The sequence below is a fragment of the Populus trichocarpa genome, chromosome 3, assembly GCF_000002775.5.
Source record: "Populus trichocarpa isolate Nisqually-1 chromosome 3, P.trichocarpa_v4.1, whole genome shotgun sequence".
NCBI classification, from domain to species: Eukaryota; Viridiplantae; Streptophyta; class Magnoliopsida; order Malpighiales; family Salicaceae; genus Populus; species Populus trichocarpa.
In genome coordinates, this window is record NC_037287.2 from 13,516,910 (window position 1) to 13,641,307 (window position 124,398).

At 32.5% G+C, this 124,398-nt stretch overlaps 11 protein-coding genes, 1 long non-coding RNA gene, 1 other non-coding gene and 1 pseudogene across 23 annotated transcripts; 6 read left to right on the forward strand and 8 right to left on the reverse strand.

The window, feature by feature from the left end:
- Window positions 1-14,661: 14,661 nt before the first annotated feature.
- LOC7465527 (protein YABBY 4) lies at window positions 14,662-17,701 on the reverse strand. The gene is made up of 7 exons (XM_002304391.4): window positions 17,380-17,701; window positions 17,065-17,220; window positions 16,830-16,950; window positions 15,581-15,629; window positions 15,404-15,479; window positions 15,154-15,228; window positions 14,662-15,037 (listed from the first exon to the last, which is right to left on the reverse strand). Exons 1-7 carry the CDS (start codon window positions 17,470-17,472, stop codon window positions 14,966-14,968), a joined length of 642 nt encoding a protein of 213 aa, XP_002304427.1. The 5' UTR covers window positions 17,473-17,701; the 3' UTR covers window positions 14,662-14,965.
- An 11,056-nt stretch (window positions 17,702-28,757) lies between these two features.
- On the forward strand, window positions 28,758-33,061 carry LOC7479217 (thylakoid lumenal protein TL20.3, chloroplastic). 3 transcript variants are annotated; one of them, XM_002303485.4, is made up of 7 exons: window positions 28,758-28,987; window positions 29,079-29,280; window positions 29,369-29,398; window positions 29,863-29,969; window positions 31,650-31,684; window positions 31,807-31,935; window positions 32,638-33,061. In XM_002303485.4, exons 1-7 carry the CDS (start codon window positions 28,855-28,857, stop codon window positions 32,827-32,829), a joined length of 828 nt encoding a protein of 275 aa, XP_002303521.1. In that variant the 5' UTR covers window positions 28,758-28,854; the 3' UTR covers window positions 32,830-33,061. The 3 variants fall into 3 exon arrangements, with proteins under 3 accessions (XP_002303521.1, XP_024452140.1, XP_024452139.1); XM_024596372.2 differs by having other exon boundaries at window positions 28,823-28,987; window positions 29,075-29,280; XM_024596371.2 differs by lacking the exons at window positions 28,758-28,987; window positions 29,079-29,280; window positions 29,369-29,398 and adding an exon at window positions 29,415-29,757.
- Window positions 29,747-30,779, reverse strand: LOC127905135 (uncharacterized). The gene is made up of 2 exons (XR_008058856.1): window positions 30,606-30,779; window positions 29,747-30,280 (listed from the first exon to the last, which is right to left on the reverse strand). It is a non-coding gene; the product is annotated as an uncharacterized LOC127905135 (long non-coding RNA).
- Window positions 33,062-38,087: 5,026 nt separating the features above from the next.
- LOC7465528 (NAC domain-containing protein 7) lies at window positions 38,088-42,631 on the reverse strand. Of its 2 annotated transcripts, none has more exons than XM_052451139.1 (4): window positions 41,974-42,631; window positions 40,182-40,353; window positions 39,790-40,065; window positions 38,088-39,087 (listed from the first exon to the last, which is right to left on the reverse strand). In XM_052451139.1, exons 2-4 carry the CDS (start codon window positions 40,339-40,341, stop codon window positions 38,453-38,455), a joined length of 1,071 nt encoding a protein of 356 aa, XP_052307099.1. In that variant the 5' UTR covers window positions 40,342-40,353; window positions 41,974-42,631; the 3' UTR covers window positions 38,088-38,452. The 2 variants fall into 2 exon arrangements, with proteins under 2 accessions (XP_052307099.1, XP_024452724.1); XM_024596956.2 differs by having other exon boundaries at window positions 38,088-39,091; window positions 39,794-40,065; window positions 41,974-42,624.
- Window positions 42,632-59,913: 17,282 nt separating this feature from the next.
- LOC7479218 (auxin-responsive protein SAUR36) lies at window positions 59,914-60,734 on the forward strand. Its single transcript, XM_002303486.3, has one exon. The coding sequence runs from the start codon at window positions 60,084-60,086 to the stop codon at window positions 60,612-60,614; it is 531 nt and encodes a 176-aa protein (XP_002303522.2). The 5' UTR covers window positions 59,914-60,083; the 3' UTR covers window positions 60,615-60,734.
- Window positions 60,735-63,588: 2,854 nt separating this feature from the next.
- LOC7465529 (vacuolar-processing enzyme) lies at window positions 63,589-67,752 on the reverse strand. Of its 4 annotated transcripts, none has more exons than XR_008058685.1 (11): window positions 67,212-67,752; window positions 66,796-66,960; window positions 65,774-65,930; window positions 65,489-65,574; window positions 65,187-65,386; window positions 64,966-65,014; window positions 64,660-64,869; window positions 64,367-64,573; window positions 64,018-64,271; window positions 63,900-63,929; window positions 63,589-63,753 (listed from the first exon to the last, which is right to left on the reverse strand). XR_008058685.1 is itself a non-coding variant. In XM_052451033.1 (10 exons), the coding sequence occupies exons 1-9, from the start codon at window positions 67,440-67,442 to the stop codon at window positions 64,089-64,091; spliced, it is 1,488 nt and encodes a 495-aa protein (XP_052306993.1). In that variant the 5' UTR covers window positions 67,443-67,752; the 3' UTR covers window positions 63,589-63,808; window positions 64,044-64,088. The 4 variants fall into 4 exon arrangements, 2 of the variants coding, with proteins under 2 accessions (XP_052306993.1, XP_002304429.4); XR_008058686.1 differs by having other exon boundaries at window positions 63,884-63,929; XM_052451033.1 differs by lacking the exon at window positions 63,900-63,929 and having other exon boundaries at window positions 63,589-63,808; window positions 64,044-64,271.
- An 816-nt stretch (window positions 67,753-68,568) lies between these two features.
- TRNAN-GUU (transfer RNA asparagine (anticodon GUU)) lies at window positions 68,569-68,642 on the forward strand. Its single transcript has one exon. It is a non-coding gene; the product is annotated as a tRNA-Asn (tRNA).
- A 396-nt stretch (window positions 68,643-69,038) lies between these two features.
- LOC112327003 (uncharacterized) lies at window positions 69,039-70,003 on the reverse strand (annotated as a pseudogene).
- Window positions 70,004-71,752: 1,749 nt separating this feature from the next.
- Window positions 71,753-75,182, forward strand: LOC7479220 (hsp70-Hsp90 organizing protein 3). Its single transcript, XM_002303487.4, has 7 exons — window positions 71,753-72,801; window positions 73,706-73,994; window positions 74,116-74,201; window positions 74,287-74,510; window positions 74,592-74,658; window positions 74,751-74,810; window positions 74,926-75,182. The coding sequence occupies exons 1-7, from the start codon at window positions 71,896-71,898 to the stop codon at window positions 75,037-75,039; spliced, it is 1,746 nt and encodes a 581-aa protein (XP_002303523.2). The 5' UTR covers window positions 71,753-71,895; the 3' UTR covers window positions 75,040-75,182.
- A 921-nt stretch (window positions 75,183-76,103) lies between these two features.
- Window positions 76,104-80,127, reverse strand: LOC7465530 (elongation factor G-2, chloroplastic). The gene is made up of 4 exons (XM_002304394.4): window positions 79,730-80,127; window positions 77,538-78,952; window positions 76,529-77,041; window positions 76,104-76,428 (listed from the first exon to the last, which is right to left on the reverse strand). The coding sequence occupies exons 1-4, from the start codon at window positions 79,983-79,985 to the stop codon at window positions 76,261-76,263; spliced, it is 2,352 nt and encodes a 783-aa protein (XP_002304430.3). The 5' UTR covers window positions 79,986-80,127; the 3' UTR covers window positions 76,104-76,260.
- A 5,105-nt stretch (window positions 80,128-85,232) lies between these two features.
- On the reverse strand, window positions 85,233-86,371 carry LOC7479221 (pectinesterase inhibitor 10). The gene has a single exon (XM_024597192.2). The coding sequence runs from the start codon at window positions 86,031-86,033 to the stop codon at window positions 85,422-85,424; it is 612 nt and encodes a 203-aa protein (XP_024452960.1). The 5' UTR covers window positions 86,034-86,371; the 3' UTR covers window positions 85,233-85,421.
- A 6,092-nt stretch (window positions 86,372-92,463) lies between these two features.
- LOC7479222 (21 kDa protein) lies at window positions 92,464-93,707 on the reverse strand. The gene has a single exon (XM_024597148.2). The coding sequence runs from the start codon at window positions 93,341-93,343 to the stop codon at window positions 92,747-92,749; it is 597 nt and encodes a 198-aa protein (XP_024452916.2). The 5' UTR covers window positions 93,344-93,707; the 3' UTR covers window positions 92,464-92,746.
- Window positions 93,708-104,079: 10,372 nt separating this feature from the next.
- Window positions 104,080-106,116, forward strand: LOC7479223 (non-specific lipid transfer protein GPI-anchored 7). Its single transcript, XM_002303488.4, has 3 exons — window positions 104,080-104,492; window positions 104,856-104,882; window positions 105,739-106,116. Exons 1-3 carry the CDS (start codon window positions 104,153-104,155, stop codon window positions 105,825-105,827), a joined length of 456 nt encoding a protein of 151 aa, XP_002303524.3. The 5' UTR covers window positions 104,080-104,152; the 3' UTR covers window positions 105,828-106,116.
- A 1,359-nt stretch (window positions 106,117-107,475) lies between these two features.
- LOC18097021 (FAM10 family protein At4g22670) lies at window positions 107,476-111,356 on the forward strand. 5 transcript variants are annotated; one of them, XM_052451517.1, is made up of 13 exons: window positions 107,476-107,715; window positions 107,813-107,864; window positions 107,938-108,090; window positions 108,207-108,294; window positions 108,452-108,532; window positions 108,656-108,720; window positions 108,832-108,972; window positions 109,722-109,838; window positions 109,911-110,004; window positions 110,053-110,076; window positions 110,125-110,198; window positions 110,569-110,626; window positions 111,036-111,356. In XM_052451517.1, the coding sequence occupies exons 1-13, from the start codon at window positions 107,603-107,605 to the stop codon at window positions 111,131-111,133; spliced, it is 1,158 nt and encodes a 385-aa protein (XP_052307477.1). In that variant the 5' UTR covers window positions 107,476-107,602; the 3' UTR covers window positions 111,134-111,356. The 5 variants fall into 5 exon arrangements, with proteins under 5 accessions (XP_052307477.1, XP_052307476.1, XP_052307475.1 ...); XM_052451516.1 differs by having other exon boundaries at window positions 109,911-110,076; XM_052451515.1 differs by having other exon boundaries at window positions 110,053-110,198.
- Window positions 111,357-124,398: the final 13,042 nt, after the last annotated feature.

Below are 124,398 nucleotides of genomic sequence, written 5' to 3' on the forward strand. Positions count from 1 at the left end.
GTTTTTTTTTATTAGAACAAAGTTCATTGAATATAAAGCAACACCAATATGAAAAAAAAAAAAATTGGAAATTTTGAACTAAAAAAAAAAAAATGCATATTTGTTTAATCAAAAGCTTGAATTTCTCACGTATCTCTTTTTTATTCTGATGAAAATATTTAAAAAAATATTATAATTATGAAAGCAAGTTTCAATAAAAAAAATATTTAAAACTCATAAATCAATCATTTTGACACACTATATGAAAACAAATATGAGAATAATAAATCTTAGAAAATTACATGGTATATCTACATTAAAAGCTAAGCAATAAATATTTCATTCTCATTCAATATCAATGAGCAAATTATTTTAAAATTTCTACATATTAGGTCAATACATAATTATTCATAAAACAATCAATAATACCATCATAAAAAACCCTAATTTTATTTAAAAATGGTATATGTTTTTATTAGTAGCATATTTCTTGAATAAAAGGTAGCTACAATTAAAAAGAAGGTTTGTAAAAAAAAAATCAATCATTAGGAATAAATAGGAAAAAAAATACATCTTCAATCTAAACCTCATTTTTTTTTATTAATGTATCTTTTTTATTTTTTCAAAAAAGCATGTTCTTTTCCCACAAAAACTATTTTTTAAACAACAACCTATCATGATTTCAAAATCAAGTTATAATAAAAAATATTAAATAATGTCTCAATATTTTTTAGGCAATTTAAAGCAAAAGAAAATTAATTAATGCGATAAAATCAAGTAAGAAATATATAAAAAATAACAAAAAAATATTACATTTTCATTGAATATTCATGATAGATCTTTTAATTTTATTTGCATGTTAGGTGTATGATAATTAAAAAACACATTCCCATAAAAACCTATAATATTACTTACCAACTATGCCAAAATTAAATAATAATTTAAATAATAATTTGAATATTTAATTTACAGGGCATTTCAACCAAAGCCTATAAAAACCATGATAAGAGGTGGCTAGCCTGCTTAATTCTTTTTTTTTTTTTAATGTTCAAGGGTAAACAAAATGTCACTCATTGTTTTATTAAAAAAAAAAAATAGATAACACATAGTCTACTTGTTCAGATTTTGGTTGCTAGAGAGGTGGCTAAAAAGTGAGGATGAGGTTTTTTATACCTAAAAAATCAATTTTCATTTAAAAATACGTAATAAATATCTTAAAAAGCTTAATAAATCAATTTCTAACTTCAAAACACCCTTAAAAGATCAAGAAACACAAATTTAATATGGGAAAAAAAATCTTTTTAAACCTGATGTACGTTTTATAATGGGATGGAAGCTCAATAACTTCTCAATAGCACTCCTCTAATAAAAAAAAATCCAATAACATCAAGATTAATTTTTTTGGTAACTAGAATGTGACCGACTAACCACTTTCTCTCCTCTTCAATTTTCTAGCAACCTTTTCTCAACTCTCAAATTTTAGGGATTGAAATGCAAAATAAATAAAATTTAGGATTGTAACGCAAAACACTCAAAATGTAGGCATCAAATAAAAAAGTAAAAAATATCTAGGGACCAAACTATATTTTTATGCACCCCAAGAACTGTAAAAAGAAAAAAAACTGCCTCTTTGTTCCTGTATTAAATTTGGTGTTTGTTATTTTAATTTCTTTGAAGTGACATATGAAAATCTGATTAAGTAAAATTGAGAATCAATCCAAAAGCAAAACTTATTTTGACATTGAAAACTAAATGTAGCACACAAATCAAAAAAGAATTATTTGGTTTTAAACCATGTGAAGATAACGTGGAAAGATTAAAAAAAAAAAAAAACAAATCCACAGTGCATCTGGTACTTGCTGTCCTTCGAAAGTAAACATTCAAAGTAAAAAGTAGTTTTGTTTTATAAAAGTTTGTAGTGTAATATTATATTAATTATAATCTGATACTTGCTATCCTTCAAAATGGCTATGCTTTCGAGGTTTGATATGCAGGCACCAGTGCTTGAAAGCGACTTATCAATGTAAAATTTTTATTTTTCGTATTAGTAAATCTACCGACAGTAAACATACAAAGTATTGATTTTTTATTTATTTAAAAAATTAGCAATTTAACCAAATATGAAAATGAACCATTTTAATTTGTGATGTTTCAGAAGCGTGACATTTACTAAATATCGTTATTTTCAAACACAATAAAATAATTGTTGTGATTAACAACTTAACATGTCGTATTTAAAAAACATGACATGTCATAAAATTTGAATTTCTTTCTAAATCAAAGAACATAGTTAGACACAACTCTCATCTCATTAAAAAATAACGTTAGCAACTCTCATCTCTCTAAGGAACCCATCAATCACTTGTTGGATTTTCATATGATAAACTAGAATTTAATTGATGTCATGTTTTTGAAACACAACATTTAATTAATGTACATTTCAAAACTCTCTCAATCTTGACTTCTATTTGTAGCGGTTCTAAAACACAATATTGCTTACATAACGTGTTTCAGAACCACAATATTCATTAATTATTGCAATTCTGAAATATAATATTTCAAGGAATGCTATTTTATCTAAACTTTTTGATACTTTGTTAATTTACCAAATCTTTTTACTTTCTTTGCTAATTGCACAATATATTCAAAAGTGTTGGGCATGGTCTAGCTGGAGATCATGTTTCTTTTAGATTGTTTGTGGTCACTTCTACCTTAGCTATATTATGTTTGTTGCGGGGTGCGCGCGCCGCGACGTCATTGGGCGACGACGGAGGCTCTTGTCTTGCGTCTTGTGTGAGGTGTTGTATTGGAAAGGTTTTTGGATTTAATCATAAAATTGTGATTAATATTCAGAAGTCGTCATCTAGTATTATGGTAACTAGGAACCTATAGTCTACGAGAGTCTGGGTAAGGGACTAGTTGTGAAAGGAAAAAACGCATCACCCCAGTGCACCCTACCTAGTGTAAGCTGTATTGTTGTTTGATTGTTTTTTTCTAAGTCGGGTTTCTATTCGTTGGTTTTTTCTAAGGTTCAAGGTAGGTCTCTCTTCATGAGAAAGTCTCTATCTTATTGGGTTAAATCCTAACCGTTCTAAAGTCTAAATTTTAGCATCGTATTTATTTACACCTTGTATCCTTAATACCTGAGGGTGTACTTTATCTTGTAATTTTACACCAACAAATATTAAAGTCTACATCTGGATCCTAAAATATTTGGAAAAAGGTTTTTGATATTTTGGCCAAACCCTAATGGATGATCATAAACTGGCTATGATATCCATTTTTTATATTTTTAAAACACGAGAAAGATGTAATTTTTTAATAAAAATATGCATTGAAATTTTTTAGGATTTGGCCGTATGCATAAAAATAAACTTATTTATTTTTTTGAAAATATTTCGAAGAAAACCAGGTATTTTAATACTGGATTTGTATCTTACAGTGTAAGTATACAACCCAATATTAAGCAAAATTGGTAGAAAAATATTTGAGAAAATCACAAATATTTTAAAATGCCCATTGATTTTTTTTTTTGGATTTTTTTTTGTTTTTTTAAATATAATAATAATATATAATATATTATATTAAAAAATATGTGGACTGGGCCGACCTAGATAGCTGGGTCAAACTATTATATTAAAAAGTATGTGGACTGGGCCGACCTAGATAGCTGGGCCAAACTCAGTCCAGAAAAAAGAAGGGCCGAACTCGGCCCAAAACAGTTGGGCCGAACTCAGCCCAACATATTCTTCTTCCTTTTAATTTTAGGGATGGGCTAGACCCGGCCCAGCCAACTAGGCTGGGCTAAGACAGGTCCAGCCCAAAGTAGCTTACTCACTGGCACAACCCAGTGACTAAGTTGCACTAATGGTGCAACGTGAATTATAATTCAAGTTGCACTGTTTGTATGCAGTGGTAACGGAGAAGGGAGGAAGAAGAAGAAAAGAAGAGGGAGGCTTACCTGGCGTTGAGGGAGTTGGCGGCCTGATTGGTGGCGTACGGTGCGACTAGAGGTGGTGAGGCTGGCGGCTGACTCTGGTTGCAGCTAGAAGAAGAAGCAAAAGCTTGCAAAGGAGAGGGGAAGCTCGCGGTTGGAACTGTTGGAGCGGCTGAGGAGAGAGTTGCTGCCCTAGCTTCCGTTAGGAGGGACAAAAGCTTCTGGACAAGGTGGTTGCTGGTTGGGGTCACGGTGGCAGAGAAGAAAAGTTTTGCAGAGGAGAGAGAGAAGCGGTGCAACCACCACGTGAGATGGTTTGATGGCTTCTTGTGGTGGAGATGATGGTGGGAAGGCCGGTGATGAGGGTGGTGGTGGCTGAAGGCCACGACAGAGAGAGAAAGAAGAGAAATGAGCAATTGCAGGAAAATTGAGCGGGGAAGGTTGGTTTTTGGCCAACTTTGCGTTCGATCTTCTCCTCCCCCCGAACGTGAAATCTGCTCCTATTTATAGGGGTGGAAGAGGGTAATCTGGGAAAAAATTTTAGCCCTTGATTTGACTGGAAAGATCCAAACCGTTGGTTCAAAGTATGTACCATGAATTGCTAAATCTGACAGTCCAAGACTGCCCGAGTTGGTTACTTTAGGTCATTCATTGGAGTAGTTTTGATGTTAATAGGCCTGAACAGACCATACTCGCGGATATAGGGATTTCACTGACCATTTTGGTGCATGTGTTGTCAATTTTGGAGGACATACGAAGCATTACATGCACCTGCAAAACAGCTACTCGGGCAGCGTTCACGGGGAAGACAATGAACAGTGACCAGGCGACGCGTCGCCTGGTCTCTTTCTATTTTTTTTCTTTTGAATTCCAAACAAATTTAGGGTTATATTAGGGAGTTTTGTCCAACTTCAATGTAGTCCTTTATCTTTCAGTTTTGTGCAATTGAACGTCTAATTGACTTTAAACTTTTGATTTAATGCGATTAAACCCCTGATGAACTTCAATTGGAACCCCGAAGTTACGCGCCTATTGCGATTTGGTCCTTGGTCTTGGATTTATGCAATTTAACCCCTGATTGATCATTAAACTTTCAATTTCACCCCTAAATTTCATCAATTAAGCCCCTATAGTTTGACCTCTTTTGCAGATTGATCTTTGGTTGTGAATTTTATCAATTTAACCCCTAATTGACCCAAAAACTTCAATTTTCTTGTAATTTGGCCCCTGATTTCAATCAATTAACCTGGTAAAAAGTAAATTTGGTCTCCTAAAATTTCAATCTTCTAAATTAAGCCCAAATTATGCCCCCAAACTTAATTTTTCACCAATTAAGCCCAAAATAAAATTAATTTGACCCATTTAAAGTATAATTAAGTCATTGCACTTAATTATATCCTTCAATTGGACCCAAATTAAATCTTAAACATAATTAAAATTTAACTTGGCCGATGATAAAATCAAATTGGCTACTAAAAATTTAATTATGTCATTGGGCTTAATTTTTATTCAAATTCATCCAATAATCATTTAATTTGACCTTGAATTTGCACTTTTTTCTCCATTTTTGGGCATAATGGGGTACAATTGGGCCTTGAATTTCTTCCAAAATTACAGCTTGGTTTTTATGTATTCGTTTTTGGAATCTTCCCCTATCTACTTGCTTCACGTCGCCAGCCTTTATTTTATTTTTATTTTTATTTTTATTTTGAAAAAAAATAAATTTTGGGGAATAACCCAGAATTGGGTTATGACAATGTCAATTTCCTCTCCATTTTGGAGAGGCCATTGTTGACCCCATAAAATCTTAATGTACTTAATGCTGCCTAGGAATGTGTATTTGATAATATAGGGTAAGTGATTTTATAAAAGTATGTTTCAATTGTATATTAAGATCATTTAAAAATACTTATAAAATATTAGTTTAATAATTTTTCTGCTAAAATATATTTTAAAAACACTTTAGAAAAGTAAACATTTTATGAAATATTGTATGGTATTGAAGCATGCCTTGATATAAAACACCATTCTTGTACCCCAAATTATACTTACATACTAAAATAGTTAGGATATGTCACTCACCTCCATCATGATTCATATAAATAGCGAAGGAAGTCTTTTTTTTTCATTTTTTTTAATTTTATTTTTTCTCAATTGTGTCCTAAGATTTTTTTCACAAGTTGTTTGACTTGTTTTTGAATTATCCAAGTCGATTGAATCACTTCAAGAGACTTTCTACATGATTTGATTTTAAACCTGACCTAGATAAAAAGTCAAATCAGAAAGTGTTAAGATTGACACGACAAATCGGGTTTAATAACAATATCAAATAATTTTCTAAAACTTAGAAATTTTTTGTTACTTATAGGACAGTCTAATAAACTAATTTATTTTCTAAGAGACTTGCCAATAAATTGATTTTATGTGGTTTATTAACTTCGGCATTACCTAGCACGATTAGTCACAAGCAATTAAGATATTTACTACTTTGTTATATAAAAAATTAAATTAAAAATGAGAAAATTGTCGTCCAAAAGCCCAAAATGAGATGTAATTAGGATTACCATGCAGCATAGTTGTTTGGTAGATTAACCTAAAAAATTTAGAACTTAAAACCTAAATTAAATCGAATTTCTAGTTGAATCTGATACAAAATTGATTTAGTCAGGTTTTAAATGACTTGGTTGACCAATCAAATTTTATTCAAATTTAGTTAAGTTAACGCCAAGTAATTTTTTATTTTAAAAGAATAAAATGAAGCCATTTTAATAAATAATACTTAATATGTGGCCTATCGAAATGATGAAGTTAACCTGAGGGGTGTAACTTAACTGGTCAGACTTTGTGTTTGCTCTCCAGATGTCACCAGTTTGAGTCTCATAAACCTCAGGACCACTAGAGGCTTATATAGTCGTTAACTTCAGGGTCCGTGAGATTAGTCGAGGTACATACAAGCTGGTCCGGACACCTACATTAATATAAAAAAAATGATGAAGCTATTTTCTAGATTAAGTTTAATAACTTTGTCTTGCATTACACAAATGAAAGAAATTGTACTAGCCTGGTTATAAGGATGATACCAAGTAACTTTTTAATTGACATCCAAAAAAAAAAATTGAAATTGTACAAGAAGTTGTATGCTGAAAGCCATATTAGCCAGACGTAGCAATTTATTTCAAACTTTCAATGCTCTCATTTTTTGAAGGACAAACAGCACAAGAAGCACCTTTTACAGAGAGATTCAAGCAGTTGATGTGGGCTGGGGGCTCTCTTACACGTCCTTTCTCCAACAACTACAGTGTTAGATGTTGGAAAGTGTTTCAATTAGTCCGCTGCATATTTCAACTTCACAAAGTCACACTAAACAGATACAAAGTGATCATTACTGACCCTACAGCCATGGATAAAAGAATTCAGGCTCAGAGAAACACAGTATGTTTCAGTGTCTTCACTAGTTTCGGTCCACCATTTGCGCCTTTTCTCAAAGCCTGCTAGTTGGACTAATAGCCGAACTTGACTGGGAGATAAACGGAGGCGATGTTGGACTTTGAGTCTTGCAGCCAGTTCTGTGCATAATTTATGATGCTATTTCCAAGATTAACATAGTGATATTACTAACAAGTTTAAGTGTGTGTCTATATATATATAGCCAATCAGTTAACATAGTGTAAGTCATCGCATAAAAATATTTTACAAAAAAAATATAAATTTATAATTATGAGATTCATATTGCATCAAAACATTATTCCTAAATATTCTTGGTCGTACTCTATTAAGATCATGCATTAATTAGAACCATTAAGACTGATATATATTATGTTCTTTTCTTTATAAAAAGAAACATTAGTTTTATAAACTGACATGCATGATAATTTCATATGGAGAGATCAATAGTATCTATAGAAAGGCTCACGTGATAATTGTGTGAGTGATCCTTATACTTGAAATCACCAAGTTATCTTATATAGAGAATATATATTATGTTTTGATTTCAACTACATGTTGTCATAATAAAAATCAATGACTATAGTGTTGAGATCAAAGCATGATTTGAAACTAAATAAGAAGTTTCTTAGTGTAATTATTATCCATTCATCAATAATATTTTAATTTAGATATTATAGCATGAAATATGTCTACTCTGTTAAATCATGTTTGTTCTCAACACTATAGTCATTGATTATTTGAATAAAATTTAAAACTTTTTTCAAATCCCATTCCATCTTGCACAAGAATCTCACAAACAATATTATTTGAGAACATGTAGAATTTTTTTTTAATTTACATAGAGTGATGAATTATTTTTTGATCATTCAAATATGTAGAGGAGAGGATCCAATACACATCTTGAAACTAAACAAGAAGCATAAAATAATTCATAGAGAGTGGTTTAGTCAAGATATCGACCAACTGGTTTGGAGAAGAAATAAATTGAACTTAGAGCTCCTTTATCAATCTTGTCATGAATAAAATGATAATCTACTTCAACATACTTGAGCATGGAAAACAAAATTAGCCTATAAGTATGTGGTACAAAAATTGTCACGCCAAAACATAGGAGAATGAGATAAAGAGATTTCAAGCTCACTAAGTAGAGATTGAATCCAAGATAGTTCAACTACACCATCAACAAGTTTTTTATTTTCAAACTTAAAAGGAGCGAGTAATAGTTTTTTAATTGCAAGATTTTCAAGAGACCAAGTTCCTATCTAAAAAGATTGCATAACCACCAATAGACTTGCAATCATCAAGATTACCTATCCAATAACTTCAATGGGAAAACTCATGAACCAATCAAATTTATTGATTGCATAGTAAATGTCAGGCTTGGTTATTATAAGATGCTAGAGAGCACCAATAACCTGTCTACACTCAGAGGAATCATCAAAAGACATGCTGGTGTTGTTGCTCAATTTCACCGAAGTGGAGGTTGGAGTAACAATAGGCTTGTAGGAACTCCTACTTGTACAAGCCAATAAGTCATAGATATATTAATTAACAAAAAGTTAAAGGGGTAGGGAAATTACTTACCTTTAGACTCAATATTGTTTACTGGGATAATGTTCAAATTAATTTTTTTCCTTGGACATAAAAACGAGTTTGGGAGTAAGAAGATGTTTTTACCAAGATTTTTTAGAGTAGCTAAATTACTTAAATGCCCTGGAAAATGGTGTAAAATTAACAAAACTATCATCCATGAGTTTTTTTTGGGTATTTTTCATCATGTTTTTTTTTTGTTAATTTCAACTTGAATTAGAGGCATTTTTGTATTTTAATAATTGTTAAATATTAAAAAAAAACCTAAGGTGGGTTGCCACTACGCCTTTTAGGTGGTGTGTGAGGGGTTGTCTGGTCACCAAACACGTCTTCCACAATGGTATTTGAAAGGTCTAGGCGCTCCCTACACGGTTGGGTTCGGTTTGGCACCGGTGATTTTTTTTTGTTTTCTACTTCTCTCTCTCCTCCTCGAATTCCATGCCATCTATTTTAAAATTTCAGATTAACCTCTTCAATTTTTTTTATCCTTGATAGTTATTTGCTCTAGCGGAAAGAGTAGTGACTATATCTTTAAACTCACTAAGTGGTCCTCAGAAGATGTATAAATTAAAAAACAGTTATAGAAAAAGTCTACCAAAAACAATTAATTCATCATTTAAGACTTAACATATTGTAAATAAACAAAGATTGTATCATCTTTCTACTTAAATTCTTGAAAAGGTATATGAAGTGTCATGGTTAAGTTTACCAAAAAGTAGGTGATAAATAGAATATAACATGAATTATTTAATTTATCATATTTAAAATATATATCATGGCAAACTTGCAATCAAAATTAAAAATCAGCATGCATACTAAACATATATTAAAGAAACATAAGATATTGAAAATAATCTTAACATGGATACTAATGTATTAGATTAAACAAAACCAAAGAAATGTATTTACTTGTTGAAGCGCTTTGAAAATTGGTGAAGCTTTGTTCTAGTCAAGGATGAATTCTTTGTTCTTAAGACTTTATTGCTCCTCACTTTGTGTAAAAGATATTTGCAATAAGTCTCTTAAAATTTAAACAGAACAACCTTGTTCAAGGAATATAACTCAAGTATCTCTTAACAAATATGAACCTAAACTCTAGATTTATTAGGAAAATCAAATTTTAAAACAAAGCTAAAAAGAGGAGAAAATACGGAAATTATAAAGCAAAAAGTGCCTCAGAACTTTGCAAAACCGTGTATAAAACTTCATTCATCTTTTTTTTATATAGTTAATTTTAGAACAAAAAATGATAAAGAATTATCACCTTTGAGTACCCATACTAAATCTAGAATTAAACTTAAACGTTTTAGCTTTAAATTTGATGTTTTTTTTGCTAAGAACTATACAAGTTTAAAGGAAATCTAATGGAAGAAAATTGATCAAATTCATATGTTGCACTGGACAAAACAATAGGCTAGAAAGAAAATAATTCTTTATGGAAAAAAAATTATTTTATAATAAACTCAAATCTAAAACCATAATAGGTTAGGAAAAAAACTTAAACCCGAGCCTATAACTTAGAGCTTAAAACCCAAAGCCTAGGTTCTAGGACTCGTGAATCAAGGACCAAGCCTAAGCCTAAGTTTGAACCGAGCTTAGCAAGTGCGTGTAAGTTAAACTCAAACTTTTTTGCTAAGGCTCATTTATAACTATTCAACTTCCCACTATATAATGTACAAGAAAATCTCTTTTTTTTTTCCTTTCTATATGGATAGAGGGTCTTAGATTTCACAAAAACATACTCAAGAGTTCTTTGAGATTGATTTCTTATTCACTAAAAATTTGTTTTAATCATCTTAATTTTCCATGTTAATAAGTTTTTGTTGGAGAACAATTTCTAACAAAGTTTTAACTTTAAAAGTAAATCTCACTTTAAATTTAGCTTTAAATGTGTCAATTAACCATGTTTAATTAAAATAAATTCCAACAATCCCCCATATTCCAAGCATTCTTGCCAACAAAACCTTGTCACTGGGTTAGGCTAGTGTCAAGGTAAATGAGCTGAACTCAAGCTCATCCCGTGTCTGGGCTGATTCTAGCCCATGTTTATTTATAAAAAAAGAAGAAGGTTTATTGGGTCAACTGTCAGAAAAAAAAAGGTTGGCCTTAGCCTAATCTGTGTGCGTGGGCTTAGGCTTTAAGCCCAATAGGTCCAACCCATGCTATTTACGGCGTGTTTGACAACCATGCTCTTAAGGCATTTTTATGGCTTGAATTTTAGGATACGGGCGTGTTTGGCAAACACGTCCTAAGCCTTTTTCTTTAGTTTTAATTTGTTCTTATTTTAGGGTCTAGCCAAACAGGACCTTAAAAAATTCAAAAGCTCTGAAAATAATTAGGGACCATTTTGAAATAATTTATGGGTCCCTCACATGCTTTTCAAATAGTGTTTGCTCAATATTGGACTGTAGACTTACACTATAAGATACAGATTTGATATTAAAAATACATGATTTTTCTCTGAAATTTTAAAAAACTTTCATTTTTTTTAATTTCCTTTATTTAAAAAACATAAAAATATATTTTTTTTAGAACTTTGTTTAATATCGGATCGTAGATTTGCACTATAAGATACGAAACTAGTATTAAAAGTAATGGTTTTCTCTGAAAATTCGAAACAAATCCAAAAAATTCTAAAACAATTCCTCATTTCAAAAACATAAAAAAAAATATTTTTTTCGTGAATACAACCAAATTCTGAAGTTTTTTTTTGTATATTTTCTAAAAAAACAAAATTGTATTTTATCATGCAAAATAAATATCGTAACTAGTTTATGATTATCCATTAGAATTTAACCAAAATACCAAAAATCCCATAACAATTAATTTGTTTAATTAATATTAGGAATATTAAGATTTAGTTGTATACTAATATTTTGGGGTATAAAATTATATTGTAAAGTATACCTCTAGGTATTAAAGATAGAAAAATAGAAAATAAATGTATTGCTAAAAAATGAGTTTTAAAATTGTTAGGATTTAACTTTAAAACGGTATGTGACTTCTCATAAATTGAGATATACCTTAAATCTTAGATGAGACCACCAAACAGAAACATGAATTAGATTAACAATCAATCAATAATGCAGTTTATACTAGGGATGATGTATCTTTCCCTTTCATAATTAGTCCCCTTACCCAGACTCTCACGGATCATACGTTTTCTAGTGACCATGATACTAGGTGGTGACTCCTTCTAATCATAACTTTATGATTAACCCAAAGTCTCTTCAATTCCATGAGGCAGCTCTGCCTTTTGACGTCGTGCACGTCATGACAATACTTTTCTAGTTTTTTTTTCTTATTTGAAAGGGATATTTTTTTCCTAATTTATTTTTTCCTATTCAATATTATATTAGGGTTCTTTAGTTTTTTTCTATATAAAAGGTTGTAATAGCCTTTTGACAAACAAAAAACATAGAGGAATAAAATTTAGTATTTTAATAGTCATCTTATTTTTAAGGTGTTCTTGGTTTTTAAGGGTTTTGACTTATAACAAACCCCTTATTCTTCATTTCGCCTATGTCAATTAGTATCAGAGCCCAACGACATCAGTGGTTGTTTTGCTTCGTTGTATGTTGTAGAACAACCATAGTTAAAAGAGGTTGCAAAATAGGACATGTTTATATAGAAGGGGATGAGGAGGTTTCCCCTTGAGAAAAAGATGTCCAAGAACTAGTGTGTTGTTTTTGTCTACATCAGTTGTTATCATTCAAAATCTTGGTAGTGAGATCTATGATTGGGCGGCCCATATAAAAGTGATGTGTTAAGGATTCATGATGGAGTTGTCCGCACAAAGATATTGTGTTAGGTATCCATGATGAGATGGTCGGCACAAAGGTGTTAGGAAATCACGACAGGGTGACTCACACACAAAATGATGTTCTTGATGAAAGATAATTTCTAACTGAAGACGAAACTCAAGAAAAAGTTTCTTTCAACCTAGAAAGACTGATGCAATAGTTTTTTTAGGAGAATACATATTTTTCTTAGTTAATTTTATTTCTTCCTATTTTATTTTTCTCTTCTTTGTTATGATACTTTTCTAGTTTCTTTTCTTATTTGAAGAGAATATTTTTCCTTGATTTATTTTTTTCTATTCAATATTATTAGGATTCGATCTTTAGTTTTTTTCTCTATAAAGAATTGTAATAGTTTTTTGGCAAATGAAGATATAAAGAAATAAAATTAAGTATTTTGAGAATCTTTCTATATTAATAGTGTTCTTGGTCTTTGGGAGTTTTGACTTATAACAAAACCTTTATTTTTCGCTTCTCCTGCATCAAAATATATATCAATTCTTTTTCATATGCATGTATTATTTACCTATACACAAATTAATTCAAGAAACCCCACAAACATGTAAACTAACATCACATAAACCCTACTAATTCAAATAACTTAGTGTGAAAAAAAGACCTAAAACAACATCAAACATCAATTAGAAAAGAAATAAGAAAACTTACTCAAGATGACCAATTTGTAAGCTAGGGTTTGAAGAGAAATTTATAGCAAAAGAAAGGGAAATAACATTCAAGGAAAGGGGAAAATTTTGAGTATATATATGGCTTTTTGGGCCAATACTAATATAAATGTATGTGCCAACAACTAAAATAATTTATGGACTCACAAATTTATACTCAAACATATTAATTAACTATGTTCTATTAAAACAAATTCTAACAGATCTATTCAAGTTTGTAACTGTAAGTTTGAAAAGCTAGGGCTGCCATTGGTACGGAAGATGAACGAATTGCAGGAAAAGGGTTTGTTGATTGAGAAGAAACAGTGCTATCAGAGGAAGTCATGACAGTGGTAACGTGTGTTTTTTTTTTTTTTTTAAAATAAGGATTCACTTATACCAACTTAAATTATAATGGATTCTTAATATCGATAGATATCCGTATATCACTTATATACAATATAATGAACCACTAGAGGAACGGATATAGAATAAGTATATAGGACACAATTTACATCTTTAAAAGGATTTTCTAATAATTATGAGATACAGACTTGAATAGATAATATAGGCTTTTTATAACTAAGAGCCGAAATATCTACCTACGACACTAGTTATCGAACAAGATCTTAAGGAATTAAGTTATAGGAGAAGGCTTAATTATGCATGCATGTGAATATAAAATTTGTTTTGGAGTTTGGGATTAACTAGAGTGTTTTTATTCTCGAGGAAGTACAACAAAAGAACTCTTTGAATTAATGGAAAAAAGTGATTCCATTACTAATTATCAACTTGCAAGGTGCTTGCAACTTCTTAGGAATGCAATGTCTATAGTGTTTTTCCTTCATGTCTATAAGGCTATGATATTAAATTTTTGAAAGGGTACTGGACAGTAACGAAGAAATCCATTATAATTAAGCATTTTATGGCATCGATCAGCCGAATTTTTTCAATTAATCGAGCTTATCAATAAGATTCTGAGAAAAAAGAAGAAAAGAAACTGACTAGATAGAGGAAGAGATATATAAGCTTTCTGAACAACTCTATTTTATTCATTATCATAAATCAGCAGGAAGCCAAATCCACCCTCACCAAGATGGGACTTTCCAAGGCTTTTGAACAATAATGTCACTAGCTCCCTCTAGTTTCCAACTCTTCATGTAAAATCAGCAATTAGATTCTTAGAAACAGTATTGCAATAAAGTTCAGTAGAATGTAACGGAAGAAGGGAAAAAGCTTGCAGACACGATCAAATTGCTCAGTTAATTAACTAATTATGCATTTCTTGAGAAATGTTAGACATAAGAGGATAATAAACGTCTCTGCTAGCGAAATAAACATAGAATATCTAGAAAATACATGGGTATTATATTAGCTAGCTAGATCAGATTTCCACATTAGAGTACCTTAGTAGTAGATAGGTTATGAAGTAATTAAACTTGTTAAAGTACTTGACAAACATCTAATTAACCTTAAACTCTTTCTCCTACAATAACTACGTACGTACTAATTAAAAACTAAAACAACATGAGAACTAGCAGCTCCTCTTCTTAGTAAGGGGTAGGGACACCAGCATTAGCTGAAGAAAAAAACCCATCTTTCATCAGAACATCTTCTCCTTCCTACACAAACCCAAATTGAGTGTGGAACGTAAGTGTCTCTCTATGTACAAATCTGTGTGCAAGAAGATGCATTGTACAATACTGCAATAGATAATCTAGGAGCGTGCATAGGTTACCTGTTGGCGCACGTTAGTCTTCTTCACCATCTGATCTGGCATGAGACCAAAGTGAATATGTGGGAAGTGGGCCCACTGACATAATAAGACAAAATAAGATCAGTCAAATGGACCCACATACTGCATAAGCTTATAGATACTATAAAAAAAAAAGGAATTAAAGGGTAACCTAATTTTCTTTCCATGGAAAAGAAAAACCCTAATTTGGTAAAGTAACTAGAAGCCCTGAAGAAAAATTCATGGATCTTACATTCTTAGCAGCAGCACTGAATGCTTCTCTGTGACTTATATCAGGATTTCCAGCTTTGATGCGTTGGATCTCGTCCCTGCATATTGTTGGTCCATTTACATTTGCTTCAAATTTAGCAACTTCATAAATAATAATGCAAGAAAAATATATGTATATATATATATAGTTGTTACTCACTTAATGAATCGATTGTATGCAGAGGGGACTCTCTGTCTCTTCTCTGGAGCTGGACATTATAACCAGACAGGCCACAAACACAACAGAGACACATTAAAATCACTTTGCTAGCTTTTAAGTTTTGCTTCTTGTTTTTTTTTTTTTCCCTTTTTATTTCCTCAAATTCTTCTACAGTCAATTCACATTTCTATCTCTCACTCTCACTTCTACATCAAAGATTCCTGGCTAGCTTCCCGGCAGAAGCAATATTGTACAATCATTCTTTACTGGCATCTAGGTTTTCGGGGGACTGCATTCATTTTATGCTGTCTTTACCTATCTATTTAAATGTTCTTTTGCTAACTAAACGACCAAATTAAACTATAGCCAGCAAATGTTTTGTTTGGTACTGGTTAGATTAATTGCTAGAGCAAAGGGGGAAAAAATCAAACAAAGTGGGGAAATTATCAAGGAAAAAAGAGATTGATTTTGAAAGAAACTTAATTAGCAGCTTGATCAAGCAAGAGAGAGTAAGAAGTAAAAACCTCTCGATTTGAAAGAAGAGTAAAATCTGTTGATTCATTTCCTAAACACAGCTTGTCTATGATGACTTCTTGGTTTGGTACGTAGGTGATTTTGAACAGTGCTCAAGATGTGATCAATCCTAGGCAGTACTACTAGTAGCTATATATTAGAGTTCTTTTCTGTGGATAGAGAAAGGACCTGAAAGTTAATACTAAAACAGGACTCCTGCCACAAAAAACGAAAAAAGAAAAAAAGAAAAAGAAAGAAAGGTGGTTAAAATGGCAGGCGAGACTGTATTTGGTTTTTAATTAATATGAGAAATGAATTAGTTCCTTTCTCCCTTACAACACCTGCAGATCAAAAGATCTTCAAGACGGTTGCAAGTGAGCCAAAAAGGCAATGGTTATGATTCTTTTACCATTATCTTTGCTTGATTCTCTAAGAGAATGCTATTATTGGACATTTAAAAGTGCTAGCAAGGCATTTTCAACAGAGATTCTTGAGTCGATAAAGAAGGGAAAATGCATGAATCTCTCACATCCGGTGATAAAAAGGACTCCGTTTTTTCAAGAGAATATTTCCAGAGTGAAACAATATTTCCCTCCAAATTAAAAATAGTGAAAAACATCTTGCATTTCAACCTAAACTAGCAAAGAGAGATTCTTGATAGAATAAAAGAAGGGAAAATATTATTATTAAAAAAAAAAGAAGGGGAAATAACCACAATGTGATGATTCTCACGTACGTCTGTTGATAACGGGTGGCCTAGGAAGCTCATGATCAGCCATTCCTCGAACCGGAACGCTAAAATCATTCACATTGGTTTGATTGATCAAGAAGTTTGGAGTTGGGTTTGGGATCTCATCCTGAAAAATATTAATTAAATCATCATGACAAATTACTGCAGGAGAATTCTACGAAATCAAAACCACACAAACGTCAAGCTGTAGGGGTTAAAGAAAAGTCTTGTCATTACAAACCAGGAGATTATGAGAAGGAGAGAAGAAACTGTGACCCAAGTGAAACTGATTAGCAGATGGCAAAAGCAACCCACGCATGTTGACAGGGAGCAGATTGGTGCAGTGACCACATCGAACAGTAACAGTCTTGAATAAGCTTGTGCAAGGAACACTCACCTACCATGAAGCCAAGAACCCCAACATGATCAAAGAAACGAATAATTAATAAATACCAAAAGGAAGAAAGAATAGCTATATTGTCGAAGAAAGTAGAAGCATAAGGGAAAGAGAGTGGTTAAATATGACAACAAAGCAGATGATTAGTGGTAATGGTACCGCAAGGACGGTGTCACAAATGTTGCAATGGACATAACAGAGCTGCTCGGAGGAAGGGAGGAGGTCCAAAGACAAGGTTGAAGAGCTGGACATGGCTTTTAATTACTTTTTCTAAGGCTTATAAGAAAAAACTCTGATTGGTAATTGCTCTCTATATCTGAGGTGACTGATTGGTGATTGATTGATAGATTGACAGCTTAACTACCACCTTGGATCTGCCTTTTCCTTTGGTTATTATGAGAGAGTTGTGAAAGAAAGGTGATTCATTTTGGTCCAGTAAAAATAATAAGAGAACAGAAAACACAGGAAACCCTTCTCTTCCTTCCGTTTATTGGTGTTGTTTATAGGTCACATGCATGCATGTACTATATGATGTATCTACATGTAACTCGCTCATATGGTATGCCCATGAATGCATGTGGATGTCGCATATAATTAACATCATAGAAATACCATTGTGTTCATAGGAAAATTACATGTGTGGTTTGCATTCCCAATGCATGTAAGAGAAGGAGAGAGGGAGAGAGAGGCGGCAGATGTGGGGGAGAGGAGCCAGAAAGGGACGTGTGCATGGGGTGATATAGCTTTCACTCACTCACCTGTTGTTTTCAGTAGTTAAGAGGGTGTGTTGTATAGTGTCCTTTTGTGGTGAGATTCGAAACCCGAAAGCCCTTTTCTTGGCCTCAATTTCCGAACCCAAACCCTAAGACCTCCTTGTATCTCCCGGACAATAAGACCTTAAGCGATAACCCTCATGCTCCCAGCCTCCGTCTCCTTAGGGCTATAAATAAGTTCGTATATATACACACACATTTACAATATTTACACTTACACATAGAGCCAGATGGGTTTGATTGCAGTTATCATATCATAATCATGACATTTTTACTTTTACTTTGGACACAATTATTAAATGCAAGATTACTTTTGTTGATTTGACCTCTCAATCTCTTTTGTCTTGCACACAAACAAACAGATAGGTATTTAAGTCAGTAAAAACAATCAAAGTGCCATACCTCACTTTCTACCTCTGTCCTTTTTTTTTCCTGTAATATATATATATATTTGGCTTATTTGAGCTAATTTGGTTAGAATCTTTCCCACGGTTTCCTCTCGTAGGGTTTCCTTTGCGAATTTGCAAAGCTTCCCTGACTTGGTTGGAAAAAGATAGTTGTCCGATTGATTTTCTTACTGATTGCTTTCCCTTCCATTCAAAAGTCTTAAAGAACTATCACCATCCATATTCATCTAAGCCTTTTAGACTTGCTCTTCCCTCAAAAAGTGAACTGAAGGTTAATATTTAATTACATTCACTAACTAATTAATGAAGCGGAATGGGTTCAGTACTGTAATTCGGATGCTTTATAATAAATGGGATTCTAATGAGTAAAAGGCTTGTTGGCCTTTCACACACCATCATAATAACTCATTCAGAATCTCATCCATATCCATTTAACACGCATGTTGAAAGGGAAATATGACTGAGAATCTGAAACAGATACTTAATGCTTGACGGCCAGAATAAATTGAACAGGAGAAGCAAATTAGTAAAAGAAAAAGAAAAGGAAAAAGAAAAAGAAAAGGAGTAAAGGTTAATTAATTGCTTGAATCCAGTGAAGTAATAAATAAATTAAAAAAAAAAACCTACATTTTCCTTGGTTAGCGATTGTTTTGATTTCAAAGAATCTGGTTTACACATAAGATGTCCCTACATGCAGACTCGAAAACTTAAATTGAGTTATATGTTGAAAAACGATATAATATTAGAGATGATGAAGGCAGCATCATTAGATTTAGTCAATACTATTTTTCACTTCCACAGCTAATCATCGAGTTAAATCATTTTTATCCGTATAAGTTATTTTAACCGTCAACAAGTTCCACAGTTATCGAATTAAACAACGACTATTTAACGCTAATAATTATTAAATTAAACAAAGCTCGCTCTAATTGTCATTGGGTCACCTCACCGAAGTTCTCCAAAGAAGTCTTGACAAAATATAATACTATGTGTTTATCGTTCTTTCTTACAACAAAACAGTCACAAACAAACAAAAACTTTCATGTGTTGATCACATATGATAAGGAGTACTGAAAATAAACTTATATAGATGTGAAACCACTAAGGTACATAGTGGCTAAAAACGTTTGCCGGGTCGAATTTCTGCAAATGTCTATATTATTATTATTAAGGAAAGAGACCCTGTATACAAAGACTATCTCTCAATTATTCTAACTATTATTACTTGCTATGAAAGCGAGCAAAACGTATAACCAAAAAGTAGAAGGTGCGTGAAAAACTATCTTTATCTATGATTTTAAGCTATAAGGTAAGATATTAAAATATAATTTATATTTCTTTATAACATATTTTCTCAAGTGAGGGCCACTTGAATTTAAAACACGCACAGACACACATAATTAAAAAAAAATGATGATGATGAGATTCGAATTCATTACCGTTTGGTTATTAAGACTCTGATAATATGTCATAGAACCATCTCAATCTAAAAGTTTAAGTTGTTATGTGAGGTCCTAATAAAAGTTTTGTATTATTCTCTAGTACATCACCTCACGCGAAAACCTTTTGAGTTAGAAATTTGTACAGATTCACACTACCTTGTGCTTAATTTTTTTTGGAAGAAATCGATATATTGACAGGGCTAACCAGAAGGTAGCCAAAAACAAAATACACAGAAGAAAAACAGAAAAGAAAAGAGAATCACAAAAACAGAAAGCAAACACAAAAAAAAAGAGAAAATAAAAGCCAACATATACATAACAAAAAAAGATCATCAGGATTGAAGAAGCTGATACGCCATGCTTACAGCCTTGATTTTGTGTTAGACCAATCTATAATACCTTCAGGCCCTATACTTAAAGCAGTGTTAGTAATTATGAAGAACTTATATGTAGATTATTAATTATAATGAGAGAAGTGAGATTTGAACTTGTAACCACTTGGTCAACAAGGCTGATACCATATCAAAGAACAATCTCAATCTAAAAGCTTAAACTTTTATGTGGGGTCCTAAGATATAATTTATATTATTCTATAACACATTCTCATAAGTGAAAGCATTTTGAGTTTGAAACTTTTACAGGTTCACATTGTCTTTTGCTTAATTTTATTAATTAGAATAAGGAACGTGAGATTCGAACTCATGACTATTTAGTTAATAAGGTTCTGATACCATATCAAATAATCATTTTAACCTAAAACTTAATGCGGTTAGATGCAGTGGTTATTAAAGTTCAAAGTCTTTATCTTAGTTGATATAAGCTGCTATTAAAATCCATGAACATCTAATAAACCTGGGTTATTTGTAAAAACTGAATCCTACTGTACCCAATTGACCAAAACAATAATCGATGAAGAACAATCATGTAATCAAGAATCACAACAATGCACCAGGCCTTGCGATTTGACGAAAGAAGACAAACCTTGTATTTGAAAGCAGAAAATTGACGAAGAAAGAAAGCAAGATGAGGCAGCAGAGAACCCAAAATTATTTTTCTAACTCACTCGAAACAACAGGTGCATATAAGTTAATTGATAGGTAGACGTCATTGCCGGCTTTAAGGATAGTCGATTGTAAAACTAGTGGATCCCTAACACTACACCAAAAAAAGCAGTAAAACAATCTTTGAATCGGTTCAATGGAAAGAAAGAAAAAAAAAAACCCATCGAATGCCCTAGTTATAATGAGATGAATTTGGTTTATAGGGAAAGGAATTCCTTATCTGAAATCCTAAAAGTGTTACAATTCTTGGAACAATGGCCAACCAGAATCCCAGTACTGCTGGGATGAAATTAACAAGCAACATTAATAATAAATGGGAAGAGGCGACGGAAGCAGTAGGAGACAAAGCTTGCCTCCAATCTTTTACAATTCAATACAGTCACACAGCAATACGAAAGCGGACACAGCCCGTTCAATAATATTAAGGCCAAAGACATTAAATCTTTTCAGAAAGGCATTAGTGGTGAAGAAACTCGAGAACTCACTTTTGCGTGGAAGAGAAACAATTAATTGTTGAGAAAAAAAAATTCACAAATATTCGAGCTGGTTGGCTGTTCATTTGGACTGTGCATAACTGTTTTTGTGACGTATAGACAATACTGGAATTAATTGTGAATAGTTAATATAACTATTTATGTGCTGCTTCTATTTTCACAATTAATTGTGGGTTGGATTAGTGGAATATTTTTTAATTTGGTCATCAATTTTTATTTATTTCATAATTTTATGCTTGATTTTTTTGGGTTTTTCAGTGGATTTTTTTTTAAAATTCATTTATTTTAGATACAAATGTTTTTATAAGATTTTAAAACTTGATTGTGGATTAATTTAATGAGATATGTTTACATTTGAAATGATAGGAACAAAAAAAGAATTAAAATAAAAAACAAGAAAATGTTGATTGCCAATCTCAAAGCGCATGGAAAAGTTATAATTAGTCCCCATATATATTCTTCATTGACTTTGTTTTAGATTCCTTTAGTTTTTTAAATTTCTTTTAGATCTAAAATCTTTTCTTTGTTTATTTTTCAATCTATGATTTTGAGTAAAGAGAAAAAAAACTCATTGGAAAACAATTAAAGAAAAAGAAAGTTATCAGTTGACAATATTCTAGCAACAAAAAAAAATACATTCTTGGTATCAATGGTTTTTATTTGACAAGAAGAGTTTTACTGAGCTATTTTTTTAACCCTTTATATTCTTGAAGAAAGTAGATCGGGGTTGAGAAAGAGTTTTTCATATTGATTTTATGTTTTTTGATCAATTTTCATGTGTTTTGAGTTGAAAGATTGATTTGTTGAGACTATTCTTCTAGGATTAAGACAACAATAACATCTAAAGAGGGTGAGTTAGGTGTTCCACTAATAATAAAAAAAAAATATTGCAATTAACTCAATTAAACACAATTAACTAAAAATATAATTAAAGTGCTTAAAACAGAAAGTATAAGGTTAGAAATTGCTAACTTGGTTTTTAAAATGGTTCGACAAGTTTATATTCACACCTCAAGCACCGAACTGGTCTTGAGTATTGTATTATTTATTAATCCAAGCCAAAGATTACAGTCTCTTTGGTTTTTGAAATTTTAGTTCTAACACATAATTTTTTTTTTTTACTTTCTAGTTGCTGATTTGAGAAAGGAGAGAGAAAATTATCAAATTATGATAATTGAGAAAAAAATCTTGATTGACACCGAGTTAAATTTGAGGATTCTCACCTAAATATTATTTAGCTTTTTCATTGTTTAAAATAATAGATTTGAACAAGGAAAGTTTTTTTATTTCAATTGATTTGAGTTTATAGATTGGTTTTTAGGTTATTTTAAGTTTTTAATGAGCTTATTAAAAAGTATAAAAATAAGTTAAAAATACGTTTCAATATAAAAAACTAAAAACTCTGCTTTTCCAGTCACTAATATATAGCCTGAATCTGGAAAGAAGTAAGCAACACGTTGGCTGTTATGGAGAAAACAAATTAGACGAAGAAGCTCACTTGGAGATTTCAACAGGGAGGAAAAGGATAAAGATAGCAAGTGAGGCCCACATGTAAATGAAAGACGACGGAGAGACAGAGATATAATGATTTTGCGATAAAAAAAAAAATTGTTAAATAGTTCTGAAGTAGAGCAAGGTGATGGTGATAATTATAAAGAGGTTCGAAACCATTGGGCAGCGTGTGCTTTTGTCTAGCTTTAGGAAAAACCACAAGCTAGTCTAACACAAATGACACTAATTTAATAATAATAAAAAAATAAATATAAAAAAAATAATACAGCAACTTTTTTTATATCAACTCTCGAGCTATCATGCTTATTTTTAACATTCTTTGGTTTTTAATATATATATAAATTATGATTAGTATAATAATAATATAAAACATATCTTGAAATATCACTTAATAATTTAAGTTTTTAAATTGAATTAGTTCTTTATTATAATATCAGAATTTTAATGACTAAACGATCATAAATTTAAATTTCATCATCTCTATTTATTTGATAAAAATTAAATATAAAATAGTGTGAGTCTATATAAATTTTAAATTTAAAAAACTTTCATTTGAGAAGTATATTAAAGATATAAAACATATTTTGGGATCTCATTTAATAATTTAAATTTTTAAATTAAATTAATTCTTTGAAACACTTTAGAACAACACAACCTTTACATTAGATGTCTAAATTTTGGAGGATACCCTTACAATTTTTTTAAAAAATTTAGGTTGCTATTTAAAAAAAATAGGGTTGCCATGTTTGAAACAGTACATCCCATTAATCTTCCAATATTTTTATGATGTAATAGTTTACCGATTTTTTTTTTTTGTTTGTTCAGTGCTATTTAAAAATTAAAAATACCACACTGCTCATTGGTGGTACTTGCACTTATATGTAAGTAGCATTGGCTAGGACAGTGGCAGACTAACCCTAGCTCTAGGTCCTGTCTGACAGAAATCTCTGGACATCAGCAAATTTCTGTGGTGGGTCGATCCAAAATCTGTCGGAGCATCAAGCTTCAGCAGTATCACGCTGACCATAGGTGCCCATTCTCTGATATAGAACTGGGCTCGAGTCATTATTAGCCAGAAATTCTAGCGTACTTAGCCTAAATGATTTGATCCATATAATCGCACTCTTGCTTTAAAAAAGAGAGAGATGGAGGGTGTTTCTTTCTGTATTCTTTTTATTTCATTTTTACCAAGACACTTTAGCGTACTTTACTTTAATTATATATGGAAAGCTTTAAATTATATTGGACTTGTCTAAATACTCAACACGACGTTATCCAAGGAGTCTTTTTCCCATACTAGTAAACTGAATTTTTTTAAAACAAAAAAAAAATAAAAACTAGCTTTGTTAGAAAAATAAGTTTGTTTTATCATTTTAACATAGTTAGATAAAAGTTTTGGGTAAATACTAAATAACATGTGTTAAAAAAATTTAAGATAATAACACACTTTAAAGACAACCACTATCAAGAATAACAGTTATTTCAAAATCTATGTCTCAAAATTAATTAACAAGTATAAAAGTTGATCTAAAATTTTATAAAGATTCAATGGCGAAGAAATGAGATTCAAGATACAATAACCAATAAAAAAAAATAACTTAAGGTGACATGAGAGAAGAAAAAAAAAGAAAGAAAGAACTGGTCACCGAGGACAAACTGAGATTTTGTTTTTGATATACCCAGTATCATTAGAAAAATCTCGACGAGACTATTCTAACCACACATTTATATTTTTATATATTTTGATGATAAAAATAAAATGAAAATTGGAATAGTAATATGTGTGATTGAAAATAAGTGTTAAATATGTTTTATACAAAGATTTTATCAACGAGCACGAAGGATTTCATAAAGAAATCAATTAAAAAGTCCAAGAAGGAAGTAAAATGAATTTGTGGTATGTTGTTTTTAAGCATTTTTTTCTTAAGTTATTATTTTTTTGAATTTGCTAACTTTTTTTTTTCAAAATACATATAACACTCGGTTGAATGAGAGATACAGTGACGATCCTTCAACCCATTCAGATCTCGATCTGGATTTGTGCTTGGAGATAAGATCGTATATGGACCTAATAGATATCGGGTGTACGGTCTCTCTAACACCACGACCAAGAACTTGTAGATGACTCATAGTGTTTCAGCCGTTGAATGCTCGTAATCAGTTCCAAGCACTCTAACTTCGAAGTTCGAGGCGATTTTAATCTAGTGAGTTCAAGCTCAGATGACCCATCTTGCGACTGATTATGAACGACTCAGTGCTGAGACAGTCGAACTCCACCGATTGATAATGGAGATGAGATCACTAATGAGTAATACATGTGCTCCCTCTTATTCGCCCCACAATTCCGGCGAAAGACATGCCTCCTCCTTCAACACTTCTATTCTAGACTAATTGTATTTGAACTTATAAATGTTTAAATTTTTAATAAATATTTGATTTTTATATTAATTTAATTATTTTCTATTTTTGTTTAATATATATATTTTAAAAAATATATTTTTAAAATTATTATTGATAGGGATACCGATGACCTAAATCCATCGGTATATTCTAGAGAGTTGAAAAAATATTACCGTAAGTGTCATTGTCACTGTTTACACTGACGAAATAACATACGGTTTGTTTGATGGTTATATGTCAAATCCATTGAAGGAAATACCGACGAACAAAAAAATTCACCGATGTAATGACATATGGTTTTTCTATCGATTATATGTTATATTCATCAATTGAAATCCTGACGGAATGAAGCGGGTAAAATTTTTTTTGGCGCACTTTATCCATAAGTAAATCCATCGGTAAAATTATTATCGACATCCTTACTGATAGACCACAAATCGCCAACGAGAGTATTTTTTATGGATGATTTCTATCCATTAGCCCGTTAGAAAAATTCGTATCGACGGACTGTGATATAAATATCGATAAAAAATTTCATTAATAAATCTAAAATTATGATAATGGATTATCGGGTAATAGGATCAATTAATTTTTTTTCGATGAATCAATTGTTTCTATTAATTATTAATCGACCCAGTATGATATGGTTTAATATTGGGCCATATTCTTTGGATGTCGATAAGTGAATAATAGAACCAGTTAATATATGATCTCTAGGTTATTGAAATTTTCGGTCACCACATAATCATTTCTTTTCATAATTTTACAAATTCAATTCAATATTCCTATTATTTATTAAGCAGTCCAAGATGGGATGGTCTAATAACGGGTCTTGTTTTTCGAACGCTACTTAATGGATAATATGAATTTTTCAAACCATAACAAGTCTCATATATGGGTGTGCCCATCATTTCTAAATAACCCAGGATGAAATGGTCTAAAATTAAACCTTATCAGCTGGATGTTATTTAGTCATCAGTTGACTATGATCATAAATATCCAAACCTTATATTAAATGATTCTATTATCTATTAAAAGACCCAGGATGGAATGGTCTCACAATAAACCTTGTTTTCTAAATGTTAATTGCCAAATAATAGAGCCAATTAATATGGTTCACCAAATGAACCATGTTGGTAAAGTTTAATATCGAGCCTGTCATTTGGATGTTGTTTTGTGGATAATGACAATTCCCTGAATAACATATATACCAATTTAGGCAAACCATGGTAATAATTGAAAACAAATAACAATACAACTTATCTTAAATAAAATATACAGAGTGATGTCTATCTTTCCTATTACATAACCAGCTTTTTAACAAAATCCTTTGAAGACCAGTCAAGATTTCTAGTTGTCATAAAACTAGGTGGTGATTTTTTTTCCCCGTTTTATCCCCTTTGCACGTCAGCTCGCTTGATATTCACATGCAACAAGATCTGTGTTAGTCAATACACATTAGTATTATTTACACAATTAGGTGTGTTATGCAGGTAATACGTTTATGTTTAGTAATACGTGCTTTCCAAAAATATTTTTCAATTAAAATACATTAAAATTATGATTTTTTATTTTTTATTTCTTGACAACAAGTTTTAAGTTTCGTGGATGAAGATGTCATGATAGGATTAATAACTATAGTTTTACAGAAGCAGCAATATCTTCCAATTCCTACATGTCCATCCCACGTCTTCAAGGACTGAACACGTGAGAACCTGAAGTAAATTAAAGATCTTAAAAATTCTAACCGTTACCGCATTGCAGATCCAGTGATGCATGCATACTTGCTGGCCTGCATCCAAGTATGAATGCATTGATGCTTGGAATGTACGAATGAGGAAAAGCCATCACTGTAAAAGCCTGCAAGGAGCTATTTGTTGCTGTTTGTGGGGACATGAGGATATCTCTCTTTTCTTCGTCTCTCTCCTTGTGGTGGGGTTGTGTAGAATCCGATAAAGCTGATACCGAATGCGGTGCAGTGTCTGATATATTTGGCCTCTCCAACTGATCTTTGTGTGGCTTTGCCTCCCAATCCTCTGTGATTCACGCACGTACGAGTTTAATGGGGGGATTGGAATTGATGGCTGAGACCTTTATCTTAGGTAACCCCACAGGCCTCGCCTAGATCAGTTATGTTGATGTATGGCTACATAAACGCTCGTAAAGACATGCCCCCACGAAAGGGATGGGTGGGTTCGAGGGAGAACAGGTTTCCGTTACTTTCCGTCAATCAATCCCCTCGCCTTCTTTTTCAATTCGGATGTCAAGGACACCAACCCGATGCATCAGAGTTCTTTTTTTCTTCTTTTTTCTCTCTAAACTAGCACAGTAATAGAAATTATTCTCACTATAACATAATAATTATTATTAGGCACATAAAGAACATATGTAACTGGGTATGATGTATGTATATATATTACATGCACAACTCACAAGTTTCCATTCCTTTCTCAGATAATTATCCTATATAAAAATCAACATGCATGTTCAATACCATGAAAAAATAATATTTTAATGGCTAGAAATAAAATGATATGGAAAAAAAAACAAGAAAAAAAAAAGAAAAAAAAAGATATCAGAGACACGGCGAAATTTCACTGATAAAATTTCTAATATTATCAAAAAATATTAATAAAATAATTCATAAATACTATAAAAAATCAATTACAAAGTTAATGGTAAGTCATTCGCGCACTCTAATCTAATTTGGACATAATATCTATATTCTCTTATTTCAAAAAATTAGGTTTGACCTTTTTTTTATAAAAAAAAGTGAAATTGCAATTTTCTTCATAATCTTACTATTGATGTAATTGCAAGATAATTAATGAAATTACTAAATTTTAATTATGAGAAAAAAGGTAAATCAATCGAAGGAGACATCGAGAAAAGAGAAATCTCGGTTACATTACATTCGTAATTAAGGTTTTTTTCTATATGTAGTAAAGCGAACCCAAATTTATTGAAATAATGGTCATAAGGCCTATTTGAAAACTCGAAGACTGCCCGATTCCAAAAATGAGTCCACAAATCATCGAGGCCCAGTTATTTTGGATATTAAGGCCAGGACTTCGCTGGGAAGACCCAGTTAGTAGGTTTAGGTCTTCAAGATTTATACAAGGCCCAAGAGCTATAATTTTGGGGGTTTAAAATGGTTGTATAGGAAGAGGATTTTGAATGGAAGAAGGCCCATTGAGAGGTTCATAGGCCCAAAACTCCAAAGATTCATAGAGCTGCAAAAAGAAGCTAAGAATTTTGGGCCAGTGGGTCCAAAATGTTATCACACCAAGCCTTTTAAATTTTAAATAAGAAAATAAAAAAATTTAAATTTTAAAAAATACGAATTCAAGAAATTGTTACACCAACACAAGTGGCAACCCACTGGCCAAAGAACAAAGCAACACGTGTGCTCATCTTAGCCGATACAAAAAACCAAGTGGATAGAGGAAGCAATCCTTCTTCTGTTCCTATCATATCCCTCCATTACACGGTCTCTCTTCCATTGCATCCTAAGCTTCTCCAACAAAATCAAGAAACACATTGTAATGGCTTTCACTTCTATCTCCTCGATGTCCATTAAGTCTCCTAACATCTCCACTCCACATCGTATTCTTTCTTTATCTAAGCCTTTCCGCATAGCTTATCAATTAGACACAGAAAGAGGAAACCAATTTGCTGGTAAGTTGAAACAATGACTGATGTTATCCTCCTGGTTATTAATATAAGCCTGTTTAGTTTCCAACTAACTGACTTTCCCTTGAAAAGCAAGATTGTTCCAAAAATGGGTACGAGGTGGAAACTGCTAAAGCCAAGAATTGGGCAAGGGTAGTGTCAACTACATTGGTAGCTGCAGCTATTAGCTTCAGTTCTTGTAATTTGCCTGCTGTTGCTGATCTTAATAGGTTTGAAGCTGAGACGCGTGGGGAATTTGGTATAGGGTCAGCAGCGCAATTTGGTTCTGCAGATCTCAGGTTTGTTTACTTTAATGATGCTCGTGTGCTGCAAATACTGCTGTACTGTCAGTCAGAAAATTGAAGTTCTGGTTTTGTTGCTGTGCAGAAAGGCAGTGCATTTGAATGAAAATTTCAGGTAATTCTCCCTGATTTCAAATAAATCTCACTGGAGTTGGAAAGAAAACAGAGCGGTTTAGCTTTACAATACAGTAAATCTAGGTGCAAGTATTTGTTCTACTGCAAGGGGTGGATGAGGTACCTTGTCATCAGGGATAAAGGAGCACAAGGAAACCATATTTTTCCTCTTGCCCCTTGAAGTCCCCAGATATTTCTCCCCCCAGTAACCAAGAAAATGTAAATTGAAACCATGAGAGCATAATTTCCAATTGCAAATATTAAGTGCTCCTAATTGGCAAGAAAATCCACCACACAATTTAGTATTTTACGAGAAATGAGCCACTCTCTACCACTACCATGTCGAGCAGAGCAAAACAAGTAATACACTTCATATTCCGCTACATGTTCATTCTGCTACTCAGAAATAGTGATTACATGTTCTAGATCAACTTGTATCTAAGCAAATCTAAATGGCTGATGCAGAAGAGCCAATTTTACAGCTGCTGATATGAGAGAATCTGATTTTAGTGGTTCAACATTCAATGGTGCATACCTGGAGAAAGCAGTTGCATATAAGGCAAATTTTACAGGTAAAACTAGTAGCAGTACCACTTCAAAGTAACCATAAGATGATCCAGCGACATAACTTCAGTCGCCTGAAAGTAAGCCTCTTGCTCTAGTGATTTATAGCAAAACAGTTCATTTCACACCTCCTTTCCCTAGTACCGGATGAAATCCATCACATCCTGCTCCTGCAAATCAATGCGTACTCGCATCATTCTTTTGGTGTCCATGACTCTAAGCCCAAACTAATCAGGATTCATTACCTTGATTCATCCCTTCCCTTCCCTTCCATTTACTTCTATCATGGACTAAACCCCACGTAGCACTTTACTTATTCCTGCATTATTCAATATGAAAAATCATTTAAACTAAAGCACAGTACAATTGTCTTAATCCTTGTAAAGTAAATATTTTTCTTTGTAACGCCTTGCAATCACAGAACTAGAGACTAGATAATTAAAAATTAAGCAATACTGAATAGAGTCATGCAAAGATGCTTTTGTCCTTTTGGTTTGTTTAACTCACATAATCAACAGGCAAAGCCAAAATACAAAAAAAAAATTCCAAGTAAAAAGGTCACAAGAGAAACGTAAACAAAAAAAAAAAAAGAGGATGATGTAAACAGAAATGGCAAATGAAGAAAACCCAAGTGACCCACTAACCTTCAATGCGGGATTCAAGGGTTTAGTTCCTTTTTCACTGCTTAATTGGCCTGCAAGATTTGGACTCTGTGTATAAGTCGGACAGCTTTGTTATTCAGGGGTTTATTTATCAAATTTATGGTGTTTTGTCGCAAAAAAAAGTAAAGATAGAGAAAATAAGGAGGGGGGGGGGGGGGGGGGGGGGCGGGGGGGGGGTTGGTTGTGAGAGGAGACTCGAATGTGTAGGCTGCGCAGCTGAGACCAAACGAGTTTTTATAGGATTAAAGAGAGGGTTTGATTAGGAGAAATCCTTATTATAATTTATAAAACCCTCTTCTCACCAAAAACACAAATTAAGAAAAGAAAAAAAAAAACCCTTCAAATTCCCATCATTAAAGTTTTTTTATTAAATTCAGAAAAGTTATTAGTACTCTCTTATTTAATGACTGATAATCTTACTAGTGCAAGGGTAACTATTTCAGTCGAGACTAGCAATATATGAATTATTTAGCTGTGGCAAATGTTTGAACTTTGAACTCTTGATACTGACTGACTCTAGGATTAAGGTTTTAGGAAGTTAGTAGGTATCCATCTGGCTACGTCCCAGTGGTATTAATTAGTTGTTTTAATTTTAGACAAATAGCCAAAAGAAGATCTTTTCATTATCTAGATCATCATACTTTTGTGTAATCATTTGGTTCTTAATTCCTCATAACCAAATTGGGATCGATAGTTTTTTGAGATTGGGACTACCGGGTGGAGTCAGGTTGGGCCATTTTAGCTATGGTCATGTCAAAGTCTGATTGTTTCCTGGTGAAATTATTCGAAGAAGCGCATGTACGTGGAACAGCATAGGAGAATCACTTAACTAAGCATTTTTTTTTCTCTTGTTCATAGGCTGTCCTTGTTACAGGTCATTGAGACTTTAAAGTTCTAACTACAACTATGGCCCTTCAAAACAATTCTATCATGCGCTTTTACGTTCTTTATATATTTGGTTAGCTGCGTACTGTTTTTGCCTTCTAATTTGCTGCATATTGTCCTTGTATGTCTTTTGATTAACAGGTGCGGATTTGAGTGATACATTGATGGATCGCATGGTATGGACGAAAGACTAATTGATCCATTGGTTTCAATCATTTTGATTAAAAAAAAAGGTTCCACTTCTTCATATTGATAAGGATTGCAATGATTGACAAACACATTCTGCCTGTGTCAACAGGTTCTCAATGAATCTAACCTCACCAATGCTGTGCTTGTTAGATCAGTACTCACACGCAGTGATCTTGGAGGTGCACTGATTGCAGGTGCTGACTTCAGTGATGCTGTTATAGATCTTCCTCAGAAACAGGTGCTTTAATAAACCACTTGTTTTCATTGATCTATACAATAATATTCAAATGTATCTCTTGCAGGCAACTGTTTGAGGTTCCACCACCAGTTTTCTACATATCTTGCTAATTTATATTTTCCTTCTTTCAGTTTCTTTATTAAGCATTACTTTAGAACCCTTGTTTTGTTTAAGTACATGTTCTGTTATCAGTTGGCTTAATCCTGACACAATGGCACGTTGGTATACTTCTTGTCTAGATCATACCTTTCCTTTTTTCTGATGAAATTATATATTGAAGTCTGCAAGAGTTTGTCTTGTAAAAAGAAGAAAACTGATTGGTATACACATCTATTCTACTGCAGCACCTCTGATATCTAGGAGATGAGCGGTGACATTTTGTTATGTATGATACTGCAATCGATTGGCCTATTATACCCTAATTCAATCTCTTGGAATCTAAATATTGCAATTCATAAGATGAGCAGAGCACCTCGTAGTAGTCCCAAATTTAGCTGTGATGAATAATGTTTCAGAAATTTGATCACTTTCACCAACATTCTGGATAGAGGAAAAGTGAATCCTCACGAGTAAATTTAGCAGTCATTTCAAGTTTTCACCTATTGTGTTTGCTTGGTTATTTTCTTAATTATTATGCATAGATTAGACACTACCATTCTTAACTGGTTCATATATGATTATTTCTCGTGTTTGGTCATATAGGCTCTTTGCAAGTATGCTAGTGGCACAAATCCAATTACCGGGGTAAGCACCAGAGCAAGCTTAGGCTGCGGAAACAGCAGAAGAAATGCTTATGGCACGCCTTCTTCTCCTCTGTTGAGTGCTCCCCCTCAGAAACTGCTGGACCGCGATGGTTTTTGTGATCAAGGCACTGGTCTTTGCGATGCGAAATAATTCCAATGCAAGGCCATCCCACCGAAAAAAGTCCCGATATCTATATAAACAGAAGCGTTATATATATGTCCGACAAAAGAATGTTATGAATCAGAACAACTACTTAATTCTAAAATACCAGAACTACAAAGGTAAAGAGAAAGGCAATTAACATTTGCTTCCAATGTTCTGAACAAATTATGAAGAGATTTCTTGAATTGCTCAACTATAGCTATATGGCTATTTTCCCCCTTGGTGTAGACTGTTCTTAAGCCATCAATATTTAGTCGCAAAGGTTGATTTTGTAAATGTCAACAATGCTGAGAGCACGTGGGACATGTATACAAAGCTTAGCAATTATGAAAGCTTGCGTGCTGTCTTCATATTGAGCATTTTGTGCTATCCTGAATTGTTCCTTCTAATCCCTATAGATATTGGGGGCATTGTCAACTAAAGCTGAGCACGCAAGAGAATCTAGAAAACTAGTTGGAACCATCTCAACATCTTAGATTGTGCAATGCAACTAAGTGAGTTTTGGCACCCAGAACCAAGTTGAAGCAGTAACATATAGCAAAAACCGTAGGAGATTCATAAATCTATTATGTAGTTTGGTCATTATTTCCTTGCAAGGTAAGGGCAGCTAGCAGTAAAGAGGGGGAAAAAAAAGGGTAAAGAGGCTTTTTCCATGTTGAGGAAGTGATAATGGCACAGAGAGCACTGTGTCGAATGAGAAAGCCAACCTCAACTCCCAAGTCAAGCATCAACCAGCTAATACAGGCCAGTCAATCAAAGTTGCTTGTTCTTTACTTTTCTCTGTCTTTCCCTTTTAATTTCCAAAGCGAACCAACAAACAACATGCCTGAGTATTTCTTGTCTCCTTTATGGCTGCCCATCAAGCATTGCCAATCAGGGAATGTGCCCTTTTAGCCTGTCAAATCTATTCCCACTGTCTCCCTCAAGAGTCATGCATGTATATCTTGTGTGTAAGAAAGGAAAATTAAATTCACATGAGAAATTCAACTGTCATGATCTCATCTTGCAGTCTTGCATCATAACTATCAACACCTATTCGACCATTAATTGTAAGGTCTTTACTAATAATCATGGCAAACATGATGCATGGCCATTGTTGCTTCTAAGGCATACCGCACTATTGATCATGTACGTATGTGATATATTACGTCCCGTCTGCCAAACAAAACTATCTGCTTCTTATATCCAGTAAAGGAATAACTACATCTTCTTTTCCTTGATCATTTTTTGTAGAAAAGAAAGATAGTTAAATACTTGCTACTTCTACCAAATTAAAATCATTACAAGTGTATGATGTTTTCTATAAAAAGTCAAAAGCATAAGGCCCGTCGTTTATAGATGACAAAGGCGTGCTTTGTGCTTTTCTAATATCAGGAGCTACGAGGATACATTTAAAAAAAAATTAAATTTTTTTTTCAATGAATTTTATCTTTTTTGATATAATTGAAATTAATAATTTATTTTTTAATTTTTTTTAAAAAAGCTCAACATTGATTTGTTTATTGATTTTACAAGGAAATATTTGGTTTGATTGTTTGTGAAGGATTAAGAATGAGGGGGTAATGAAAATGAAAATGAGGCAAAATGACAATTCTTTATTTAAAAAGAAAATATTTTTCTTTTTAGGTCTTTTATTCTTTTCTTTTTTTTTTTAGTTTGGCTATCAAGCTTTTTTTTTTTCAATTTTTTTTTTTCATATTGTGTTGATTGATATTTTGGCTTTATGATTTCATTCGTGTTGTTTTTTTTTCGAGTTATTTCAGTTTTAAAAAATCCTAATATTGAGTTGGTTTTAATTTTACAAAAAAAAAATTGTTGGAATGCCTTATATATTATATACGAATGCCTTGCTTATTTAAGAACTTGACAAATGGTTCAGTATTTTCCTATTAGTGCAACACGTGTCTATGGCGGAACGACAATTAGGCTATAATCAGCTTTTTTTCTTTTCCTTCATTTTTTTTCTTTTTTCTTCTTGTCAAAGTATGAAGCTGTCCTATTATTTATTTGTTATATCCAATTTGATCATTATCCTTTTTATTGTTATTTGTTTTTTATCTTTTTTTGATTGATTTTTTCTTTAATTTTGTTCCTGTCACAATCAAGTTTTTATATCAAATTTGATTCTTATTCTTTTGATTGTTTTAAACCTTTTACTAATTGAATTTTATTTTCAATCTAATCCCTTAACATTTGATTTTAATTTATCTTTTCTATTGAATTTTAATTATATTCTTTTTATTGTTTGTTTTAGATCCTTATTATTGTATTTTTTTCAATTTTATCCCTCAATATTTTTTTATTGAGAATTTTTCTTTGTTTTTTTCTTGCCTTATATGGGGTTGGTCTAGGCCTTATGATCAAGATCTCGAGTTTTGAAGATTAACACGAGTTGAATTTGGTGTTTTTTAGGACATTTTATAAAATTGATGTATTTTATATTCTTAATTTGATGCATGAGTCCCAGTATGGACAGCAACCGAAAGGGGACCAAAATTAAGGTAGTATTTTGAGAAGTAAAAGAATTTTGGCTCCGGGAACTGTAGAGGTCCAAGGATATTGCACGCTAGTAATGCTGCCTCACATGGCTTATGTTCGCTTCACATGGTCAATGATGTTGTCTTACTTAGTCTGCAAACAACATTTTTAAGTGTAAATCCTAATTATTCACCCACATAAAACTGCATCAGTACTCTTGTTTTGGGTTTCGCAAGGTTTACAGGACGTAGTGTTTATTTTCTTTCTTGTGATCATATGAAATGCGAGACAATGAAAAGTAAATGTCCTTGGTTTCTTGTGTCACAAGTGAAGCAATGAAACCGTGAGAGTATCAAACCCTAAAGAGAAAGGACAAGTCTGCCAATAGCATGTCAAAATCATAGGAAGAGATTCAGATTATGATAAAAGTTATTTTTTAAAATAATTTTTTATTTAAAAATATATTAAAATATTTTTTTATTTTTTTTATTAATATGTTAAAACTATTAAAAAATTAAAAAAATATTAATTTAATATTTTTTTTAAACCTAAAATAATTTTTTTAAAAACACCTAAAACATAAAACTATATCAAACATGCACCCTCAGCAAGAAGTATTTGCTATCAATTCTAGCTTCTTTTTTCCTTTTTCCTCCATAAGGAGTCCTCTAATTAAGCATATGCCTCTCTACCTCTCTCTAAACAAGTGGTAAGAGTTTTTGCATGATGAGGCCTTGAGAGCACGCCCACTCATTATGTCGCTTTGGAAATTTTCATTGCTTTAAAGGGATTTTACTGATTGACTTCAACCCAAGTAAGAGGTTGCTCTCCTGGTCAATAACATCCGAAAAAGCACGAACTTTTCATTCTTGTTAATCAGTCATGTTATCTAGACAAAGTGATTAATATGTTCCCTTGTTCCTTGCCATCCGTATTTAAACCCCCATGTAAGAATTTCAAAGTGTACTTCTCGTGGTCAAGTACACAGAAATATCCATGATTTTTCTTCAATCATCCTAATCCAAGGCCAGCTCTTGCAGCTCATCCATATGAATTTCGCTGAAGTGGGTTGTCGAACAAAGTTTGTTCGACCCAATATATTTCGACTTGTCAAGAAGTTGATAGAATATTTATCAAGAAGTTCCTCGGATGCATTTGGATTCATCTTCTTGTACAGGTATGTATAACTGAGAAAAAAGTCACGAGTCGAATATGGTGGATTCTTTAAGAGGTTCACCCAAGCAGTTGTGTCGTGCACACAGGACGGTAGTTGACCAAGCTTCCTGCACTATCTAAAAATAATTTTGCGAAGTCTTGAAACTAACAGCTTGCTAGTTGATTTTCATTCTTTGAGTACGAGTTTTTGTTGCTCCTTTTCTATGTCTTAATAGTGTTTCGAGTTGTTCTCTCCCTAATTTCTTGTTTGGGAAGAGGGGGAGTCTACATAGAATCATACATATTAGCTCAATTAGGGACAACGTCATTTCATGTCTTCGCTTTACTTCACTAGTAATAATCCTCCCGTAGAACATTAGGGTTTTTCAGCTCAAACAAATATATAAATTGTTTTTTGTTCTTTCTCTAGAGTACTTCAAAGTTCAAACCAAGCTAAAATAGAATATGCTATGGTGTGAACTAACTTCCTTCAATATCCATTTCCTGTGAGTTAATTTAATTTTAAGGGAAGATTGTTTTGGAAGAAGTTGACTTTCTGCATGCCATGCGTTTTTTCGGAGAAGATAATTAACTTTCCGCATTGCATCTTAAACAACAACATCAGGATATGTAACCCAAAAAAAAACTTAGGAGAAGCATGTTATCATGAAGTTTGAAAACAAAACCAGCTATTCTTCTGACTTTCTTATCTGCTAAGATACATGAACTTTAATTTTGAATATTTAAGCAATATTCCTATATATATATATATATATATATATATATATATATATATATATATATCCTGATAGCAGCAAAATCATCTGGCCACAACTTATAGCATCAAAACTATTCTTTGCCGCTTGCAATATTAACAAATTGATTAATTTCTAGTTCCTTTCTTAAATAACTAGACACCTATTAACAGGGATGCAGGTCTAAATGGCTCAGCACAACCCATTTCTGATAATTAGAGTCCCAATGACTCTTTCTTGTATTGGAAGCAACGATTCTTCTAAACGCATGCATCCCTATAAGATCAAATTTAGATGATAGGTTGATCAATTAGGCATTTTCCAAACTGAGGATATTCAACGGCCATGTATCTAATGTTAATTATAATTAGATGAGGTGAAAATGTATATCAAATGAAAAAAAAAAAAAAAAAACACTCTCTGCAATTGTATTGGAAACTAGCTGATGTATAACACGTCAACATATCTAATTTCACAAGATTGTGATTCAATTTCAAAATGATTAATGAGGCTATGTAGGCTGTAGAGATTCATTAGTATTGACTCGCCATCCAGAAATTACATTTTTAAAACATGAAATAGCTGTTTTTTTTTGTTCTTTTTTTCAGGCACCGAGTAAATTAGTATCACCAAAAAGCCATTGGTGAAAAGGGAGTACAGAAGTACAGCTGCAGAAATTAATAGCAGAAGACTGTAAAATCAAACATAGATTTCATGATGAATCTTTCCTTGCGAGATATTTACCATTCTTGGTGGACTACATTTTTCCTCATGAAAACGAGTGAAAAATGAATTTTACAATCTTCAAACTGTTGCTGTGAAAACCGAAGCGGAAAAATAAAATAGAGACCTTAATGCTAAGATAGAACATACAGAGATGGTCTAAATAGAAAACAATCGATCATTACAATCATAATTCCTTCAAATGCAAATTGAAGGCAGTACATCCAACATTCAATAGCTGATCAAGTGAGTTCCAACAAATCTCAGCTATACATCCCACCTGACAGTACTAACTTATTTTTGCTTGGCATTTGTTCACTATCCAGTAACCTAGTATTCATCCGTATGGACGCAGTAAGTCCATAGCTACAGCAATACCATTTCAGTTTTATCATGTACAGAAACTTGGATATCATACTTCTTTTTTCCCATATAAATGTACGTAGTTCCTATAATTAATTAGTATGAATATTCTATTATTTTAGCTTTATTATAAGCCTTCACTTCCACAGATCAATTTGACAACTGGAAGTCGACGTTGAGGCATATTCCTGTGCAGTCTCTGACCTTTTGGAATCGTTGGCAAGCATATGCATCTGCTCAGCTGCATGAAAGGTGGCTTTATTGGAGTAGTTATTGGTTCCCTTGGACGCATCCTCGTGGCTGAGCTGAGATGCAACAAATTTATCAAGAACTCGCCAGTCAGTCACTTGGTCCACAGCTTGCTCACTATTATTGTTATTGTAAAATGAGTTCAAATTTTGTTGGTGGCATTGCTGCATTTGTTCTTCTTGTGTAAGGGTAGATGACTGCAAAGTGCTCCCATTGGTCCTGTCATAAGCATAAGCAATAACTGAATTGCAACTCGCAGTTGCTGCTGATTGTGGAACTTTTGGGCTTTCTAATTGAGGTAGCTGGAGGAAAGGGTCATGAGGCATATTGTATGGCAACTCAAGCTCTTGCTTGCAAGTATAATGATGAAGGTATGATGCATAAGGTTGAGAAATTCGCCTTGGAGAATCAGTTTCTGGCATGAATGAGACCTGGTCATCATACCAACATGGTGAGTCGTAGTCACTAACTTTTCTCATTGTTGGCATTTTCTTCTTGAACACCCTGCAGACAACCCATCCTTCTTCCTGTTGCGGTTACAAACAATCTCATTATCAGACAATTTGACTTTAGTTTCACAGGTAATATGCAAGAATTTTTATTTGATTGTGAGGGAAGCCAAAGTAATTGTAGAACAACAATACTAAAAATTGCAAGAGGCTGAATTTAAATTAAGTTAGATTTCGTTCTGATTTCTTCTCGGGTAGAAGTGCTGGAATCAAATTATTCTACCTGTTGATTGAAGCCCTACAACAGAATCTGAAACAAAGTTATCTGAATCTTTTCTGTACTAGAGGTCTTTGTATCTAATTTATGTACCAAAAAGTTCCCCACCGCACATTTTAAAGTGGGAAGATTTGAGGATTTTTGGCTGATCAAAGAAATTGAATCTTTAAAGCAATACAGCTATATGCTACAGTTTAAATCAGTTGTGCATAAAAATTATAAACATCATAATTAATTGGAAATAAAATCACAATTATGCATAATCGATGTCCCAAGGTATCACTCAATTCCCTTAGGCATGCTAGGCAATCAAAATAACATGCTGAGTTGAAAGAACGAGGCTCTCTAGTGAGCTTTTTTGGGTATGCCTACAGATTTATCTCCAAGTCATCAATATGGTAGAAAATTAATAAGGCTAAATTAATGCACATTGGCATGTGAATAAGAATTTTTTTTTTTTTTAAGCGGCAGAAATTAAAACTCGGGAAAAAATAAAAACTTGCCTGAGGGGTTCCATTTTCATTCGTTTCCAGTCGATATTCATGCATGATCAAATCAGACTTTTGTCCATTCGGAGCTCGTCCTTTGTAAAACACTAGGGTTTTTCTCATGCCAATCAAGCTATGCCTAGAGTAGATAGCCTTATCTCTTCCAGTAGCTTTCCAAAACCCAGCTTTTGTCGCTCTATTTGTGCGAGTTCCGGTAGGATACTTTTTATCTTTATGGCTGAAGAAGTACCATTCATTTTGATCTTCAGTTCCTAGTTTGCACAACTCTGCCCAAACAAACAAGATTAATTGATAAGTTTAAATAATACCATGATCTAGAGGCTTTTCATTTCCAAATGTGATCATTAGCAAACAATAGTTCGAGGATTGATTATTATACTACCTTGAAGATCCCATGGTTCAATTTTATAGAGATCAACATCCTTAATGACATCAAGATCAATTCTTTTCGAAGCAACTTTTTTTCTAAGGTAGTAATCAACAAGTTCTTCATCTGTTGGATGGAATCTGAAGCCCGGGGGAACATGCGAAAAGGTATTCATCTCCTCCAAGAACTGAAATGCAGCAATATCAACCATATGTAAGTAAAAAGGATGATAGATTATAGTCTGACATTAAATGCGAGTCCTCACTCACACATATAATATTGTGCTCAATTTTCTCTCAAAACAGTCTTATGAATTAACTCAAGAGTACTAGCAGTGAAGAACATTGTAAAGTTCATATATATATCAACCATTGGAGTATAAATGACACAGCACGAGATTTGGTTAAAGATTAACTAGAATAAGTTCTTAATTGAAATAGTTTTTTGAAAATTATTTTTCTCTCAAAACAGTCATATGAATTAATTCACTGCTTTATGTTTACATTGGAAACTAAAGTTAGATAACAAAATATTTTTAAAAAAAATATAACAGAAAGAAGAAGAAGAAGAAGAAGAAGAAGAAGAAGAAGAGATCATTCCAAAAATAAAATTAATAAAAAAAACACATACACAGAATATATAACATGAACCAACTCGCTAGTAAATTTTTATAATTATTTTCTTCCTTGTATCATGTGTTATAATTTTATCCTTCAAACCAAAATAAACTGAAGATCGCTTTTACTTCATATATTACTTAAAAGGAAGTTTAATGAAACAAAGTGTTCTCTCCACTCAAAAAAGGTGAATGTTGGATGATTATAGGGAAACCAAATTTAAAACTTTTACTTTTTGAAACATCCGTAAGGAAGAAGATTACCATGAAATCCATGTCGAAGAACATCACAAACAAGAATATGGCAGATACTCACACTCACATATTTTGAGCATATTTCTTTGCTTTGTATCACCTTTCTTTTAACTTGTTCAACATTAATATATAGACGTGGTATGCATCAAGAAAAAGGGTAAACGGAGGACGATTTTAAAACTAAAGAACTTGCTATGAATATGAACTCGCTATTAATAGACTCAATCCCTATCCTCCATGACCACGCAAAAAAAATCGATTCATTCTAAAGTATGCACGATACAGGAGGTAAGATCTTCACATAAATGTCTCAAAATAAAGAAAGAAAATGCATATGATAATGAACCAAGGAAAAAAAGAATGTAATACAGAAATTAAAGGCATATTTACTTTAATCGATTCTTATCACAAAAATAGAATTTAAAACTAATCATATAATATGGTCACTTCAGCAAGCCAAAGTAATCCCCTTTTTTTCTGAATGAAATATGGCTTTGATATGCCAAAAAAATTCCAGAAAACTTGAATTGCAAGAAGATAAGAAATTAATTAGAAAAAATATAACTATTGCTCTTTGAGTATTTCAACATGCTAATTAGCCGATGCATGAAATGACCTGCTGAGTCCATGAAACCATGCACTACGTAGAACAAAAATCCGATCAAACTTAGTTCTCAAAACTTGAATGGTAAGGTTATGATAGCTTCTAGTGATGTCTTTTCCATTGAATATTTGAAATCCGTATCTTCCAATTTGCCCGCACAAAGGAGTTCTCCGATCTTAGTGATTATCATTCAGATTAAGGAGTGAGGAAAACCATCAAATTAAGACATACGAATCCCAGAAAGAAAAATGAAATGAAACGAGAGAGAAGAAAAGAAAAGCTATATCAATAAAGAGTGAAGGAAGGAGCATAAGAAGTTCTTGATACCCAACCTTGGAAATCCTGTAGCTAGAATAATACACTCTTGCCAAGTAAGAACTCCCCGTTAGATCTCGTTGCTAATGAATCCAAACTCGAACCCACCAATCAGCTCGAAGGAAAGATACACTTTAAGCTAGCTTTTAACACTCCCTTTTAACCTTTTAACAAGGCAACCGAACCAGAAAAGAAAAGGTAAAACGCAGAACAGAAGCAACAAACAAACAAGAATGAAGAAAGCAATAAAAGTGATCCTCGGGAATTGAACTGAAACCCCCCAACCACTTGTACTCTTGATTAATGGAACCTCTGATTGTCCAAAGAGACTAAGCGAGAGGGGAATGATCAGATCCCGAGGAAAGTAAAGGAAAGGGGCTGCCAAAGAGAAAAGGAAAGGTACATGAAGAGTAGAGAAGAAAAAAGAGAGATGGTTAAATAAGAAGCAAGGAAATGAGAATGAGTAGAAGCACACACATGCCCTAATAATCTCTCTCTCTCTCTCTTATCGTTCAAGTGGGAGCTTGATTGCTGGAAAAGCTTTGCACGAAAAAAGGGGGCGTATAATGGCTATAACTACGCTTTTAGAGAGAGAGAGAGAGAGAGCTGATAACCTCTACCAGCAACTGATGTAGACTATAGAAGAGAATGTTCAGCTAGCAATTGAGGTTAATAAGGAGAGAGTGGATCGATATGATGATGTGAGAATATCAAACGGTGAAGATGAGTTGGGTTTTTTTAAGAGAACAAACAGCGAATTAAAAGAAAAATAGAAAAAGAAAAGGACATGGTGACATTGATGTACATCTAGTGCAATCAATTGAAGGATGATCATAGCTAGGGCAAGGCATCCCAGCTCCCTCCATAAATACTACAACTTCTATATTTCTTTCTTGAATTTGGAAATTTATATATATATATTTAATACGTATCAGGAAAAATATTATATCATTCGTTTAAAGAAATCTTATTAAAGCTGATATTTTATAAATGTACCTTTATAAATGAACTAATTAAACATAGCTATAAGTTATCTCACTAAAAGACATATAAGAAATTGAATCGAAAATCTTAAATTAAATGATATGATCTTCTCCTTTGCTAAATAACTCAATTATCTTGAAAACAACATCCGTATTTCTTCATATGTTCATTAATTTAATTATTAAAAAAAAAAACTGGAGTCATTATAGTGAGTTGGGGGTCAAATTCAATCTACTCCGCGTGGTGTACACGATCAGACTAATGATGAAAATAGTTCAATTAGAATTGTAGATTTTCTCTGTTGAAGGAGACATTCAAGTAAGGCTTTTGTGGCTTAGTAGCCAAACGTGCACCGTAATCTTTCCACCCTATAAATTATATCACCTTAATTAATTAATAACCCTTGTCCTTTTTCTTCTTCTGTTTTTTTCGTTTTCATTTTATAGCATGATCACTCTCCTGTCTCCCTTGTAGCATAAAACCTTTACATCGAATGTGAAAACCGCTCGAAATTGTGCCTTAATTAACCTTAAAACTTAACCACAGTTAATTAATATGTTTATCGAACACTCGAAAGAACAGCACAATTATTTCAAGAGAAATTAAACATATTATTTGCATAAACTGGGGGATATCGACATGGCTGCACGCTAGGGGTGAGATTCATTGACGGCCAAACCCACTTGAAACAATGAGCAAGAGCTCTCTCAAGCTCACTAAATATATGAGTGAAATAAAACACGACCTCCTTAATAACGAACTAAATAATATTCTGTGCCTGCAAATATTTTATATGAATAAGCTAGAATAGCGTACTGCCTGTAAACAAAAAGTTTAATTTTAAGGTTTGATGGCTTTTAGGATGATGAAATATTATCCTCACTCACCAGCAATTGCACGCGGCCTCTGGTTGGTTGGGTCTCTCATTTTTTTATTTTTCATTTTTTTTCTCTTTTGTGTGTTTCTCAAAAAAAAAAGCTTTCACTCTGGACCCCACCAACCGACCCGGTATACCGCGATGGTGACGCTTCTCCAAATGTTACCTTAAAATATTCAATACAGCTTCCGCTTGGCTCATTTCAAGCCGAGCCAATCTAGGTTAAGCCAAAACACAGAGTGTTTTGGGCACCAGCGTGCCCGCTCGGTAAATTTCTAGCTGACTCCACCTGAGATTAGCCGATTAGAACACGGATGGACTTCTAAAATAAATAAATATTGAAAAGTGGTATGTTTTAAGATTTCTTGATGTTTAATAATCGTTTTTAAAGAAATTGATTTGAATATTCCAGCATTGATTTTTTTCAGGATCATATAATATATTCCCATTCATCCAAATACTAGAAAAAAAAAGAGAGATTTTGAAGTGAAAGATCATTTTCTTTCGTATAATTTTACTATATTCATACTTTATTTATTATTTAATGAGTAAAAAACTAAATAATATTTATAACTTATTCATTGTATTTTTAAATATAGATATAAATATAGATATTATTTTTGATATTCATATAGATATTCATTATCTAGGTCCTATTTATTATTAAATATAAAATAAAATATATATTAAATGATAAAATTATAAATGTTACACATATGTGTGTGTGATTAGATTTGGATTGGATTTTGGATTAGAATTAACAATATTAATACCTTATTCAATATCCATATCCGTTAAGATAATTATATATATATATATAAAAACTTATTTGTTCACATCGGTTCGAGTCAATATTAATATTGATTAAGATATAATAGCTTCTTAGAATATTTTTATACACTTAAAGGTTTAGAGATATGAGTATTCTTAACATTAACATTTCATGTTAAAAGTCATAATAATAAACAAACAAAGTCACATAGCCCAACATGAAACCTATAATGATCGACAAGCTCATACCTACTTGAACTTGGCATCATGTCAAGCTCATGGTTAATGCATGGGTCTAGCATCTTGTCAAACCATGTCCACTTGGGATCAGCGTGTAACTGAACTCAATGATGTTGGGTCTGACAGCTCGTCAGACTCATGTTTGTTTAGACTTAGCGCATAGCTAAATCCAAAAATATTAAGTCTAGCCTATCGCCCACACCCACATCTATTTAGGCTCAACGCATACATAAACATAAAAACGTTGAGTTTGACAGTTTGTCATATCTATGTTTTTTTGGCGCAATACTCAAATGAACCCAGAGAATTTGGGTTTGGAAACAAGCTAAAACCATGTTATCTGAGTCTGATATTCTACTAAGCCTAAAAATATTGAGTTATCACCTTATTTTTTTCCCTTTTAAATATCATCTTAATCTAAAAATTAAAATTTTAAAAAATGTTGATCCCTCGAGTCTCTCATAAAATATTGATAAACTTAAGAATTTACTAGTGAAAAGTTAAAACTTAAATTCTCATAGATTTTCTATTTTAATATAAATAATATGTTTTCGATAGGATAAAAAAAGCTAAGTCTCAATATAAGAAAAGTAATTTAAAACTAATCTATAAAATATTTGGGGAAAAGGTACAGGAATCAACAATATTTTTTTTTTTTAAAAAAAGAAAATATCTGATATGCAGTAGATCGCTGTTGAAGTAGCTGGTTACCTAATAATTTTTAACCGGTTGGATGTGTTTTTCTGATCACAAGTAAAGCACGTGCCTTTTCCTTCTTACATTCTTTTCGGAAAAATATCCCTGTCCTTCTTCTTTCTTTTTAAAAAAAATTAAAAAAGTGTTTTAATTTCTATTTTTGTCAGCCTATGTAGTATGTAGTGGAAAATGGGGCCCATAAAACGGAATGATGTTATATACATACGTGGCGGCTAATGGTCCGGCGTGGGCTAGCCCCTCACGATCATTAAGCTCACAATTTCGGTTGCGGGCCCCACACCGCTGTCCCGTTTTGGCCCCATTGTCTTGCACTTTTTTGCCGGTGAATCTGTTGCCTTCCTGGCTTGACACTTGTAAGCCAATCCTCTATTCCTCCTTTTTACTTTAGCTAGTCAAGGGTCGTTTGTTTTTTGGTCTGTGGTTTTTTATTTAAAAGATATTGATATTTTTAGTAATTTTTTTTAATATGTTGATGATACAAATAAAAAAAATCCAAAAAAATATTATTTTGATAATTTTTTAATTAAGAAAGACTTTTAAAAAACATAACGGACACCTAATCTTGTAGAAACCGTTAAGCTAAGCTAAGATACAACATACAAGTATATACTACTGTAACCTTCCGGTTTATCCCCTACAGCTATGGCCGTAAGGGCAAAGGATACTGTGATATAATCATAAACTAATGTGTTTAGCTAGGTATGTATGTATGTCTATATATATATATATATATATATATATATATATATATTGTTGTAACAAGTGAAGAAGTGAAGCAAAAGGATCAAACGTGAATCAAGTGTCATCGATCCTGTCCTAACCAAGCTTGCTCTAAACTTGACAATAACCTCCCCCCAGTTTTCTCTTTCCTTTTCCTTTTTTGTTTCTTTTTTGAAAGGCTCGCTCGTACAGGATCTATCAAGAACAAAATTATCTTGTATATATATATATAGGATATGTTATATATTATATGGATTGTACAAAATTGCATTTGCTTAAACTATATATATATAAAATAGTACTTTTAAAATTGTGCCAAAATGGTTAGATCTTACCGAATTATATTTCTCTCTTGCTTTGATAACACCCTCTTTGTTGAGAATTTAGTGTAAATTTGAGAATATGCTGTATATATGAGATGCCCGTAACTACACTGCTGAGCAGTGAGCACAACCAATTTTTACAATGGTCGTGTCGCCATCAAACGGATGTCATGTATTAATGGCAGGACTGAGAGCATGCTTTTCACTGGATTGTGGCCCCTTTTACTGCGGGCCCGGCAAGAAAATTTTTCACCTAAAAAATTATTAAAAAAAATATTAAGATCCGAGTTATAAAAATAAAACAATGCAGAAAAGGTATAAAAAAACTATTTAAGCCAACTTAAATTATGAAACTTAATAATAAAAGGTAAAATATATTAAAAAAAAGACAACCAAAAAAAAAAAAATTGTGACTCTAACTTAAGAATACCAATTTTAAATAAATTAAATGTTGAAAGATAAAGTTGAAATAAATTAATTTAAAAAAAACAAAAAAAATAAAAGTCAACTCATAATAACCTTTAAAACATGTGGCTCTAGTCACAAACACAACTGATTTCATAGAAAGCAAACCATAAAAAATAATAAAGCAAAACTCTAAAAAAAATAGACTAAAAAAAACATTAGATTTTAAAAAGGAAAAAAAAACAAGCTAACTTGAGCAAACCGTCTAAACTCGGTCTAATTTCTAAAACTTGCAACCCGTGAAATTCTTAAATCAAGTTTAATAAAAAAGCTTAATTTCCAACAATTTAATTTTGAATGATGAAATCGTGAAAAAAAATCAATTAAAAGCAATAAAAATAACGGGGATCAAATTTGAAAAAAAAAAACCTATAGAGGATGAAATTGTAAAACAAAAAATAATCCCAAACAAAATAAATAGCAATTGAAAGAATAAAAACCTAATTTGTAAGATAAAAAAATGAAAGGGGGTGAAATTGTGAAACAGTTGTAATTTTATAGCTTTAAAAATAAATAATAGTAATCAAAAGAATGGAAATCAAATCTGAAAGATTAAAAATAAAAAGGGGTGAAATTAAAAAATATTTGTAATTTCATAGCTTAATCAAAATTTTAAAAAATAATAATTAAAAGAACAAAGACCAAATATGAAAGGAAAACAAATTGCAGGGGCAGGTCTAATTTTTTAAAGGGGCTGGGGCAGAATTTATGGTGGTGAGAGAGAGAAAGGAAAAAAAGAAACACTCATTGACACCAAACATGATGCGTGTTAGGGGCACACATTGTCCCGTTACATCGAGAGACCTTTCAAATGTCACCCTGGAAGACAATGTTTGGTGGTCGAACAACTCCACATGTGTGGCTCTAAGATGCGAGGCTTATTCATATGCTGGTGCATGCTATGCACTCAACAAAAAAAATTTAAAAAATTATACTTATTAAATATAATTTATAACAATATCATTGAGTACCTTTAGAATTTATAATAATACCAATATAAAATGATAAAAAAAGCTCTTAGGTGAGAATTATGTTAGTTTTGTCTTTTAGAGCATCAAAATAGTTATACTATTCTAAAAAAAGTGAAAAAAACAAAAATATTCCTCAGTAATAAGCATTATATTATTTTATTCTATGGTTAAATTATTGATTTTACTGTATAAAAAAGATAAAATTATCAATGTAACTCTATATAATTTGTAAAAATATCATGGTAAAAAGACCATCTTGCCCCATGTTTAATTAAAAAGTTTAATGGTTAAGATGCAATTTTACCATTATACTATTGTAATGGATAATAATATAAGTTTTGTTGTAAAATATTTTTCTAGAAAAACTAGTTTTGTTTCCTTTTTAACATTGAGTCTTGTTGTACATGAACATTCATGGGAGAATTAGTTTTTTTTTTAATTGAATGTTATTTACTAAGAATGCTAAATTTTTTTGAGTTATATATTAGCATTAATCAATAACCTCACCATTGTTTTGGGAAGATAAATGAATTAATGTTGATTAAGGATGAGATTAGCAAAAGCCTAGGTGGTAGTGGAGGGTGGTCAGCTGAATAAACACACCTAATAGTGGGGCATCTTAGTTGTAATAATTGCTGAAACGGACCCATCATTGTTTTGGTTCCCCACGATCAACCATGGATGAACAAGTGCCCAGTTAAATCTAGAGAAGTTCTAATGTCCCCTCTCCCTGCCCTCAGTACTCCCATGACACATGAAAGAAGGTTATCGTTTGTTTTTATATTTTAAAAATTTAAAAATTATTTTATTTTTTTTGTTTTAAATTATTATTTTTTATATTTTTAAATTATTTTGATGTGTTGATGTAAAAAATAATTTTTAAAAATAAAAATATATATTATTTTAATACATTTCTGAATAAAAAACATTTTAAAAAATAATTATAACTATATTTTTAAATAGACAGGATAACGAGCTAATTGAGAAATTATATTTTCTTGTCACTATGTGGTTACTGTTAATGTACTCGAAGATAAAAAAAGAAATGGCAATAGAAAAAATTGGATAATTTTTATTCATAAAAAAATATTGCAATTAATATATGCATATAAACTATGCAAAAACCTTAATATATTTAAATTTTTTCTTTATTTTATTTTATAATGGTGGTTTAGAATTTTACGTTCGGACCAAGTCTTTCCCGAGAATGTGCTGTGCGTACGCACCTAGAATGGTATGGAGTAAAGCTTGGGCAATATCAGCACAAGTAGAGCAGACGTTTGAGACCGATATATTTAAATTTTATTTTTATAGTATGAAGAAGGCTTTCTTGATATATAATGTAATATAATCGATCCATCTTTATCCTCTGGGATTTTTGGCTTCAATTTCTCAATCTTTCTAAGGATTGTTCACCATTAATATTATACCAATCATATTATATAATTAAATAGTCGTAGAACTAGATTTAGAGGGATCGAAACAACTGATATCCAACGGTTGTAATAAGTTCTCTTCTATTCTATATAACCAAAAATTGATGAATGTTTTCTTCTAATTGTCTATTTACAAACGGCCGATACTTAATTGATTTTGATTGCTCCAAAATATCCTCCTATGTATCACATTCTCTATTAAATCTCTCTCTCTCTCTCTCTCTCTCTCTCGCTACACACACACGCTCTAATTTTATGAACCGGATCTTCGTTGTATAAATCCAAGATTATTAAATCATACGCATCGTCGAGTTACTATATATATATATATGATCTGTTGCGTGGTTATGATTTTGTTTTTTGTATAGGTTTATAATAAAGAAATGTCAATCTTTCTATATCATAAAAATGGAGGACAAGAATAGCAAGGTTTGAGCTCTATGTAAAATTTAAATTGAATGATATTTGATTTTTGTCATTAAATATATGATTATTTTATTAAGTACTTATATTCAGGATTAGAATCTTAAGTGTTTGGATAATAAATGTTCACGTGTTCACTTCCATACTTCCTTCTTTAAAGTTTTAAAAAATTGATTATTGACGATAAAAACCTAACATCTGCAAACTAATTTTTTTTTATGAGAATTAAAAATTTTTCGATAATAAAATCAGTGATTTTTTGCAATAAATAAAAAAATGAACTTTTAATTCAAGAATAAAAAAATTTGTTCTTATTTATATATGATAAATGCTATAAGAATATGAATACTTTTAGATAATAGAAAATGTGTAAACATTTTACCTGGATGCTTTAAAGAATATTTATAGCCACATAAATTTTTTATTTTGCTTAAGGGGTAGAGAGTCATTTTCTCTTGAAAACATAGATGAAAAGAAACATTTCTTATACAACATTGATGTTAATGGAAATAACTCTTACATTGACATTAATGCTGATAAGAATATAGATGATTCATAGGAGATTTTATATATTATTATGTATGCAACATTAATGTTCGTAAGAATAGCCCTTAATCAACATTAATGATGATTGGAACAAAACAAATTTTTAAAAAAATTTTGTATGCCTAAGAGTGTAGAGAAATGATTAACCTAAATTCTTAACATTTTATGTTAAGAATTATAAAGTAGTCTTGTGACATAGTAGGGGGCTTATAAAGATTTTGAATTTCAAATATATTCAGATCTAGACTGATTTTAAATTTAAGAATGTTGAGTTTAATATCTTATTAGATCCACGAACACTTAGGTTCAAACGTATGCTCCTGGTTTTGCATTTTGATTTTTAACAATATATAATTTTAAAGTATAATATTTATATGTCTTGTAATTTTTTCTTTAACCTTCATCCTTAATGGGTACCCGACAAAACTTAGGGATGGTTATAGAGGGAGTTTTTTCCTTCAATAAGCAAAAATGATGGAACTAGATATTTATATATTGTTTTAGACCGTTTGTCTACTATATTTTTAAAATAATTGATTTTTTAAAATAGATTTGTTGTTGGATTTTTATTTTTACTATTTATATTTAACGTCTATGTATGGGATTTATTGTAAAACTCAATATTTATATGTATTTAATATTATTTTTTATTAGATATTAATTGTAAATATATATATAAAAAATACATTTTTTAATTAACCGGGAATCTCAAAACCGTTCCAAACGTAATGAAGAAAGAAAATTTCTCCCTAGAAGAAAATTATACTTCTAATAGAGTGCACGAAAGCTAGAAGGAAATCAATAAAAAACAAGAAATATGAAGAGATAAATCTTGAACAAGTCGTAAACCTCTTCTTAATTAAAAAAATAAAATAAAAATGTTCTAGCAATTACAAGCTGCACGATAATCTTTATCTACATAGTTAAATAAGCAGCAATTAAACACGAACCACCTGGCCAAAAGTTGTTGAAGGGCGAGCCAAAAACGACAGACTGTCTCTGTTAGTTTTTAGGATAAGAGTACATGCGCATAGCCACGCGGCAGACAAGGATTCATGGGGATCACATTAGTTATTTATCAACGGTCTCTAAATCATGATGATTGCATTGAAATTGAGAGGGGGAAAAAAAAGGCCTAACACAAATTTAAGCACGTGAGGGTATACATTTGTTAGTTGCCAAGACTCGCTAAACTCACTGTCCTAACTCCTAACACGTCCCTCCTTTTATGTGCCACCTGAATTTCATGGTCAGATACAAAGATTCTTTTCTTTTCTTTTCTTGTCTTGTCTTGTCTTGTCTTCTTCTTGTTGTTGTTGGTGGTGTTTGGTCTTAATTTGAGGTCTTGATGCAGCACACAAGTCAAACATACATAAACACAACGTGGAAAAGGGAAAACACACGCTCACATTGAAGATCTTGCTTCTTGTACTCGTGTTAGTTGTTTGGTGGAGTTTGAGGTAACAAGAGAGTGTGAGAGGCTTTTTGAAAATATAGTATGGTTGTTTTTTAAAGTAATTTTTGTTCAGAAATATATTAAAATAATATTTTTAGTATATTAAAATGATCTGAAAATACAAAAAAAAATTTGAAATAAAAAAATAAAAAAAATTAATTAAAAATAAAAAACACTTTTGAAACACAAAAACAAACAAGGTCTTAATCAATCACAGCAGAAGATGAAAAACACAGCCACATACACAAAAAGAGATCTTATATGTTCTGTTTCAGTCGCGTCTTAGAGCAAAGATAGTATTTAGTGTCAAAGAATCATCTCAACCTAAAAGCTTAAACTATTAGGTGAAGCCCCAAGATATGATTTATATTATTCTCCAATACACCCTCTCAAGTGAAAGCTCTTTGGGCTTGAAACTTGCACATGCTCATTTTACCTTGTGCTTAATTTTTATCAAATAAATAGGGATGATGAGATTCGAACTCGTGACCGCTTGGTCATCAAGGCTCTGATACTATGTCAAAGAACCATCTCAACCCAATAATTTAAGCTGTTAGTTGAGGCCTCAAGATATTAATTATTTATATTATTCTCTAACATTTAGAATAGCCAAATTAGTAATATAACTTTTTAAATAGTGTAAATATGTATTTTTTGTGCTTATGTGCATTTCAAGAGTAAAAAATTATTCAGAAAAGCCAATTGTATTTTAATGTATTTGATACACAACTATTTTAACAATCCAATATTAAATGATGACATTTTTTTTAAAAAAAAATGACTTGAATCAACTCAGGTGAACTCGCCAAACCCATGACATGTACGAAGTTATGAGACCAGAATAATCTCATAAAAAAACAAAAAAAAACATAGATTTAAAAAAATCAAAGAAAAAAAAGTAGTGAAAAAAAACTATTGCAATGAATTGTAAGGTTTTGTTATTTTTTCAAGATATATAGGAATAACATTTTGGTAAGAGATTGTATTTTAGCATTTTGTTTAGCATTCTCCTTAAAACATGTAAAACAAGTATTGAAAAACTAAATTAGGAGGACTTAAAGACCATCCGATAATAAAGACAATATATTTATGGGAAATACAATAAATGACTTAAAAGAATTTTAAATTCAAGAAACATATATGTTTTTATTCTTGAGTTTTAAGTTGGTTAATGTTCTGAACCTTATCATTTTCAGAGAAGTGAAGGACTTGAAAGTTCTCTGCTTTCAGCAACATTAAAGAGAGATAAATATCTCTTACATATCATTAATGAGATAGTAAGTATAGTAGGTCCATTAAGAGACCTTGTATATACCTATTGATATAGATAAATCATTAAATCAATATGAATTATTATTCTAAATGGAGAGGCATAACGGTTTATCATGCTTTCAATATTATTATTTTAAGGGATCATATAGGATCAAGCATATAGCCTTAGAACTTGGTAATTGTTAAATGTTTTGAGTCTAGCATGTTTGTCAGACTCATGCTACTTAGGGCTTGGCTAATAGTCAAGTTCAAGTGCTTTGGGTCTGGTATGTTTGTTAGATTCTTATTTTTTAAGATTTTTTTTATCTATAAAAATCTTAACAAAAAAATATTGAATCATCATAAACAATTTGAAATTAATTTGATTCCTAGAGAGATATCTTAATGGATAAGATTTGGATTTCCATTTGAAAATCTCAAAATTAAACCTTAAAAGGAATGGAGTAGGAATTTGAAGATTCTGAGTGCTATTGCTATTGTAAATTTCAAAGATCATTAATCGTCGAAATGCATATGGAACAAATAAAAATCTTAAATTCAACAGGAAATTAAAAAAAAAAACATGTAAAATATTATTAGATTAGAAGTTGATTGTACAAAGCTTGGCTGAAACTACCTATCGTACTATATATACTTTACTGTTTTACACTATGTTAATTAAGAAGAGAAAGCGTGAAGAGAAAAAAACACCCATTTTAAGAAAATTTCACTTGTTTGGAAGATCAGAAAGAAAGCAGAGAGTACAACGGAAATTAAAAAAATATATTATATGGGCCTGCATTTTCTATTTTATAATCTATCTGAATGAAGAACTTACACTTTTATCCATAATAAAAGCTATTTTTATTAATTTTAAGCTAAATGCACATGTATAATATAGTAATTTTATTCTTCAAAGTGCTCCCCATGAGAGATCAGTTTTTCTCCTTTCTTTCTTTCTATTTTCACCTTTCTCAAACAAAGTGAAATTGCTTTCCCTTCATGTATTTTTTTTTTCCTCCCTTGTTTTCTTTCCTTCCACTTTCTTCCTCTTCCATTTTGATCCCAAATTAAACAACCCAATGTACCACCGTCTACAAACTTGATTTTCAGATCTAATTGTTATAACTTTTATTGCTAATTTAGTCTGTTTTCAGAATATAATCAAGGGACGCGTTCATAGCATAGCATATTTTAGTTAAGAGTTAGCTAAAGCAAACCCCACCTCTCTAATTATGATCATAACAAAAAAAATAATGATAAGTGTGAAATATAATATATAACAATACCTTTATTTAGTTGACTGTTGACTTCAAAGGTCTACTGTTCCTGCACAGAAACTCATGCACACAGGAGGAGCAGCATCATTTCACTGTTGGTTGCTCAAGGTGTGATGGCTAATAATTACAATTTCGATGTCATTTTCAATGGTTGTGGCTCTTTTTGGTTGTCGATTGCCATGTCAGGAATTGAGCAAAATGAAATAAACAATTATGTCAACATAGCAGCAGATCAGATCATGATTATATTTTGGTTTATATGTCCCCTTCAGAATAATAATTCCAATTATGGTACTAATAATAAGGTTAAGAAATGAGAACAAATTAAAGGGTAAGATAGTGGAATTTGGAAGGATTACCATCATATTCATTTTCATCCAGACAAATTTCACAGTAATGATCAAGCACCATTTGGAGCAGAAAGGAGATGTCAAGAGATTCAAGAAAAGCTTACAGTCTTGTCTTTGGGGGGGGGGGCCTATGTGATGGTTTAAATCTGAGTTAGAGATTCATGGAATGTAGAACTAACCACAAACCTGAGTGAAATAAAGGGACCAGCTTGGTTTTAGCATAAGAAACATGCCAACATATCTAGTATAATCTGAAAATGCAATGAATATATGCGTTGGTGAGATCATAAAAACTAGGACGTTGATTATGATAGGCTTTTGATCATTAGTTTGCGGCCAGCATTATGTCTCATATTACATTTTTATTTTCCAAACATTCATATTGCACAGTGTAAAGTTTATGATACCAAGACAAAATAGCGAAACTGGACAAAATTCTTTTTCCACTGGCATACATCCATTCAATTAGTTGATTGATCTTAAAAGATTTTGTCTCCAAGTTTTGAGAGATTCTACCATAATTAAATTTTCACACGCCCTGAGCCATGAACTATAGGACTATGTACTAATATATTTTTGGCCCAATAACTTGATGCATTGCGACTAGTTCGAAAAATGAAGTCTCAACAATATGATGCAGGGGAAGATCAGCTGTGAGAATATATTGGTGTTGGTGGAGTAGGACAGAAGTGAAACACAGGAGTCAACTAATTAAGATGTGTTTTCATGATAGCATATGATCCACTGTTCCAATGGAATAGATGATCAACAAAATAAAACAGCTCTAATATGCATCGATCTGTTCTAATGGTACTGTAGGCCCTTAGAAGGATCATTTTGCTATTCTTGGGTTTCTAGATGGCACATATATCCCTGCAGTTCGAGGGTTATGTATAGTATCCATAATGATCAAGATAAGTCTAGAGTTCTTTTGGTTTAAGACAAAACTTTGAAAATGCGGAGAAAACTAAACCCAAGAACCTCTCTATATTTATGTGTAATTATTTAATGAAACGATGTGCTCATTTAGGCGGTCCAACTGCAAAGCAGATACGTGCAGTTTGAAAGCACAATTTCTCTCTCTCGCCAATAATCCAGGCTGCCATGTCTGTTGCTTTTCCTCCAAGCCCTTGGATATGGGCACTCGTTTATGGTTTACAGGCAACAACCTTTTACGAGGCCAATGTGAACTGTTCTTTCTAGAGAATCAGGTGCACCATGTATAAAGAAGAAGGATTTGTGCTGTCCCTCAAAGCAGTTACAGTTGAAGAAGAAGCAATCATCGTAGGGTTGTGTTGTGGTTGTGGTTGTGGGGCTTCTCTAGATAAGGTCACCAGTACAGAATCCTTTTATAAGGCTTTGTGCTTCATGCTTGTGTTCACACCTGAACCCAAAAGGAGACGTGGAGCTTGTTCAGTCGTTCTTCTTCCCCCTGCTAGTCACTAATCACAACCTAGCTAAATACCCTAACGTCTCGAAGGATGAAAATCACAACCTAGTATCAACTGTAATTTTTGTATTTGTAAAATCAACTTTAAACAATTTTAGCATCTTTTTTAGATCTATGAAGTAGAATCAAATAAAGCTTCTATCTTGTAGTGATTAGAGGGAGAAGTTCGGCATGGCATGGCATGTTTTGCTTTTTAGCAATCAAAAACGGATTGGAGAAAACATGGATCACCACCTCTCAATGACAGCTTAATTTCATCTCCACCAAAAAATACATATGATACCATGTTGTTAGGTGAGTTAGAAGAGTTATTGGAGTGGTTCTCACAATCATGTTATAGTTGGTGATACTAATGAGAACGAACAAGCCAAGTATGAGTACATAATCCAAATTCCTCGAACAAAAGTATGGCATTACCCAATCAAACATAGCTTATGTGTTACAAGTATCATTCGGCCAAAATATGCCGACACATGACTACTAAAAGGTTGAATCTTTAATCAATCCCATGAGTAAATTCTACAGAAGGGGCATGAATAGGGAACCCTGCTCTATTTTAAAGGAGGCCCTTTGAATTTTGATTGCTACCCACCCTACATACATAGCCTTTTCAAATGGGCTTTCAGGAACTTTATCGATGAACCTGAAAGCTCATTCACCACTTAGCACCTAACTGGCACTTAATGGGCTTGGCAAATTATGAAGTGATGCAAACTTAACTGCATATAAGGCAACTCTGGTTGCACCACTACCCCCAAAGAGTCTCTTGAGCCTTGAACTTTGAGGTGTTCAATTTATTGGGGCTTACCAGCCGCTTAACAAACAACGGTAAAAACCCTTTTGGCATGTTATAGCACAACTAGGTTGTTGTTATCCAAGATTTAATTTTCAGAGAGAGGCTATCCCATAAAAATAAAAATAAAAATTATAAACGTATTAATTAGTTTAGGTTAGGTTTGGTGAAGATAAATAATTTAGAATCCAATTAAAGAAGAATTATTGATACACGAATTGCTTATGAAAGAAAACGCTAATTCATTATTAAAACAAAACAAGGAGCAAGGCATGAATCTTGTCCCGTGCGAGATTGATTAAGCCATGTTCTATTAACCGATGTCAGGACAACATTACACAGAACATGATAGAATCCTGTTGTTCGTGTACCCTAGCTCGGAGTCTTTCCAACAGACGCAACTGAATACACTGTCTCCGTGGCTTGATAGCAAGACAAAATCTAATTACAATATAAATATATATTTTCTTAACAAATAAATTATAGACAGTAATCGGATAGATATATATACTGTCCAGATTGCAAAGTCTATTAATTTTATCTTATGTAATGTTAATCAAGATTAACACTACTAGATTCTCGCTGTGATAGATATTGGTAGTTTATGCGAGCATTTATTGTAAGGTTTTGTTAATTAACAATGGATGATACACGGTGGTAGTTTCTTTGCAAGTAGATAAATACACAAGTAGACATGTATACTATGTTTAGTCTCAACGGAGCTTAAGTTCCGGGAGCAACGGAAGGACAGGAGTTCAGATTCTGTTTGCTTGTCTCATAAAATCTGGCCAGTTGTTAATTTGCAATTCCATGTTTTAATCAGGTATTAGATGCACTAATCGAACACTAATTAACTCCCGACATGTTAGATGCAAGTAAGGGCCATTGTCTATCAAAAAAGAAATACATTGTTCCTGTGGAGCATGCTCTTTTGTTTGGAAGGAGAGTTCATTTTCGCTAGTTAAATTAGGCTGTAAAACTCTGCCATTAAGGCCTACTAAAACAACTCCAATCTGGTCTTCAAATGGCTTGAGATCACGGAGTCAGGGCTAGCTCTTCATCTGGAAGTTGGTTCCACTACTGCCTAGCAACTTATTAGTGCCAAGCCATTAGAAGGCATTGGTGCTAATAATTCTCTTTTGAAGTACACAGTTCATATGCTTAACAGCGATTGGTCTGTGAATATTACTCTTGTAGATATTGAAGCAAACTGTTGTGCAGCAACTCTTGGTACATGTGTGTGTGTGTGTGTGTGTGTATAAACCTGTTTCTTTTTTGTGCCTCCTGATTTTACGAAGTACGACTTGTGGAAAGATGTTTGTGGCGAAGGAGAGGATGGAGCATGTAATTAGATCTGTTGTTGCCCTTATGGACTTGTTTTTTTAGGCTCCAGCCTCGTACATAACAATAAAATTAAAAAAAAAAAAAAACGGAGGAAAAGAAAAACCAATTCAATCAACAGCTAGAAGAGGGTAAAACAGAGGCCATGATGACGATTTAACTTGAATTCAATAGATACCAATTTAAATCAATTCAAATGAATGAATTGTTTTTCAATAGTCACCTTACCGGAATATATAGCATGGATATGATATAGATTGTCGTAACTGGTTTTCACCCCGTTTTGAATATATTTTCAAAAATAATAATGAAAAAATATATGAAATTCTTAAAAATATATCTTCAACACAATTCAATCAATTTCCAGCCATTTTATAATTTTTTACTCCTTTTCTTATTGATTTTGTATTTACAATTTTTCTAAAGAAATTAAAAAAAAAAGAAAATCAAACAAACAAAAATTTAATGAGTATAATGATAATCGAGGAGGGGGTGAGGGACTAACATGAATTTTATTAACCTTTTCCCCAAGCAACTTAAAATGATAGGACAAGAAAGAATAAAGAATAAAAAGAAAATATAGAGTAGGAATTTTAAGAAGTATATAAAGATAGTGAAAGAGAAGAAAGGAGAGATTTTTAGAAGAAAAAAAAAAGGAGCAATACGGGAAATTCTTTTGCTAAGATCTTCAAGAGAGTATTTGAAATTGTGGTAGTTGTTATTTTTTAACTTGAAAATATATTAAAATAATATTTTTTATTTTTTAAAAATTATTTTTCACATCAATCCATCAAAAAAATTTAAAAATACCCAAAAATATTATTTTAAAAAATTAAAATTTTTTAAAATCAATTTTAAAATGCAAAAATAAATAGGATTTAAGCATAAGAGAAAAGTGACATCTTATCTCTCTTCCTTTTCATGAGGTTTTGAATTCTAACCTTTGTTTTTTTAAAAAAAAAAAAAAGAAAAAGGAAAAAACATATTTACCAAGATGAAATTAAAGGGTTTGATTTTTTTTTATTTGACAGTTTTCAATTTCAAAGAGTATTTTTTTGACTTTTGAACGGTCTTGCAATTGCAACCGGCTTTCATGAGTGAGTGGTTGTGATCAAATCCCCAATTTCCGTAACACAACCGTACAAAGTGTTGACCCTTCAAGTTTTAATGGCACACGCAAATCTCCCAGAGGACCTCGGCAATCCATTCCATGCCCAAGAGATAAGCTTGTGAGTTGTTTCTCTATAGATACACTTGTTCATAATTTATTATACAATTAATTGATTTTTAACAACGTAATTAATCAAATTAACTAATCAACCAAGCCAAAACTCAGTCTGTCCTCCCGGGACACCCTGAAGCCAGGAAAACATCGGAACGTTCATTTAGCTGACCCCGACCCCCTATAATCACTTCCACCTATTTGTTAATTTTGTTGACTTCTTTTATCAGAGACCACAAGCCCTCAATGTCCCACTTCAAAGTCTGCACTTTGCAACCGCGTACCGACCACATCTGCCTTCTCACAACGTAATACGCACGCGCGCACGTTTACACACACTATATATGTACACCATAGGCCAAGCCTGCCTGTCGACAACTTGATTCTCCGAACACCAAAAACAGAAGATCTTGAAGTCCAGTTTTTTTCTGTAGCCGGACGTGTGTAACTGAAACACCAAAGACCCTTTTCTTAAAACTTCATTTTAAGGTCGCCCGTCTCTTCAGATTTCATGATTTTCACTTTGACCGCCATGAAAAGGCTTAGAGGTTTCAGGATTGGACGCAAGAAACTAGCGAGATTCTTCAAATGGATAGCCCGACCCAGAAGAAAACCTGCCCGTTTGAGTTCCATGGACCTCCCTAGAAGGTCCTTCAACTCCATTTCCAAAATCCTGGGCATGGCTCGACGTCTGCAGCGTGGAGCTAAGACTCTCTGTTTTCCGCATTCGGATCCGGGTTACATCAGATTGGGCCATGCGAAACCGATGGAGGTACCTAAAGGACACATGGCCGTGTACGTGGGACAACCAGATGGAGATACGAAGAGGGAATTGGTGCCTGTCATTTACTTCAATCACCCACTCTTTGGAGAGCTATTAAAGGGAACAGAGCGGGTATACGGGTATAATCATTCGGGTGGGATCACGATACCGTGTGGGTATTCGGAGTTTGAGAAGGTAAAGGTGAGGATTGCCGCATGGAATCATTGCCATAAAAGTAGAGGTTACAGTTTACAGAGAAGGCACCATAAGTATTGGTAATATTCGTGTCATTGGTGGGGATTGAATTTGTACCACAAATATTTTTATTTTCCATTTGGGAAAATTCGATTCCAATAGTTTTTATTAATAGAAGAAGTGAAATGATTGCTTTTAATGATATACTAGATTTGTGCTCCGCACGCAAGCGGGCTGATCAAATTTTTTTAACTAGAAAAAAAAACTTGGGAGAAGATTATATTTAAAAAAAAAATGAGAAATTTAATAATTACATTAAATTTTAATTAATTTGATATTAAGATAAAAAAAAATAGCCAGCGATCATAAAAAAATAAATGAAAAAAAATATTGTTCTAGATAAAGTTGGGTTAAAACATGAAATCCATAACCTAGACATAAGATATGTCTAGATTACGTGTCTATCATGTATCATAAATCATGAGGTCAGAATAACTCGATAAATTTTTTTTGACAATAAACAAAAACAAAACTAAAAAAATTAAGAGACAAATATAGATCAAGATATTTATAAGCACAACACGGGCCATTTACTCGGCTGTGTTTACTGAATTTATTTATTAAAATCAATTTGTAATAGAAATCGACAAATACATAAAATTTATTGAATAAAATAAAAGAAAAACAATAATTTGTAAGGTTGAACACATTAAAAATTCATAAAAAATATACATTTTTTAATTTTTAAAAATAAATATAATCTATATAAAATATTATAAAAAATTACAATAATTCATATTAACATAATAAAACATTAAAGACCTAATATAATTAAAAAATAATCATTATTAAAAAAAACCAAATAATCCAAGGAAATTACGTAGGAGATGTATAAATTAAAAAGCAAACTTAAAAAATGTTTAAAAAAAGACATCAAGAAGTATTAATTGAAAGAAAAAAAAAGAAATATCAATAAAGAAAAAGCCTAGACACGTGGGCCTTGAAGCCCAGACCAGTGCACTTGGGCTTGTTATTTTTTTCTTATTTAAAGGGGAAGACAACAGGTTTAAAACAACCATCATATGACTCCCCTCACTTAGTGGAACCCATTGACACCAGTTTTAACTTGTTTAGTGGTCGAAATCGTCGCTAAAAAAAATCTTTTTCTCTCATCACGAGAATCCAGTGACTTCTCTCTCTCCTCCCATAAAAAAAGAGCTGAAAAATAACAACAATGAAGTTCTCTTTTACCATGTTCCATTTAGGTAAAATATTTCTTACTCATTCAATCAGTCATTTTATTTGTAAAAAGTATCACGTCACCGTATGTTTTACCTTTTGAATCCCACTATAATATCGTTCGTAATTCCGTAGGTATATACCAAGATATTATTTCTGTCGGTATATTCACGGAAGATTTTTACTGTTGGGTTAATTCCATCGGTAAAGTTGTCGGTAAAAGTTACACATCATCATACTTTCTAGTTTTTTTTATTCTTTCTTCTCTCACTGCAATTCCCTCAGTATATACCAACGAAATTTTTTTGTTGGTGTTTATCGATTGATATAACGATAGAAAAATCTGTCGGTAAATTTCACCGCAATCTATCGATGAAAAAATTATGTCAGTGTTTCCATTTGTTTTCACCAAATTTCTAGTATTGTTACTTTGTCTTTTTATTTTATTTTATTTTATTATAAGTTTATAAGAGAGTTTAGTTGTATCATAGAGTTATTGTTTCTATATAAGACTAATAAATATATTAAAGACAGTATTTTCACATTACTAAATCAATTGATTTTACTCTTTATTTATTGCCATAAGTAAAATATTGCTAAAAAAATGTTATTTTCCTCTGAGTCATAATTTCCTAAATTCTATTTACTTCCATCATATATATATATATATATACAGGTCTGAATTTCCGCTACTTATTCCTCTCCCGTCTTTTTTTCAAAGTTAAAGCCACAAAATTAAGGTTAGCCTAGCAACCCCATCTTAATTACCGACAAAACTAGATATATGAATTTATATTTTTATGAATCTTCTTGTCTCGGTCCAGAGATACTGTTTTATTTTCAAATAAATAAATAAATAAAGCATACATAAAAATAAAGAAAAAGGTCGTTGTGCCAATAATGTAGCTAATTTTTCTTCAATTTCAAATTAACGAAAGATTTAACTAAAGAAGCTGTGTAAAATATCAAACTCTAAATTTTCTGACACTTAATTTAAAGATCTCATGTCATAAAGTACCCAAAGAGTTAATACAAAGCAAGCCGTGGAAAATATCTATCAAACTCTAAATTTCTGACACTTAATCAAGAGAAAGTTGATGAAATTATCATGAGACGTGTTCTTGTTTCTATTCGTGAATACTCTACCAAATGGTACTTTCGTGATATTTATCAACACTGCTTCTCTGTTTTCCTTTTCTTTTTTTTTCTTTTTTACTTAATCATAGTTTTGTAAGAATACCGATTTTCAAAATGCGTGCATCTGAGCTGCTTAAGTTACACCGGCTGGCGACTCTTCCAGGTGAGTGACAAAAAGTCGTGAAAAAGAAAAATTTGGGTTGATAGGTTTGACATTAAAAGGGAGTACGTGAGGTTTTTTAAAATGTTTTTATTTTAGAAATATATTAATATAATTTTTTTTTTTTTAAAAAATTTATTTTTATATCAGCACGTTAAAACAAATTCAAAAATATAAAAATAATTAAAATTAAAAAAATTAAATTTTTAAAGTGATTTTTCATGGTCTTTAGTTGATTTTTTTTTCCTAAAAAAAATTGCAGTGTATTTATACATGCTTCTAGATCTATGAAATTATTGATGAAAAAATTAGTGTTGCTAGTCATTTGATTAATGTAATCATGTCATAGTTGGTCATGAATGTTATTGATGAATATTATTAGTGAGAGGTGCTTTTGCCTAAATATCTACCGTTGCCGGGAGAGGTCACCAAACAAATAATAGAATTGGGAATCAAACTTGTTTATGCTTCAAATGATTAAATTATAAATTAACTAACAATTCCTCTCGTAACACTAACAACTTACAACTAACGGAGTGTATATGGCTTAGAAAAATAATCTCAAAGACGAGTCCGGATACAGATCTCGAGTACAGTTTTATGGGAAACAAGGCACACCAGCCACATACGTAGATGAGTTGGAAATTTGTATGACCTGTAGTAACAAATACTACCAACTTAGAACACCTGCGCATGGAAATGCGACCACAGAGAGATAATTAAAGCATCTAACATTATGCGTAGTAACATATATATATATATATATATATATATATATATATATATATATATATTTTATTTATTTATTTATGTATACCCCAGTTTGCACGCACCACGACTAATCCCACGGTCTACTGAACATCCTGCAAATCCAGTGAATATGTAAGGCACCGCGAGAGTGACAGACATGCACAAAAAAGTTCGAATCCAATTGCAGAGAAAGGAAACCACCGCTAGGGACCTCAAGTGCTATGCGCAGTAACATATTTAATCTAACATGCTCGAGCTCCTTCTACAGTACTTCAAGCACTGTAACCTTGGTCTGAAGGACGCAAGTCCCCGAATTCGTGGCCGCTACATGCCGCGATACAAGCTTCCTCCATGGAGGCTTGAGAGACACCACCATTGCAAATGTTAGCAAATGCTCGCATGTGTTTCATGCCATACTGCGTCAATGATCCACAGTGTGTTTCAAACCGTCGAACCTGGAATTTTCAATTCAAAGTTTAGTACGTTGTTAGTAATTAATAACAGTGAATGCGCAGCAAGGAAAAGACTTGAACAAGCATTTGTATGCTACCATCGATTTTAAGCATGTCCAGTCATCTACTAGGGGAGAACCGGGTTCCCTAACAGATTTAAGTATGGCGGAACCTTTTTTATGTCCAAATAATAGTGTTCCAATCAATTCCATGCTGCTGTCCAACTGAGTTCTATGCCTCATAGTCTCTTTAATCTGATTGAGGATTTGTGTCTTCTTTTCTGAACCATCCTCGGATCTTTTGTACTGGAGGGCACAAAACAAAATTATAGCGCAGCAGGAAAGATAAATAAGTCCCAAAAGTACTGCTTCCTTCCCAGATCTGCACTTACCATTTGCCAGAGGAAAACAAGCTCTGCGTCTCTCTGGTTAACAACATCCATACGCCCACCAATGTGGACATTGTTTGGAGGGAAGTTTACACTAGCAGGATTGAAACCTTGGTACAAATAAAGCTTCTCTCCTTTGATGCTTTTGTTCCCATATTGCATCACATGGGATCCGGAAGTGAACGTATTGTAATTGGAAGTCCTCTCCTTCACCTGCGTAAACAAAAAACAAATCTTGCATTACACCAGCGCCAATTTATATTAAGCTGAGAGTAGAAATCCTCATTTAATGATAATTGTCGGCATTACCGAATGATATTGTTGCTCTATTGTTTCTCTTCTGAGATTGTGTTTTCCACTGCAGGAAAGGAGAGAGTTGATAAAAAATAAAAAATTAAAACTAACAAATTCTAGCTTTCCTCAGAAAGGGACCTTCATCAATATTTGTGAACTACTATCGAAGAAGAATGAACTGAGATTGGTTTGCGTAGTAAATGATAAGGATAGCAAGCAGCCATTATAGTACACACCTATCTTCCATCCAAGAAACACTGTACAAGTCCCCTAAGCAAGTGAAATACTCTGGAGGTGGAGCTGGCTCCATCCCAGGACAATAAGTTCCCCAGCTATTCTCTTCCGCATTTGATGCTGTTGTCACGTAAATGTTTATGTCCTTGGGCATGATCCCTTCGAAGATGCTCCCACTCTCACAAGCTTCTATATACATGACCTGTGTACACACAAAAGCTTGTCAGCAATCAAATGTTTGTCAATTGCCATGGCAGTATACAGAATTACTGAATTGTGAGGAAAAAATCAATGGTCTCTTTACCATTTCTTTGTAACTCCCAGATGCATGTTTCTTCTTTAAAACCTCAATGAAATCCATTGCATATAGAAAAGGCATAGTTGGCATCCCTATATTCACATGGTACAAGTCAGTGAGCTTCAATTTTCTCCCAAAACTGTGTGGCATTTTTTCCAAAACCTTGATTAAAAAACAGGGAACAAATTTGGAGGGAAAGGGTGCTTTTGTTATGGATGGGATAGCAACTGATATATTTAGGCCTAAGAAATGAACCAGAACCACATGATCAAAAAATCTGAAAACACTTACCAAGAACTCCAGGACCTCCGTGATCAGAATAGTACAAGAAGATCCTGTCATTGGGCATGCTATCCACAACCTTGCCACTTCCACCTTTGACAGCACTCTTGTTACCAAGAAGTACTGCATACAGATTCTCAGTGGTGACCTGTACGCCGGTGTAATCCTACCACGATAAACCATGTATTTCATCAGCTTCCGTGAAACTTTCACCATTAAAAGCCAAATTATGGCTTATAATTAAATTAGTACAATAAATAATCATCTCAAATTCGGCCATAAACCTTTAGTCCAAATCCAATCAAGTGACCAATAAAATATGATGTGGTGCGCAAAAAATGACTTAAATCACTTGACAGGTTATCCGTAATCCTTTGATTACATTTTTCTGTTCCTTCAGAAAACCGTGTTGTTTAGTGATCTATTGCTGCACATATTACCTGTTAATATTTCATAATTAACTTGTTGCCAACTGAGAAAAAAAAAAAAGAATGATCGGATGCTCTATCGGATAGAATAGCAGCAGTTAAAATAAACATTAATGCAATTTGCAACTATGTGCAGAAGAAGAGATATTTTGAGGACAAGTCCACTTTACTAATTCATAGTTTAATATGCTATAAATCAATATGAAAATGGCCGTCCCTTTCATTTTTAATAAATATTTATAAAATGCTGTCGGTAGTTTTGAATATCTAGGATAGACCAATAAGGTTGAAATATAGATCTTACTAAGAACGCACCTTGGACGGACCAAGGTTGTCTGCAACTAAAATAAAGATGACACGTAGTGATAGAAGCCAATAAAGGCAAGATGCAACAATCAATGACGAACTTGGGATGGAATATGCCAACCAAAACCTTCAACATGGCAGACATGAGTGTTTTTTCTGTAAAAATACTTTTCAATTAAAAACCCATAAAAATAATAATATTTCTTTGTATTTTTGAAACCAAAACATTAAAACAATAAAAAAATCAATTTATATTATAATTTAATAAGAAAATAGGAGTACATGTGGAGTAATTACCTTAGGCACACCGGCATAAACATCATCTCCTTGAGGATGGTTGATGATAACTCCAGGTCTTGGGTTGAACTCATGCTTAGCTATATCATCATACATAAACACTACTATGTTCTCTTCCTTTATCCCACCTTTTCTTAGTAGTTGATACGCATGGCAGACATCCGCCTGTGTATATTTCACATGCATATCCACAATCAAATCATCAATGATTTAATCAATAGCATACACAAGATTAATTTCTCATCCAACATTAGAAAAGAAAATTCCATACTCTGCAATACTAATGAGTAGTATATCAAGCGTATTAGTTAACTAATTAATCAAGTCGAAGACGATAAATAAGCCACCTGGTCTCTAAAAGAGGAATAAAAAAGAGGGGGCTAGCTAGCTAGCTAGTTAATATTAGCGAGTTTCACCTGATGCCTGTAATTTCCATAACCATTTGAACCGGCCACAAGAACTGCCCATCTCGTGCCAATTTCCTTACCATCATCATCATCAACTTCCGGTCCATCTTTCTCTGTTGGCATAAGAATTCCCGCTTCAACCGGGTTTAACCGAGCGGCCTGGCTACTTTGTTCATGTAGAAAAGACAGCATCACAAGTACGAAAATAGCGGACAGAAAATAGGGCTTATGGGTCTCCATCGGAGAGTTGACCTTTCCTGGAAATGATCAAACTAGCAGCAATGGTAAAAAACAATAACTGGTCAAGGAAAAACAGAACCTGGAGAGAAAATTAGGAAGAGCTAGGTGGTTTGCAGAGAATCGGTGAAGGTGTTTATAAAGAGAGAATTCGAGATGCCATGCAAAGTAAGGGGCTGACACGTTAGGGCAATGATGAAAGACCTGCAGGGGGTCCCAAAATGCTAAGGTTTATATGCAAGTGGGCTGTGCTGTGTTGTTTTCGTGTTTTGGAGCTGTGTTAATTAATTGTTTAAACTTTAAAGGAGAAGGGTTTTCTCGTTTCGATTCTTAGAGCAGGGGCTTTGTTGATTTTGTCCTCAAATAGTTTTGAAAGACAGCTAAAACTAGGTTACTGCCTCATGTTACGTTGAAAGTTAGAGCAGATTTTTTTCAACCCAGAAAAAATGTTAGGATGTCTTAATTTTATTCCCAAAATAGCAACCTCGGCAGATGTATTCTCTGTCTTTTCCTGGTCACAGCTCCTTCGATCATACAATTCAAGCATTTAACATTACACGATATATAAGAACTAAGTTTTCATGAATTCCCTTTAAGCTTTAACGTAGACAATCTGAATTTAATGGAAAACTAATTTTTTTTCTTATATAAAAAACTCAAATATATATTGAACAAAAGTAAGTGGATGACAGACTTTTGCCATATGTTGTTTGAGAATGTCTGAAACCTATGATGCACCGACCTCCCATTTTAGCAACTCAGTTTGGACTTGGACGGGTAGCAGGGGGTATGTGCTCTTAATTTAGTCACTTAATTAAACAACATCAGACCCTCTATTTTTTACTCCAGCCATTCAATCCCAAAATTAGTTTTTTTTTTCCTTTTCTGACAGCTCAATATTAATTAATTTATTCTTACTTCTACCTAGCATTTCTCCAAATTAACTGGAATGTTTTTGGATTTGTAACTGTAAACTCTTTAAAATTAGCAAGATGATGCGTATGGAATAAGGTGTCGACTGCTCTCAATCAGCCTGACTCGATTGAGATGCAAACTCATTATTCCCTTATAGACCCCTTGTATATATTAACTACTATAGATTTCTAAATTTATGCGAAACTTTCAACTAGCTGGAGTAGCTCAGTTGGTTAGAGCGTATGGCTGTTAACCATAAGGTCGGAGGTTCGACCCCTTCCTCTAGCGTTTTTTTTCACTCGACAACCTTTCTTGGTAGGTGGAATAGATTTCCCATGGAATACCTCCCCACTTGAATTTTAATCACTGAAGTTAGATAAGCCAAAACAATCAATCTCCAAGGAGTCAAGGTGCAAATGAGCATTTTCACTGACTCTAGTTCGAAAAGAATCAGAGACCAACCATGTCTTATGAAAGAAAATTGAAAATCACTAGCTGTAGTTCGAAAAGAATTAGGGACCAACCATGTATTATGAAAGAAAATTGAAACTACGATCCAACTTTATACAAGGAAGATGAATCACTATCCTGCCCATGTCCGCATACCACGTTCATGGGGATCTGCGAGCCCCAAGTGCAAAAACATGAATTTTGATTCGAAGGATGAAGATGATGAACGTTTTTTTAGTATTTCCCTCTCCATGAAGACCACTTTAATTTCAACTGGTACCATAAAGGAGAAATACCCAGAACTCCTCGAACCAACCTAGGATCAAAAACAGCTGGAAGAAGCACTGAACGAGCCTCACTTGGGACTGTTCCAGCTAATGAACGAGACTTCTGCAAATGGACATTAGCTACTGATTCCAAACCAAATACAGCATTACATAAACTCTCACGAGGATCCAAGCGGATTTCAGATCGACCTCCCTCCTTAACCAGCAACCCATGTTTGGCTGCCACTTCAGTTGGTATATAACAAAAGTGGCGGTTGCGACCTCAGTAGCAAAAGAAGGCCACTTGCCTTGCCTACATGTGATGCTGCATGATCAGCTGCAGTGGACCTGATACCACCAGCTCGAAAAGTCATATACAAAAGGGTTGTTAGTGTCCTCAGCATATTTTTCCAACTCTTCTATTGTTTCTGGGATGTCAGTAACCTCTCTCCTCTCCTCGAGTCATTAATCCGAGCTTCAACAGGCCGTTTCAGCCAGCCCTTGCTAATTTTATCGGCATTCATTTGAAAAGAAATATACGCTAATGATGTCAGTAGGGTTCATTGACTTTGATATTAAGATGATGATATAAAGAGGTTAAAAGTAAATTTAAATAGTCATTTCAAGTGTGGAAGATTAAAAATATAATTATATGGAACATTTTTTTAAACTTGATTATTCATTCCTTGTTTTGAGAAAATAAAGATTTCAATAAATTGTATTAATATTTCTTAAACTAATTTGATTAGTCATTTCTAGTTTGAAAGACTAATAATATCAATGAGTTACATTGATACCGGTATTTTTAAAATTTGATTAGTCGCTTCTAGTTTAAAAGATTCATGATACCAATAGGTTATATTTATATAAGTCTTTCTTAAAATTTATTAGTTGTTTCTGATTTGGGAGACTAATGATACCAATGAGTTGCATTGTAACTTATTGGTATCGACATTTCTTAAATTTGATTAATTATTCATGGTTTGGAAGATTAATGATATCAATAAGATTTAGTGGTATCAATTGATTTACACGGGTGATCGGCGACCAATGATAATATGTTGGAAATTGGGGTAAAAAATAAAATTATGGTAAGTAAATGAGATAAAAGATTGTATTCATCCATATGTAATAAAAAAAAGAGAACTTCCCTAAAAATTATCAGTTTGAATCTCACAAATTCAAGACTACTGGAGGCTTACATGGTCATTAACTTCTCAGGACCACTGGAGGCTTACATGGTTGTTAACTTCAGGGTCTGTGGAATTTGTTGAGATGCGCGCAAGCTGACCCGAACATTCACGTTAATAAAAAAAAAAGAACTTAGTTATATGTTAACTGATGTAATATTGTAGTTATATTAATACGTTGGTTGATATTTGATTATTGTATATTTTTTAGTGCCATCACAATAGATATATTTTATTATCTTGTTTATATAAACTATGTATAATAAGTTTATTTTGGATTATGAGATGTTTTGTCTAAACATGTAAATTAATGCTAAAAGTTATGGTAAGTTCTTGATACGGTAACATATTAACTAGTCTTAAAAAGTCAACGTACATGCTAAAATGGATATTAACGTCTTGATATTTAAAGGAATATATATATATATATGGTTTTTTTTTTAATTTTATCATTTACCAACTTATTTTTTTTTTAGTTTTTTTTAATTTTATCTTTCAATATTAGGTTGATTGAGATTTGAGCTTCATAATTTTTTTTAATTTTTTTATGGAGTTATCTTGATCTCATGGATTTATTTTCTCTTTTGATTTCAACCTTAAAAATTGGATCGGTTGGAAATGGAGTTTCATAATTATTTTTATTTTTTTATGAAATTATCTCAATCTCATGAATTTGGCTGTAAGTATAACAAGTTAGCTTAAGTTGACTTAAGTTGTTATTTTTTGTCTATTTAATTTTTATTTTTGATTTCATCCTTTAATATTGAGTTGGTTGGAAATTGAACTTCATATTTGTTTTTAATTTTTTTATGAGGTTATCTTAATTTCATGATCCGAGTTGCGAGTTTGACAGATTAATTCGGGTTGACTTGAATAGTTTTTTTTGCTTTATTTTTTTTCTATTTTATCTTTCAATATTGAGTTGATTAAAGACCTAAATTATTTATTTTGATTTTTTTCTATTGTGTTATTACGATCTCGTAAATTAAAAAAAGTATCTTCAATATACCGCTTTATCAATATTTTTTAAAATAATTATCTAATATACATCTTATTTCGAGTTTATGAATAAAAAATAAATTATTAGAAAATACGTTATTAATACTTGAATATAAAAAATTGATCTAATTCACAACATAATACAAGTTAATAATATGATATTTTACTAAAATCAATTCATTGGACCAACCCACTAATTTTGTGGGTTGATACACAATCTTGGATAAGGGTTTAAATCGGATTACGCTTGAAGTCTCATCTGAAAATTATAATCTAAATTCCTAAATTTGGTTTTAAAAAAACTTGAACTCTTATTATAAAATTTAAAATAAAACCATTTTTAATTCCAAAATGATTTAACGACTAGGCAGTCAAATTAGTCAAACAAAAACACAGCTTAACCAAAGCGTCCCGCTACAATGTCCCGTCACCAAACACCCTTATGCGAATCCCGATCCATTTAGTAAAAATCACAAAAAAGAACATTCCAGAACCCACTTTCCTCTTCTTCTCCCATCACCAGAACTCTCTCGTCTTCTTCTTTCCCTATATTACCCCTCCCCCTCTCTTCGCTCTCTATAAAAATTCTCTCAGAAACCTCACCTCCCTAAACGACATCACCCAACACCGTTCAGCATGGCCGAAGAAGCCAAATCCCGAGGCAACGCGGCCTTCTCAGCCCGCGACTACGCCACCGCCGTCGAACACTTCACCGACGCCATCGCCCTTTCCCCAACCAATCACGTTCTCTACTCTAACCGGTCGGCGGCTCACGCGTCTCTCCACCACTACGCCGATGCTTTAAAAGACGCTAAGAAAACCGTTGAGCTGAAGCCGGACTGGTCGAAAGGTTACTCTCGCCTCGGCGCCGCTCATCTCGGCTTGCACCAAATCCAAGACGCTATCTCTGCTTACAAGAAAGGACTCGAGATTGATCCTAATAATGAAGGATTAAAATCCGGTTTGGCGGATGCTCAAGCAGCTGCCTCCCAGAGCCGCGCTGCGCCAGCGCCTAGTCCGTTTGGTAACGTATTCTCCGGTCCGGAGATGTGGGCGAAGTTAACAGCGGATCCGTCGACGAGAATGTATTTGCAGCAGCCGGATTTCGTTAAGATGATGCAAGAGATTCAGAAAAACCCTAGTAATTTGAATCTCTACTTGAAGGATCAGAGAGTGATGCAGGCTATTGGGGTTTTGTTGAATGTTAAGTTTGGAGGGCCGAATTCAGGGGACGATATGGAGATTCCGGAGGAGACGTCCACTCCTCAGTCCTCTGCGTCGGAGAGGAAGGAAGATAAGAAGATGGAGGAGGAGAAGGTAGCGGAGCCAGAGCCAATGGAGGTAACGGGGGAGGAGAAGGAGGAGAAGGAGGCGAAGGAGAGGAAAGCTCAAGCAGCGAAAGAGAAGGAGTTGGGGAATGCAGCTTATAAAAAGAAGGAATTTGAGAAGGCTATTGAGCATTATACAAAGGCGACAGAGCTTGATGATGAGGATATTTCGTATTTGACGAATCGTGCTGCTGTTTATTTGGAGACGGGAAAGGTAAATTTAACATTTTGCTGTTTATTTTGGTTTGATTTGCTTCATATTGGCTTTAATTTTATGGGCTCTATGATTTTTGAATGCTGTTACTTGTGCTGCTGACAAAAAAGATATTTTTTTGTGTTAGATTTGGAATGATTGCATAGTCTTAACTCTTAAGGCTGTCTGTTCTTGTTTAATGTTAACTATCTTAAAGCAATGCACTTTTTGTTGGATCTTAGTAAGGAGTAGCCCAAGCTGTGTAATATTACTCTGTTGACCAAGTTCCTTGTACATACTATTTTTGAAGGGTGAGAGTAAGTTCTAGTGACGTTTTATCTTATTAGAAGTAAAGAGAAGTTCTGTTTATTGAAGGACGAGTCTATCATGTCCACACAAAGCTCAGATTATAGTTTGAGAAGAGTCTAAATGGAGACTAGGAGACACATAAGCATGATAACAAATCTTCTGTCTTGCTCTTTCTGCTTCCTTTTATTAAACTGTAAATAAGTAACGCTTGGTTGTCTCCCACCTTTCTCTTCGAAAGTTTGGGTCCAAAAGGAGTTGCAAGTTTTGGTAACTATTGCAGCGGACTGCATTATGCGAGGAAGACATTGACTAGGGATCTCCGATTCAAGTGTTTGGAAATTTTTCTGGAAATGGATTGAATAGAATGATGTCGGGTTATGATGTTCATACTTGAATGGAATCTGGAGTATATTAGTCCTGCTTTTTGTAATAGCTAGCGAGAGAAATTCAGGTGATCACTTGCAGTCTGACTAGCTTACTCTGCATTGATGAAAGTTTTTAATGTTATCGTGCTCATATGGGCTAACCATGGTTTTGTATAGGAGTAGAATTATCACCTGTGTTTTTACTATTTGATTTCACCTGTACCCCTCTCTGATCCAATTACAATTTTCAGTATGATGAATGTATTAAAGATTGTGACAAAGCTGTTGAAAGAGGTAGAGAGCTTAGATCAGACTTTAAGATGGTAGCAAGAGCATTGACAAGGAAAGGAACTGCCTTGGTGAAAATGGCAAAATGCTCACGGGACTATGAACCTGCCATTGAGACTTTCCAGAAGGCCCTTACAGAGCATCGCAATCCAGACACGCTGAAGAAGCTAAATGAGGCGGAGAAAGCAAAGAAGGATCTTGAGCAACAAGAATACTTTGATCCAAAATTGGCTGAGGAAGAGCGTGAGAAAGGTAGCCATTCTCTGTTCATGTTTAGTTGCTGGTTATTCCTTTGAATGTAGTTCATATTATTCTGTCACTTAATCCATTTTGTTACATATGTGTATGGTGTGATGGTGTGCACTTTCTGCAGGCAATGAATCTTTCAAGCAGCAGAAGTATCCAGAGGCTGTGAAGCACTACTCAGAATCTTTGAGAAGGAATCCTAAAGATCCCAAGGTAGTAACAGTCACCCAAACATTTCGTATGTATGTGATTGGTTTCAGTTGTTCCGCTCTAATGCTTGGCTGATTGCTGCTTATAGACATATAGTAACAGAGCTGCATGCTACACCAAACTTGGGGCTCTTCCTGAGGGATTGAAGGATGCAGAGATGTGCATTGAACTTGATCCCACATTCTCAAAGGGTTATACAAGAAAAGGTGCTGTTCAATTCTTCATGAAAGAGTATGATAAAGCCTTGGAAACTTATCAGGAGGGTCTGAAACATGACCCTCGGAACCAGGAATTGTTAGATGGTGTTAGAAGGTATTTATTTATCTAGATTTGTTTACATTTAAGTGTACACATGGTTGAGAGAGTTTAACTGTGCTCTCACTTCTTTTACAGATGTGTGGAACAGCTCAATAAGGCCAGTCGTGGTGACCTAAGCCCTGAGGAGCTAAAGGAAAGACAGGTAAGTTTACTTTTATGACTTACGTTTAATGCGCAGAAAGTTTGAGTGGTGGCTGGATCATGGGTCTTGAATTTGTGACTTCCATTTTGCAGGCCAAGGGAATGCAGGACCCAGAAATTCAGAACATTCTCTCAGATCCCGTCATGAGACAGGTAAGGATTTAAACTGCCTTGTCACCCTTTTCTCTAGATCCGCAAAACAAATGCAAAATCGAAGATGGTTGCAACTGTGCGTGGTAGTAATAATACATTTTGTCACAATCTTCAGGTGTTGGTTGACTTCCAAGAGAATCCCAAGTCTGCTCAGGAACACACGAAGAACCCAATGGTGATGAGCAAGATTCAGAAGCTTGTCCAAGCTGGAATTGTCCAGATGAGATAGATTTGAATGGAAAAAGGCAGTTAAATGGGCAAAACTCTCTTTTTTGTTTTTTTGAACTTTTTCACCAGTGAATTGTAATTTCCAATGTGAATTTGAGTGGGCCAGGTGGTAAAAAATTAATCGAATTTGGAAAAGTTTTGATATGTTTATATTTGCTTGCGTGTGGACGCACATTCAAGAGTCATGCTTGCCCTTAATTGGATAGTGACAAGGTTCCTCTAGGATATGAAATTAGCCATGTGCAGTGGTTCCTCCCTGCAGGACGTGGTGCTTTTGCATGAGCAAGTCCAAAGGCGGGATCCTTTGGAATAGTTTATTTTCTATGTGTCAACTGCCACACTCAGGGAAATCAGAGAAAGCTACAGTTAATGCAAAAATGACTTGTCTTTAGATGGTACCTGGCTACGAGATTCCTCGATTCGCTCACATCAATGAATGAACAAAGAAGCGATGAGCATAGAGAATAACAGGGATGGGATTCTCAATTCTGCTTCGTCTCCCAGGATTATGTTTGTTTACACGCGTAACGCACTTATCAGGTTAACTTCGTATATACTCCCTTGTCCACACGCAGCACGGAAAGGGTTTCAACTTTCAAGAGTGGTGTATTTTAGGACATCAAAATTATGGGAAACACATCCTAATATAGTTATGCCAAACAGTCACTTCCTTCCATCCATTTCTAAAACCTACCTCTAATCACCTCTATCGAAGTATGCAGTAGACTTCTTTTTTTTGTGTATATCAAGCTTTTCTTCTTGGAGCATCCACCAATTCCGAGTTATGTCCATGAACTACAAGTTTTATCCCAAGATTAGTACTAGAATGTGAGTTTTTCTAACCATGCTATTAATTAAATCCATGTTCCGATCCGCTTCTACGCGTTTTTTTCTTTCTATTTTCTACGGTGGCAACTAAAATTTTGTACTTGCAATATGCCCAATCAACAACTTCCTTGTGTCATTGGTATTGTCAATCTTCCCTTAATCTCTTATTCTCGTAATTAATCTCTACATAGTTCAGTCAAATTTAACAATAATTTTCCAGGTTGAATCAATGCCGCGTTTCTCAAACCTTAATTCTTTGTTTTTTAGTAAATCCTTTTGCATTTTACATATAGGAATGGTACAAAATAAAACAAAATTGGTTACTTGAAACAAAAGGCATCCATTTCACAAGAATACAATGCTCCGTCCTCTTCAGGGAATCAGAAAAACAAAATCAAGCAGCAACTTCTTGTTCTTTCGCAGCAAGCTGGTTTTGGATATGTTGAGGGACAACATCAAACTTGGCTAATTGCATGGTGTAGGATGCACGCCCTTTCGTCATTCCTCGAAGTGTACTAACATATTGGAACATCTCAGCCAGTGGAACAAGGGAATCAACCACCTGCATTAATCCCAAACCAACCCGTTTAAGAGATTGGAAATGAAGCTCAGCAAAGATCAAGGAAAAATAATACAGGACCATCTCACTTGGCATCACATACCTTCAAACCACCAGGTTTGTCACCAAAGCTGTTGATCTGACCTCTTCTTGAGTTGAGATCACCAATAACATCACCCAAATGTTCTTCAGGTGTGACCACTTCAACTTTCATTATAGGTTCTAGCATTCTTGGACCAGCTTTCTTTATCCCTTCCCTGAAAGCCCCTCTGGCCGCCAGTTGAAATGCCAACACACTTGAATCAACATCATGGTAAGAACCATCTACCAAAACAGCACGTACGTCGACAACAGGAAAGCCAGCAAGCACTCCGTTAGACATGCACTCCTCGAGTCCTTTCATCACTCCAGGAACATATTCTCTTGGCACTGCACCTCCCTTGATTTCACTTTTGAACTCATATCCAGTCCCTGCCTCCATGGGCTCAAACCGCACTGTTATATCAGCAAACTGTCCTTGCCCACCAGACTGTTTTTTGTGGACGTACTTCACTTCTGCTACTTTGGAAATGCTTTCACGGTAGTTCACTTGTGGTGCACCAACATTTGCTTCTACCTGTTTAAGGGAAGCAACCACGCCATCACAATTCAAATTAACATCTACCAGTATTTTTGTTCTCAGTAGATTTTCAAAAACTAAGTGTTGAACAGAGCTTCTCTGTTAGTTGTTCTGTAGGAAACTGTCTAAAAACAATTTAATCAAAATAAAATTAATCCATAGAAATACTGTGACCAAAGAATCCAATTTCAGTCTGTCAGATTCCTGCCTCTCTCTCTCGGATAATTAAGTGGAGTCTGGTTTCTTACTGAATCTACACTTGCCAGCCAATAAAATAACATGACGTGCAGGGCATGTAATCTAGCATATAATGATTGTACATCTTAATTGTTACATGGATAGGGGACTGAATGCAAAATTAAGTATTTAGCCGTACCCAGCAAACACAATATTTTCAAGTAGCATACAAGTCAAAGAACATTTAAAATCCAAGTTAATGAAGATTTTAAGTGAAGGAAAACTTGAAATTAACTTGAAAATTAGAAATTCAAACCTTAAATTCTCTCTTGAGGCGATCTACAATAATCTCAAGATGCAATTCTCCCATTCCTTCGATCACTGTCTGGTTGATTTCTTCATCACGTGAGAAGTGGAAAGAAGGGTCTTCCTGTGCAAGTTTGACCAAACCAGTCGTCATCTTATCAACATCAGCTTTAGTCTTGGGTTCAATTGCAACCTTAATGACAGGATCAGGGAAGTCCATCCTCTCAAGCACAATAGGATTATCAGGATCACAAAGAGTTTCACCGGTTATGGTATCTTTTAGACCAGCAAGAGCAACTATATCACCAGTTAAAGCTACTTTAACGTCCTCTCTGCTATTGGCATGCATTTCTAGAAGTCTTCCAATTCTCTCTTTTTTACCTTTGTTCGCATTCATTACATAAGATCCTGCACTTAGCTTCCCTGAATACACTCTCACGAATGTGAGGGATCCCACAAATGAATCAGTCATGATCTTGAATGCTAGTCCAGCAAATGGTTCATCATCAGTTGCAGCCCTTTCAATTGTCACTTCTGGGTTCTCAGGATCAGAACCCTGCATTGCTGGCAAGTCAATAGGCGAAGGCAAATAATCAATGACAGCATCAAGCAATGGCTGAACCCCCTTATTCTTAAAAGCAGAGCCACATAAGACAGGGACAAAAATGCTTGCAATCGTTCCTTTCCTAATTAATATCTTGATTGTTTCCTCCTCAGGCTCAACTCCCTCTAGATAGCCCTCCATAGCTTCATCATCCAGCTCAACTATGGTCTCTATCATCTGTGCACGGTATTCTTGAGCCAACTCTTGAAGATCAGCTGGAATATCCTCATATGCAAACTTTGCACCCAATTCTTCTCCTGACCAAACTATAGCTTTCATTTTCACAAGATCAACAATTCCTTTAAAGCTATCTTCTGAACCAATTGGGATTTGAATAACAAGTGGTTTGGCACCCAAGTTTGTCACTATCATGTCTCGAGTTCGGAAAAAGTTTGCTCCAAGCCGATCCATCTTATTGACAAAGCAAATTCTGGGCACTCCATATTTATCCGCTTGCCTCCACACAGTTTCAGATTGTGGTTCCACACCAGCAACACTGTCAAACAAGCAGATAGCACTGTCCAAAACCCTGAGAGCTCGTTCCACTTCAAGTGTGAAATCAACATGGCCAGGAGTATCAATAATGTTGATGCGATGCTTGTTCCAAAATGTGGTAGTTGCAGCAGAAGTAATGGTGATCCCTCTTTCTTGCTCTTGTTCCATCCAGTCCATTGTAGCTGTTCCCTCATGTACCTCCCCTATTTTGTAGTTTCTTCCTGTATAGTACAGAATCCGTTCGGTTGTAGTAGTCTTTCCTGCATCTATGTGAGCCATAATCCCTATGTTCCGGTAATCTTTCAAAGGCACCGTACGCTTTGCCTCTGGAAAAAGGTAAAGTAGAAAACATGTTAAGCCAGATGTGGAGACTGCAACAAGCACCAATCATTTGACACAAGGAAATTCATATTCTAGATTAAAGATTATTTTTAAAATTCATGTGCCTCAGCTCACGTACTCAATAAAGTAAATTTGAATCTTGCAGACAGTATGCAACTAGAACTTCTACAATCAATCAAAATCACGAAGCTATCCTAGGAAGGAACCTTATCAGTCACCTAAACCTACAAAGCAGCATAGTTGTGTGACTTCTGACACTGATACAGATAACATAAACTGTAAAGGCTAGAGTCCGAACAGCCTTTGTGATAAGAAAGAAATATAAAGCGAAGGCCATGCGCAGGAAAAATAAACCTTGCACTTTCATATATCCACGATCCAACAGCTCATAAGTTTAACAGGGAAAAAAAACAAGCAACCTCTTTTCAACCAACCGAATACTCAACTCAATTCCTCTGTCATGGCAGTAAAAAATCCAAACTTTAATGTTAATGCACTCGAAGAAGAAGAAACTCCATTAATAAATCACTAAAAAATAGAAAAAGCAAAGGAACAGAATAAAAGCAATTTCCTATCTCAAATTCCATTGCCAAATATGTAGCGAAAACAGAAAAGACAAGCACGATTTCATCAAACACATACAAAAAACAAGTATTTCACAGACGGGTTCCTTCATAAACCCAAAAAACACCCCGCACACAACACCAAACTAACTCCAAAACAAAGAAATTCAGATAATGAAAACTGAAACAGAAAGAGACCATCAGCAGCCATGGCAAAGACGGAGAAGTTTCTCCTCCTCCCTCGCAGTTGGCGTGAAGTTGAGAACTTAGAAGAGTGTGAGGCAATGCGCGCAGAGCTTCCCAGGAAATGAGAGAGAGAAGAAGAGATTGAAATTGAAGCACGAGAAGAAGGGAGACCAAGAAGGTGAGTTGGTCTTCTTTGAGACCCATTGAAATTGCAGGGTGTGCTTGAACCTGAGGCTGAACCTGTTAGCCTCACTGTCTCCGCTGCCATTTTGATTGGTTTTTGTTCTGTGTTAAGAGACCTACCTTGAGTCTCTCTCTACTGGTTTTGTGTTGTGGTTGGGCTTGTTTCGTTGGGGATAACGAAACACTTCTGCTTTGGCTCGGGCTTCTGTATTCCACTTAATTTTCTTCTTTTCCTTCGAGTAATTGCTTAAAATTGAGCTTGTGTATTGTTTGCCCCTTTATTTGAAGAAATTAACGATATTACCTAAATTACTCAAATTTTTTTGGGCTAATTTTTCCATTGACGAACTTGAAAAGAAAATATGTGATATTTTATTATCCTACATATTTTATTTTTCCATTGACGATATCGTTTATCTGAAGCGTGGCAGTTCTAAGAATCTCAGAAATTATATTGGTTAAAAATGTCATTGAACACACAATTATTTTTTTATGCAACTATGAAAGAGTGCAGTTATATAATTAAAATAATCTAAAAATATATTTTTTATATTAAAATAATCTAAAAATATATAAAAATAATAATTAAAAAAAAAACAGGATTTTATAAAATATAGAGGCTTTAAAGCGGCCACGCAGCTCAGAATATCTATTAGCGGGTGTTTGTGACAGGGTGGGCCAACGTAAAATAGCCTATCCAAACTTGAAGCCTGGAGTGGAGAGCTCGCATGTGACTTGTTGATTTCCTGACCACAGTTAAGCATGCGTTAAATCCAACGAGGTCTTACTTTTCTTATTCTCATGAAAAGAGGATTAATTTCTTAGTTCACAAAAGAAAAATTAAAAAAAAAAAAAAAAGCAGAATTGTTTTAGGGAAATATTAGCCCACAAAAATCTTTCCGTTCGTATGTGGTTCCTAAATTACCATTTTAATACCCCCATTTTAAATGATGAAAAACGGCCATCCATCTTTAAGGCTAAGAATCATGCCAAGCGGCCTAAAATATGCCCCCCCACGTGGGCTTCTTATCCAGGCCCAGATAATCGTATTTACCAGTTTGACGTGTTTGCTTGCTCTCTCAGGATTCACACCCTTTAAGCATCAAAATCAAATAGCTCAGCCCAAGGCTAGCCCAAAGACAAAGCCCATCAACCTGCCCACATTGTAGTTTGTGAAGTCTGTCTTTACCGTTTGGGTCATTCAAATCTGATTGGGTTTTCACGCTCTAGAAAGTAACAGCCCAATTAAAGATGGTTTTGTCGTTGAAGGGCATATCTACGCCTGGCCCACGTTCTAGAGTTGTAGGCAAAGCTCACAAGAAGCGCCATAATAAAGCCCCAATGGCCCAAAAAGCTCATCCGAGCATCTAGTACCTCAAATTGATTGCGTTCTATTGGACTTGGGGCTTGGGCATATGTATATATACTATATTACCCTTTACACAGACCCATCTGAGCTCAAGGCATATAAACAACCTTTAACCACGACATAAGTCATCTTCAGCTTAATAATTCTCTTTTAATCTTCTTCTTCTTCCAAACAATTTTCTTTAAATTCTATAAACACACATCCTCTAAAGCTTCATTTCTTCTACATGAGTTCTTCTACATTTGTTCTAACTTATATTTACTGGAAGGTCCCCTAGACACAATAAGGGGACTTGTCCTTGTTGTGCAGATATTTGTGTTGTCTAAGACCAATATTCTCAACTTTTCGAATAAGCCATCAACCTCGGAAAGAACTCGATCTCATTGGAGTTTTACACGAACCTCATCAATTACAAAACTTATAAAGTCATAGATGATTTCCCAAGTTTAGCAAAGAATGTGTATTAAATGATTTTAGCCACCAATTATAAGCAAATCTCGATTGTTGAATCATCAAACTTCCAAATCAATTATGGTTTTTTACCCCTAGGATTCAGTTAGGAAATTGCCAAAAACACCATATGATTGATAACAAATTCATAGTATAATTATAAAATATATATAAAAAAGTCAGGCAATATACTATTTTCTTACATTCAAAGACATTATAGACTAGGGGTGATCATTTTCGGTTCGATTCGGTTTTTATATAAAAAAAAGCAACCAAACCGAATTTTTTTTTTAAAAAAAACCAAAACCAGTTCAAACCGACCGGTTTCAGTTCAGTTCGATTTTATAGGACAAAAACCGGTTCGAACCGGTTTGGCTCGGTTTTTTTTCAAGTTTTGGTTTTTTCGGTTATTTTTTTTCCGGTTTTTCAAATATTTTGCTCACCCCTATTATGGACTATAATGTAAGGGAACCATGACTGAAAATCTTCACTTTGGTTCATATAGTTTCTTTTTTTCATTTGGTCCATGGAGTTTTATATATTTGACATTTTAATTCCCAAACTTTATTTTCATTATTTTAGTCACTAGATTATGAAAGATGATAAAGAAAGTCGTTGAAAGAGAAAGAGGAAAGAAAGATTTTGACTCCTTATATTTTTATCACAAAAATATCATTTTTAATGTTAATGGATTTGTCTCAGAAAAAAAGTATAATGGTGATTATTTTGCTCTTTAAACATGTCAGAAAAACTAGAGTGGAGTCCATATATATATTTATTTAATTCAGTTTTTTAAGGATGATTAGATAATGTTCTAAAATTGAAATTGAGATTATTAAGGTTTTTATAATGTTTTTAGAGTTTTTTTATATAAAAGAAACTTGAAAATTAGGTTTCAGGAGTTCGAAAACTCACACTCCACTTTTTTCGATCATTGAATGAGATTGAAAAATAAACTTATAGATGCCATGATGGATGATGTTTTAGCCACTTCTTTTTAAAAAACAAAAATACATGATGGATGATGCGTTGTTCTCCATTTAAAAAAACAAAACAAAACAAGTGGGTTTGGATATTTTATTTTAGTGGTTTATCCTTTCAACCTAGGCGTGCTCAACCTTTTTTTTTTTTTTAAATTGTCCTTCATTTTTTTATATTTAATTTTATAATAAAATTATCTTTAAATAAAATGATTAAAATGACATTTTAAGAAAATTTAATTCTGTTATAGATTTCAAATAATCTTAGAGCTTTTTGGTAATATTAGCAATTATTTAATAAATAATTATAAATAGAAATTGAATTTTTTTTTTCATACAATCACATAGAAATAATCGAGATATTATTTATTGTTTCTTGGTTTAAAACTGCTTTACGTCTCATGACAAGTTTTTATATGAACAACCAGACTTTTAACAAGAAAAAGCATTGTGCGTCAAAATAAAGGGAAATGAATGAGTAATGAAAAGAGAGTTTTGTCTAAAAGAATACGTTTTTTTATTCTAAACCCTAAATATTTAGATTCATATGATTTGCTATTTTAATTGCTTTAAATTTGTATTGAAAAAACTACGATATTGAAAAAAAAAAGTCATATTTGTGTGAAATAAAAAAATGCTTAAATAGGAAGATAAAATTTTGATTGAATAAATATATTTTTTCACTATATGATTTAACATATTTTAATTGAATAAATACATTTTTTAAGTCTCTTAAGCATATAAATTGTTGAATTATTTTGAACAATTATTTCAATATTTAAAAAATTAAACAAAAATAGGTTTTAAGTCTCTTAAGCATGTAAAAACTAGTTAACAATTAACAAAAACTCTACAAGATATATAAAAAAAATATTGTAGAGAATATCATGCACACACTAAAATTACTATTCATTATTATAGTAGAATTTCTTTAATGACCTTTAAAGAATAAAATAAAAATAAAAAGCTATGAGTAGGGGTATTTTGGTCTTTTGAAATGATCCATTAGTCATTAATGATTTGATTAGAGGTATATGTGGCTTTTTTATGGTATGTTATTCTTCAATCCAAATTTATGGTCTATTATTATTTTCAATTTGGTTCTCATTGTGTTGATTTTTTTTTCTTTCATTAGAGTTGTTTTTCTTTTCAATTTAACTACTAAATTACTTTTTATTTTGATTCTCACTCTCATTCTTTTAATTACCATTATTTATTTTAGATCCTTTTATGTAATTAATTTTTTCTCAATCTCATCCTTCAGTGTTTAATTTGCTAGGGATTTGATTTCTCGATTTTTCTTTGTTGGTGCTTCCAATCTAATGATCTGGATCATAAGTTTAAAAATTTCACGCAGGCCAACATCCTTTTTTAGGCTCGTTTTTTTTTAAATTTTATTATTTAACATTAGTTTTTTTTTTAAGATTTGTTTTGTGGTATTCTTCAGTTTATTTTCTATCAGGTTATCCTTATCTCATGACTTTTGCACGAGTTTTACAAGTTAATTTGGATTGATTCGCCACTTATTACCCAAGTTATATGTCCATTACTTTACCTTGAATTGACTTAGGCCAATTTTTTTTTTTTTAATTAAATTTCACGCTTTCAAAGGTTTTTTTTCCAAGTTATTGTAATCTTCTTTTTTAAAAAAAAAAAACTATTTATTTACTATCATTGTCTATTTTTTATTATCTAATTAAAATAAAACCAACTTATTAAACATAATCGGAGCAATAACTCGAGTTGTTTACTTTTCCTATTTCTTTTAAATGCTCTTGCAGCACATAGACTATTGTTGGTTTTATTTTATTTTAATTAATATCTTGTTTAAAAATGTCTTTTTTTTAATAATTTTTTAATTTATGTTTAAATTAATATCCTTCCTTTACTATTTTTTATTTAGTTTATTTAGCCTTTTTTGAATAGAGGTTTTTATTAAATTATTTTGTATGTATTTAATTTTTTGAAGATATTATTCTTATTCATCTATATTTTTTTTTATGTTCTATATAGATGAATTTTATTTTTAAAGTTCAAAAAATATTTATTTTTATATGATATTGCTAATATATGCTGCATAATTGTTTTCTTTTTTATTTTGTTCAACCAATCTAATGTGTGTAAATAATTTTAATAAATAAATTCAACAAGCATAATCGGGTAAATATTTCATATTGTGAGATCAAATATCTTGATTTACACATGATTTTTGATTTTTTAAATTTTATTTTTAGTTATCATTAATAGTATTATTTATTTATTTACACAAATAATTCTGATTTTTTTAATTACATGCTTGTTTTTTTAATTTATATTTAGAATTTTTTATGTTAAAAACATGTTGAAAAAGCTAGTATATCTAATTTTTTTTTGTTAAAAAAAAATACATTACCCGCGGCATGGGTCAAATAAGAAAGTATTTCCTGTACAGAGTGCAGTCCAATAACATGCTTGCTGGTTTCAGACCAGAGGGCAGGAAAGAAACTGAAACCAAACCCGACTTGTACAGCATCCCAATTGACTTTTGGAGAAATTGAACTCAAAATAACTATTGTATAGAATATAAGCCGAAACCATACTTGCCAAGTATCTATTGAAAACAAGTATCCTGAGAAAATGCAGAAGACAAGATAATTCAGGCTAAATTTTACTGTATGCACGAGCTTTGCTGGCTTAGGATTGGATTCCTTACAATTTCCAATACAGGAGACAGAATAAGGAGTTAAGGTAAGTTAGCTTTACTTGAAGCATATCTATTGACAAGAGCCAAAGCATTACTAGTCAAACGTGCAATTCTTCCTAGATGTCTCTTAACAGTGGTCTTCACTTTTTTATTAACAGCCCCTTCAGCAAATCCATCCATGCAGGTATCATCATCTGTTAATGATGCACTAACCCACGTTACCACATCATTCATTACCATAGAAAAATTTGACCCGCCAGCATGATCCATCTCTTCAATAGACCTTTGAAGCTCATATACTGCATCACCAACCTCCTCTACACAATCCAACATGGCCGCAAGCACTCTAGGATCCAGACCAGGAGTCTTGGACGCCCTTTTCATCAACCTTGATGTCGAGTTGGTGCTTTTAAGGCTCACATGAAGGGCAGTATTAGCTAGTAGTTTAGGGTTTGTTTTGATTGTGCTTGCATAGATTGCAAGGGTGTGGTAGCATAATTTAGGATAGAGTGTGGTATCATAACATGATGTTTTGATATATCTTATGTTTCTTGGTGAGGGTCTAGTGGCTGAGCATGAAGAGTTTACTGGGGTAGAGAATTGGATAACGAGAATAGCCGCTAGAGCAAGGCCTACAAAGGAGCTTTCCATTTCTGTCCTATTTCTCGAACCAAAGTAACTCTATTGAATATGAGAAGGAAGAGAGAGCAGAGGCCTAAACTATATAGAGGCTCAACCGTAGGGTTCCTCGAGAGAGGGGGAGGAGGGACCTTATTTTGAGGATGATGAGATCATGAAGATATTCGTTAGAAAGGCTTAGTCAAGATGAAGTTGCATATGAACGGCCTTTGGATGGATAAGCACTAGATAGGTTATGCCACTGCTTTTATTCCACACTAGAAAATCATGTTCTGATTGAGAAATCTCTGTTTTCTTGCGTCCTGCATGTGGTGAGTCTATTTCGAAAACAAGATTGAGAAGATTAAAAACCTCACCTCTAAGATCATAGCCAAGTTGATTTATAACTGTACTGGCCGTCTTTCATCTCTATTTATTGTGGATTTGACGTCATCGTTATTTATTATGTTTAACAAAGAAGGTGTTATCGGACTAACTTCCATAGATCCGGGACTAAAGCACCCTCTAAATTATAATTTAATATTCGTCAAGAAGTTAAAACTCGTGATTAATCAACAAGAGACATTTTAATGAATGCTTACCATTTTCAGCTAAGTTCCCTGCCTAGGTTTTCTAGCCTCTCTGTTCCCATAATCATCTCTTTCTAAATTTTGAGGTCATGGTAGTTTTCTAGCCTCTGGTCCCAGTCAGAAATTCCTAGCCAATAGTATTGTCTCTAAAGAAAAGTTGAAAACTCTATCTCACCATAATATCAAAAGTTCATGAACCAGCAGAACTGTAGACAAGAACTTATCACTTGTGATGGAAAGAGGACAAATATCATATCGACGTCCGATTGCTAATCTTAATCAAATCATGAAAAAAAAAGAAACCAAACCCTGTGTGTATTTAATTGAAAACCGCCACAACCCGTCAAATTGTTCACAAGCTTTTTCTCTCCTGTCTGTTTCAATGTTTGCTTTTCCGGTATCACCGTGTCTTTAAGAAAAAAAACTGATTTTTTTTATTTTAAATTATTTTTATAAAATTTTTATATATTTAAAAATAAAATAAAAAAACAATTGCAATTATAATATAAAACACTGCTTTTACATCACCTCTGACATAAAATGCAGATTCGAAACAAGCAACATCAAAGACAAGCTACGAAATTGATTGATTGATTGATTGATTGATTGGGCAGGCCTTGTTTTGAATTTTGATAGCTCACAACCAATTATAGACTCTCTCCGTTCTGGATCAAATGTCCTAAAGGCTATTTCACCAAAGGGTATTTACATTTCCATTTTCTTTTTAGGAGACACCGTTTGTCAACGCGGTGCGCGTTTCTAGAAAATTCAAAAATTTACTAAAATATTTTATTAAAATTTAATATATTTTTTATATTTGAAATTGTTTTGTATGCTGATATCAAAAATAATTTTTAAAAAATAAAAAAATATCATTGATATATATTTTAGCATGAAAAATTATTTAAAAAACAACTGCAACCACACTGCCAAACAAATTCTAGGTATAAATTACAGAAGTTACGTGAGATATTTATTCCGAGTGTGTTTTTTAAAAAAATTATTTTTTTATTTAAATTATTTTTTATGTTTTTTTATGTGATAATATTATAAATTAATTTTTTTAAATATATTTTTAATATTTTAATATCATACACTGCTATATTATCACTTTTCAGTAGACATTTAAATTTGTATTGTTTAAAAAAAAAAGGAAGGAAAATAAGACACTAATGTAGGAACTGATGGAGTATGTTTCTTTCAAAAGGTCAAGGAATGTATTGCTCATCACCATGGGTTTTCCCAATCGTGCCATATATGCTGCTCGGCAGTCCTTTAGATAAATATAATATCAAAATATAATTATTACACCCTTGCACTCACTTTTCTTCTTCTTCTTATTGCTCCCTCAAAATAAACATTTAATGATAATCAGGTAAAAGAGAAATAACATAAATAAATTTTTTATATTTCTAAAAACTTGTAATACAATTATAACACTGAATTTAGGATTGATAAAATATATACAAAATAACACAGCTTATTTTTTATTTTTTACAAAATAACATATATTGGATGCCCTTCTAAAATGCAAAGAATTCAATTCCTTTTAAAAACTAAAAAAAACTGTTAAATAGGCTACAAGAATTACAATGAGAGAGAGAGATAAAAACATCTTGAAGGCACACATAAACTCTGGTTAGGACTATCATCAGAAAAATCTCTACAAAATAAATTCAATAATACTAAAGTACATCACCAATGGTAATATAGTGGGTTACACTTGTCGTCCAAAGATTATTGGTGGTTTATTTGCATTTGAACGACAAGTGCAGTTTATTACGATCATTGTTGCTGAATTTTTTTGGTATCATAATTAGAGCTTCAATGTGATTCTGGGATCTCATTCATTCATTTTTTTCCCTCTCCTCTCTCTTCATTGTAATTTTTGCAACCTATTTAACAAAATTTTCCTGAGTTCTCGCACTTTCCATATGTGAGAACTTAACTTTTCTCATTTTGAATGGGCGAGCAACACCGAATTGTGTTATTTTACAAATATATTTTTCAAAATTGTGCTAATTTTAGAAAAAAAATCTAAATTTTGCAATTCGATAGAAAATCCTTAAAGTCTGGGAACTTAAAAATAAAACACAAATGATGATGTTGAATGTGATTAGACACAACAATAACACATTAGACACAACCATGTATAAGAGAAGTCATGTAAGACCCTTTTAGCTAAGGATATTTTTCCTTTTTAACACACTTGGACAAAAGTTTTAGCAAGATAACATAGGGAAGAAAAGTATTAGAAAAATAACACAGTTTAATCAAAGATGCAAAACACATCCACGTCTTTCACTTAAACATGTGAATCCCATTCACATCTCTATATAAAACATGCAAATGAGATTTACATCTTTAATCGAAATCCAAAATTAATCCTAAATACAAACCTTAAACTACCCTAACCCTAATTTAATCCAAACACAAACCCTAAACTATCATAACCTTAAATTAACCCCAAATGCAAACCCAAAACTATCATAACCCTAAATTAACTTTAAATACAAATCACAAGCCCATAATCCTCAACCATAAGCACTAACTATAATCCTAAATCATAAATTTTTAAACTCAAATCCTAAACCTAAAATCTTCCCAAACTCTTAAATCTAAAACCCAAACCCATAATCCATAACCATAAACCTAAACTCTTAAATTCATGCCCGAATCTATAATCCCCACCATATATCCTAAACTCTTAATTCCAAAACCTAAACTTATAATTACTAACCTTAAACTCAAAAGTCTTAAATCCAAAACCCAAATCCTAAATACAAACTCATAATCCCTAAACACAAGTAACACTAAATTCAAACCCAAAATCACAAAACCAAAATGGATAGGTTATTGTTAGGTTAAAAAAACAAAAAATGGCAATAAAATTTCTTTACATTGATGAAATATTTTAATATTGTTTTTTCTCATTTATCATAACAATGATTGATCTTTGCAATAACGCAATATAACAATGCGCCACATTCTTTCACCTATAAATGTCATCATTTTTGTTAACCTACAAATGCATACTTTGTAATTATAAAAACTTGTTGTTATTAATCACTTGTTTACTTGTAGATTTATGACTTTAAGTTTTACTTACTTGTCTAAAATTAGTTTGAATGTTCATAATATGGAAGACAATGTTAAAATCTCAACTTGATAAGTCCAAAACAAATACAGAAGTATAATAAAATTCATAAAAATATACAAAATACAAATGCATAACTAAAGAAATAACACAACATAATTATACTCTCTACATATAACCTAGTTTATTTATGTCTACGATAACGAGTTATTGGGTCAGTTCATCAATAGCACGACTTCTTAATGTGTGAGTCGTCTCATCCTTCAACAAGGCATCATCCAAATATAACGTCTCTCCAAGCATCTCAAATGTAGTGCGACATGAGTCGAAGCAATGAGATGTTTTATCTTCCATCTTATGAAGATAAGTAACGACTTCTCTAGTATCCCGTAACAAATTGCCAACCCAATGTTCAACAAATACAATTATTAACCCATAAATAAAACATTTTTAACATCACATATTAACTACAAAATATATGAAATACTTACAATATTTTGAATCCATTGTGCATGTTGCTCATATTCCATGTTTTGGCATGAATGAACTTGCATCGGGTTTGGTGTGATGATATGTTGTGTCATACCTCAATACCACTCATGTATTCATCCTCTTGCTTACAACAATATTTAGCATGATGCCATTAATAATCACCATCCGAGATTATGTATTTACAATGTTCTAGTTATGTACTTAATCTCATACCAGTTTAAAAGGGCACTGGATATATCATTGTTGTCGAGAAGATGACTATAGATGTTTTAGCTACGTTGGATAAAATAAGGCGAAAATTGATGACATACCAGTTTAAAAGGGCATTGGATATATCATTGTTGTCGAGAAGATGACTATAGATGTTTTAGCTACGTTGGATAAAATAAGGCGAAAATTGATGAAAACCAATGCCAAATGTAATGAGGTTGCCGATAGACATTGTCGTGCTAAAGTATTAAAGGAAAGAGATATGGTGATGGTGTTTTTACGTAAATAGATATTATTGGTAAGGATGCATAGTAAGCTGCATCATAAGAAATATGATCCTTACACCATAATAAAGAATAATAATAACAATGCTTTTATTATTGATCTACTAGAAAATGTAAGTATTTCCATAACCTTTAATGTTTTGATATTTATCTTATTATGATGATGAGCCATTATCTCTAGAATTTGATGTTGACTCGAGGTCAAGTTTTTCACAAGTACATGGAATTAACATGGAACGTGTTGCAAATATGTTTATGAACCAGATAGATAGACAAGGCAAAGCCCACGAAGAAGCTTGGACGCGTCAAATGCACAATCAGATAAAAATAGCCATAATTTTAGATCTAATTATTGAATCGGGCTCAAATTATGACAAATAATTTTACAAGTCCAATTCTATAAGGGGCTCGAATAACGGTAACTAATCGAGGTCTGAAAACCCTTGAATTAGGCTAGAATATATTTTTGCTATTTTAATTGTTTTTCTAGTTAATTTTAGAGTTTAATTATTTTTTATATTTAGTTTTGGATTCTTTTGGTTAGGTTGGGTTTAATCTCTATATAAATAGCTATTTTTTTAATGAAGTTATTAAATTTCTTAGATAATATTAGAGTTTTCTTTACCTATTTCTCTACAATTTAGGATTATGATATTAGAATTGGAATTCAAAAACCTTAGTTTCATCTACACTATACTTTGCGTCACTTGCCACCATTATGAGATAAATAATACACTCAACCTCATCGTCTCATCTCATGTGAAGTCCCCGTCTCTCCTTAACAAAAGGGGATTTATTGTAGCTAGGACTTGAAAATCTCAAGCTTAACATGCATTACTTGAAAATTTCACTTAACATGCATTACTTGAAAATCTCAAGCTTAACATGCTTTACTTGAAAATCTCAACAAAACTGGAAACATCAAGGGCCAGGGGCACGAGGAATAAATTTTTTTAACTTTGAGATGATATATTTTGCTCCACTTCTGATTGGTCCTAGCTGTGTGTTAGTCTTCAGAACCCTACCTTCATTGAGGACTTTACAAATCCTGCTTTACTTTTGTCAGTTTCAGTTCACTGTGTGTGGCAGAATATTTTATAGACAAATCCATAAACAATTTGGATAATTTTAAAAGATAAGCACTGCAAAGAGACGTCCACTACTTTTAATGCTTTAGATTGCATCTAGTGTTCTGCAAAATCTACCAGAATCGGATTCGTTCTCCCTGCTGCAAAGCAAGTCAAAAGTATAGTAGATTTGTTTATCTATAATGGTGCTTTTGCTTTAACTTCGATTTGTTTATCTAATTTAATAATTCTAATCGTATAGAAATCAGGTAATGAAACTCTAATTTAATAACTTTAAATATCTATTATTTTTATATTTAAATAATAAACTAAACCAACTTAAATAATAATATCCCAATTAAATGAAACTTTCAAACCTAATTGGAAAAGAAATTAAAAAATAATAAGAAAAACAAAGAAAATTCCGAAACAACTTTTAAATCTATAGAATCGAGGGATTTTAGGCAGAGTTTCACTTTGCAAGATTGATAACGTATAACGTTTCAAATGACTCTCTTTAGGTTCAATCAACTAGTAATTTCACCAAAAATTTTACACTACTTATGAACATGAAGATATCATGCAAAATAAGTGTCCTAAATCCTAAGGGGTTCTGATTCACGTCCAATAAAGCTGAATATTATTTGAAGATGGCAAAAACTAGCGATTGTGAATTAGGTGGTTTCCCAAAGCAAATTCAAGCTGGTTGATTTCTTCACCCTATTCTTCCAATGAACTGTGAAAGCTGCAATTCATCAAGACACAAATTATAGTTACATGGACCATGAAAGAGAGAGATGGGTTATGCATAGTAGTACTATTTTACAAGAAACAGGACGGAGGTAACAGTAACAGGAGAAGTAGCTTGTTACAAACTCAAGGTCATTTATCTTACATTTACATACAAGTAGCAAGCTCAAACACAAAACTAGGCCACACATATAACCTTACTTGTAAGGCTTCGTGATGATTACACACGACAGGAACCATCAGCTTCAGATGAATTCTAAGGATTTCTGGCACGGTGTCTAGATTTAAAACGATCAACTAGTGCAAGCGCATTGCTAGTGACCTGAGAAAAATTGTTGATCCGGCGCTTGATGGCAACCTTTACATTTCCATCCATTAGATGGCCAGCAAACCCATCAAGGCAGGTGTTCTCATCAGTTAGTGCAGCACTAACCCAAGTCTGTACGTTACTCATATGCCACAAAAAGTCTCGACCAACAGCTCGACCCGTATGACGAAGCTCTCTGACTGACTGGCTAAGTCGATCCACACTATCACCCATGTTTTCTATGCAGTCCTTCGCCGCTTGGTACTCTCTAGGCTTAATCCCCCTAACTTTAGTCATCTTGGTCACAAATGCTGCAGCTGACCTAGCCCTGGCTAGACTCACTGACAAGGCAGTGAGAACTAGACGTCGCTCATTTCGTTGAATGACACTAGCATAACCTGACAAGCATCCGACACATAACTCTGGATAGCGAGTAGCCTTGCATGAGGACTTGATGAAATCTGTGGGGCTGGAGGCAGACCCTGCCGTGCCAACCATGTAGAGGGCAAAGGAAAGCAACGTTAAGAAAGAGACAAGTTTTGCCATGTCTTTGAAGAAGAGGAATGAAATGATTTCAATGACCTGAATGAAAGCATGGGATTGTTATAAAGAGTTCAAGAGGTGCTATCTATCTTCTATAGGATTAAAAAAAAGGATGTCACATGCCCATGATCGCCTTCTTTCTTCTGCACCTTTTGGTCTTTTCATTCTTTATTACTACTGCCATGCTTTTCCACGATGCAGCTCCAAAGAACTGAAAACCTCAAATTCTTCTCTTTCTTCAAATACTCAATAGTCCATCATACTAACGAAGATATTTTTCAAAACATGCTTGCCTAACCTCCTAAAATGAACAAAGAATGCTAACTAAATCTACTTTATCAACGAGGCTCGAGCTCCACTAGTACCAACACTCCTCCTTTAAGGAGAGGTTGCGTGTTCAATTCTCCAAAGAGGAATCAACCTCAGTTCCAACACACCAAGAAAAAAACATCCACTTGATTCAGAAAGTGAAAAGGAGCAAGTTGAGGATTCTTTATTCGAGAAACTAAAGGAAAAAAAAATCATGCATTAAACTTTACATATCATGTAGACAGACATGCCAGTGGAGGGTTCTGGATGATTCTTGCATTAAATATTTCTGATATAATCTACCTAGGTCTATGTCTATATATGTCTCGTATTTCAACCATAAGCAAACCAGAAAAAACACATGTTCACCCAGAGTTATCCTTGGTTTATGTACCTTCCACTCCACATCACCCAACATCAGCCATAAGCAACATGTTAATGTCATTGTGTTGGTTAACTTCACTGACTAAAACACCTTGGTGCCAAAAAATTGGTCGAGGCTTGCACTAATTATTGTATCCGTTTAGACAGGCAAGTGGCAAGCCTGTTTCCACAATTTACTTACACCTGGGTGGAAGTGAGATGTCTAAAAATTATTGTTGCTTCTATTTATACAGAAGCGGCAAGGTTCCATCCTTTTCCATAATCAGAATTATTTTCACTAGATAGCCTCTCCCGCATCTATTCAGCCCATTGTTGAAACACACAAGGTCCAGAGCACGATACTGTATGGCTTATAACTTATTTAAGTGCTTTAGAAATATATACATTTTTTCGTATGACTATTACTTGAACAACATTAATTTGGCTTCGATGCGTCGACTGAAAATTTTATGATATTTAGAAGGTGATTGAGAAATAGTCCACAAAATTCACATTTTGTGGTGTTTTGGACAGAATTTGAAATGTAGCCCATGCATAGCACATAAATCTCATGTCATACAAACTTTTAGCTGGGTAAGAATTCCAATTCAGTAATGTTTCAGTGTGGTTTAACGAGCTATGACTTCAGTTAATGTAAATTGTTTTTTATAAAGCATAACTTTGTAGGTACAATCATGTGCTTTCCTTTTAACACATGATTTATCTAACTAACGGTCATAAATCAAACACATTTCCAGGCCAAATTCATATATATATATATATATATATATATATTCATCATAATTTGAAAGGTTTCATTATTCACCACCTTCATGCTGAATGTCATGTACTTGAGAATGGTTGCACGTAGCTCAGCACAAATCGTCTATGGGTTCAGTATAGTATAGCATAACTAATTGTTAGTTGATCGATCAACTAGCAAATCATGAACTTAGAAGATTAGGATTTTTGTGTTGGAAGATTTATTTAAAAACATGGTTAATGGATATATTTGAAGTCAAGTTAAAAGTGAGTTTCATTTATTTTTAAGGTTAAAACTTTGTTGTAATTTAATCTCCATCATAAAATCTTTAAAATGAAATATTAACATGTTTTAAATAAAATATGGGTGAATAAAAAACTAATCTCAAAAAATTATTAATTGACATGTTTTGATGAAACTCAAAACCCTGTAAAAGAATTTTATTCAACTAGCTCGAAAAAGAAACAACTCTTTTTTATGTTTATATAGTGGGAAGATAAGAACTTTAAATTGAACTCAAATACTATCAAAGCTACTACAAGAGAGAGGTCCTAGGCAAAGTAGATTTTGAGTTAAAACACATACACTCTCATGCGCAACTTGAGTATGGGCTTTGGGTTGGACCTTGGTTAATTTATTGTAAAATTATATTTTGAACTATAAAATATTATTTTTTTGCCAACTAAAATTTGGGCTTGGGTTTGAACCATGAAGAATTATTTCTTTCAACCCAAGAATATTAGAATCTGATAAGTTTTTTCAGAACTCTTTCAATAGTATAAATATTTTAGCTTAAAAGTCACCTAATGTAAATCCAAAAATATTTAGACTTAATTATGGTTTTATAATGGGTAATCAAAGTTGTTAGTGAGGAATTCCATCAACTTTTGGTTTCTAAAATTCTCTATAAAAATGAGTTGAAGAAGAGTGTTTGAAGGTGGTTTATTTTTGCATTGTTTTGACAAAATTTGACACTTTTCTGGCTTTAAAACTTTGTTTCCTCTCTAAATTTTCTCCTTACTTGGAGCTTAGGTTCAATTCTTGTTGAGAAATAATTAAGTACTATTTTCTTTGTTCGTTGGCATTGTTTAGGAGTGCATCTAAACAAGAAATTGTTGTTGGAATTTTGATAGGCTTATTAAATAAAGTCCTTTTGCACCGAGTTTGGAGCAATAAAGTCTTAAGAATAAATGATTAATTATTGACAACAACAAAAAATAACCAATTTTAAAGTATTTCAACAAGTAAGTACTATTTTTTTATTTTGTTTGATCTCATGCATTAGTATGCATGCTAAGATTGTGATTCACTCATTTATGCAATTTTATATATTTTTTTAATAACTATGTTAGTCTTCTTGTTATGATTGTAAGTTGTCATATTTTTATTATATTGCATGTTTATAAACTAAACATAATTTTTCTCACTTGTATAGTTTTTTTTTTTTGTGAATTTTGGATAATAATTTTAAGGCTTTATCATATATTATTAGTCTTTGTTTAGTTTATAATTCTTTATGATAACTAGATGAATAGTTAAATCTTTGTGTTATAATTTTATTTATTTGTCGATTTACATGTTTTTTAAATTGATGCATATAGTGTTTCCTGTGAACTAAACAATAAAAAAAACTTGTTTAAATCAAGCATATAATCCTGCAAGTTATTTGTTTAGTTTATATATGTAAATTTGCAATCATGAATGGTGTGCTAATTGTTTAATTTGTTTATACAAATTTATATTTATATTGGTATGCTTTTTGTTTAAACAAAATTAAAATGGTATGATGCATGATAATTGAATAATATTTTAAAATAATCTTGCTTAGTTAAGAATATTTATTTTCTAAGCTTTTCTTATAATTTTTAAGTAAATAGAATTATTATTACTTATGTAAAGTCAAAAGAGAATATTGCAGATTTGATCTGCTAACCAAAAGTTTATTAAGAGAGCTTAATTGATTGTATCTAGGGGAATAGACTTGAAACCTTAATTGATTCTTAATTGATTGTAGAATCAATAGTAACTACACTTAATTGATTGTGTATAATTAATTAAGGGGAATAGACTTGAAACCTTTAAAGATGAAAAAAATATAATAATAGTAACTACACTTAATTGATTGTAGATCTCGCGATCCAGGTTCAAATAGAAAACTAAGTAATATAATATTCTTAGTAGCACTTAAAAAATATTATGTTTTACTTATTTCTATAATGAAAGAGGTGCTAGTTATAGTGTGATAAAGGGTGAGCAGTGCTACTAATGATTCTTGTATCTAGGTATACCAAGTGGGGTATAATGAAATACTTTTAATGAAGGATCACCTATATAAGTAAGAAATATAATTGTTTCTTTCAGAGTTTTGAAAAAGTTGAATTTTCTAAAGTACTTATGAATTATTTAATAGTAAAATTAGTATAATAGCGAGAACCAAGTGAAACCTCTAATTTTATTTTCTTTATTTTTTAGACATTAAGTTAGAAAGAGAAGAGAGAAAGTTGCTAGAATCCAGTGAAGAGAGAAAAAGTCATTGGTTTACATGGATCCCGACCACTAAAAAGATTAATTTTGGTATTTACGAGTTCCTTTCGACGAGAAAAGTTTAATGATAGTTATTTTAAGTCTTAATATTTTATAAAAAAAACAAATAAAAGCCAATAAAAAAAATCTTGGTCGGTTTAATTTTGTATTTTCAAATTTATTTTAGGTTTTTTTATATATACATATATAAGCATCAACCTCATGTGTCCAAATGGTTAAAGTAATGGACTTGGAGTTTCTTCTTTTTACCCCACTGTCCAGTCCATGTTTGTTCCATTTTTAAGTTTTTTTTTTTTTGTCTTTTTTTGTTTTAAAAAATGTTTGTAAATATTATATTGGAATAGAACGGATTTTATAATTATTCAAAAAAGGCTCAAGCAATTGTTTTTTTTTTATGATGTAACTAAATTAAAAAATAATAATTATTAAATCGATAATTTGACAGAGAGTTGATATTAATTTTTTTCATATATTATTAATTAAAAAAAATATTTTAAACCCCACAAATGTATATATGGAATTTTTTTTAAGTTTGACTCACTATAACAAATTTGATGATGATAATAAAAAAAAAATATGATTCTTAGATGTGATATATATGATGTTATAATTATTAAAACCAATCATTTTCGTGCACAACAGCTAAAATTTTAACACCTGAATTTTCATTTTAAAAAGGAGAAAATCATTAGTTTGTTATAGTGAAAGCGAAAATGATGCATTAAATTGCTAATTTTCCACTAAAACAACAGGACAAAAAATCATAAGCCTGTCCGCGACTTTGAAGTGTGCAACAGATCGGCGGCCCCGCAGAGCATGTGATTGCGACTTTTGCAACTTCCTGTCTTGGAAAGACACACAGCCCAAGCTTTCGTGCATATTAACAATAATAATTTTTTTTATAAAACTTAAATTATTATTTTTTTAATAAAAATATATTTTACTTTCATTTAATAATAGAAAAGAATTTCGAGAGTATCTCGTGATATAAGAATAAATATTTGTATGTATAATTTTTCACATCTTTTTTATGATTTATTTATATAATTTCCTATTTAATTTATTAAATATATATATCAACTTTTTAATTCTTAATTAAAAATTTTGATGATACAATGTCTATTTTTTTTTTTGCATTAAAATTAACTTAGAATCCTACTTCGAATGTAATGCAGTATCTGAGTAGAGTCAATATCCATCTATTCACAATTCTAGCACTCCGTGTCTGCGTTATTTGCAATTAGGTCATCCTCTGTCCCTTCCTTTTTCTTTTTCTTTTTCTTTTTCTTTTTCTCTTACTTCGTCGATCGTGAATATCGTGACAAATCTAAATAATTGAAGGGGTCATAACACCTAACCAATCCAGCAATGGTCAGCTAGAACTGTCGATTTGCGTAACGACTTTCCTTGCTTTTTAACGATTTTTCCCAGCAATGCCAAAACGGATTCACAAGTCAATTTTCAACACGCTATTTTTTGATCCAGTTCAGACTCTCGTATGACTGCTTTCCAGTTGAAATGTGAACGGACGCGCAATGAACTTTCTCTACTTAAAAAATAAAATTAATGACCACATTAGCTGATTTCTACATACATCACGCATTATAGTATAATGATCTGGGTTAATAATTTTTTTTAAAATATTAAAAAAATATAAAAAATGTAGATAATATTTTAAATGATTTGGGTCTGTTAACTAAATCAGACCCAATAGTATTGGGTCTGACAATAATTCCAAACCTAATGATATTGAGTCTGGCAGCCAAGCTAAAGTCAATAACCTTGAGTCTGACAACCATATCAGATCCAATAGGCTTGGTTAGGTGGTCATGCCTTGACCCAATACGCTGTAACAACTTTTGGAATAAAAAATGGAAAAGACAACACCCTCATGCTTTTCTAAACATTTAGAGTGTGATCCACAGTGCAAACACTCAATGTTTATAATGTGGTTTTTTTATTTTTTTTTATAAAAAAAACATTAAAAATATCTTTGAAGTATCCCAAATAATTTTTTTTATATATTTTTATAAAAAAAAATTAAACTACCCTTGAAGTATTCTAAATAGAAATGCTATATAATTTTTTTTATAATTTTTTTATTTTTTATAAAAACAAATTAAACTATCTTAAAAGTATCATAAACAGAAATACCAATTAATTAAAAAAAAACATTTGAAATATATATATATTCTTTTAGAGAACTGGTGAAATTTGTTGGAAACTATAAGGCTTGAGCATGCGTCGTCTTCGACTAAACCAATTTGTCTTGTTGGGGATTCTTTTGGAGGATGTCTTGCACTTGTTGTTGCACGTAATCCAGAAATTGACCTCGTAGTGACTGTATCCAATCTAGGTGGGTGGGTTTCCAGACATGCAACAATTGTTTGACACTTCCTTCAAATTTTCAATTGGTGGTTTTGTTGATATTCTTTGAAGTTGTATAATATTTCTAGCCTTTTATTATTAGCTACATCATTTGGCAGGTCTCATCTGCAACCCCTGCTTCATATTTTACAGGACTTGCCTAATGGATTGCAGGGTACACTCCCTTATTTTCTCAGCTTTGTTATGGGTACATCATCTTTTACTTTGTAATTTTATTTTTGATTTTTTTATATAATTATATTTGCTTGTTAATACTCTAAAACGCTCATTGTTCCATGAGTAGAGCTTGTTAGATAACTAGATTTGGTTGTTATATAACAAGCATGCTAACAACTGTAGAAGAGTTTATGACATGTCCCATTTCAATAATGCTTTGTTAATCTATATTTGATAGTGATTAAGGTTGCCAATAACTTGGATTTTGAAAGAACAAAGGATTTTTTTTTTTATCATTTTCCCACGTACAACAATAATTAGTGATATCTAGAATCCAATATGTTTGGGAATTTAGGTACTTAAATGTTTAAATAATGAATGATCACACGTTTATATTAATCTTCCATTCTGGAGAACTAGGAGCATAGAGGGTTAGTGACAAAGATCTTGATTCCTACAAAACAATCTATTTCGACGGGATTAAGGACCATCCAATAATTAAGTCAATGACTTTATAATAATGAATTGTAATAAATAAGCATTAAATAGAACAAGAGTTTTTGTTCTTAGTCTGTGTGTGATAAATGTTATAAGAATATATTATAAGAAAATAAAGATCGTGAACCCTTTACTTAGATGATTTAGAGAATATTTATAACTATTGTACCTTGAACCTTATTCTTTTCACTCAACGAGTCAAAAGTCTTTTACTTTTTCATATCCAAGTGGGAAAAGAGTCCTTTATATCAATATCAATATTAATATTGAATCTTCTTACATGATATTAAAGTTGATGGGAATACCACGTCCCTATAAGATGTTTTTCTATGTCATCTCGCACACAACATTAATGTTGAGGGGAACAACCTTTATAATCATCATTAATGTTTGATTGACATATAACTAACTTTTAGAGGACTTTTGCATAACTAGGGTATAAGAAGATGATTCTAAGTTCTCATGTTATATGTTTGGATCTATAATGACCATAGATTCAAGGATGTTGGGTCCAGCGTATCTTACCAGATCTACATGCATTTGAGCCTAATGCATAGCTGAGTCCAAGGGAGTCTGGTCTAACATCTTGCTAGACTCACATGCGCTTGGGCCTAACACATAGCTAGGGCCAAATGAGTTGGGTTTGGTAACAAGCCAAACCTTTTTTCCACGAGTTTTGACTTTTATTTGAGATTTTGTACATGATGGATCATCCTTCTCTCGACCCTTCTATTCACGGGCCTTTTAAGTAAATAAAATTGAGTATAAAATACATTGATTCATCAATTACGTTTCCTGATTTTTTCTTAACTTCATTTGAGTTTTTATGTACTTGGTGACTACATTAGGAATTTTAACATCTACTTTAATTCTTTTTTCTATATATAAAGTTAACTATTACCTTTTCTATTTTTTATTAACCTACTTTCCTCGTTTTTTATTAATTCCATGATTATAATAAAACTTTTCATACCAATTTCGTTGTTAAATTTTTTTATTAACTTAATCAATCTTTTCCACGTATGAAGTTAATTAGTGCCTACTAGTATTTTGGCTCGCGCTCCGCAACGGGTCAATATTTTTTTTAAAATGTAAAAAAATATTAAGAGTATGAAGAATGTTTTAATAATGTTATTAAACCTAACCAAGTGAGTTAATTTTTAAACCTCCACTCAACTCTTTGCTAGACCCAAGTAATGTGAGCTAACAACCATGTCAGACCCACGTTGCTTGGGTATGACCTGTTTGCTAGACCTAAGTAAACATGAGTCCGACACAACTTTTTGAATTTAAAAATAATAAAACAACATCAAAATACCAAAATGCCCCCCATAATTATAGAAAATTACACAAAAAAACAGTGTGAAATAGAAAAAATACTCATATATGCAAAGCTTTTTTTTGTTGTCTATTCCAAGGTTAAAGATGTATTTGAATTATTTAACAGTTTGTGAAAGGTCAAAAAAATCTCTGGACAACAGGTCTTAATTTTGTTGACCTTGGGTATAGAATAATATTTTGACCCTGCAACATAACATGAAAAGACTATCATACCCCCGCTTAAACGTTTAATGACTAATGAGCCTATGAAAAATACTAAAATACCCCCATAACTAGGATTGTAATTTTTTCAACCAAAGAGCAAAATGATAATTTAACTTTCTATGGAAAGACAACATTAGACCCATCCCAAGCTTTCAGAGCTTGGAAAATTCACTGTGCAAGTTTACAGTGGACTGTGTTTGAGTCCACAATATGCTTGCACAGGGTTGCTAGACCCAGAGTGTTTGGATCTTGCAAACCATGCCAAACCCAAGCTCCTTGGTTCTGTAATTGTTGGAATGGTTGTCAGACCTAATTAACTTGGGCTTGGCGCCTAGGATTTTTATAACTTTTATGAGCCAGACAAAGGTAATGGTTTTGTTGTGAACCAAAATACTCATGCAAATATGTTGAATAGTCTCAGGACATCTAATTAATAATTCCTTGAGGACTTTTGATGTATTTTTGCTAAACATTGTTGAATTCCAATAAATAGATGCAAAATTTAAGCTAAATTCTGCTATGTTGATACCAATTGTTAGATACATGCCTGTGCTCTTGTAACTTTAAAAAACTCTGATCAAGAACAAAGAAAAATTATGCTTGCAAGCTTCTCTTGTTAACAACACAATGATATACTTATTATCCTTTAATAAAATGTTGATTAAACATACTTAAAGTTCTCCTGTCTTGCCTACTAATTTGTTGTCCAAACTTTTGTGTTACCTATCTCTAATCCTCCTACTTGGGTCTAACGTTTTTGCCAGACCCAAGTAGCTTGGGTCTGATATGGTTCCCAAACACATGTCGCTTGGGTTCGGTGTGCTTCCAGATCCATAGCGCTTGGGTTTGACATGAGTGCTTAGACCTAGTGTGGTTGCCAGACCCAAGTATCTCTCCTCTCGTCCGATTCACTTTCATTCTCTTCGTGATCTAAGTTGTAAAAGTTAAAAAAAGAGAGATAAGAAGTAATGAATGATAAGAAAAAGAAAGCTAAAAAAACATTTATCCGCTCATGAAAAAAAGATGAGAAATTAAAAGTAAAATTACTATTATAATTTGCGATAAAAAATATCTTAATTTATAGTGATTTTTAATTTTTGTTATAATTTCAAAAAAAAAAAAACTCTACAAGTATCTTATGTGTTTTTCCCCCCGTAAATTTCAAGGTTTTGCACCTTATCATTACCTTATTTATTGACTATTTAATAAATAAAATCTCTATTTCCTTTTGATAAAGTTTTATACCATAACTTATCATTTCTTTTTATATGAAATCGTTCTTCCCAACTATCAAAAACCTCAACCATCTAGGTGGTGGCCCAGTGGTAAGAGCTTGGGACGAAGATGTTTGCTTCCTCTGTGGTCTCAGGTTCGAGCCCTGTGGTTGCTCATATGATGGCCACTGGAGGCTTACATGGTCGTTAACTTTAGGGCCCATGAGATTAGTCGAAGTGTGCGCAAGCTGGCTCGGACATCCACGTTAAACTAAAAAAAAAAAAACCTCATACCATATTTTATTGATTCCTTGTATATTAATTTGATTATTAAATAAAATCTTTTCTCTATAGGTACCTTATATATGTGTTATTAACATGGTGGAGTGATAACTGCAATTACAAGCACCATGACATATAATTTTTTTTGAAATGTTAAAAAAACTCTAAATAAAAAACTAGAAATTACTAGATTATTAATTTTTTTAGGTTATATCACTAAATGATGTTTAACTTATTTTTTTAGGTTATATCACCATTCTAATTACTAAATTATTAAAAAAGAATTGGTGATGAAATTAAGAAAGAAAAAAAATGAAATTGAAAGAAAGAAAAAAGGAAAAAAAATTGAAAAACAAATCCATAAACTTTCACAATCTTTTTAGTATTCTGTATTTTATTTACGTGTCTTGCATTTAATGATCTGATATTTTTTTTTTTAGTTTAACGTTGGTGTCTGGATTAGCTTGCGCGCACCTCGACTAATCCCACGGGTCCTGAAGTTAACGACCATGTAAGCCTTTAGTGGCCATTATATAAGTAACCACAGGGCTTGAACCTGAAACCGTAGAGAGAGCAAACATCTTAATTCCAAGTTTTTATTACTAGACCACCATCTAGATGATCTAATGATATGATATTCTGATCTATAAAAGATGTGGTAGATGTAGTGCCCTTACTCTTATCAAATACATAACAAGGATATTATAAATATACAACAAAAGAACAAACAAATCAGTTTCTCATCTCGGCATGGAAAAGAAACACGAAATGGCATCTTCTGTCAAGATTTCTATGGTGGTGGTGATGGCAGTGGTCTTCTCTTCATGCACAACTACTTTAACAAAAGCACAAGAATCGTCTACATCTTGTGCAACTAAGTTAACAGCATGTCAAGCCTTCCTTGCCACCACAACCACTCCACCAGACAATTGCTGCAACCCCATCAAAGAAGCAGTTGCAAAGGAGCTTCCTTGCCTTTGCAAACTCTATAATGACCCCAATTTGTTTCCGAGTCTTGGTATAAATGTCACTCAGGCTGTCAATCTCAGCCAGAGATGCGGTGTCACCACGAATCTCACTAGTTGCGGTGGTATGTCGGATTCTGTGTTTGAGGGATCTTTTTAAAGTAATTTGATCTGTTTTTTTTTTTCCCTTTTTTTTGGGTAAAGACTTGAGAGTTGTTGAATTATGGGGTTAATTCGCACGTTGATAGTTTTGACCCTTTGGGGTTCAAGAAATCCCAACTTGATTTATCATGTTAATTTTGTTTCTGATAAACTGAAAATTAAAAATTGATTCTTGTCTTTCAGTTCATTTTCTTCAAATTTCCTTAATATTGTCATTTTCATTTACACATCTGGGGGGGTATTATGTTATTTTTCAATTGACGTTCTTGATCATGAAACTGATTATTTTCTCCCCCCCCCCCTTTTTTTTTTGCAACTCTTTACAGCTTCAACTCCAACCGGCACGCCTCCAGGTAATGTGACTTATTTTGTGGCTGAAATGTGATAATATCGAAAGTAAAAAGATATTAGATTATGACGTTTTAGTGCCAGGCTGTCTCTGATTTTTGGTCAGTAATTAATTTGTGAAGCGCCTTCACGTTTAGGCTGTTTTGGTGAAATAGTATGCCTACTAAGCTGCTAAATTAACGTGTCATAATTGAATCCTTTAGGATACTGTAAGGTGAGTTCATATGATGATGCGTAGCGAAGCTCTTTCAGTTCCACCGATTTCGACTGTATTTAGTTTATACCCACCAAACACGCGTTTTCGAGGAGCACACCTCATATTTTGTCTCTGTTGGTTGTCAATCAGTTTATGAGGATGATGAAAAAGAAGAGAGTAAAATCTTGAATGCCGTAATGATACTTGTTAGAAGAACAATGGACATTGTTATAACCATATTTGCTGCCTTGTTGGTTGTATTCAACATGCCTGTTCCTTTTCCTATCTAACCCTTTGTAAGCATCCAGATGAAGGATTTAGTTACGCTGCTTCAAGGTTGGTGTTGGCAGAACAAAGAAATTGAGATGAAAGTGTCTGTGTGTGTGCTTTGCGATATTGCTTCTGGTGTATATTGATTGACTTTCTTTAATTTGCCAGATGACTAATTTTAAAATGTATGGTAGATCTGCTAATTGACTTTATTAAGTAATAACTCGGCGAACATGCTTGCAAGAATGTATCGATGAACTGAACAACTGGCACTCAAGGATTGGTGATCCTTGTGCAGCAGTGGTTAAAATTTGCAAGCTTGGATCATTTTGATTTTATACATGCTATATCAGTTTTCCATCAAGTTCATTATTGATGTGTCATAACCTGTACAGGAGTTCCTGTAAAGGATGGTGGTGCTAGGATGGCATGGACTGGGTTATCAGGATTGCTTGTCTTGTTGGCTGCTTCCCTCTTATATTAAGCAATCTAAATTTCTTATTTATAACCACCAGGATGGAGTTGCTAGAGTTAACAATGTCGTGAGCATTGTGTCGTAGGGAGCCGAATATCCTCCATTTATGGATTTTCTTAACTCTCTCTCGCTCTCTGGATTTGATATCTCATTGATATAAACATTATTGTTGATGTGTACTCATAATTTATTCAGCTTATGTGAGACTTGAATTACGATGCCCATCGTATTTGTATGTTAATGCGTGCCAAACTTGCATCTGCAAAACTGGATTGCATCCATAATGATTTCTTGGTTAGCTCTGTGTTTTAGAATAGCTGCTTGTTCGATCTCAGCCATAGATAACAGCAGTCATCAGCAATGAGAGTCTTAATGCCTAATTTCAATCAGTCCATGCTTTGAAGCCATGGTTTTCTGTTTGCAGTACGATCCTAGTCTGCCCCATTAGTCTTTTTACAGTCAAGGGAATGTGACAGGAAAAATAAAAAAACACATCCTCAGCTGGAACAGGTCCATGGGCCTTGTTTGGGAACGCTGGAACGTTGATGAGAAACTGTATTTTTTTAAAATTTAAATTTAATTTAATTTTATATTTTTAAATTGCTGATGTGAAATTGTGTTTCTTTAAAATTTATTTTTTTTGTTTTTAGTAAATTTTTTTTTATATTTTTAGATTATTTTAATATAATAATTTTAAAAATAATTTTTTTTTTAAAAAAAATTTTTGAATCATAATTCTAAAAAGACTATTCCAAATAGACCCTAAGACGCGTGCATATCTGGAACAGGAAAAGAAACTCCAAAAGAATTCAACTGGAACAGAAAAAGAAACTCCAATTCCGTAATAAGCTTGATGCGGCAAGGTCAAATTTCTTCATTGATGATATTGTTTTTAAATGAGCAAGAAAAAAACCATTGATAAAAAAAAAGACTAACTAATAAAAAAATAAACCCTTGTTAAGGATATTTTCTAAATATTTTTAAAATATTTTAATAATTTTATTTGATAACAAAAAAATTGAATGAAAATGAATTAGCCTATAAAAAAAATAAAGTTTAATTATTAATAAATCAAGCATTAAAAAAAATTAAAAAAAAAATATCTACTTAAGTCAGTAAGTTAGATTTACGGTGGATAATAATCTCATATAAAAAATTTAAATAAAACAATAAATATCAATTCTCAAATAAATTGGAAGATAAAATATAAAATTATCTATCACTTGTTTAGTATTACTTGTAATTGTTATTGTAATAATTGTAATTGTAATTGTAATAATAAATAATAAAGATTAATTTTCAAGCAATCAAGCTATCATTGAATAATATTACTTGTAATTGTAATAATCTTGCTTTTCTTTGCTATGGTACGCTCCTTCTCAAACATATTGCTAACTGTTTGATATCAATCCAGTGATATTTTTCTTTGAAATTCAGATTTTTTTCCTCTTTCCATCTCTTGCCTTTTCTGTTTCAATATTTCATATCAAAATTATCTTTTTCGAACCGTTCAAAAAGAAGAACCACGTGTAAACAGAGGAGGCATTCACAACATGATGTGGTTAAAGGACAGGATAATAATGTCAATACGGGTGGGCCATGTTCGTAATATCCTAGAGAGACATCAGGCCCACTGCCCGCGCCCTTCAGATGATGCCTAACGCTATCGAAGTCAAGCCAGTTATAGTGTAGAGTGTAGACTACTTGCTCTCATCTCTTTCTTTCCATTCTCGGAATTAGAAACCCCAGATCTAAAACCCTCGACGCCCACTCCCCAAATCAAGATGATGGACGCAACAAAACTAGAAGAACTGAAGCAATTTATTGAACAGTGCAAATCCAATCCTTCCATCCTCGCCGATCCTTCTCTTTCCTTCTTCCACGACTACCTCGAAAGGTATTATAATATCTACTCTCATTATAATATTTTAATCATTTCACTTTCTATGTCTCTCATCGTGTTTCTCCTCTCCTCTCGAAACGTTTCGTTTCAGTCTTGGTGCTAAGCTCCCTGCCTGTGCTCACAAGCACGACGACTCCAAATCGGTACAATTTCTTTTTTTGTTGTATTTAATTATTTCGATGCTTTTTAACTGAAATCTGTTTGGATTGAACGTAGAAGAGTTATGTGGTCGAGGAGAGTGATGAGGAAATGGAGAAGGAAGAGTCACAAGGAGAACCTGAAGTCGAGGAGGAGGAGGAGGAGATAATTGAATCCGATGTTGAGCTCGAAGGCGAGACTGTTGAGCCTGATAATGATCCTCCACAGAAGGTTTTTTTTTTTTTAAGAATTATCATACGGCGTGGTGTGTTTTGGTTGCATTTTAGTTTTTCTTATTTCTATTTGTTGTGGCTGTTTTGTTTGATAATGAACTTGACTATTTGTAGATGGGGGACCCATCTGTAGAGGTTACAGAAGAAAGTCGTGATGCTTCTCAAGAGGCCAAGGCTAAGGCCATGGAAGCTATCTCTGAAGGTATTATCATGTACAAGCTTTGCCTATGAGTTCATGCGTGCTTGTTATAATATGCTGAAATTTTGATTCTATTCGTGTCCAGTATGCATCTAATTTAAGTCGATAAAATTTTATGGTGAGATTCGTGTATGTAATTTTGGCGTTTCTATCTATGCAGGTAAATTGGAGGAAGCAATTGAGCATTTGACAGAAGCAATTTCACTCAATCCAACATCTGCAATAATGTATGCAACAAGAGGTACATGATCACTGTGTTTTTTTTTTGTAAGGTTTCCTGAATAGTGTGCAAATTGTATACATTAGATTTGTTTGTACATTTTCTTCAATGTTGTTAATATTGTGATTTCTCGATGCTCTACAGCTACTGTTTACATCAAAATGAAGAGGCCCAATGCTGCTATCCGGGATGCTAATGCTGCTCTTGAGGTTGTTGCCTCCCTATTTATTTACACTTTTTGCATCTGTATATAACTTGTACATGTTTTTGTATGAGAGGATACTTTTTATAGTATTTATGAATTATAAGAGTTACTTCAGATTAACCTGGATTCAGCTAAGGGATATAAGTCCCGTGGCATGGCACGAGCAATGCTTGGTCAGTGGGAAGATGCTGCTAAGGATCTCCACCTGGCATCAAAGTTAGATTACGATGAGGAGATAAGTGCTGTACTTAAGAAGGTCTCTCTCTCCGTGCATGTTTTGTACTTTTTGGTGTATTTTCAGTACTTTCAAATTTAAAATGATGGAAGCAATGGAAACTATTTATGAAATGCTAACTATTCAAATACAGTATGATATTAACTTTTACATTTTGTTCTCCATGTATAGGAAATGCTTGATATTCAAGCGTAGTAGACAAATGCATGTTAAATTTCATGCTGAATGTAGTTGGAATATGGAGCATACATGCAGGAGATTCGCCTGCCTTCCCTCTTTGGAATTAATAATTATGATGTGAAATAAGATTACCATTAATTTAATTTTAAGAACTAAGAGTGAACCAATTAAATCTCGCTAGCCCCTGGACTGATGAACTCAACTATTTTAGTAATTGTAGATCATTTAGTTTTGGTTGGGAACGAGATTGTTTCATATGTGCATTTATTGTTTCATTAGAGATAATGTAGTAACTGTAGATTTTTGAACGTGTGACAGTCTCAATCCATCTTTTGGGTTCAAGTGTTGACAGCTTCCAATTTCAGAATTGTTAATTTCAATGCCATGAATTCACCAAACCATGTAAATTAGGAACCAACAACTTAATTGTTTGACTAGCTGGGCCATGGCGTTGTAAAATAAGTTATAAGTTGATATGTGTGGTTGCTTGCTTTTTTAGTTCACATGACTGGGATGCTAAAAGAAAAATCTCATTGGTGCGTTGTTTAATATTTGTTTTGCCATATCACTGCAACTGCTATGTTACACAGGTTGAACCAAACGCTCATAGGATTGAGGAACACCGCAGGAAGTATGAAAGGCTACACAAAGAGAGGGAGGATAGAAAGGCTGAGCGTGAGAGACAACGTCGTCGTGCTAAAGCTCAGGTAACTATGATCACGATCCTCCTGACATATTAGCTTGCTCTCATCATGTGACCTAATTTCTCCTGTTTAAAGGCTGAGTATGAGAAGGCCAAGAAGCAAGAGCAATCATCTTCCAGTAGAAAACCTGGAGGCATGCCAAGTGGATTTCCAGGAGGATTTCCAGGAGGTATGCCCGGGGGCATGCCTGGAGGTATGCCCGGGGGCATGCCTGGAGGGATGCCCGGGGGAATGCCTGGAGGTATGCCCGGGGGAATGCCTGGAGGCTTCCCAGGTGCCATGCCAGGAGGGATGCCTGGAGGCTTCCCGGGTGCCATGCCAGGAGGGATGCCTGGAAATGTTGATTTCAGCAAAATATTGAATGTAAGTGCTATTGAACTTTTTGCTGATTTGCCATTTTATATCATATACAATAGTAGTTTACAGTGCTTCCAAGGACATGCAGTGTGTTCTTGTCAAATTTTCTTTTTGGCCAGGTAAAAATAAAAACATCTTTATTTCCCATGTAAAATTTCTTTTCAATTTGTTTTTTGCCAAGTACAAACAAAATTAGCTATGCATTTTACTTTGATGATATGATTGCATTTTCTGCACCCACTCCCACACTCAAATGTACTTGTACACATGCTTTTATGTAAGGCATACAGTGCATAATTTAATCACTTAGCCAGTGAATGCTCTATGGTTTGGCTTGCCATTTGACAGTGTATTTTATTTGATGATGTTTTGGCAGGACCCTGAATTGATGGCTGCATTTAGTGACCCGGAAATAATGGCTGCCCTTCAAGATGGTAGGAATTTCTCACTTTATATTTTGTCTGTATTTTGTGGTTGTCCCGACAAATTAGTTGCTTCTGATTGATTGGTCTCTTGTGAGTGTTAACGTAATCATGTTCATCTAGCTAGGGTAGTTGATTCTGATTGGTCTTGTGAGTGTTCATGTAGTCATGTTCATCTAGCTAGGGTAATAGAAAGATATCCATGTGAAACATGTGCCTGAGTAAACAGAATTTAAGGATGTTAAGAAAATAAGATCAGCAACTCGCAAAACATTGTATAATTAATTCACCATTTACCCCTACGCAGCCTGCATGGCTACTCGGGTTCTTTGCTTTGATAAATTTTACTCTTATTTTCCTGTAGAATTCTAATTTACATGTATGGCAATGGTTCTCATGCTCTTGGGTGATGATTTTGCAGTGATGAAGAACCCAGCTAATCTTGCTAAGCATCAAGGGAACCCCAAGGTGGCTCCTATAATTGCAAAGATGATGGGCAAATTTGCCGGGCCTAAGTGAGTGGTTGTGGAATTTGACATTGTGCTTGGGTTAGTCCTTGTGTGTTCCAGCGTCACAGCTTGATAAATCTTGTATTGCGCTTTTGTTTTTCAATACTGTGTTGGCACGGACCAAGTTACTTAGCCACTAATTGCTGAGATGGGGTTTTTCTCTCTCATATGACTACCATCCATCTCATCATAGAATTCAGAGGAGATTATATTTTATTGCGAGGTTTTCATGAGCGGTGACATGTTTTAAGAGCACGATTTGGTAGCTGTTCCCCGCGTTAATATGCTATGGTTTGTGAACTGCAAGGTTACAGGGAAGCATAAGGGCTGCCCTAATCTTCTAATCTCTGAAATCACCTCTCCTGTAAACAGAAAACAGGATGAAATGGAGGACTGGTAAAACTAGTCAAATTCGAGTTCGGCCTAGAAAATTAGGTGAACAACGAAGATTCATGGTTTAGGAGAACTGTTGCCATCGAAAAAAGGTTGCAAATGGCCGGCCATTGAATTTGATGCCTTCTTTTGTCAGTTTCGTGCCTAAAATTCTTCTGATCTACAATATGGTTTGGCGTTGAGGGTTTAACTGTGTTTTTAAGAAAACTTAATTGTTTTTTTAGTTTATTTTTATATCTGTGGATGGTATTGGTTTAAAATAAATTTTTTTAAAAATTAATTTTTTTAATATATTTCTAAAAAAAAAAAAAACATTTAAAAATTAGAGAAGTCCAGAAGCGAGTCCAGCCCCATTATTTGGGCTGAACCTTCTCTGCACATATTTTTACTTCAAATAGGCAGACAAGAAAATGATCCGCCACCCGTTGGGATTCGCCCACCAATGGTATGTCCTTTTTGCGTCAATAGACTAGTCAATCACATCATCTTCGAAATTTTCATCTCGTAACACATGCTCAATTTTTTTTTAATTTAACGTGGGTATCCGGGCCAGTTTACGCGCACCTCGATTAATCTCACAGACCCTGAAGTTAACGACCATGTAAACTTCTAGTGGCTATTATATGAGCAACCACAGGGCTCGAACCTGAGACCAGGTAGGGAGCAAACCTCTTGGTCCCAAGCTTCTACCACTGGACCACCACCTAGATGGTTACATATGTCCAATCTTATTCTATGAATTATGAAGATAAATATTAATGTACTTTACACTGAAAATTTTCCGAGTTAGGATACCATCAAGACATAGATCATTGAGTATATTAGTATAAAAAAAAATGTATACTTGATAAGAGTGCTGTAATCAAAATAGCATTTTCAGGATGGGTCTAATTTCTTGATGATTATTTTAAACGCACAAGAGCTTGAATAAATAAACAAATTGTATTTTACATGAAAAAACATAAAATTAGTGTTTTTTTCTATGTTTTTAGATGATTTACTGTGCTAATATTATAAATTAAAAAAATTATTTTAAAGTATTTTAAAGAAAAAAAATAGTCATCAAACACGGAATTCGTCAGTCGGCTTGAGCGGGCGTTCACTAAGAACAAGTACATCGAACTCCCTATTGTATTTCAATACCAACCGCAATCGACTTTTTGAAAGAGTTTTGCTGTGTCTTTGAAGAAAAAAAAGGGAACAATAATTTAGCTGCACTTGACCCATCAAGAGATGTTGGTAGGATTGGGATATAGTCAATATACAGGTCATTATATCACTAATTACTAAGTTGATTGTCAGACCCTTCGATGCCTATTTGCTATCCTTTCAGTGGACTGAGAGCAAGGATCTCTCTCCGATGCTATTTTGAAAACAAATTACTTTGTATTCCATTAACACCCATAGCCTGTCATTCAATATATAGGCTTTGTTTTAGCTAGTTTTCTTCTTCTTTTAATATTCAATTTAATGTGTTTTCTACTTTAATGACGGGAATATTGCTCCATAATTACGTAATCAGGCAGTCTAATGAGTCTCTCAGCTGTCTTGACCTAATAGCAATGTGTTTTTTTTTTTTTTTTTTGTAATGCAAATTATGCTGAAAGTAATTAATTCAATGTTTCCTAACTATTCCCATTAATCGGTAGTTCATAAGTCACTGTGATGTGTGATTGATGGGTTTTTGAGGCATAATTGTGCTCTTCTCTTCGGACCCTCGTCATCAACACAAGTGGGATAATTGGATGCCGACATGTAATTTGTAATAACTTAAAGTAGTTAAGGCAGTTAAACACGTGATTTACCACATGTAATATTATTTACTTAGAGAAGGAGAGGGATGAGCAAAATTGTAATAATTCATACTCATAGAATAATATTAATGCGAAAATAAAAAAAATGTTTTTGTGTGAAATCAATACGTATGGTTTTGTTAATGATCATAATTGGAGTATTTTTATTTATTTATTTATTTTAATTTCTATTTCTTTTTTAGTATGATGCTATTGGTAGCTCCAAAGAGGTCGATCAAGTGGTTAATGAAGTTTGTTTTTTTTTCTTGAATTTCTTATTCTAAATCTCATCATAGCCGGTTAGAGATTTTTATGAACACATTAAACTGACGTAAGAAAATATATTCTTAGAATTATTTGGAGAGAAGATTGAGGCTCCCAGAATACATAAAAAGAATATAATAATCGATACTATAATTACTAATTTGGAAAATATGAATTGATTTATGCTCCTAAATCCTCTTTACCAAAATATACATACACCCTATACGTCATCCTTATATATAATTCAATGATTTTATTTTATAAACTTCAAAATTAATAATTTTTTTTTGCAAGGACACCGTCCACTATCATGCGAGTCTAGTTTGTGTTACTAAAAAAATCAAAAGCAGCCCATTTAATCAATCTAGCTGTTTTGTCTATGGCCTAACCAAGTTACCCTTTCTTTTTAAATTTTTTTTTTTAATTTCTCTCTTTACCCAATAAAAATTACAATGAAAAAAAAAATACAACTTTCATAGTGAGCTATACAAAATACTCTATGTATTTTACAGATATTTTACAGATATTCTCCGGATATCTTCTTAACTATATATTATAAGGTTTAGCAAAGAAGAAAAAAAGAGAGATCATTTCATCAATATTAAAAGACATCCAATTAGTATTTTCTCATAGATAACACACAAAGAACATAAATCTCTTCTCTATATATAAAAATTACATCTTTCATCTTCTTGAATTTTATACATATAACTTGAGCATCCAAAATTCAAATACTAAATTAAGTATTAGAGTGTTTTTTATTTCATTACAAATTTGTTTTACATGTACAACTCCAGGTATAAAACTCATCAATCACAAAAAAATCCATTTCCGTAAAGGTTTTCTATCAATCCCCACCATTAAAACTTAGGATAAGAATTGGTGTTGGGGCAAATAGAGACTCATTTGTTTTTTACGATTAATTATGTGTAATAGATGAGGAAATTGAAAATTCTTTTTGTTTGGAGTGATATTTGTGGAATAAATGTCCTTCTTCCCTAATTGTTATACTTTTTTTGGTTAAACTAACCTAAGAATTTCATCTCATCTAAAATTAGAAATGAAAACCACTCTTTAATTTCTTTCCATCTTGTTAATCAATGGATTACTTAGGGTATTTATTATTATTATTATTCTTACTAGTTTTGGGAATCAGTTTCCTTAACCATAAAAGTTACCGTTTGATTTTCTTCCTAGTGATTTATAATTAAAATCCAACTAGGGATTACTCAAAACTATACTGAAAAACCTATTGGATGTACCCATGAGCAAGAATAAATTTGTATACCTGCATGACACTATAATCAATTTAAACAAACATGAACTTCAGTAAGATTATCAAAATGGATAATATGATTTTAAATCACTGCATGATTCGATAATTTATATGTATTCTTAAAAGTTTTTTCTTCTTATAATTTTTAATTAATGTTTAGCGTTGATTTTAAATTAAGACAATGTTTTCTTCTTCTTCTCTTCAAATCATTTAAGACTAATGTTTTTGAAAACATCATCATCTCCTCTAGATGATGGCCTCGGTGAGAACTCATCCTGGTCGACCCCAACGAAGTCGAGATTATTAAGAAGAGTTTTTCTAAAAAGGAAAAGAAAAAACTAGTTATAGTGTAAATTCATTAGTTGTTTTCTATTTAATAAAAGCGACACTTTCAATTTCGTAGATGGCCCGTTGATTCAAAAGTCAAGTTTTAAGAATATGGGAACGTTTCAATATCAGCAGAGAAAAAGAAAAAGGAAACAGAATAATATTATGGGAACATTAAAATTGAGTAATATATGAGAGCATTTAAAATTTAATTTCTTGATCCAAAATTTCATCACCTATAGATTGATAGTGGACACATCAATTCGTATAGGAATTTAGCATAAAAAATTGGATTAATTGAGATCTGCTCTTGTTCTCTTCTATCATACTTTTTCATGTTTTGTTAAATTTATATTATTAAACTTAAATTAAATCAACATGATTTCAAATGCATTTGTTTTGTATAAAATATTTTATAAATGAAAAATTTTGTATGTAAAATATTTTTTGTATAACATTTTAAATGGAAAGAATTTATAATATATTTATGATTTTTTTTACAATGTTTTATAAGTGATGATATGAAAATACAATAGTATTAACATCATGATGATGATGATGATGATGATATTAGTTGTGGTTGTTGTGATAATGACAATGATATTAATGATGATGATAATGACAAAAGTGATAGTAGTAGCGGTGACGAGGTGCTGATAGAATAATAATGATTAAAATTATTAGATAATATTGTGTGTGTAATACTTATTCGTAAAATATTTATATAATTTCATGAGTTAAAAATATTTTCTTAATAAATTTACAAAGTTTAAAAACTAATTATAAAATATTTTATACTAATCATTTTTCTTATAAAAGATTTAACCCAAAAGAAATATAGAAGAATCAGCAAAAGATTTATGCAAAACACAAATGCCCCCTTAATATATAATAAAAATGCCAACATCTTAATTCATTATCTTATTTATCCAATCTAATTCAAAGAGAGTTTTGAAATATGATTAGTTATATTATTAAAAATATTAGAGGATTCGAATCTAAAATATATATGCTTGTAGATATTTTTTTAAAAAAATTAACCATAGTCAGATGAGCAATTGCGGGCCATGAACAATTTTGTCAGCTATGACATGTTTTTTACATGAGAAGAACATTCCCCTTATACACGACCAAGGTTTCCATGTATGGATAACCCCTGGATAGATAGGTATCCTATGTTATGTTGCGGTACTACTCAATTTTTTTATAATATATATAAATAATATTTAGGTGATATTAATAGTGTTTTTAAAGAAAAAACAAAATTCGAGACACAAGTTATTAATTTGATTGGATTAATAAACTTAATTAATTTAATAATATATATATTTTTTAAAGCAATCAATGATAAATAAAGTGGGAAAAAATGACAATAATTATCTATAAAAAATAAATTGTCAATATTATACTCAGAAGGGTAAGAAAAAAACATTTGTTGGAGACTCATTGTTGCTCCACTATGAACACTGTTCCACCAACGAAAATAGCTTACCAATAAGGTTCTAACGCCACTATGAAACATTACATGATGACAACGAAAGAGATCGCACACTACCAGAATTCTTAGATTTACTAATGGAATTTTTCATCAGTATTTATACTATCATTCCATCAGTACCATCGACAATGAATTTACCGCCGGGCTCACGCACGAAAATACCCCGTCGGTAATTTTTGGTATGTTGGTGAGTCTGTCATTAATAAAATTACTGATGGATTTACTATCGAGAAAAGCACACTAAAAGTTTTTTTACCCACTTTATTTTGTCGGTATTTCTCTTGAAAAGTTTGCTATATAACCGACATAAATATCATATGTAATTTCATCAATGATTAAATAATGGCACAAGTATATTTGTAGTAATTCTTTTTTAATTATCTGGAATATACCAACAGACTTAATCCGTCAGTAATACCGTTAGTAATTATTTAAAAATATTTTAAGAAAATCTATTTAACAGAACTAGAAAAATAGTAATACTCAATAATACTAAAAAATAAACAACAACAACAACAACAACAAAAAATAAATAAATCAAATAAAAACTATTCTCATCTAACTTAAAAAACCTATTTCAAAACCTCTAATCTAGTAACAAATGAATTAATTTAACTAAAATTGAACAGCAAAATTGAAAACAAATCTAACAAAATTGATCTCGTATGAAAAAAAATCTTACAACAATATTCATACAATTATTAAGAATAGGAGAATTTAAAAATAAAATAGAAAAACAAATATAATGCAAAAAAACACAAAAAATAGAAGAAAAAAATCTTACCTTAATTTAATTGCAAGAGAAGCTGAGAAGAGAAAAGAAAAAAAAAATCATAATGCATTTTAATTAAAAAAAACTAAGAAGAGAAAATAAAACGAGAGGAGAAGACATAATTGCATGTGGAGGAGAAGAGAAGAGAAGGGAAGCAGTTGAGGAGAGAAGGAAAGAAAGGGACGTTGATGTTTTTTACAAAATGGAAGAAAAAGAAGAAGAAGAAGAAGAAGAAGAGGGGCATCTGTTATGAAATGAGGAATTTTGATCTTATTATTAGGGCATTTTATAGATGGATAATTAAATATTAATATTTTTAATCATTATGGCGGTGATTCTGTCAATATTATTTAGTTTAAATTTTTAATTTAATCGAATATTTTCAGAAACCCCCTAAATATCACCAACGACTTTTCAATCCGTTGGTGATTTCATTTGTAATATTTAATTTAAATTTTCAATTTAATAAAAAAAATTTAGAAACCCCCTAAATATCACCAGCGATTTTTCAATATGTTAGTGATTCTATCTATAATATTTTTGATTAAATTTCAATTTAATAAGAAATTTTTAGAAACCCCCTAAATATCATCGATGCCTTTTCAATTTGTCGGTGATTCCGTCTGTAACATTTAATTTAAATTTTCAATTTAATCAAAAAAATTTAGAAACCCTCCAAATATCAACGATGACTTTTCAATCCGTCGGTGATTCCATCTGTAAAAAACAATAATTAACATTGTAATTAAGAAGGGAACATTTCCAGAGCTCTCTAGAAAAAACTAACGGAATTAATTTGTCTGTGATCCCGTATGTAATTGATAACTTGAATAATGCAATTGAAAAGTGAACAGTTTTAGAGCTCTCTGGAATATACCGACAGAATTAATCTGTCAGTGATACCCTCTGCAATTGACATAATGAATAGTGTCAAGGAGAAGAGAATAATTTACTGATGGGTTTATGGACAGGTTTTATGAACGATATTAATATTGTCGGTAACGTGGTCTGTATAAATGACACGTCATCGTACCTTTTGTTTTTTTTAATTTCCCACTATAATTCCCTCAGTATATACCAAGGGAATAGTTTCGTCAGTGCTTACCGACGAATATAGCGAGAGAATATTATGTTGGTAAAATTCACTGCAATCTACCAACAATTTTATTTTGTCAGTGTTTTCGTTTGTCTTTACCAATTTTCTAGTAATGGCACACGCTGTTAGAGCAATTACTCGAAAAACAATCCAAATAAAATATCATGAAGTAAAAAATTCTTTAGAAAGCAAATAAAAAAACAATGAAGCTCAATATCCAATTAAATAAACGTTAAAATATAAAATTAAAAAATTATGAGCCTAAAAAAAGCAAAAGAAAACAAGAAGCAAACCCGGGTGAACCTAAACCCCGGTTAATTTCACAAACTTTGAACCATTGAAATCCTAGATCTAGGTTCAATCAGAAAACTTATTTTTTAACTAATTTAATGTTGAATGATAAAATCAGAAAAATATCAATTTAAATTCACCTAGCAAACTTGGACTAAATTTAAAGGGAAAAAAAATTAAGAGGTTCATTTAAAAATTTGGAGGGTTAGGTTTGATAATCAAGGAAGAGAAAGAAAGACAAAAATAGCACCAAATCAAAGATTCATCGGTCACACACACCGTCAAGAAATATAGAAGTAGCCAAGATGATTTGAACATTGCTTTGCAAGCTCAATGAATAAAGGGTCATTATTCATTGATAATGAATAATGAATAAAGAATAAAGGGTCCTTATGATAAATCTTAATTAATACCATCAATCAAAAGTTCAATATGTTTTATTTTTGGAAGTGCAAAATGGTTATTTCATTTTTTTTTCAATTTATAGTTTTAAGTGTCTTGGCATATAGTAAAAACTGAGCTATTTTATGTTTTTGTTAATGTTAGAATATTTGACCATTGTCTTCAATTATGATCCAGAGGGAGGCGCTGGAGAAGCACTAGAAGTACATTTTCAACACTTTAAAGCTGATTTTTCTTAATCTCGAAGCCATGGATTAAAGGAAGGAGAAATACTGCAAGTACAAGAAAACCTTCGAAATCATGTGCGTGCACAATCATTAAGGAGCACATCAAAGAGGAAAACCAGCATGAAGGAATTGTAAAACGTCCTTATGTTTGGACTATGGATCAGCTATGGTCATTGACGGGATCGAGCATGAACTCACAACTGCTAATAGTATACAGTTGTGTGGCTACGCTTAAGAAGTTGGTTCGTACTTCTTCTTCTTCTTCTTCTTTTTCTTTTTACTGGTTAACACCTGTCTCTCTAGCTACCTACCTTTAAATATAAAAAATCTATACCTCTAGTGTACCTAAAAACAGGCAAGTATGTTGACATGCAAAGAATATCTTGCATTCTTGCTAGCTGTGGGAGAACTTAACCGATGTTTGGAGATTATATCTCGATAGTTGGTAGCAATGCTGTCAAAATTTTACTTATAAAATTGTATAATTTTACAGCCAATATGTATTTAACATGTAAAATTAAATTAAAAACTTTAAAACCAGTAAAATCAACTAATAAACTCGATCAAATCTGTAAACTTGGACCGATTTTATGAGTTTGAAAAAAATATAAAATTAATTGTACAATATGATAATCTCTATCTTAGCATTTTCATTGTTTCAAATTTATATCTTGCAAAACTTGTGCAATCTTATAATCAAATGCTTGATTTTGACTATAGTTATTATAATTTTTTTAACTATATAAGTTATATGTGGATTTTATTTTCGTTAAATGAAAATACATATTCATTCTTATAGTTTTCTTATATAAACTATTAACATATCAATTGGTATATTCCTCTCTTTTAGCTGGCAAGTATATAGAATAAAAGTTGTAAATTGACATGCTTGACTCTTAGAGTAATTAATATTAAATGACCTATCAAAATTTGAAGGGATTTGTTTCTTGTAAATGACGAACTAAGTGGGTCGATTTGTCCAAAAAATAGAGAAATCAATGTGAAAAAAATAAAGGTGTTTGGACTTTTCTATTGTTTATTTCACTTTTATTTTAATTGTGTTATAATGTTAATTACTATTTAACTGAAATTATTAATATATAATTAATTAAAATATTTTATTTATAATTTTATAGTTTTACCATTCTCATTTATGATTTGAATTTATATTATATATTTTATATCGTGTTAAAAAAAGATCTTTTGACATTGATTGGGAGATCACGAGCACATAGCAAGTTTCACACTTGCATGAGCTAATAATTAAAGATCATATGAGCCCTCCCTCACCACTTACCTTTTTCTCACGGAGAAAAAGGTAAGTTTGAAACAAATGGTAATCACGCGTACGCAGGACAAAACATTTGAATTCAAGGTGTCCGTATTGCCTCGCAAGTCTCTTGAAGCTTTCCATTTGGATTTCAACACCTGGCAGTTCTTAGACCGACGGGCAAGATTCAGACTACGATCACACGATTGTGGGCATCAATTACTTGACAACTTGAGATTAACCTATAAAATAGAAACTCTTGGAGGCAGTCTGAGATAATAAAAATAGAAAAGAAAGATAGGATGTTGATCGTTAATGACACCGAGAGAGTTCTACAGAGGCGTTATCGAGGGCAAAGGGTCCACATTTGAACTATACTCACCTAAGCCAAGATATACAAGTCAAAAACCCCAAAATCTAACCTATATGCACGTTCAATAAGACTATAAAAAGTTGTTTTAGACTTCACAAGGTCAAGATGATGATTTAATTTTTGACATGATGTTCCTCTACAAGGAAAAGACAAGCGTGCCGTACGTGGCCTGGCCAAATTAGTCACATAATCAAACAAAAGACTCGTATACTAAACTTGGTTCTGGCTATCTTCTTTTGATTTTCTTCCAACTAGTAAGAGCAAGATCATAATATCAAAATGTGCACGCATGTTTGTGAGAGGGATACTAACATGCTTAGCAGATAATTTCAGGTTAAGATCTTTTAATTAAAGTTCTGAGATTAATTATATCTACAATGGTGATGATCACCTGAATGGAGCCTTGACAAATGCTAGTTGAGTAAGCTAAGCAATTGTCTTATTGGAATGTAGTTAATCACCTAAACTAAACAAAACAAATGGAAAGGTTAGACATAAACTTAGTTAAACAAATGATTTTTCTCAATTTGCTAGCTATATTGAAAAAAATGGTAGAAGATATAAATGTTTAGATAGAAAAAAGAAGCATGAGTACAACACAAACTTTTTCTTAATTACCGATCGAGTGCCATCAAGTTGTTGATTATAGAACTTAGAAGATAAGTAGATTTGGCAAGTTGCTAATTACCTTTGTGCTTTGATAAAGGAGCAAATCGATATCAATGTAGAAATTAGAATGAAAACAAATATGTTTCATTACATTTTTCACTTCCATATACATTATATTTACAAAAGTAACACTATTTTTCAAACCTCAAATGATTTCTCTCTCTCCTCAAAGTTAAAATGAGATTCCTTTTCTATTTAGCATATAGATTAACGCTTCGTCATAGGCCAGTTCAAAAAACTTTTAATATAAAAATAGAATGCACAAATAATAATAGTGGTTTTTTAGAAGTAATAAAATTTAAAACTCGGGTCATTATTTTAAATGGATTCAATAAATTTGGTTAATTTAATAATATAATTATAAAAAAGTCAACGATAAAAAAAATAATGACAATGACTAATCAAAAAAAATAAATGCTTGTCAATATTATAAAAAGATATCCTATAAATATTTTTAAAAGATTTCAACAATATTATTTGATAACAAAAAAAAAATTGAATGAGAATAGAATAATATCATAAAGAGGATAATGAAAAAAACTTGAAGCTCATTTATCGGTAAATCAAACAATGAAGGACAAATTAAAAAAAAATCAATTTTAAAAAAAATAAAAACCTCCAGCATGCTAAATTCATGGCCCGATTGTGAGGTTGAGATAACCCCGTGCAAAAAAAATTAAAAAAAACAATAGAGGTCAATTCTCAAGCAAATTAAATGATGAAAGGTGAAAGTAAAAAAAATCAATTATAAAAACATAGAAAAACTCTTAGTCAACCCGAATTAACTTAACTAACTTATGATTTGAGATATGATATCAGGATAACCCTATAAAAAAAACAGAAAAATCACAAAGTTGAAGGTCTAATAATCTAATATCAAAGGATGAAATTGAGAAAAAAATCAATTTTAAAAACAGAACCTAAAAAACCGAAGTTAAATCGGGCCAATATTTGAAACTCGTGACTTGGGTTATAAGACTAAGTTATCCCATAGAAAGTACACAAAACAAAATCACAAAGAAAAATTCTCAATCATTCAAAATTAAAAAATTAAACAAATAAGAATTTAAAGAATAAGAACCAAATTTGATATAAAAATTAAATGAAATAAACAATAAGGGAAAAAATTAAAAAATAAAATAAATCAAGAAAAGAATAAAAAAACAAAAAAAATTATAACCAAAAGAACGAGGATCAAATATAATAGATGAAAAAATTAAACATTTGGCCAAGCTTCAAATTCGATCCCTAGAGCTTTAATTCTTTTAAATTAATAAAATTGAATTTTGTTTTGATAAACTAAGCATCAACCAAGTGACGAAACATTCCCCTGACAACACGAGATTTTCATACACATGTATAAAAGACAAATCACCAAGACCAATCTCAAATTAACACAATATTAAAAGATCAAATAAAAAAAAAAGAGTTGAGGAATCAATATGAAAAAAAACCTAGTGACAAAAAAAAAAAGGAATCTTTGTGCATGTCCTTGGCGATTCCTCTCGGATAGCACAGTGAATCACCCAGCCTTCTTAGTTTTTTTTTTTATAATATAATTTTGACTTTGTTGTGCGTTGTATTTGAACTCGTGGTGGAGCCAAGGCTTCTATAAAAAAAAAATGAAAACTAGACTACTTTCTTATTAATTGTTGTTACAACATAAGAATTACGTAAGTTGTACACCTACACTCATTTTCGTAGAATACATACACATGATCCTGCATTTCTTTTTCTTTATTTATTTCTTTTTTTTTAATCATGTGCTTAGAAAATTGGTATAAAAAAGAAGGCGATCAGACCATTGGGAACAGGGAGTTTAGTATTTCCATTGTCTTGACTCTTAAGTCCGGTTGATTTTTGAAAAAGATTACATATTGGGAATTAATTATATATAAAAAGTAATTAATATATATATATATAGTCGATGTGATTGGCGGAATCGATGAATCAGTAATTGAATTTATAAACTAGTGATGCGAAAGTACCCTCATCGATTCAACTTCCAAATACTGGCATCGGATACGTTACCAAATCAAGGTACATATATATTATCATAAAGTCATTTTGGTATGTCTCAAGTCCCTCTATCTTTTAATTCTCCATTTCTCTTATAAAATTGATAAAATAAAAAACATATTAATGAACCTCCTAATTATGAAACAAGAAAAAAAAATGATTATTAATTTCAGAGCTTATTAGATTAATCAAAATATGTACAAATTCATTCGGACACCAGCTTTAATTAAGAAAAAAAAGAAAGGCATTGCTCAAATTACAAATGAAGATTTTCTGCTTGAAGCCCTCCAAATCCCACAGTTTAGAGATTATTTTGTCGGATTTCAATGTTCAATGAAGTGATTTCCCCCCAATCACATCCTGCCTCTGATATATATATATATATATATCCTGGAAGTGGCACTTGATTTTGCTACATGTGCTTTCCAGTAACAAGGCACAGGATCATATTTCTTCATTCAACTCTATCATCCTACATATCACGAAATGCTAAGCAGCTGTAAAAAGATGGATCGGTGTTGTGACTTGTAGTCGAAAGATTAATCAATACAAAATGACTTGAACATTAATGGCTTTAAACATCGTCACACATGCTCATGTAAACT

Bases quoted from the DNA above. Each gene is read 5' to 3' on its own strand.
- LOC7479223 (XM_002303488.4), top strand. From the start codon at position 104,153: ATGGAAAAGAAACACGAAATGGCATCTTCTGTCAAGATTTCTATGGTG. The intron at 104,493-104,855 runs GTATGTCGGATT...AACTCTTTACAG, and splicing joins GAATCTCACTAGTTGCGGTG to CTTCAACTCCAACCGGCACG. The intron at 104,883-105,738 runs GTAATGTGACTT...TAACCTGTACAG, and splicing joins TCCAACCGGCACGCCTCCAG to GAGTTCCTGTAAAGGATGGT.
- LOC7479218 (XM_002303486.3), top strand. From the start codon at position 60,084: ATGATTTTCACTTTGACCGCCATGAAAAGGCTTAGAGGTTTCAGGATT.
- LOC7465529 (XM_052451033.1), bottom strand. From the start codon at position 67,442: ATGGAGACCCATAAGCCCTATTTTCTGTCCGCTATTTTCGTACTTGTG. The intron at 65,575-65,773 runs GTAAGTGTTTTC...ATGTGAATATAG, and splicing joins CGGAGGTCCTGGAGTTCTTG to GGATGCCAACTATGCCTTTT. The intron at 64,870-64,965 runs GTAATGCCGACA...TTGTTTACGCAG, and splicing joins TAGAGCAACAATATCATTCG to GTGAAGGAGAGGACTTCCAA.
- LOC7465527 (XM_002304391.4), bottom strand. From the start codon at position 17,472: ATGTCCAGCTCTTCAACCTTGTCTTTGGACCTCCTCCCTTCCTCCGAG. The intron at 15,480-15,580 runs GTGAGTAACAAC...AACAATATGCAG, and splicing joins GCATACAATCGATTCATTAA to GGACGAGATCCAACGCATCA. The intron at 15,038-15,153 runs GTAACCTATGCA...GGGTTTGTGTAG, and splicing joins AGACTAACGTGCGCCAACAG to GAAGGAGAAGATGTTCTGAT.
- LOC7479222 (XM_024597148.2), bottom strand. From the start codon at position 93,343: ATGGCAAAACTTGTCTCTTTCTTAACGTTGCTTTCCTTTGCCCTCTAC.
- LOC7465528 (XM_052451139.1), bottom strand. From the start codon at position 40,341: ATGAATACCTTTTCGCATGTTCCCCCGGGCTTCAGATTCCATCCAACA. The intron at 40,066-40,181 runs GTAGTATAATAA...TTGTTTGGGCAG, and splicing joins TGAACCATGGGATCTTCAAG to AGTTGTGCAAACTAGGAACT. The intron at 39,088-39,789 runs GTTTTTATTTTT...CGCAACAGGAAG, and splicing joins AAATGGAACCCCTCAGGCAA to AAGGATGGGTTGTCTGCAGG.
- LOC18097021 (XM_024598244.2), top strand. From the start codon at position 107,603: ATGATGGACGCAACAAAACTAGAAGAACTGAAGCAATTTATTGAACAG. The intron at 108,091-108,206 runs GTTTTTTTTTTT...GACTATTTGTAG, and splicing joins ATAATGATCCTCCACAGAAG to ATGGGGGACCCATCTGTAGA. The intron at 110,627-111,035 runs GTAGGAATTTCT...ATGATTTTGCAG, and splicing joins AATGGCTGCCCTTCAAGATG to TGATGAAGAACCCAGCTAAT.
- LOC7479221 (XM_024597192.2), bottom strand. From the start codon at position 86,033: ATGGAAAGCTCCTTTGTAGGCCTTGCTCTAGCGGCTATTCTCGTTATC.
- LOC7479220 (XM_002303487.4), top strand. From the start codon at position 71,896: ATGGCCGAAGAAGCCAAATCCCGAGGCAACGCGGCCTTCTCAGCCCGC. The intron at 72,802-73,705 runs GTAAATTTAACA...TACAATTTTCAG, and splicing joins TTTATTTGGAGACGGGAAAG to TATGATGAATGTATTAAAGA. The intron at 73,995-74,115 runs GTAGCCATTCTC...CACTTTCTGCAG, and splicing joins TGAGGAAGAGCGTGAGAAAG to GCAATGAATCTTTCAAGCAG.
- LOC7465530 (XM_002304394.4), bottom strand. From the start codon at position 79,985: ATGGCAGCGGAGACAGTGAGGCTAACAGGTTCAGCCTCAGGTTCAAGC. The intron at 78,953-79,729 runs GTCTCTTTCTGT...ACCTTTTTCCAG, and splicing joins CTTTGCCATGGCTGCTGATG to AGGCAAAGCGTACGGTGCCT. The intron at 77,042-77,537 runs GTTTGAATTTCT...TCCCTTAAACAG, and splicing joins GCCTCAAGAGAGAATTTAAG to GTAGAAGCAAATGTTGGTGC.
- LOC7479217 (XM_002303485.4), top strand. From the start codon at position 28,855: ATGGCTTTCACTTCTATCTCCTCGATGTCCATTAAGTCTCCTAACATC. The intron at 29,970-31,649 runs GTAAAACTAGTA...TTTGATTAACAG, and splicing joins ATATAAGGCAAATTTTACAG to GTGCGGATTTGAGTGATACA. The intron at 31,936-32,637 runs GTGCTTTAATAA...TTGGTCATATAG, and splicing joins TAGATCTTCCTCAGAAACAG to GCTCTTTGCAAGTATGCTAG.